Source organism: Xenopus laevis, chromosome 3S (assembly GCF_017654675.1).
Source record: "Xenopus laevis strain J_2021 chromosome 3S, Xenopus_laevis_v10.1, whole genome shotgun sequence".
In the NCBI taxonomy this organism is placed as follows: Eukaryota; Metazoa; Chordata; class Amphibia; order Anura; family Pipidae; genus Xenopus; species Xenopus laevis.
In genome coordinates, this window is record NC_054376.1 from 79,997,918 (window position 1) to 80,101,717 (window position 103,800).

Here is a 103,800-nt window from a genome sequence, read left to right on the forward strand (position 1 = left end):
TAAGCGATTGTTTATACATTTGTGATTTTTGGAGTTTGTAGACCCATTGAAAATTATGGGAAGAATACAAATTTGATGCATTTAAGTTTTTTGCACAGGTTTGTTTTTAAGATACAATTTTAAATAAATGAGCAAAATGTTGCGCTTCTTCCGGTTATACAAAAAACCCTCTTAAATTAACAATTCAAATTTTTTGAAAAAGGCCTCGCAGTATCTTGTCTGCCTTTCTGGAGAAATACATGGGTAGCTAAATGCCCAACTGCTTTTGGCTGGAGTGGGAAAGCATGCTACTTACGGTTATCTCATATTGTGTTTAGAAAGCAAACCAGCACCACATTTTTCTGCTGCCATACACAAAGTTTTATTCTGAGGACCTGTTTTTCTTTTTTCTTCTTTTTTTCTGAAGGCAAAATATAATAAACAAAACTTCTTTTCTTTTTACAACAAAAAACAGTTTGTATATGAGAACAAACAGTCCAGGTAATGGTTTCCCTTTTCATCATGCTTTGCTCTAGTCAACATAAGTTGGCAGATAACATGTCATGGTAATATGTCCGTGTCGCTGGGGGTCTCAGATCCGGGTGAGCTGGTGCCACAAACTAGAAGGAAGGATACTTTCCACTTTTTCCATAACAAAGTTTAAAGGGGCAAAGAGGGTACTCAGGAACTGCAAAAATATTAAGACAAAAACGTGTTGTCAGTTCAGATGTGAGAAATGCCCAGATATTGAGTTACAAACTATTTCAAAGGATTTTTGCAGGGTTCAACATCATGACAGATTCATTCAAAAAAATGGGTGTGTGAAACTGTTCTCCCAACTGCTTTCCTAATTCACTGATCAACTTCCAAAAGCAATTAAAAGCCGAGATGTCAACAAAGTGTCAATGGAAATACTGACTTGTGTTCTTTTTATGGTACATGTGGTAATTTATGTTTTTTGCCCCAAATCTCCCTATTGCTGGCACGGAAACTGTGTGGAGAAATGGTGACGGTAACCAAAAAGGGGTCTCTGGTTCAATACATTTAGCTCAGTTTATCTGCGCATGAGTACTGTAATCACTATACAGTGACACATTCAAAATAAAACCTGTAAATGTAGATTGTGTCTATGCCTAGATTATTAGTTGTCTGCCATGTAAAGGTAAGATAAACTATATTACAGTTTCTAATACAGCAAAGAGACTATATTTTAATACATACAAATGCCTTTCATTTTTTGTGTTACTGGCTCTCTAACATGATGGCTAAATGGTAGAAAGTTATATTACTATTTCTGCAAAAGTCAATATAACAAGCCCCGAACAGATATTTTTGGGCCAACTAAGTCATATGTGGCCAAGGTGTCCAGTGCCTGTCAGTGTCTGATGCTGAGCCAATGGCAAGGAATTTTCGGTGCCTTTACAATTCTATCTCAATTTAAAGGAAACTATACAAACCAGGAACACAATTCGCCTGCCACAAAACGAATGCAGGCCTCAAGTTATGCAATATTCTACTAACTGCCAACAAGATAAACATGAACAACCATATAGCAGTAATCCATTGGATCAGCATGGGAGCCAAATGACCATAGTAATGGCTGGAAATTCAAGGAGGGCTAGTGCAATTACCCCAGATATGCCAAGTCAGTATTCCAGGGGGAAACAACTGCACACAAAATGGCAGAATTGGTTTATAACTAATAATAACTTGTGGTTCTATTTAGTATGCTGTGTGAAATCAAAACTTGTCAGAGAAACGGTGTAAAAAGCTGTGTAAAATAAACGGCAAACTTATCAAGGTGTGTGATATTTTTACGCCATGAGAATGATTTTCTGACATTATTTTACATTGCTTCAGTGTACGTTTCGTCGGACAGTGCTACGCGATATGTTGGCGCTATATAAAAACATGTTAATAATAATAATAACAGTTGCTCTAAGAAAAAAAATTATGCTATTTTTACACATAAATGCATTGCGATGTGCGGCAAATTATTCCGCCATTTTTTCACCACAAACAAACCACATAAATCTGCCCATATATGAAGAATCTGAAGAATTTTCAGATCTGCTTGAAAGTGCACATGAAAAGCTGACCTATGCTACTTCCAATTCAGGAATATGAGAAGCTATTCAGTATAGGTAGCAGCAGCCACAGCCATAAACTATTCACCAGACAACCTGGTATGTGAGCCTTACAGCCACAAAGACACTGCAGGCATTAATCAAACCAGCAATATACCATACAACAACTGGAAAAAATTATTATTGTCATTACTCCAGAAAGTGTTTAGAAATTTTAGATGACAGTTTTGGAACATAAATCACCAGCATGTCTACTCCATGAAATTAGTTACAGTGCTTACATGAAACCGCCCGGGGCAAAAGCATGTCAATGTTAACCTGCTTACAGATTATTCTATTCCTCACTTTGTAGAAGCAGAAATACCTACTACCCATTAAAATTATGAACAGGCTTATTTCGAAGTCATGCCTTTCCATCAGTACTGCTTTAATGTGCAACTAGAGGCTTTCTAAAAAGAAAAAGCATTGTAGCAATTGTCAGGCTTCCCTTAGCTATTCCCACCAACCTACACTAAATTTAGAGGTGAAAATCCCCTTTAAAACAGAAGGGGAGCAAATACTGCACCCCAGCATTGGGATTAATGGTTCATTGATGACCAGTTTTGCATGTTCCCACTCTATTGTAAATCACAAATCCTTGATACAAAAGTTAAACAGCTATTTGTGTTTAATTTGTTGCTTTTAGGGATGTACCGAATCCAGGATTCTTCTGCCTGGCTGAACCGAATCCTAATTTGCATATACAAATTAGGGCCGGGGAGGGAAATCGCATGACTTTTTGTCTCAAAACAAGGAAGTAAAAAATGTTTTCCCACCCCTTGCATATGCATATGCAAATTAGGATTCGGTTCGGTAATCAACCAAACTTTCGCAAAGGATTCAGGAGTTCGGCCGAATCCAAAATAGTGAATTTGGTGCATCCCTAGTTGCTTTATAAGTAAATACAGGTAAGTGACCTGTTATCCAATTCACATGGGACCTGGGATTTTAATGGATAATGGATCTTTCTGTAATTTGGGTCTTCATACCTTAAGTCTACTAGAAATCATGTAAACATTAAATAAACCAAATAAGATGGTTTTGCTTCCAATAAGGATTAATGATATATTAGTTGGGATCAAGTACAAGGTACAGTTTTAGTATTACAGAGAAAAAGGAAATCATTTTTAAAAATTTGGATTATCTTTATAATGGTCTATGGGAGTCTATGTGAGATGGCCATTCCATAATTTGGATCTTTCTGTATAATGGGTTTCAGGATAACAGATCCCATACCTGTAAAACAATATCACTTGCACGGGCCTTATAGAATGATAGCAAGTAGTTTGAGCAGGACCAAGCTAGTAACGAGAGAGAGCAACAATGGACTCACAGCTTTTGCAAAGACTCCCATGAGCTCTGGAAATTGGTGTGTGAGAAGAGCCAACATGGCTGTGAAGGAGCAGAGACCTGCAGTGAACAGAATGAAAAAGGGAAGCTCCTTCTTTGGGTAAACTGAAACTTCATGAAAAGCTGCAAAAAACAAAAGAAATTATTATTATTATTATTATTATTATTAAATGTGGTTTCCTTTATTCAGCCATTCATATTGTATAACACTGTAAGGTGTAATGACATTAATCACTGGTGAGCCTTATAGCAGAGTCTTAAAGGAAAACTATACTCCCAGGAAGATCTGGCTCTTAATGAATCAACACTAAGCCACAAAAAATAGAATGTGTGGAAGGCCAGTTTCAGCCAGCCAGAAGAGCATTACAAATGCGAAGCACTACTGCTTTATTCTATTTCTAGCTGTCTGAATCTAATGCTTACCCATACCCTTGGTGGATGAAATGTTGATATGATAGGTGCCCAGTAATTGCAAATGGCAAAACAGTCCTACTTGGTAGTTTTTTTTTTTCTAAATTACAGAACATGGATAATGTCAGGACCCAAACTTTCCAGGCAGCAGACCCTATAGTAGTTAATTTTACTTATTCATCGATACAGATATATAGTGAATAAAGTACACCTTATTGTAAAATATAAGGATATAAGTCACAGAGGAGTTTCATGACCATATAAAAGAACGAGGCCGAACTCAAAGGTTACTTTGAATATCCTCATATTTTCCAACAAGGGGTACTTTATTTGTTATAATACACAAGTTTTAGTTTTCATGTGACGAAAAGGACATCACTAGTCACCATTTATAACTGATGACATCACTAGTCACCGTTTATAATGATATAATTTACAGGATATTCATGGCTCTTGTGTATTATATGATATTATCCAGAATGTTGGGACTTAGGATTTTCTGAATAAAGTTTATTTTTGTAAGATGGCTCTCTATATTTTTATTGTTACAGAGAAATAGTTTTAAATGACAATTATTTTCTTAAAACTGAGTCTATGGGAGATGACATTTCTATCATTCAGAGCTTTCTGGATAATAGGTTTCTGGATAAGTGATCCCATACCTGTATTAAGTTTAAAGTCACCAGGAGGGTTATTTATTAAAGTCAGATTTTTTCTGGTTGGAGTTTAAAAGGGGAAAATACTTTTTTTTTCCAGAGAAAACCCCCCCAAATTTTTAAAGATTTATTAAACCCCAAAGCTGCTAAAAGTCCAAATAAAAAAGTACTCCATCTCAGACCTGCCGAGATCATGAAGAAGTCAATGGCAGATGTCCTGTTTACAATTGGAAGATATCATGATCTGCACTGGATTTAGTGCAATAATTCAATTCATTTGTGGTTTTCGAGCTATAATCCGAAAAAATTGTAAGATTCTGATTTTTTTTTGACAATTGTACCGAGTCTTTTGCCACACCTGATTTTTTGATAAATACTGTAAAAAATTTGCACGGGAGTTTGATTGAAGTGGTTTTAAGAAAATAGTGAGAAATTTTCAGATTTTAGTAAATAGCCCCTAGCTGTAAATTTTTAGATAGTATTTCTGAGCAGACCCCTTTTCTAAGACAACAAGGCAATTACTGTATTATGAATGCTATATTACTAAATAATTATTCTGATTACTTCCTCCTTTATGCTATAAAGAAAAAAATCAGTTTTCATTTATTTATGAGTTGACAGTTAAGATGGATGAATGATGTTAAACATTTTTGTCCAAATCATTCGGAGCACCTAGCAGAAGTTGGGTCAAACCCTCACTTTACAAGGTCTCAATTTGTGTATAGGCAGTATTATTAGTGGTATCCCTCTCACATACCTCCCAACATTTTGGAAATAAAAAGAGGGACAAAAAGTTGGCGTGCATAGCACGGCAACATTTGTTTTGATGACGCCCATTTTTATGGCCACACCTCCTAATTACCATCTTCATTTTACAAAATTTGGCAAATTTGCCTATGGGCAGTTACCTATAGCAACCAATCAGTGATTAGCTTTTTGAAACCAGCTGCAAGTAGAACAATGAATGCAGCAATCTGATTGGTTGCCATGGGTTACTGCCCATGGACAAATTATCCAGTGTTGATAAAGGACCCCCAATGATTAATAAACTAGTCAGTGGAAGCCTATTAACATGTCGGGGCAGATTTATTAACTGTCATCAAAATGCATCAGTTAATAGTGCTGCTCCAGCAGAATTCTGCACTGAAATCTGTTTCTCAAAAGAGCAAACAGATTGTTTTATATTTCATTTTGAAATTTGACATGGGGCTAGACATATTGTCAGTTTCCCAGCTGCCCCAGTCATGTGACTTGTGCTCTGATAAACTTCAGTCACTTTTTACTGCAAGTTGGAGTGATATCACCCCCTCTCTTTCCCCCCCAGCAGCCTAACAACAAAACAATGGGAAGGTAATCAGATAACAGCTCCCTAACACAAGATGACAGCTGCCTGGTTGATCTAAGAACAGCACTCAATAGTAAAATCCAGGGCCCACTGAGACACATTCAGTTACATTTAGTAGAAGAAACAACAGCCTGCCAGAAAGCAGTTCCATCTTACAGTGCTGACTCTTTCTGAAAGCACATGATCAGGCAAAATGACCTGCGATGGCTGCCTACACACCAATATTACAACTAAAAAAAAAATACACTTACTGGTTCAGGAATAACATTTTATATGGTAGACTGAATTATTTGCAATATAAACAGTGTAATTTAGAAATAAAAAAATTCATCATAAAAATCATGACAGTATCCCTTTAAATAAGATACTATTCGAGTTTCAAGGTCATTACAGTTAATTTGAGGTAAAAAAAAAAACTCTATAACTCGACCTTTGATAAATATGCCCCGTCATGTGAGCCCTTGGGCAGTTAGGAGTAAAAATTGCAAATACTCAATCATATTAAAACAAACAAATGAGAAGCATTTAGCATAACAAGAGAACAAATTCTAAGCTCATTTGAATAATTGCAATACCTACACGGCAATAATTCTCTGTCTGCGGTCTCTGTGCAAATCGGATAAGGGTAGAAGAGGTGACCTTTTTCAAGTGGGTATGGTATCATTCTGAATGCTGAAAAACAAATTCAGTAATGCAGCCTTTATTACACAGCATTCATGTAACATCAAATGTAAGAACAATTCAGTAATAGTGATATGTTATGGTCACAAAAAACTGGCAGATAATAAAAGCAAATAGAAGCAAACAATTTACATAAATTGAAGAAAAAAAATAAAGATGATTAAAAATGAGCTGCTCCCTTCCGTGAGTCTGAAAGCACAAGTGCTGCTTAATGCGCATGTCCCAGTGTGTTTGGATATATACCCTCAAATCACTTGATAGTATATTATAATGTAAATGAAGCATGGAAAGACAGAGGTGCTCCGCCAATGAGGTGAGTTGAAAAGACAATCACAGCTATCTAGCATTTGGTCTCATTGTTTATTTACATTTGACAATGCAGTGCATAGTAAAAGGTTTTCTGGTCCCCCCAAAATGCATCTTTGCAGTAATAAATGTAAATAAACTACTAGTCTAATAATAAAAGTCTAAAATCATTAGTGTGAAGCAAACTATCAAGCGAAGAGTGCAAAATTGTAAAATAAATGTAGTGGAAGTGATATGACCCCACTGGCTCCCCTCCCGGACTCCCCCCTGCACAGTCTTACCCCTGAATTCTGTCCCCTCTAGAAATATCGACCACAGATGCAAAGTGAGCAAAGCGGAGCTCACGGGCGCCATCTTCTTCTCTTCGGTAATCTTCGTGTCTTCTTCCAGCCCTTCGGCAATTTTTTGCGAACCGGAAGATTGCTCCAACTGCGCATGCACCAATGCTCACTTCATGAAGATTATCGAAGACAAGAAGATGGAGCCAGTGAGCTTCGCTGTGCTCACTCTGCATGTGCAGTCGTTATTTCTAGAGGGGACAGGATTCAGGGGTAAAACTGTGCAGGGGGGAGGCAAGGAGGGGGGCCAGTGGGGTCATATCACCATGGGGGTTTAGTTCTCCTTTATACATTATTACAACTACTATATAATGACATTGCCTCTTGTCTGCACCTCTGGACCAAAATAAAAGTTACACTTAGACTGTGCCAAGAGGCACATACAATAATGTACAACCAGCTCTATAATGACCTTTTTTGACTGAAGAAAGACAATTTTCTGCATACACATCGGAACAAACAGAGGAGGTAATTGATTTAGTTATTAATATCTCCTCATATGTACTGTCCTCCTTTGAACGTTCAGTGCTTAATAAAGGCTTGGGTTTTGTCCCTACATATGGACTGGATATCCTAAACTGGGAAATTGAGTTGGCTCTGTCCTTGAGCCGTTATCCAAATATGTGGATCACTTCCTTCAACCTTTTGTTGAAAAAATCCCTGGATGTCTTAGAGACACTAATGGTTTACTAAATGTAAGTAAGGTATCAAGAGAGAGACTACTTACAAAGAAAGTCAGGCCAAAAGAAAGGTCATGACTGCCTTTTGTATGTAGCTATACCCATACCAGTGGCAATATAGAAAAGATAATTAAACTATTTCGGCCTATTTTACAGCAAGATAAGATTTTAACATATATGTACTGATGTCCTTATGTTCTGTTACACCAGAGGGCAGACGCTGAGAGATAAGCTATGTCCAGCAGAGCCACGAAAGTTGGATAAGGTGCAATCAATATTCCATGGACAGCCAAAGAAAGGCACTTTTCCTTGCCTAGGTTGTATATGCTGTTCTTCTGTAATAAAAGGAGACTTAGTTCACCTATTAGTGGTAAAAAACTAACACTTAATAGTTGTGTATCTGTTGAAATGCCCTTGTGGGATGGTTTACGTTGGACAAACTTCACGTCCAGTGAAGGAACAAATTAAGGAACATAAATCCGACATGCAGAACTTTAAACCTGGTACCCAAACAGACACTTCAGTTTCACGCCATTTCTCCGCAATGAAACAGTCCCATACAACTGAAGTGGCAGGTCGTAGAAGTAGTACAACGGCCACTTAGAGGAGGGGATATGAACAAATTGTTACTACAGCAGGAGTCAAAATGGATAAGTAGGCTGAGCAGCTTGCATCCAGAAGGTTTAAACAAGTATTGGAGTATTAGTAGCTTTTCATGAGGCTTTTATTGTATTTATATAATAATGACATTTTCCTTTCTTTCCCAGATAGTAAAGCTGGCTAATAAGTTTGAAAATATGATTGAGAATAATTGAATGCTACAGAAGGGTAAGATAAAACAAATAGTTATGACAAAGTTTTTCTGTATGGTTAATCAAAAGATTTATTCTTTTGTACATTGAAGCAACTGTGAGCTCTTGGCAGACGATTATGCAGTGCCCGGGTTTCTGTGTCATTTATTTCCATTAGACAAGCCATGTTGGACAATAATGGACTAACTTTGGGAATTTTGTACTTTCTTGTGGACTTTGGCGTTTGGAACTTTAACTGGACTACTGCTACATTTTTTGAACACACAATATTGGCTAGGCAGTAAAAAAATGCAACTCCCAGTTTGCCAACTGTTTTCACTAATCACTTCACGAATTGGGGGTGGAGCCTATTGGGTTAATAATGTGTGCATACTTTGTATTTGGTAACACTTGAGAAAGAGCTCGGCTCGAAACATGTCGTGTTCAGAATAAAAGCACTTGAATTTTTGCAGTAACGACCTGCGTCTGACCATATATTACCACATCTTTTATTTCTGATGGATATGGGTTATTCTCACCACTGCCCTCCAGCAGAGTTTTAGATATATGGGAGAAATATATTAAGAGATCATAGCAATGAAATTCTCCAAAAGTGATCTTGTGCAGTTATTGTTGGACTCACAGGCATGTGTGAACTCAGGATAGAAGGACAACTGGTGGAGTTTTATAGTAAAATGGGCTCTATGAGCATCTACATGTTTTCTGCTGCTTTTAATTTTATACGCATTGGAAGAAGGGAACAAAAATCAATCTCAGGTTTGGAGACTGGCAAACTCACTATTCCTTCTCCGCACAAACAGTACAACATTTATAAAGGAATCACTTCAAAAACCCTGTGGCAAAAATATCCAAATAAAATTAGGCCAACAATAACAAGCATTTAGCCTTCCATCTGTTGCTGAATTACAACATCCATCGCTTAACACACAAACAGGTTCATTCATCGATTTGAAAAGTTCATTGGCAGCATGGAGGTGCACTTTTTGTTGGAAGCAAGCACTGTGAATGATCCAGATGTAAATGCAGGAACTTAGTATTTGTTTCTGCTGTGTATGCAAAAGACCTCTCATTTACATTAAATTCATATCATTTAAAAGATTGTACATGGCAAACAACCTGTGGAGAAAGGCTTAAAATGTGAATACAAGTATGTGCATTTCAGAATCTTTCCCTGAAGCATGTCATGCTGGTTTCCTCTTAATTATAATTAAGCATGGCCAGTTAGCTTGAGCGTTCACATGGGGATATGTAATGAGGATACCTCTGTACTGAATTTATTTGCGCCTCTCAAGAGAGAACCAAGACATCAAGATCTCTACACACTGGACTGATTCTGCCCTTTGGGCTGAGCGCCATGTGAAAGTAAGAAATAAGAGATGGTGACTGTGAAATTCTTCAAAGACAGAACATCAACTTTTTGGTGCAGTGAGAACAGAAATCTTGAGACTCACTGCCTAAATCCTGCCACTGAAGCATGCGGCGATATGGTTTTATTTTCCTTCCTTGATTATAGAAATGATGGTATACCTGGGTCCACAAAATGTTTGGCTTACAGTATTGTTCTAAATTGGGTACAGAATGAATAACTTGTCAATAAGAATGAAAACAATTCTCTTATCAAGCTCAAATTAATAACCTTAATGGGGGCATGTAGTTATAAGAGTATAAAGTGGCCGTCATAAATGGTGGTTCTAGGTGCATACGCGCTAGTTTAAAGAGTAAATTTCCCACTGCAGTGCCTGCCAAGAAATGCATTTATATCCACCAAGTGATTGACTATTAATACCAGTTTATTTTACTATTTCTAACCCCACAGCCATGTGAACATAATACAAAGAGTCAGTTAAGACTTACTGCCTGTCTGTGATACACCCATATGGAGGAGTGAACACTATAATTAGAGAGGTCAACAATATTGCAGTCACTAAAGCAGACAAGAAGTTTGTAGTGATGTAGTCAAATGCACCGGTTTCTGTTCAGGAGCAGAAAATATACTAAAAATCTAATTATTAAATCAGCGAGTAATAACACAACTCTTCTTTTCTCAGGATTTTGCTGGCTGTTTTCAGTACAAATAAAATAACCATTTTATATATCTGATGCTGGTTTTAAGATTAAATATGTATAAGAAAAGAACAATTACTTACTCCCTTCCCACGTACAGTGTAAGAGATTTAAAGCTCCTTCTACCCGTTTCCAGTGCTGAAGGTGGAAGAAAGCATATGCTATTGCTTCACTGTCGCCTCTCTTCAGGATGTGTTCAGGGGGAAGTATTAAACTTTTCATTTCTAAAAGATACTAGATGAAAAAAAATGCAATCAGGAGGAAAACAGTTGGCAAACATTTCAAAAGTATTTGATGAAGTGTTTGGTTTATAGAAAGTAGGTTTGTGATGACCATAGTTTAAAATGATATATATATATATATATATATATATATATATATATATATATATATATATATATATATATATATATATATATATCTCCATGTCGTATACATGGCTTGGTGTCCATGTGGATTACACTACATAGGAAAGGCCTCTACCTCTTATCGTGAGCAGATGAACAATCATCGCAGTGTAATTAGGAGTGCTTTGGCTACAGGGAAAGCTGACCAACCGGTACCTAAAAATTGGCTTAAAATGAAACACACTCTTCCACAATTTAGACATATGATAATAGATTGTGAACCAGCCCCCAGAAGAAGGGGCAACAGGGACCTTTTATTACTACAAATAGAGAGTATGTGGATTTTCACATTGGACACTCTGGCACCCAAGGGGTTACATGAATCTTTACCCATGTCTCCATTCTATTAATACTAGTGGGTCCCAGAGAAGCTCTCAGTAGTAGAACAACAGATGAATATTTTTGATGTGTTTGACTCCTGACAATATTATCACCATTTAAAGAATATTATGGGCACCCTATTGACATTTGTATAAAAAAAGAAACTGATATAGCTAATATGACGATATAATGATACTGTGATGACTTTGTAGCAGTTTGGTCGATAACACATTGTTATTTGGTGTCTATTTTTAGTAGAACTAGATCTATGAATATATAATGATACTGTGATGACTTTTTAACAGTTTGGCTGATAACACATTGTTATTTTGTTTTTATTTTTAGAAGAACTAGATCCCACACAGGTGATTTGTTTTTGCATGGTTTAGGATCATGTTCTATACCCTGAGGGACTGGAGGAACAGCAGAGTTTGAAAGACATACCCACCAGCTGGATATCCCAATGAAAGTATGGGTGAATGACTAATGGAAGCGCTACAGACCCTTCCGTATGTCAAGTTGTGGTCAGTGATTTTTAAACATACATACACAGCCTACTACCTGACTCCACTGCTAAAAGTCTTTTCTGACCAGATGCTTTGTGGAAATGTTTGAAGGCGCAATGGGTGTGTGCAGGGTGAGTGGTTCACCACACTCTGTCTCCACTCTCCAGCACCCTAGCACAACAGGTGACTGAGGCGCAGGACTAGCAGTTCATATGGAGAAACTGTATGATTGGCTGAGGGTAGCCTGCCCACGGACCCGACCCGCAATGACTAAAGTCCTCAGGGTAAGTTCGGATTTTTGTAAAACAACAGCATGCACTGGTTGCGTATCAACTTTTTCAATCACTTATCAGAACACAGAGTTGACTGCACGCAGGCACTACTTATTTTATCCTATGTACTTATGTTCACACTATCAATACAAGATGTACACTGTATTTACCCTAAGGCTAACGGCTGATACAGGATACTATAGATATGTATATACACCTTCACTGTCTTACGTATACACGGTCCAATGACATCACATGCTAATTTTGGCGCCACTTTGTTTAAAATATGGGTTTTTATCTGCTTTGTGCTAACTTCATGAAGAAGGCTCGAGTGTAGGAGCCGAAACATTGCAATAAACCACTTTTGTTTGCATAGAATAAGTCCTGTGAGTGTTTTTTTTCTCTGGTTGTTTATAAGATTATATAACCATATATATATATATATATATATATATATATATATATATATATATATATATATATATATATATATATATATATATATATATATATATATATATATATATTGGTTGAGGCAGTGTGTTTTGATGGCAGTGTCATTTTTGCTGCAATTTAACATCTGCAGCTGATGGGGGTGAGAATGGAGCAATAATATTGATGCATTAGCTGTACACCATAAAATTAGAGTAATATACACATACTTTTGGCACATGTGGATTAAATTCTACTGCTCTGTGAATGGCTTCTACAGCATTCATTTCTGCTGTGCTGAGCCCTCGCCGGGATGCGGCTTCTGGTGAAAATCTAGAAAATGCAAAAAGAAGCATGAGTATAAAAAGAGTAAGCAGCTAAGAAGCCCACCATCAATATGAACACACAAAGAGTAAGCCATGAAGCATTTAGTGACATTCCAAACTAAACTAGCTAGCCTAGAGGCACCACAAAAACAGGAAATGTGCTTTGATATGAAAGAAATATTTAATTTAATAGTCTTACTAAGGACAAAGCTGTGTGCAGCAGGAGTAGGATGATTCTACTCAGTGCTGTGCTAACCTGCTTATAATGTGCCCATGATGTAGGCAAAGATGAGCACCAGTATATAGGGTGAGGGGAAAAAAACCAGACCATGCAATGTCTTTCTCACCTCACACCTAACTCCAGAGCTGTACTTGGCAGGCAGACACCACAGGGAAAGCTGTGACAACCATTGCCCTGCCCTCCCAAGCTGGAGTCGCTGTGTAGGGAGGAAAGATGTTGCAGTAGGTACTGGCGATCTACAGAACAAAAAGAATAAAAAGATTACTTGTACTTTCAAGAGAGCATACATTAAACAGCATGCTGTCTCACCAGGGGAAACACGTTTTTTTTGAAGGGACATCTTACTGCCATTCCTCATTTGCATATACTAATGACAATGTATTGTAGCCTAATTTGTACAACACTGACAATACTGTTTGCAACGGATGCCAAGTAGAAAAAAAACTTTGTAATGGGCTTCTAATTTTTAATCGTTTTCTGATAAAGTGCTGGTATTGGCACTTTCAGGAGTTTTCCATTCAAGACAATGGGAGACAGAAAGTAAGAATTTCAGGTGCCCCATATGCCATGTGCTTTACACCTTCTTCACCTATGGTGTGCCTAACTACCAAACAAAAAGCAGCAGAATTATTACAAAAACCAAATTATGATCTTGTAGTGGAAAAAGATAAATATAGTAAATATTTGATACCTTTAATAATAAATCAAGGAGCAAACAATAAACAGATATAAAACCGTTAGGTAAGGATAGTATACCTATGTATGTTTACTAAACAGAGGGGGGGGAAGCATAGGTCTATTATAAACCTCAAGCAGGGAAGTGCAAAGCAGCAGCACAAGCAGGGCAGAGATTCAGAGGATGCGGAGACTTCTAACTAAACACCACAGCCCAATGACTACTGTAAATTACTTACTTGTCAGATACTGCCCTTGCCTTGAGCAAGGCAGCTGTGTAGCATATTGTTGCTGATTTTGGTAAGCTTATATCTGCAGAGAAAATAATAAGCAAAATCATTCTGAGTAAAGTTCTAAATACACAGTCCACCCTAGCAGCCAAAACAATACACTTCAAGGCAGAGCAATATAATTAGCCGATATATAATATTTAATAAGTTTGTACACACCTAAAAAAAAAGGAAATCTCAAAAAATATAACAATAAAAAGACTGATGTCTTGAAAATTATGAATTCTCAGAGTGCTCATAGTAAAGTACAAAATATTATGGCAAACAAGGCTGCCATCAAGTGCTTTCAAAGGGGACTGCAGTGCTTAGTCTCATCAGCATGGAATATGTTATTACCACATTTATTCATAAATGGCCAATTTTGTTTGGCAGCGCTGTGCATAAGGGTACATCATTTTTAAACAATGTGATACTTTAATATACAGTACTGTTGGGTAGGTATGTGTGAGACCATGTCAATATTTTTATTGAAAGATTTTTTTTTTTTTTTAATAACAGGTTAGGCAAAAAAAAGCACATGAAAATGCATGCTCTTGTTTCAGGTGACAGCACAGATCCTCACTAAATCTCTATATCATTCATATAATATGCTATTTATGCCAAGGGCCAAACTACCATGGCTGCAGCAATACCAGGTTAAACAGGTTTTCAAAAAACTTTTGGTATCCAGCTGATTAATTCTAAACAGTTTACATAGTAATGCAAATTTTTAACCAAGTGAATATAATTTCAGTTGTAGTAGGGGCCTATCACTGATCGTACTAGAACAATTACCGTAGAAGCGGGAGGGCACATTGGCAGTAAGACACAGCTTACCACAGCTTTTGCTGGCATGTGATACTACAGATACACTAAAGCTAACATTATAACGAGACTATAAGGTTTCATTGAAAACATATGCTAGATCTATCTCCTAGCCGTACAAGGAGCTGAAATAATCAAAAGAAGATATACTTCAGGGAGTCTGCCTGTATAGCAGTTATAACACTGTTTTGATTTTTAAAAATTTTCTCTATGATTTATGCTTATCACTATGATGTTATTGTTTTTAATGCCAATAAATGGCTTTACTTTATAGAGAAGTATAATGTACAAAAGGAGCAGATACTGTGTGCTATGTGAAGTGTTGCTGTATTCATTGCTCATAGACCCCTCACAACTGCCACACATCTAGAGAAGATTAGATGTAGTAAAAAATATTATGTCCAGGTTTTTTCTATATAAGCATAGGTTATAAGTAGATACTAGCCAGGTACATAGCTGTATGTGGATTTCCAATTTTCATATCTAATACAGATGGAAGTACACCATGTACATTGTAAATAGCAGCATGCACATATACGCATAATGGGATCATTTTTAAAAGGAGTTATGTTTTTGTATTATCTGTATTTCCCAGCATGTTTTATTATCTGTTTTGCTAGTGCGGGAAAATAATAGAGATCAAAACAGTTTTTGTTTCATATAGTATTCCATTGGGCAGTACACAGATGTTTCCTGGCATATTACATAGACCAATAAGTAAGTCTGTCCATGGCACGGTTACGCCCACTCTCTGTACATTTACCCATGGTTCCAGTGTACAGCGAGTAAAGAGGGTAGTCATCACACTGCAAGCTTCTAAAATATGTGTCCAAGAAGCATGTGATCAAGCATGTGATCCAAAGAATCCCTGCCCTGTCAAATTCGCAAAAAAAATTCAGAATTTTAAATTTCATTCTAAGAAAATAAATTTGATTGATTTTACTAGTAATGAAAGCATCTTATTATTGGACCAGGGTAAATAAACATTTACTGGTGTTACTAAATAGGCCGCAAAGTGAGCAAAGATTTACTTGGGAGAAATGGGTAATAAATAAAATATTTGGTGGACACACATTAAAAGTACTTACCATCATACTTTGCTAAAACTGCTTGTACATCAGCATATGCCTGCAGTTCCAGCAGTGCTTCTAACAAGTTCTCATGAATGTTGAACATGCTAAGCAATGGGAACTCTTTCATTAACTATAAGAGATGGCAGAGAAAAAAAAAATCTACTTGAGTTCAAATATGTTGGTCAAATAATTATAAATTGTTTGCTGGTCTTGAAAATCAATAAAAACCCATATCATTCTAAAATTTTTCAAATGGCAGGCAAATAATTGCAGGGTACACACCCACTAACCCATGTACAATTTTCTCATTTTCATATCCTAGAACATATTCATAATTCATAATACAAAAATATTCATAATAGGATATGTTCTTCTGTAAAAATATAGAATAGGTCAGGTCTTTTAATACTTTTGAAAGACACTATATATGCCAAGTCCTTCGGAAGGTAACTTTGGAAAGCCGAAGCAACATGTATGTTTTCTCAACGTTGCTAGAGGAGAATAATCATGAGGCGACTAATCTCCTTGTGTGCCAAGGCCCTAAGGGGCATATTCACTAAAGCGCGAAACACCTAACGCTAGCGCAAATTCGCCAGTGTGGCGTAATTTCGTTACTTCACCGATTTACTAACGGGTGCTGTCGTAAATGTGCTAGAGAAGTGGACCTACTCTAGCGCTACTTCGCACCCTTACCCTGGGGACGTTGTGCTATGACAAAGGGATGTAACTACGCTAATTCAATAACTTGCGCATTTTACTGAACGTTACCTCATGCGCCAGACTTGCCTTCCCCACCTCAGACCAGGCGAAGTGCAATAGAGTAGATAGGAATTGCTTCAAAAAAAGTTGAAATTAAGGGTGATAGGCTGAAAAAGATTGTAAATTATTTTAGGGGTACCCTCCTTCCCCCCTACATTTACTAACATATGGCACCTAAACTATACAGTGGGCACATGTATAGGGCAAAATAACAACTCTATTTTATTTTATGAAGCTTTCCCAGACTTGTGTAGTGTAAAACTTTGCACCGTATGTAAATGAGGCAACGTAGCGTAACTTCGCCTTCCTTGATGAATTAACGCTAGCGCAACTTCACTACCGTTTGCCTCCCTGAGCGCAACTTTGGATTTTAGTGAATTAGCGGCGCCCTGGCGAAGTGTGGCGAAGTCTGCGCTAGCGCAACTCCACAGGTTAGTGAATTTGCCCCTAAGTTTTTACCTTCAAATTCCACACTAATGTACTATAATGGCAGACAGCCATAAGTATCTCTATCAGCAACAGGCACCTCAGATCTCAAGCTAACCAGCCTTAATACTGACCCCATATTAAAGAGTCCATGAGGGGGGCTAGCTAAAACTCAAGCTACTTACATCTCTCATCATTTTCACAGCTTCTCTAGTTCTTCCCAGTTTCCTTGCACACATTGCTAAACGCCTTTTAATGTACACAAGTACATTTGTGTCACGCCCTAATAAATAAATGAATAAATATGTTATGTCCCAATATTAACAACCATAAGCATTACGAAGTGCATTGGAGGATTTGTAACATATAGAAGGTATTAATCTGCATGTAAAGGATATGTTTTTCTGTGTCATGAGCACTGCCCTAAATGCATTGCACCCCACTAAAATCAGTCGGAATGACCCACACACTTTTTCTATTCCCATTGTGTGGAAAGATAATCATATAAAATAAATTTAGTTAGAATATATTCTTATGTATGAAAAAAGACTGCATGGAGAGGCCAAAAACTTCACACACTGCTCCGTTTGTAAATACTTTTCAAGAATATTTCACATGGCTTATTTAAAGGGGACCCGTCACCCAAAAAAAATATTCATAATCCTATTTTATCACATCAGTCAAGCAAAATTAACTTTTAATTACACTATATAAATTATTTTAATCTGGTTTCCTTCAGCCTGGGAATTCATAACTATAGCAAGCAGACAGGAGCCATTTTTCGTTGTTATTAATTCAAGCCTTGCATCATCTCAGAATATTGTTTGTGCACCACAACGGGGGACCTGATGTCCATCCCCATGCCCTGGCTACATAATTAAACTGTGAAGAGAACGGGGGAATGTGGGGAGAGCAGCAATTTCTAGGAAGTGCTGAATGGAAAGTGAAAGTAATTGTATGTCCCGCCTCTATGCCCAGGGCATAGAGGAGGGGCAAACTATATTTGATTGACAGCTGAGATGTTTAAATGAACTTACAACAGCTATGAATGCTTTAATAAAAAAAATAGAAATTGGATTTCATGTTTAATTTAAAAAGGACTTTTTTTATACAGATTTTTGTATCTGGGTGACAGGTCCACTTTAAGGCAGTAGATATGAAATCTTTCTACTTTGATATGATCTGTCACTTATTTGGAAGTATTTGTTTTTTCTGTATGTAAGCTTATGTGGTAATGCCATTTTATTGAAAAGAAACTGTGCAAGCCATAAGTAGTATGTAAATAGAGAGCATTCTTACTATGTTGCGCTTCATATTGTGCTCCATGATGCTGTAACTGCTGGCTGCGTCTGTAACATCCTTCTCCAGCCTTGAGTGCCTGCTTAAAGAGCTTTTCTGCTTCCACTATAGTAGTTGATTCTTCTTCAGCAAGGAGAATAAATGCAGTAGCACATCTGTTCGCAGCAAAACAGTAAGATAATCAATGAGGATTAAACAGAATTACAGGCCATGGAAACAACCGATTGCTATTTAAATGTACACTACAACTAATGATTTACAGATGTCGGAAGTGTTATTGCATTCTTGCATTTAACCACTGCCTTTTCAGGACTGTGAAGTTCAGAGATGGTATTGTTCTTTAAACAAAACTTTAGCTTCAGCTAAGTGGGTTGGACCGAACAACTATTGAAGTATGATTGTCTATGCAAATGTGTTGACATTAAAAATCATGCATACAGGACTGCTTTACAGGTGCACAAGTAACAGGAAGATGTACAACACCATTCAAGTACTAAACTAGCTAACTTTCAGAATGTTCTTTTTTTCTCTCAGCATCCTTCCATTTAGGGTAAGGACACACCGGCAGATCCGGGGAGATTAATCGCCCCGGCGTCAAATCGCCTCTCCTTCGGGGCGACAATCTCCCCGAACTGCCTTACCCTACCTTCCCGCTGCTATAATGAAAAATCGCCAGCGGGATGTCACTCGCAGCGATTTGTTTTCCGAAGTTGCCTGAAATTTCCTTGAGGCAACTTCGGACGACTTTGGAAAACGAAGCGCCACAAGTGCCATCCGGCTGGCGATTTTTCATTATAGCTGGTGGAAGATAGGGGAAGGCAGTTTGGGAAAATTGTTGCCCGCGGAAGAGGCGATTTTTCGCTGGGGCGAATAATCTCCCCGAATCTGCCCATGTACCCTTACCCTTAAGCATATGCATTTTGCCATGCAGACATGCATTACTGTCACTATAGCCAAATACATTTGCTCAAATACAACGGTCATCCTATCTTATCAAAAGCTTGTTTGTTTGTTTTTGCACAATGAAGGAAAACAAAATTCTAAGTAACTCTCCAATATACATAAACATTTCCGTGTTTAGCTTTTTTAAGCTTTTTTTCTAATGTAATGGCTATTAAAATCAGTATTTGTTTATCCATTTTTGTTCTCCGTTTCTGACTCTTGAGAGAATCAGCTGCCTAACAACAACATTGTTTCAGGAGTCAGAAAGACTATAAATAGCCAGACAACTGCCACTTTCAATAGCAATTACATTTACAAATAACTTTAAAACCATTGCAAATTGTATTTAAAGGATGGAATTTCTCAAAATGTCAATTATACTTGGCTCAGTGAAGAAGGAAACTGATAACTGTGTTTATAAGCATGAAACTCACTCAGTTAATTCTAATGCTTCATGTGCCGCAGAAATCCTTGCTTGTGGGTTTCTTTCTCTCCAAGCCTTTTGCATAACTTAAAGAAAACAAAAATGTATGAAGTTTTAGATCCTAATATTGGCATGTACAGATATTGCAAACCATACTACAATCTTCTTGTAAAAAACTATTATTAGCAGCTAATATTCTTCTATGACAATACACATACATATGCACAAATAAAGTGCTTGGATTTTAAAATATATTCACAAAAAATGATTAACATACAGTTATGTTGTGCCCTCACCATCACACAAGAGAAAATGAATTAATACTGTGCCCCTCAAAAAGACACAAGGACCTACACTACTAGGTTTCTTAAAGGCAAAATACAGTAAAATGTCCCTCACTGACACACAAAAGAACATACAGTATCATGTGCCTCACCAAAACTCAAGTGAAACTACAGTAAGGCTATGTCTCACAGACACAAGAGGACATACTACTGACATCTCCCTAAGAGAGTAATAATAATATATCTCCCTAAGAGAGTAATAATGATATATCTCCCTAAGAGAGTAATAATGATATGTCTTTCAGAGAGACACCAAAGGCCGCTATTGCTATTTCTTTAAGAGACATGAGAAAATACAGTAATATGTCCTTCATGGATATACAAGAAAAATACAGTAATGATATGTCCTCCACAGAAACCCAATGTATAACACAGTAATGCTAAACATATTAGGAGTAATTGAGGTTAAGCATTTGTTACTTCTTTTCTGACACTGATCTAGAAAGCTAGGGGGTTCCCTGATGCATCTTTAGAAGCACACTTTAGGTGCACAAAATAGAATGTGTAAAATTTCTAGCCTAATTCTGTGTTTTTATTGCTCCATTTTAGTTTTCTGTTTACTAATGTCATCCATTTGCTTTATGTGTGTGTTTTTGTTCCAAATTGCATTACAGAACAGGGTGGACTATGCAAGTAAGGCAGAAATACTTCCACATTGGTAAGAGGGAATGATGAGTGCATACTTGCATCTGCTGGCCGCACATGATCAGTATCGCATGTGAAGAAAGTCTGATGGTCTTGTGCTGAAAGATTCATATCATAATATGTTAAAGGCTCTCTTCCTGTCACCCATGTGTACCTGCAACACAAGAGGGGGCACAAATACTGTCCCATAAGGTTTGAAACAAAAGTCATGTACTATTTGACTATTTAACATTCCATTATTATTTAACTCTTAAAATAAATCACATTTCTTATGTGCTAATTTGACATGAAAAGGAAGTTATTAAGCGTCAATGAAAAAGTAAAGTTTTTATAACTACTGTACCAATGCACCTGTTAGCAACTCTTTATTCCAGAGATATGGCAAAAATGGATATGGATTACAGGGAATGTTGAAGCTTACAACTGGATAATTTGCACTACATTACAGAACACTACATTACCCTGTTATGGAAGCTTGTCTTGCTTTACTTAGTAACCAAAATCTGAATACCTGTAAACACAGTGAAGTATAATGTCACTTGTGTCACATAGCGCATTAAATGATGTGTATTTTAAGAAATAATGTCCCATCTCTAACATTCAGGTAGTGTGCCAGAAGAGAATTTAGGAAAGTTAAAATCTATGTCACTGGAAATTTTGGCAGTGATGTTGACGTCAGTGGCAATTAAAGGGTAAAATATAAAAATGCAAAGTTACTCTATTTGAGGATACTGCACATCTGTATATTCTAATCTAGCACAACACCCAGCAGCTAAAATATAAAATAATACTTTATTTAAGGCCAAATCACTTGCACTACAAGAATGAAGGGGAACAAAATTCAAAATGAATATAAACTTGCTCAGATGATTCTTATTATATACTTAAAATATATGTTGTGTATTGGCCCATGAAATCAATAAAACATACAATTTTAGTAATCATTTACTGATGGGAGGGCTGACAGGTTATGGGGTGCAACTGCAATTGATTATTGATACTCTTGAAATATGCTATAAAAGTATTACAAAGCGATTGCAACTTTTCCTCCACTTTTGTGTATTATGGCAATTTCCCTTTAAGAAAGCACCACTTGTTTTGTATGGTATAATAACTGGTCTGCCTCTGCTGAACTTTCTATATTGTCTGGGTGCTCCAAAAATACAAGCAGACAACAAACTTTGGCACAGCACACATCTTAATTAAAGGACAATGGATGCTTTCTGGTATGCTTTTGGTATACTCCTTAGAAATGTTACCTGTTATATTCTGCTCCTCGAAATAAATTCAGTGGATTCCGCCACACTTTACACTCTGAAACATACAGAAAATAAGGAATTACAACAAAACTGAAGTTTTGGTAATTCTTAGAAGTGATAAGAAAATAATGCAATGTTCCCCACTGCATTACAATGGTTTGCTGAAAAGAATGAATGACAATTATACAGTATATATGATCATGAAGTTAGTTTCGCTTCTCATACAGCTATCTAAACTAAATGTCTTGGGCAACATTTTCATATGCCTCTAACCATGTTAGGGGCTGAGGGTTGACAAGACCAACAGTTTTGGGGGGAGGGGGCAGATTGTGACTGAAAAATACTACTCTACACTTTCTGTTCAACTCGAGTCAAGGCCAGCATCAGACATATTCAAATCATAAACACTCTGTACATGCTAACTCCCAGATGTGCCAGATTTGTTTTATTAAGAGCACAGCTGTGCTTGTTTATTTTGCTGATAGAGTCTATCTACCACTGCTCTTTGTAAAAGACAAAAAAAATCAGTTTAATTTTCCTTTGCCAAATGTAAATATTTCAAGGAAAATATGTAGCTGTGTTGCTATTAGAGGGCATTCCTTTTCTCTATAAAAGAGTAACATAGGAGGCATGTTTCCTCAGCATCCTGCTTTCAAACATACCCGATACATTTTGTCGACTGGAATCTGCATCTCCATTACTGGTGTTGGAGTTGCTCGTTGTGTTGTTGTCAACTCCTCCCAGCAAGGGACGTAAATGGCTCACAGATACTTGCTCAATGAATGACGTTCCATACTTCCGAAAATACCACCACTCAAATATCTATGAAAAACATCCAACAAAATGCTAAGTAGTGTTTCTTATTCTTACCCCCCCCCCCCCCAACAACAGGAGTGTCACATTACAATACTATCATTTTTTTCAACAATTTGAAAACCTTACATGAACTCATGTCAGTTTTTTGGGTAACACCTTTATCCATTATGACAGTTTAGATCATCTCACAACAGAACATTACAATCCACTTAAAATCCCTATGCCCCACTGTGAGTGCCATACTCTGCCTTCCCTATGCTCCCTGTGTGTGCCATGCTCTGCCTGCCATATGCTTCCTGTGAATGCCATACTCTGCTTGCCCCGTCCCCCGTGTATGCCATACTCTGCCTGTCCCATGCCCCGTGTGTGCCATACTCTGCCTGTCCCATGCCCCGTATGTGCCATACTCTGCCTGCCCTATGCTCTTTGTGTGTGCCATACTCTACCTGCCCCATGCCCCTGTGTATGGCATACTGCCTGCCTTATGCGCCTTGTGTTTGCGCCATACTGTCTGCCCCATGCCATCTGTGTATGCCATACTCTGCCTGCCCAACACTCTCTGTGTGCCATACTCTGCCTGCCTACACTGCCTGTGTGTGTGCCATAATTTGCCTGCCCTATGCTCCCTGTGTGTGCCAAACTCTGACAGCTCTATGCCCTGTGTGTGCCATACTCTGCCTGCCCTATGCTCCCTTTGTGTTTTAGTCTGCATGCCCCATGTCCCCTATGTGTGCCATACTTTGTATGTCCTATGCTCTCTGTGTATGCCATACTCTGCCTACCGTATGCTCCCTGTGTGTGCCATACTCTGCCTGTCCTATGCTCTGTGTGTGCAATACTCTGCCTGCCATATTCTACCTGTGTGTGCCATACTCCACCTGCCCTATGCTTCCTGTGTGTGCCATACTTGCCTGCCTATGCTCTCTATGTGTGCCATACTCTGCCTGCCCTATGCTCTCTCTGTGTGCCATACTCTGCCTGCCCTATGCTCTCTATGTGTGCCATACTCTGCCTGCCCTATGCTCTCTATGTGTGCCATACTCTGCCTGCCCTATGCTCTCTCTGTGTGCCATACTCTGCCTGCCCTATGCACTCTGTGTGTGCCATACTCTGCCTGCCCTACACTACCTGTGGGACAAGAACCTCATAGGATTTGATCGAAAATTGTTGTTAGAGGGCCCCTAAGGTATTTAATTATGTGCTTGGAGGAAGGGGTGCGGTGTCTCCCACAGTGGAGGAGGCGGTATATGTATTTAAGGGTATGTTTTAACAGGACAGGAAGTTTCGCATACGAGTGATGAGTAATATGCCTGCAGCGAGCACCAACCATTGTTTTTTTGGTGTGCTATCATCATTAATGTGGACATGGATTTGTGGTAACATGGGTATGGTTTAAGTCGGTGTGGCTTAAACAGGGAGTGGTCAACACTGGCTTCCGTTATCGGCCCTCTACCATGTAAACCAGAAAAATGCAGGCCCTCATAACCATAGAAGTTGGACAGCACTGTCCTAGACAATTAATACTTTGGTTTTGCTCCTGTGATATGGTGTAATCTGTTTATGTTATGCTTCTTATACATATTAGCAGTTTCTTATGCGCACTAATAATGTAAGCTACATGTTGATGTTTGTATACATGGGTTACCATGGTTATAGTAGCAATTTCATTGTATTTGGATGTCAGGGAAGGGTATGGCCTGTTGGAAACTCCCTAGGGAAAAGCACAGCTGGTGCTAGAAACATTGGAATTTTGTAAATTGAACACTTATTTATTTGAAAAGTTCCCGTGAGTGATGTACTTTTAATCCATAATTATTACCTTGAGTTCCCATTTTGTGATGGGCTGTGTGCTGCCTCAGAGATCACCTGACAGGAAAAAATGTAGCTCTGACTGTAACAGGAAGAAGGATGGAAGTAACAGACAGAACTTTTTCCATCAATTGGCTAATATAAGCTAGCATGTATGTGTGCTTTGTTTTGTGTGTAAGTACAGTGAATCATATGATCCAGGGAACGGCCCTTCATATTTAAACCGGCAGATTTTTTTTATTTAGGATTATCCAGCAACACATACTAGAAAAGTATTTTTTTATGAAAGTAGTTTACTTAGATGAAGCTGTGTTTTACATATGAGCTTGGTACTTTTTTTTATAGGATGTTACACCTCCATGTGTTCCCTGCCCCCCGAATTCCCTTGTGCCAAATTAAGTTGGACACATGCACAGTACAGTAAGCTCCAAAGAAATACCCACATTGTGCATACTTCCAGGGGTATAATTTCTCTCTCTCTTGGACACACCCATTAGATACTGTCGTTTACACTATAAAGGGTCCCAACAGGCTAATGACCAATATTTACATGGCACAGGAAAAGCATTTACTGTGCTCCGTAAATATTGGTTTGCCAGAGGATGCCTGAATCAAGGGCGTGATAGTACGTGTCAGCATGGAGCACACTTTCATTTTGGCAGTGCATTCCCAGTGAGTGCTGTCAGTAGTGACCCCACTTTCAATACTATTTGGAGCTTTACTTGCTCTTTCCACAAAGCCCTCACTGACTGGTATGGATATTTAACCTTAGACAACTTGTCCTTACTCTGTCTAGGCCTCTTTTATTGGCCACAAAACTCCAAGAAACAGTGTCATATTACATACACCCCCCCCCAGGGTTAAAAGACAAATGTGATAGGAGAAAAATCATAGAATAAGAGGCAATAAAAAGGGGTAGACTGGGGCTTTAAAAAAATGTTTTCCGAATATTACAAACATGTACAGTATGTTATTTGTGCTAACTAACGTAGTGTGATTTTGATTCTGTTGATAGTGATTCTATATACCATGGAGGTCACTGCTGTTACTGCTGTATACTACTGGCAGAGGTCTTCTGGGACTTGCATAACAGCAATTATGTGGTTGTCTGAGACTTCTCCTGGTGAACACTAGCTATTGAGTAATGAGAAGAGTGTATTGAGTCACTCCCTTCCAGGTCACTGAAAACGTTGTACCCATTATGTTCTTCAACATCATATAGTTTAATTAATTTCTGTATAAACTGTAAAATATGTATAAACCTCTTGGGTAAAATAAACAAAATGATTATTGTGCAGGAATACACTTCCCATGAAATGCTTAATGGATCGAGTACTGATGCCTTGAAGTTGCAGAACTCGGGACCTAAGTTCATTGCCATTCCATATACTATCATGAAGGAGTTTGTATGTTCTCCCCACATCTGTGTTACCCCCTACATTCCAAAAACGAACACACAGGTAAATTGTCTCCTGACCATTATGAATGTAATAGGGACCCTAGACTGAAAACTCCACTGGGGCAGGGACTGATGCAAATGTGGTTACAAGGCTAGGGCTATGTTACCAAAAAACTTCAATAAATGTCTTGCAAGCTGGTTACCTGACAAACAGATGAACAAAACAAATTGCAATGTATCTGTGTCTAATGTGTCCACCTGTAGCAGGCAGCATTCATCAGCAAGCTGACAGATGGCACACACTACTGGAACAAACTGAATGTCATCAGTGCATATGAATATTAATAGTTACATGCTTTAAAATTTAATATGTACTACAACTTTCCAAAACATGGAACAAATGTTAGTCTCTGCAGTTTCTTGCTACATGTAGCACTTTGTTACCCAGATTCCAGCTTCAAAGGGAATAACATTGTTAAAAGTGACTTCAAAGCACTCTTATTACCCATAACAACAAAATAACTAACATTGTGTTAATAGGCAGAATGTGTTTTTCACAATTTCAAAGGAAAAACCATATACTTTAGGATACTTACATCAATATTAATTTGTAGAAAAAGTATAACTCATAAACGCATAACCGCTGGCTACACAGACTTGTAGGAATGAAATCATACCTATTTTACCACTAAAGTAGTATAAACAAATATTATTTTAAATGCAATGTAAATGGTGTTAAAGTGGACCTGTCACCTACACATAAAAAGCTGCATAATGAAAGTCCTTTGCAAATTAAATATGAAACCCCCAAAAAATTTTTCATTAAAACATCCATACCTGTTATAAAGGTGTTTAAATATCTAAACTGTCAATCAAATATTACCTGCCCCGCCTCTATGCCCGTGGCATAGAGGAGGGGCAGACAATTACTTTCACTTTCCATTCAGCATTTCCTACATGTCACTGCTCTCCCCACATTCCCCCTTCCCTCCTCAGGCTCTATAATTGTGTAGGGACCTGCACATGGACATTAGGTTCCCCATTCTGGTGCATACACAAGATTTTGGGGTGATACACAATTTCCCTTAATAACTGTGTCCACAAAATGGCTGCTGCCTGCTTGCTGTGTTTGTATAATTCCAAGACAGAAGGAAACAAAATGTAAATAATAAATACAGTGTAAGTAAAGTTTATTTTGCTCAACTAACATGATAGAAAAGAATTTTAAATTATTTCTTAGGGTGACAGGTCCCCTTTAAGCATGGCAGCTATCCAAGTTACAATAGGCATTATACAGCAAAAGCATAGAATATAGAAAGTGACAACATTTTAAGAGCAAAGACCCCTATATTAACACATATATGAACCTATTTAAATCTCTCTAAGTTAAAAGTTGATATCATGTGTAGGAAACAACTTGGACGAGATGGGATGGTTAAAAATAGATCTTAAAAGTAGGACAACGTTCAACTAAAGCCAAACATAAGGACACACCCCGCCTAATAATAAACCACTCCCTTATTTCAAAAGCCCTTCAATTACTTTTTCTTTCACTCTAATTTCCCAGCAAATTTGCATGGGAAAATTTGAATTTTGACACAAAACTGTGTTTTCCGGTTTCATCCAAAATCCTTTGCAGACTTAAAGGTATAGTTAAGGCTGAAATACCTTGTTTGTTTTGCAATGGTTTGTGAATGCAAGATACGAAAATGAAGAATAGAGTATTTTATGTTAAAAATAGCTGGAATGTTGGTGGCTTGTTTACACTTTCAATCTATTAGCAGGATTTATGGAAAACACTGCTAATGTGTGTGGATGCAAGAGACATTAGACTGTAAACTCCACTGGGGTTTTGACTGATATGAATAATCTCTATAAATTATTGGGTAAAATATCCAGGCACTATAAAAAACCAGGAAACATAAATTTGCATGAAATCTTCCTTTCAGCTATTTGCATACCTCGATCAATATGTTTCTGCACCTATTTTCCTATGGTGTACTTATAAAAGCTATAGAGGAGAATGCTTTGAAAGAAATCACTTATGCATGTCTTTTCCCACAGGAATTGCTAATTTTCTGACTGTGATTATGTTTGGGGAGTTGTCTGTATGAGTATCCTCAGAGAGCAAATTAATGAAGCTGCCACTGTATTGCTTGCAAACAGTGGTATTCCAACACACATATCAACAAGGGAGGATGACAGATTACACTTTAAAGGAACAGTTCAGTGTAAAAAAAGAAACTTGGGTAAATAGATAGTATGTAGTAAACTAGTAGGGGTGTTAATCCTATGGGTCCTTATATACTGGTTTGGAATGTATTAAGAAAGCTGGGTATATCAAATGCAAGATAATTTAACCACAGTTTATGGACACATAGGTACTGAAGTTGCATGACTTATCTGGTGGACTTATCTGGTGTAGCTTATGCAGGTAAGCCCAGGGTTGGGCAGAGGCATCTTATTGCACATTATTTTGCTATTTTAACTGCCATAAACATCAATGGATCCTGGCACCTAACAACTACCTACAAAAAAGTGGTGCCAAAGGATTTTTACCCATTTTCTCGTGTGAGTTGAGACACTTTTGAAGAGATAAGCTAAAAGATTGAATTTTTTGAGGTAAAGGTTGAACTTTTTTGCAGCTTTGGCCAATATGCAAGTTCAACACTTGTATCAGCACTCACAATTTATATGTATATTCTTGTTGCTGATGGAATTAAAATGTCAATATGTCATAACTGCAATTAAAGTTTCAGTACAAAAATAATGTGTACAAGTAATAAGTATTCTACCACATATTTGCTGTACTTACCAATATGAGCCCTGAGATCAGGGAGGATGTGCCCGTCAAGGCAACATAGAATTTAGGTGTTAACGTGTTCAGAAACATACTCACTGCAAGAGAAAAAAAGAAAATATAAGTTAGTGAAAGGCTATAGTATTAGCCGAACGTCAGTTATTTATTTTCAATAAATTTCACAGATTTTTGACCTGTGAGTGCTCGCCTTTTTCCAGGATATCTTACTACTTTGCACCCAGGCACCAAACATTTTTCTTACGTGTAGTGCCGGCCCAACATGGACGCTGTGTATGTGTGTGTGTATCTATCTATCTATCTATCTATCTATCTATCTATATATATATATCATCCTTGAGAAAGGTCCTAACAAGGACTGAAACGTTGGATAATGGTACAACGGAATAAATGATTGATAATTTTTACATGGGAGTGCCAGTTTATATATTATATCCACAGGGTAGCCAGCACTCACGAAAAAAGGTTTAAATTGCCTGGGTGCAGTATCAAAATATCGATTAATAACCAGCAAGAAAGATCCGCACTCTCAGGTCTTAAATATAGTATAAAAAATGTTTTATTATTAAATGCGAGACTAACGTTTCGGCCTCTACTGAGGCCTTTCTCAAAGTGTCTATTGGTTTACAAACTGACGTTTTGGCTGCTACTGCAGCCTTTTTCAAAGAGAACTTTGAAAAAGGTTGCAGACAAAACGTCAGTTAGTGTCGTGCGTTAGTTGTGCAGCTTTATTTAGCTTTATGAGATTTGAACAATTTTTTGTGAGTGCCGATATTTCAATTTTGGACGTAGTTGGTCAGCTTAAATATATTGCAATATATGGAAAAACAATCCCTGTTTTGTTTAAAGGGTAAGGCATTTTTCAGTAGCAGTATGCACAAAATGTCTTAAATATATTGATAATGGGTTGAGTGCAGAGGACTCTTGTATTTTTCTATATGTATTTTGTGGTCACAGCCTCATTGCAACCCTGCCTAATGGCTTTAAAAATTAGTGGTGAGCACAACTTTTCCTTGTTTGCATATTACATTTCCCTAATTTTACATTTTTCTTGATTTTATACCATTTTTTTTCTGGTCCCCTGAAAAACGTAAAATGGGGGTTCTACTATATAAACCCATATATGTAGATTTTAGCATCACTATAGCCTTGGATATCATGCTTGTCCAAGAAATCATCCAAGCCAAGGCAATAACAGAATCAGACATCACAACATCAACCGGCAGGGCATTCCACAACCTCACTGTGAAGAACCACCTATGTTGTTGCAAATAAAAGTTGTGGTTCCTTGAACAGCCTCTCACTGGGAAATAGAAGATAAAACATAGCTACACAGCAGATGAAAAGCTACAGGTTGCCTACCTCCTGAAAAATATTTGTATAACATGTGATATGTTTTCAGTGAAAAATGTGTATGTATCAAAAAATAAGTAACAGTAATTGGTAAACACATACCAGCCTATAACCAATAGATTAAAGGGGAACAAACAGTTTAAAAGCAGTACTTGTTTATCTCTGTTTTCGAAACTTTGTCCTGCATCTTTGAGCAATAAAATCCCAGTGTGTGCTACTGCTGCAAATCACAAAATGCTGGTGACAATTACAGCCAATAAACTACCAACCAACAGATCTAGCCTACAAGATTAACAAATAACCGTCAAGGAATATGCTATCGTTTGCGATTTGCTTCAGAGAGAACATTTAGCCATACTGACAGGCAATGCTCCTCAAAATGTAATCAACACAACAGTCTCCATGCTTTAGACATGATTCCAGTTTAACAGTATCACCATTTCCAAAGTATTCTACACATTCTTGACTTTATATTACAAGAGGGTACCAGGAGAGGAAACATTACTAAACATTACTGACAAAAAGCCCCTGTGAAGCAAGTTATGCCATGTGATGAACCCAGCTCTTGGAAGTACTCAGTTGTTACCAGCTAAAGTGAAATGTATGTAATCTGGAAAAGATTTTAAACTGTTTTTTTGGACTTCTGGATCCATTCATATGCAAGACACATTGTACATATTTTTTGGTTAATAAACCAAAATATACGTGTTATGAAAAGGACATACATACTTAAAAGCAATTACAATAATAACCTAATATTCAATTATTATTATGTAATTCTTATCAATTACCTCAAAGATATTTTTTGCAGGATTGTCTTGGCCAAACTGAATCTAAACCATAATTATAGTTTGACTATAGACAACTGAATATGTGGTGGACTCAATATTAGGCCAAATCTAAAAATCCTTGGTACATCCCTAAATATAAGTGCAATATGCTAATGAAAATTAGGACTTTAGATAAATAGGACCAGTTGGCAGGCATTTTAGTGAGAGTTTTATTCAGTTTCTAATTGAAGACTGTGATTTTACTGATGACACACAGATGCTTGAACTAGATCCTAATCTTATAATCTAAGCCAATTATTTAACTTCATTATCCCCTTGTATTTAAATATAGTTAAGAGCTATTGTCTCAAATACCAGTTTAAAAGATTAAAAGAGACTTTTAATGGTCCAAATGGGAAATATTCGGTCAGCCATCCTACAGCCTGATTGTTTATGATCAGGCAGTGAAAATTAGATACATGGCTTAGTGGTAGTGCAGGGAGGTTGGGCCCATGAAGTTCTGGATCAACTGATAACCAGAGATACATGTCAAAATAAAGCCATTCATTTCCTTAAAGTGATACCGACACTAAAAATTTATTTTCAAAATATTACATTATATACATTAAAAGTTACCTATAGGTCACATTGATCATTTTTTGCTGGTAGTTCTGCTTTTGTAAGTAATTGTTACTTGAAGTTCCTAAACCTGACTGTTTTGCCAACCTGACTGTCCCTTCTCAGCCTGTCAGTTAGAGTTTCTAATGTTAACCGACTACTGCTTCACAAATATGGCAGCCCCCTCATAGAGCAACATGGGGGTAATATACAATATAAAAGCATCAGGCGAATACTTATATGGCAATATTATAAATAGTATTCAATGATAATGTTACGATGGATATAAAAAAAAAAGATTATTTTCTGGTGTCAGTATTTCTTTAAGTTAAGCGAAACGTTTTGAGCAAAGTTGCCCAAAGTTCCCTTGGGGGTTCCATCATGCTGAAAATACCCCAACAGCCACAAGTCACTTGGTAGCTACTAGTAGTGCTCAAAAACACACTTTTGGAACACCAGTTTAAAAAATCATACATTAAGCCTGCTAAAAATGTAAATTACATTACCTAAAAAAACTTTAGGAATGTTCTGCTGTTAAATAAAAAAAAGGTAAAGAAAAAATAGCAATTGTTTGTTTAAGCCTTTGGAAAATAGAATTCCTGCATTTCAACAATTTTTGGAAAACAGATTTACTTATAATGGATTTCATAGTTACATTAAATGGACTTTCTTTAAAACTGGCTAAAAGCAAATTAATAGGTATTACTAGCACACACAACAACTGGTTTTCCATGTATGGCAAATTTGTTTGCCTGTCATCAGTTACTCAGTTTACCCATGCGCTGGTTTCTCTTTATAAAATATTGATCAACTACAGAATGCACACATTGTTAGCAGATCCTGTTGCATAGCAAAGACTCAAGCGGCCCATATGTCACTAGTGACACACAATAAACCTTACCATGTTTTCATGTAAACTGAAATACAACCCCTGGCACAAAATAAAAGAAACATCACTGACACACAAGACTTCCCCCCCCCGTAGGTGGGTTTATATAGAAATGGTAATAAACACACATAGGCATTTTTCAGTCCACAGATAGATTGAAAGATGCTGTAAAGTGAAAGCTCTGAGTAGATATGCAAACACATTTGAAAAAAAAAAACATAGCAAAATGTACCAAATGCACTTTCCAAAAATATCTTATATTTATAAGTGTTAGTTGCTTTATTTGCCTTGCAATGTAAATTCTGATTTCTGGTGTGGTGCTAATTATATAGCAAATTGTGGTTTGTTTATGAGCTATACTCCCAAAAACTATTAATATTTGCTACTGGCACACTCAGAAAAAATGGTTTCATTTACTTAAGTGGCACATAGCACCCTTTCTCAAGTCTCCATGTGATCCGAAACATGTAGAGGAATAAAAAGTAGCCGCACAGCTCTGCGGTTGTTGTGGCCTCCTTCGTTTTGTATGAATTGTTGAATTTCTGGCCTTTACGGTGAGACCTAAGAGGTTGAGCCCACAGGATAAAAAAAATCTAAAGGGACGTGCTGAAGAAAACGACACAACCAAAGATCAATTATAACTATTGATAACATGTGGGGCAGGTGAACGCAGGGATATGTTTTGGCTGTCAGTTGTTTATTTTGTATGTAATCTGCATGTTCAATGTACACACATTTATTGTATTGTGCTGCTGAACATGTTAAAGTAATATAGCAGGGCAAGATGCATTGTGATAAATTTTTGTGATTTTAAAGCAGGTATTCATACTATAGAGCTTTAACTAGCACAGGTTATTACTTGGGCTAACCTACCTCCTATGTGAATGGGGTGCTCTTATCCCCCCCAAAAAACAGTAATGATAATGTTATATGGGCTCATAGACATATTGCTGTGCAATAATCACCAGCAGTTGGCCCATTCTCACTCTGCACTACTGCCATGCTCCCATTATGATCAAGTATCAGCAAGATGTCATTCCTCTGCTTTTCTACTGTCATGTGGGCCCGGCTGAATATTATGGGCTAACCAAGTACACTATGGCACTTGGAGGGGATGACTTCAGATTCCCCCAATGACTGAATGATCTGAATGATTGGCATATTTTGCTTGGGCCTTGTGGAATTTCTCAGTGGTGTGGATATCTATGATGAAAGAAATCAGTTCTCTTACTTAGTTACCTACTACTGCATTAGCAGTTATAGGATGGCTATTACCTTCAGCATTGATAAGTTTTTAATGGAGGGGTGCTCCCTGACATGCACATGTATACATTAACACTGTTCCAGTTAAGAAGTTTATGGGTTGGGTTGAAATAGCAGGGATATTTTTTGCATTAATAAATTACGGATACCTCTTATAGGCTATAACTCAAGTGGGTTTTTTGACATTTCAAAAGGAACAACTCTAAAACATAATTTTTGTGTCCTGTGCTACCAAGTTAAGTGACATTCCTTAGGTTTTTTACTGGAAAGAAAAAAATACAATCACTGAAAAAGCCTAAGGTGTTTCTACGGATTCACGGATAGACTTAAATATTACTGAGTTAGCATGAAGCATCAATCACATTGATTCCTTTCAGAAATGAAAAAAAAGTTAATCATTCTTGGAGGAACAGGAATGCCAATGTTAAATATTCTCTGAAACACAATTTTGCCTAAAAATGCTAATTCAAAGAGGCATTTGCAACGGTGTGCCATATTCTCATTGTCCACGCTGAATTCTTCTGTTCCTCTGCTTTTTTTAAGAAAAGTTCTGTTGACAAAATAAAAGGTGGTGATACATTATTCTAACAAGGAGACAACTGTAGACACCTCCTGACTGCATTTTACTTTATAGTTATATGGAGGTTGCATCTATTTATTTGTGTAGGATACCTCCAAGTATCAAACCAACGAATGGGACAGTTTCAATCTAAAAGTTTCCTAATATATTCTAGACAACTATTACTCTGCCAAAACTTAAGTAAGTTACCCACTTTTGTAATAAACATTAACAATTATCTTAATGATGGTTCTTTATCTTACACATAGCAACTGACATCCCATCTCACATTAAGTCCATTGGGTTCCCGTGTATCTAGAATGAAAATCCATCTTACTTCCAGTTCCAAAAGCTTCCTCAGTGTATTGCCCCCTCTACTCAAATTCCTCACCTTGTCTATTCCCTGGATTTGCAAATATGACACATCTGCTTGATTACATTGGGAGAAACAAGTGGATACCACCAAGTACTCTGGTTTTCTCCCACACTCCACAAAACATAGAGGCAGAATAACTGGCTCCTGGTGAAACTGGCCATACAGTGGGTGACTGGGATAGGAAACTTAGACCTGTAAAACCCACTGGGAAAGGAACAGATGTAAAATTTGCTGGCCCAATATAAATAATAGACATTTCATTAGAGATCTCACAGCTATTTTAAACATGATAACAGAGTTCAATACTGAATGATTAATAATTAAAAATAAAAACGTAGACTACCCAGCAAAAATGATCAACATGAACTATAGGTAACTTTTAATAGTTAATCTGGTCTGCCCAACCTAGATGTTTTGAACAGTTCTGCTCCCTGAGGAAGCAACTCTCTAACTTGTACTAAAATCCCTTTATATTATCTGCTATAGTGCCTAGCACCAGGGGAGGGGTTATTCGTAGTAGTATGCAGTCATCAGTGGCTTAACTATAGAGGAAGCCGGCCCCGTGGGGGCCCTGGTAAAAGGGGGGCCGCGACCGCAGGGTCTACTTCCTCTATAGCCTGCAAATCCTCTCGCCGCCATGCTTTTTCTTCTTCCTTAATAGATGAACTTGCGCCTGTGCAAGCTTGCAGTGTGGGAAGGGGGTTTAAAAACTGGAGGCAGCCGAAGTTGCATTGTTTTGCCCCTGGCAGCCATACTTCCCTCTTAAATAACAGTAAGTCCTTCAAATGCATTGTGCAGAAGGACATAAAGCTTTGCCTATATGAAATCAAGAGTGGTGTCGGAGGCCCATCTGAAAAAGGAAATCAAATCTCATCAGTGGAAAAGTTCTACTGATTTGTCCTTTACACAAGAAGATGGGGGCAGTGTGGTCATTCAGGTAAATCCAAACTGCTCATTATCAATTTATTTGGACCACAAAATGAATTGTCCCATATGTGGCTGCTTTAGTGTCTGATTAACAGGAGAGGCCTGCAAATTCTCCTGTTACTAAGAGTGTAAGGTACACAAAGTAATTCTTAGGAGAGGAAAGCTGAACCACATTAAGAACTTACAGTACAGTGAGATGATGGGTAGCACAGTATCAGATGGGGACAGAAATAGATTAGAAGTGACAAGTCAATACAAACCCACTGTGGGTTATTAGATACTACACTGACCACTTTTAAATCACAGGAAGCGGAATCTGTCTTACGTTATGCAAGAAATCATATAGAAAGCACTCCTTAATTACTCCCGCCTTTAATTGAATATTAGTATCCCAAGTTAATATCCTCTTCATCCATCAATCTCTTTGTGGGAAATAACCTTCATTATACTTGATGGAAAAAGCTGCAGCTGCCCCAGTGGCCGTGTTAACATAGCAGGAGTTTTATATTTATTTATAGATCATTACTTGCCAACAATATTGAATGACATGAAGCCTCAACCTTCTATTTTTTTCCAAGCAGAGTGCTTGACATGACTGCCCACATGCTGGAGCTGGACTCATATGAGACTCTTGCTTAAAGTGTGAATAATGTACAATATTTACTTACTATATATTTAATGCTCATGGTTATAGTGATGCAACTGGGTTTTAAGCAACCATTTTAATACCTCTATTTCATAGAACTAATAACACATTGAACTGAGATCTGGTTATAAAACAATACTTAAATACTTCTGTTTTCAAAAGAAGAGCTAAAATCAGGCCCGGACTGACTGTACAACGTTCGAGATGCTGGCAAATGCTACTGAGGGGCTGCTATAAGATGCCATAGACTGTCACCATTTAGTTCCTTAAAGCAACAGTAACATCAAAAATTAAAGTGTTTTAAAGTAATACAAATATAATGCAGTGTTGCCCTGCACTGGTAAAACTGCTGTGTTTGCTTTTTTAATACATACATAATATATATATATATTTATATATATATATATATATATATATATATATATATATATATATATATATATATATATATATATATATATATATATATATATATATATATAAATAAGCTGCTGTGTAACCATGGGGTAGCCATTCAAAGGAAAAAAGGGTCAGGTTACACAGCAGCTAGCAAATCAACTCTGTAGAAGATAATGGTGTTATCGGTTATCCACTATCTAACCTGTGCCATCTAGCCTTTTTTCAATTTCTGCCATTGCTGCACAGCAGCTTGATTATATGAACTATAGTAGTGTTTCTGAAACAATCAGATCTGTTTTACCAGTGCAGGGCAATAGTACACAATATTTTCATTCATTTAAAACACAAATTTTTTGGTGTTACTGTTCCTTTAAAGACCTTAAAAACCAAGGCCTACTTAAAAACAAAGAAGGGGCTGTCCCTGATAATCAGTTGGAGAAAATAGAAAAATAAGGATATTTTATGAAAAATTAAAATTGCAAACAAAAGACAAAACAAGTATTTCAGTATTTCATAGGTCTGAGTATTATTGTCTTTATTGGGCTATTGGACCCTAAGCACTTGCACTTTACATATTTGATTGAGGGTTTAGTTTGTGATAATTGGAGAGTGTTGATTCTTCATGTAGAGGCCATTATAGACCGATTACAATTTGGAAATTCTATGTATTAAAGGTCAAATGGGATACTTCTTTACCTTCTTACTGAGAATTATATCTATTCAAGTTACATCCCTGCCTTGACCTTTGGTCATTAAAGTAGACAATCATGGTATCAAATCTTTACTTCTTAAAGGGATCCTGTAATCAGAAAACCTGTTTTTTTCAAAACGCATCAGTTAATAGTGCTACTCCAGCAGACTTCTGCACTGAAATCCCATTTCTCAAAAGAGCAAACAGATTTTTTTTATTTTCAATTTTGAAATCTGACATGGGGCTAGACTTATTTTCAATTTCCCAGCTGCCCCTGGTCATGTGACTTGTGCCTGCACTTTAGGAGAGAAATGCTTTCTGCCAGGCTGCTGTTTTTCCTTCTCAATGTAACTGAATGTGTCTCAGTGGGACATGGGTTTTTACTATTGAGTGCTGTTCTTAGATCTACCAGGCAGCTGTTATCTTGTGTTAGGGAGCTGCTATCTGGTTACCTTCCCATTGTTCTTTTGTTTGGCTGCTGGGGGGGGGGGGGGGGGGAGGGAGGGGGTGATATCACTCCAACTTGCAGTACAGTAGTAAAGAGTGATTGAAGTTTATCAGAGCTTTTGGAAACAATTATTTTTTGTTCTTCAAACCCCAGCCTTGAAATTTCAACCTTTGGTTGCTAAGTCAGAATGGAAGATCAATAGGAGAGGGCTTGAAGAGAATTACAAGCAATTAAGAATAAGAACAGAATAGATGAAACATGTACAACTGATCTGTTTTTCCGGTTCCTGAGTTCATAGTATTGAAAGGGATTCGGTCATAATTTTGTGATGTCGTTTTTGTTTCTAAATAACACTGCAAATAATTCACACTACAATATAATTTCATTCCTGAACCAGCAAGTTTTTTTTTTAGTTGTAATGTTTGTGTGTAGGCAGCCATCTCAGGTCATTTTGCCTGGTCATGTGCTTTCAGAAGGAGCCAGCACTTTAGGATGGAGCTGCTTTCTGGCAGGCTGTTGTTTCTCCTACTCAATGTAACTGAATGTGTCACAGCGAGACCTGGGTTTTACTATTGAGTGCTGTTCTTAGATCTACCAGGCAGCTGTTATCTATATGTTATCCATATTTGTCAATAAAATTATCTAGAAAAAACAGAACTTTTTCACAAGCTTTTGCTTACTCTGTTTACAGGTTGGTGCTTAATTTTATTAATGATTTATTAACAAACAAAAGTTTTCGTGCCGCTTGTTGAACCTTATATAACATATACTAGCATTAATTTTATAATAATGAACAACAGCAATAAATCCAAAAGCTTTTATTTGTGTGACGTCATATAATGATTGAAACAGACTAAAGTTATTACTGTTACTTCACTATTGCAACTTTGCATCTGTCTACTAAGACTTTGCATCTGACAGATGCAAAGTTGCAATAGTGAAGTAACTAATAACTTTAGTCTGTTTCAATCATTATATGACGTCACAAAAATAAAAGCTTTTGGATTTATTGCTGTTGTTCATTATTATAAAATGAATGCTAGTATATGTTATATAAGGTTCAACAAGCGGTATGCAAACTTTTGGTTGTTAATAAATCATTAATAAAATTAAGCACCAACCTGTAAACAGAGTAAGCAAAAGCATGAGCTTTCAATAATGTATTACTGTAGCCAATGCTGAAAAACAGTCACAAATCCATCAAATTCAACCTTTTGCTATTGGATCCAGAAAAATACCCCTGAAGCCATTTATTAAATTTACCCTCAGAAAAGGAAAATATTTGACTCTAAATGGCAATCCATCTAATCTCTGGATCAACACTGTACTGTGAATATTAATAGCAGTAACCTTTATATTATCACTTGCTAATAAGACATCCAACATTTAACTACGAATTGTATTCGCGTACAATAACTTTTTACAAAAAAAATCATATATTAATATTACATATATAAAAAGTTTGGTAAATAATTTCCTTAACAGCTTTGATCCTGTATTTACAGAGACAACTATTACTCCCTTCTTCCCTTCTTGTTACAACAGTATCAGTCATATATCTACATGGTCCCTTTTGGGCAGGAAATTCAGTTTTGAAACTCCTAAAGCAGCTTGCACTGGGAAGGAGGAAAGACACAGGGGTCTATGCAATAAAATGTGCAACGTTTGCTACAGGTCTAGTCATTTATAGCAGCCAGTCAGCAGAAACCATTAACTGGTGGCCTGCTTAAAAGCAATTCTCTTTTAAAAGTCTCAAGATGAAATAACTCAGTTAATTTTGACTTTTCAATTAAAATGACATAACGCTAAATTGTATCCAGCTTAAGAATTATACAAAGAGGTAATTTTGGATGGATGGATGCAAAAGAAAAACTGCTCAAAAGTGTACAATGTTGTAGCTGCAAGTTAAAAGAAAAAAAAACATTACAGCATAGGTTTCTTGATGTGGTAAAGGGGAAGGCATTTACCCAAATGTTGGGTAATTGCCTATATACCTCCCAACATTTGAAAACTGAAAAGAGGAACAAAAAGCAATGTGGCAAAATGTTCTTGACCATGCCCGTTTTATGGTCAAACCCCCTATTTATCATGTCCATTTTTATAAAATGTGGCAGATTTTGAAAGTTTGAACACATTTCTGGGAGTTTTAGGACCATGTTATGACAGTGTTGCTAATGAAGATGAAAACCCCATTAAGCGGCTAGTTTCAGTTCTCCCAAGAGACCTGCTTATCTTAAATTGTTACAAATGTATCTAAGTGTAGATGCTGAGTGACCTCAGCTCTCTGCCAAAAAGCCTCTATTTTAATTACGTTTCAGAAACTTTGCATCTTTGTCTGGTGTCAGTGCAGGGCATCAAAGATAAACTCTGGACTTCTTAGGACTGCAAGCTGAGCTGTCAAAATCGGGACTGTCCGGAAGAAAAAAAGGATAGTTGGGAGATATGTGCTTATGTGATATCCTGAAGACAATGGTTTAATAAATGGGCAACTTTGTTATAAGTTAAGAAAGGGGAAGCTAAAAAGGTCCCCCAGTGGAGAGCCTGCGTCACAGATATTTGAAAAGTGCATTAAAAAGGTTTCCAGTGAATTAATTCACTTTGAAACAGGTCAATGTTTCAGTCTGTGTGTTGAGAAATGCATCAAGTTTCTTATCAAAAAAAGGGGTTATTCACCTTCCAAACACTTTTTCTCGGTTTAGTTGTTTTCAGATTGTTCAACAGAAATAAAGACTTTATTCAATTTCTTTTTTTATTTATCATTTTTGCAAAATTGAAGCTTAAAGTTTGTGGTGTCTTAGTCTGGCAGCTCAGTGATCCAGGCACAATTTCTGAACTATTATATTTGGATACATTTAGTGGCTACATGAGTTGATACATTTCTCAGCAGTATCCTAGAATTGATACAATTCTTGTTAATATTCCAAACAGCTGCCTTTAAAGGGAAACTCCAGCTTCCAAACCAAAATTTGATATAGAGGCCCAAATAACACAGAAACCCCTAATATATCCATCACAGTTACCTGTTTCTTCAAAAAGTATGAATAAATGCCATTGTCTATGCTGCAATTCAATTGGTTAACAGTTCTTCTCTTTCTGCATCATTTGAAATCCTGGCAGTGAAGGAGGGATTAAAATACTGATGTTACAGACAGGAACTACATAACCCACAATGCATTGTACTATGATGTTCCGTTCCTTATTGAAATCACGTGTGCAGGGAATTATGGGTTTTGGAGGATGCAGGCTGAGGACAGATGGCTGTTGATATAAAGTAACAGTAATCAGTTTTTCCCCTAAAAAAACTTTGATTTTTCAAAGTCCACAAATTGACTCCAAAGAGTTCCCCCATAGGCTAAAACAGGAATTCGTAGGTTTTAGATGGCAAATGGTCGAAGTTGAATTTTTAAACAGACAGTACATGATAAATTTCGATATTCAAATTTTTGAATTTTTTTCAATTCGAAACGAATTTGGACTATTCCCTAGTCAAAATACACAAAAAAATAGATTGAAATTAAAAAAAATTTTCATTCGAAAATTCACCTCAACCTTTGATAAATCTGCCCCTAAAAATCATGAAAAGTCTGTATATTTTTTATCGATGTATATTGCAAATTTGCTTGAAATTATGTTTACTTTTCAAAAAGCTTAAGTTATGTTTTTGTGGAGTTCCCCTTTAATGAAACTCAGGGATTCTGCTCAGCAGGGACAAAAGATAAGAAATATATCAACTAAATGTATCAATTTAGAACAATTAAAATATTGGCAACCGCCCCCCCAAAGTGCTGTTTTAGACGGTGAAAAATGGAACTTTAAACTTCAATATTATAAAAACAATCACAAATAGAAAATAGAAAGTAATTGCAAAAAGCATTTATTTCTGGCGAACTATCTGAAAACAACTATATTGGAAAAAGTGTTTGAAGGTGAACACCCCCTTTAAGGCAACCTGGTTTACAAAACTGTTACTCGGAAACATGACGGGGGAAATAAAACAAGACGTATGTTTTAAAAATGAAGTCCTGTACATAGTAATGTAAGAGGTTAAGAAAAATGGCAATAATAGAAGTATGAAAGAGGAAAAAGTCTTTACTTGTGCTATAAATTTTTAATGTCAGTGTCAGTGATCTGCCACTTTAACACTCTTCACTTGCAAATGTGACAGAAGAATGTGAGAATGTAGTATCATAAATTAAATGATATATTCCGATGATTAAGGAAATGATCAAAGATAACCAAAGTGCTCTCTTCCATTTTTACATTTAATTTAATTCCCGAACACTGTTTTATGGAGTAAATTAAACCAGACAGTATTTTAGAACATTTAAGCCATTATTATTGAAAATAATCAGAATAATAAAGGAAATACAATGGCATTTCTACATTTGCAGCTCCCCATACTGAAGTAGTAAATTCTAGTCAACCCTAGCTTTAGAAAGCCACCAAATATTAAGAGTATATAAAATCTATCTTCAGCTTCCCATATTTTTCTTCCGTGATGTTAAAGAATAAGCCGATTGCACGTGGCTTGGCTTCTACTTTATTTCTATTCAAGCAGCATTTTCATGCAGGAACTATACTGTTCCTATGGAGAACAATTAGACAAATACATGTGTGTATGATAATGAACCTAATAATGACCCTGTTTCTTCTATCATTCAACATCATGTCAGCTTTTTAACCTTTCAATACTGTGTCAATATGCAATTCTTGAACGATAACCATAAACTCTGATTAATGAACAATTGTTCAGTTAAATCTATTCACTTTTCAGTAAATATATTTAAAAAGTGTCTTTTTAAAAAAGATGATAAATGACAGGAACAAATGATTATGCTATGGTGAATGTTAACAAGCTCATATTTCTGTACCCTTGCCACACAATTAAAGGCTAAGTCAAAACACATTATACAAATTTTTTATATGTGGGTGTTTAATGCCTCTAATCAAAATGGTAGGTAGTTTACCATCTCTATCATATAATCTGATGTCAGAAGAGCACACACTTCCCTTTACTGGTTGCTATGGAAACAAAAGCAGTCAGCAGAGAGGGCAAAACAGATAGAATGTCTGCTGATTTATTACCAAACCATGTGCAAGAGATAAAAAGAACAGCCATTTGCAAGATCATGCAAAATAAATGACAAATACTGCTGGCAGAATAAGGCATAAAATAACTGTGCAAGTATTTAAACACATCTATCCTCCTGTATATGCACTTATGTTGAGTAAGTGTCGGGTACTTGCCCTTTTTAAAAGAAGAAGCATGGAATACAAAGCAGGATGGCTTTTCAATCATGTACAAAGCATTGGGACAATTAAACACAACTGCTTTTGCAGACAAACACAAAAAGCAAATGTAGATATTCAGGTTGGGTTGCAGTGCAGAAAATATTCAAGGCAGAATAAAACAAATGCTCTGAAGGAAAGTTATGTAAGAAAGGGACAGTAAATTAATGTGCCACTGTGTAGCAACTGAAGAATTAGGTAGCTATGAAATACAGTATAGGGGACAATCATTACTGCTATAGAAACCAAACAGAGCACAGACTGGAAGCATCATTAATGAGGATAATTATTAAAATGCATGCAAGAAGTAAAATTCATAGATTGTAAGCTCCTTGGGGCAGGGAACCGATTCTAACTGTACATTGCAACTCTCAGCCCTCAGGTATTTATTCTCACTCATACAATAACTGTACTTCTGTTTGTGCTAATGTCTTGTAAAGTAAAAGATGGTATAGATGATTATTAAATGTGCCTGTATGCATGATCTCCCCTTTCATTGACAAATGAGCATGTTATGGAAGGCATGCATCAATCACAAGTATGCAATAATCTTGGGTATGCAAAAAGCATATGTAGATCCAGAAAAGGATCAGTAACCTATGTTTACGGTGTTATTTTTAGGATCCTTGCTCTATTTTGAAAATAGCATAGGTTCACAGCAGACTATCTGTGCCTCAAAAACCTCAATACCCTGCAAGACAGCAAACAGTGTACATTATTTAAAAAACGATGTAGGAATGGATGAGAGAGAGAGAGATAGAGAGAGAGAGAGAGAGACCATAAAGACCAGCACTAAATTGTGTAGCATCCTCAACCAGTGATGCTCTACACCAATGTAATGCAGCATCCAAAGCCTATCTCCACACACACAATTAACACATTCATGCATAGCTGCTTGCTTTTTGCATTGCCCAGTTGCCGGGATGCTACAAAGATAAATCTAGATCTGTAACTTGAGTGTTAGTGCAGTGGAATTCAGCACAAAAATATATAGAAGATAATCAATTGCTTTTAAGAAATAACTGCTAAAAATTAAATAGAACATGTAGACAAAATAAACTGCCAGCAAATAAAAGACGACAGAAAGCAACACATTTAAAATACATTTAAAAGAAAACAAAAATCAGAATATCTAGAGATATATATACTTACATGAGGATTCTGTACCAAACATGGCTGTCCTCAGATATGGGTTTAATAAATTAGAACGAGATGAGCAAGGGAAGATATGAAGCCTCTACACAGCGGGGGTCATGAAGGCAGACAATGCAGTCCCAGCTATCCAGCTGCCAGAGAGCCTTCTCTACAGACCACTTTCACTGAGACATGAAAACGGGTCTTTCAAGGGACAAAAAAACCCACGAGATTTCTATTCTCAATCCATTGGACAAGGAGAGGCCAGTGTGTTTCTCCTATGATGCAGCAAGGCAGAAATAGGTAGCAGAAACTAGATACTGCAGTCCACAGCCCTGATCTGGGTAAGACAATAGCACATCTTATGCACACACTGGATGACGTCAGGACCCTGCAATGACCGACTGCTGTTAACCAAAGGCTTGGAGGAGGCTTGGATAAAGCACACATATTCAAATAGGAATTCCTTTGTCACCAAACTCACAATGAAAAGGAGACTTGGAGACTTTCCCTTTGACAAGCAATATCTTGCATTGCAAAAAAAAAAAAATAATTTATACACACATCATATATATATTTTCAAGGATCCGCACTCCAGTATTAGTGAAATATCAGTCTTTATTCATACTTGTGCATAAGAATGAATAAAGGTGGATATTTCATTAATACAGAAAAGTTCTATTTGTCTGATTTTGACCCTGCACCTGTGTAATCACAAAATATAATCTTTTAATGTCTTAATATATTAGTTATGCTGCCTCATCTCTGGACAAAATCAGCAGAAATTGTTCTTTGACTTAATCTTTTGCTTTTCACACAAAATGAAGACAGTTGTTGCCAGAACACCAGTATGTGATGTGTGTACAATTGGCATACAAAATATATACAAGACAATAAGAATTTATACTATAAGTGCTTTGCACAATTTATGACATTACCATTGCAACATAACCTAGATATTATCTGTACTTATTTTAACAAAAACTAGTTATGCTTTCCAATAAGTTCCTCATTAAAAACAAATCCTAATGATCTAAAACTATGACTTGTGATATATACATTTGTGTTCAAAATAATAGCAGTGTGTTTAAAAAAAGTGAACAAAGTTTAAAATCCTTATAATGGCTTTTATTTCCATACAAGCAAATGCATTGGGAATACTGAACATTCTTCATCCTGCTTCTACTCATCCTTTGCTGCACTGCTCCCTAAAGCTGGGGGGCTGGAGCACTCGTACCACATTTACTATTTGGTGAGTCATTTACTAACTATTCTGGGGCAACATGTTTCTCCTACCTATTGCAGAGTTCCTTTGTGCCCAACAGCCCTGCATGCTCCAACTTATGCTAGTTTTTTTAATATGGTACATGAGGAAAGTATTTGTAGGGCAGAAAGAAACTGTAAAACAGAGGGATAAAAAATGAACCTCTGCTCAAATTAATACAGTTTGTAACAGGGACAGAAAGTTTAAAACTTAACTTTCACTTCTTCTATTAAAAATGTCAGCACAACACATTAGCCTGGGTCTAATACAAATAGGTGAATGGTAACAGACATTGTTTGTAGTACACCTCTTAAAAATGTCTCTGTATCCATTAATTATGCCAACAAAAATGAGGCAAAAACGAATAACCATGTCCTAGGTTAACCCAAGCAGACTATGCCCCATTTGTACCCACTGTGCTTTTTATTTGCCTAACTTCCCTATTTACTATTAGATAACAGGGCTGTGGAGTCGGTAAATAAATCCTTTGACTCCAACTCCTTAAAGGACAAGGAAAGGCAAAAAAAATAAAATCCCATTTTTACTTTCTTTAATGAAAAATAAACCTCTCTCCAATATACTTTAATTAAAAAATGTGTACTGTTTTTATAAGAAACCTGACTGTATGCAGTGAAATTCTCCCTTCATTTACTGCTGTGGATAGGAATTGTCAGATGGTCCCTAACTGCTGGGCAGGGAAACAATCATACTTATGAACAGCAGGGGGAGCCCCCACCTTACTTACCAGCCATGTAGAATTCAAGCAGCTTTGTTTATGATGATCCCTAAGCAGCCCAGACCACACTGAGCATGTGCAGGGTAAGGGTAAGATGTTTAACAAAGTTACGAGATGACAGCCCCCTGCGGCCAACTTTGAAAGCATAAATTATTTGTTTGATTAGGCTTTGTGGTGCAGTAAGTTCATACTTACTTGACTCATACTTGACTGGGGGCACCTGGGAAATTGACAATAGGTCTAGCCCCAGGTCAGATTTCAAAATAAAATATAAAAAAAATCTGTTTGCTCTTTTGAAAAATGGATTTCAGTGCAAAAATCTGCTGGGGCAACACTATTAACTGATGCATTTTGGAAATATAAAATTGTTTTCCCATGACAGTATCCATTTAATAGGGGGTTAAATATGTTATACCTTTAATCTGGGTCTTGCCCCAAGAAATTAAATAAAATAAACATAGGTCTGATCACCAAAGTACAGTGCCAATGAATTCATTTAGTTTGGGCTGATTTAGCTTTCCCAAAAATGCTTTGTACTGGGTAAACTTACTAGTGATATAATTATTATTTGATGCGTATAGCCACATATTTAAGCACTAATGATTATTTGCTTATTTTGTGTATACGTGGTACATAAGGACTATTATTTATATATTTTTATATATCTGGAGAACAAAAATTTTTTTGTGGAATTTCCAACCCATGTGTTTTTGCTTTTTATACTGCCATTTATTTGTCCTCCCTCTATAATCCTTCAGCACCCATTTTTTTATGTAATGGTTTACATTTTTCAGTGTTCAGAAATACCATATGCCCTAGGACACAATACTTCCTTTTCAAAAGAATGCGGAAAAGTAGCCTATTTTGAGTGCAGAGGTTCTTATTGAGAACATCACAGCAATCAAATGTCATTCAGATAAGGACAGAGACACATGTAGAGATTTGGGGAGATTAATCGCCTGGCGACAAATCACCTCTTCTTCAGGTGACTAAACTCCCCGAACTGCCTCCCCATCGGCTAGAATCGGAATCACCGGCGGGGTGGCACTTGGAACGATTCGTTTTCCGAAGTTGTCTCAGGAAAATATGAAGTCTGTGGAGTCTTTGGAGATGTGTGGCAGCTTTAAGAAACCCCAAAAAAGTTCCATATAGCCCATTAGAGAACCAGACATCAAGAGCACGCTGACAGATTGGAAAGCAGAAAAGAACTATTTCAGATGAAAATTCTTAGGGACAATTGTATGTTAGGGATGATACCGTTTATTTAAAGATGCCATAACTGCAGTGAGAACCCACACTCAAATTAATAGGTCCCATCTGCCTCATGCAGTCCAGAAATATCTTGATTTAGGTACTCGCATACCAACAGTAACACCAAAAAATTAGAGTGTTTTAAAATAATTAAAATACAATGAATGGTTGCCCTAAACTGGTAAAAGTTATGTCTTTGTTTCAGAAAAACGACTATAATTATATAAACAAGCTGCTGTGTAGGCAAGGGGGCAGCCATTCAAAGCATAATTTTACATAGCAGATAACGTACCTTCTCTGCCTCTGCTACCCCCTAGTCCGGTCCCCGCTTGTTGCTCTGGCTGACGTGTGCGGTCTGTCTGCATCTTTGTTTCACGCTTGCGTTTTTTTTCCAAACATGTGCACTCGCAGTTTTCCACGCATGCGCGGGTTGTTGGGAGCTACGATTGACCGGGCTGCCTAGGGCGCATGGCCGGGATAGTCAATCACTGGCTGACTTATCTGCTGTGTATCCTATCTATGCCTTTTCTCCTTTTTCAGGGTGAATGGCTGCCCCCATGGCTACACAGATGTTTGCTTTAGAAAGACTGCTATAGTTTATATAAACAAACACATGCGTTTTACCAGTGCAGTGCAACAGTACATTCAATTTTAATTATTTAAAGACACTTTCATGTTTGGTGTTACCATTTCTTTAACTGACCTTATCTATGTAATATTTACAGGAAAAATTACATGCAGCTATTTTTTAAAAAAAATACTAGTTATCATTTATTGGTACTGTTTTTTAAAATTAAACCCATCAGTTCGATGATGATTTTCTATAACTGATACCCTAAAATAGGGGTGCCCAAAAGGTAGATCGGGATCTACCAGTAGACCTTTAGCTGGTGATCAGTAGATCTCAAGATACTGGTAACAAACATCTAGTCTAAATCACCCTCCTGATCATGCTTTTTATTCAGACATTTATTATGTTAAGGTTATATAAGAAATAGTTGTTTGTTAAAAATAGCAATATACATTTTCTCATAAATCAATATTGAATATTTTAAATTGAACAGAATGCTAACAATGCTACTATGGATGTAGATCATAATGGGACAACATCACTAAAAGTAGACTTCGCATTAGTAAAGTATGGGCACTCCTGTCCTAAAAGAAATGGGGCATGTTTACTAACATTAGATATACACTGTGTCCTTTGAGCATCACAATAGTATGCAATCTTGTGTGTCTGTCTATAGTACACTTTTTTTTTAAACTTTTTCGCTATGAAATTTAGCATACTGTGCATGACATTGTATACAATGTAGCACCTTTTTTTATACATGAAAAGAGAACCAAAAGCTACCACCTGCTATCTTTTAAAATAAAGAGCAAATAGTTATACAGAGACATCTAGGTGGACTGGTGATTTGTTTGATTTTACTCTATGGGATCAGGAAATAGTGTTTTATTTTCAAATTTTGTTTAGACAAACAAAATTAAGAACCATAGATATTTCCTAATTAACACAATAGGCAAAACCGAAGTTCAGCCCAAGCCCTATTCATTTAATAGGAGGTATACTGTCTCTTCCAAATACTTTTTTAGTTTAGTTGTTTTCAGTTCACCAGAAATTATTTATTTTTTCAAGAACTTTCTATGTTAAATGTATCACGGTTTAATTTTTCACTTATACGGGGGAATGTAATAAAAATCGCTAACGGAAAAACTATTCGCAATGCGAAAAGTTATGCCTTTGCGCGAACAAATTTTGCTTTGTGCGAATTTAATATAGCTTTTGCGAGCCCGGAAACTGTTTAGCGACCACTTCCGACAGTGAAAGACCGTTTGCGAATTTTATAGTTTGCGCCAATGCGCATTCAATGTAATAAAACTTCTTACTGAAAAAGTCGTTATGTTTGCTCTAAAAGATTACGACACCTTCAAGCACTTCTTATGAGTGCGCAATTAAAATTCGCAATGCGCAATTAAAATTCGCAATGCAATAACAGTTTAAGGAACAATATTACATTGCGAGATGTGGATTTTTAGTCTTATTGGTGTGAATTGTTTTGCTCTTTGCGACTTTTATTACATTCCCCTGTATGTCTTTATAAAGCAGCTCTGGGAGGGGGAGGGGTGTAAACTCTTCTAAATTGATGCATTAGTTTATACATTTCTTATCTTTGGCCCCTGTGGAGAAAAATGCCTAAGTTCCATTTAAAGGGCACATGTTACCCTAAAATAGAGCCCATGCTTTTTTTTTTTTTTTTAAATTGTCCCTGCCAGTTCTAGGACAGCAGCACCAGGAGGGAGCTTCCGGTGTGAGCAGCCATGTTGTACAGTGCGCATGTACATAATGAGCGGCTGACATAGGCCTGGTGTTCTGATATTACATGCATGCCCATAATGAGCGAGTTGCGGAACTTACACATTATTTGCATGCATGTGTCCCAACATGGCTACTGCGCTTGTCCTAGCACTGGTGGGGGCAATTTTATTAAAAAAAAAAAAATACTGTCTGGCTCTATTCGCCCACAACTTTGGTGGAGGAAACTACTTTAGATAACAGGTGCCCTGTAAGGCAGCTGTTATAATTGATACATTAGTTGCTAATATTCCACCGATGTTGCTGAAAAATGTATCAACTAATGTAGTAAATTGTAACAATTCAGAATCTGCACCTGAATTACATACAGAGTTGCAAGACAAACAGCAGAGACAGGCACATTTAACTATAATTTTGGAAAAACAGTAAAAGATAAATAATGGAAAACAATTAAAAAATGTTATTGCTGGTGAACAATCTGGAAACAACTGAACTAAAGTAAGGTGAACAACCACTTTAAATAACTAGACAGCTGCGCACTGACCCAAAATACTAACCTTCTGCGCAGGGCCAGTGTCTCATTTATAGAAAAACACAAAAACACCACCAAAACCCACACACTTGCCTGGTATAGTTGGCAGGAATGCACTATTTCTCAGTTTTATGTTATCTTAAAGGAGCAATAACACCAACAAATTCAAGTGTTTTAATGGAATGGTAATATACTGTACTGTTGTCCTGCATTGGTAAAACTGGTGTGTTTGCTTCAGAAACACAACTATAGTTTATCCAAACATGTTATTGTGTAGCCATAGAGGCAGCCATTCAAGCACAGGAGGCACAGTAGAAAACAGAATAGTTCTAAATCCCATTTAACATTACAGAGCTTACTGTTATCTACTGTGTAACCTGTGCCTTCTCTTTTTTCAGCTATGAATAGCTGCTCCCATGGCTACACAGGAGCTTGTTTATAAAAACTATAACCGTTTCTGAAGAAAACACACTGGCTGGTGCAGTGCAAAAGACCATTATATTTTTCAATACTTCAAAAGACGTTCATATTTTGGTGTTACTGTTCCTTTAAGCTGGCCCTACACAGGTAGAAAGTCAGCCCTTTAAATGCAGTTGGCAGATTCATACCCTGATAGATAACTGGATGAAAATCAACTTAAATGAGCGGATCCTTATGGGTACGGACAGCTTTAAAGGTAGTTCCTGTGTGGGTTTAGGCTGAAGGTAAGCAATTCTAGCAAATCCTAATACACTGTGCATATACCTACCCTCTAAGGCAGGATTCCCCAACTTTTTTTAAATCTGTGAGCAACATTCAGATGTAAAAAGAGTTGGGGAGCAACGCAAGCATGAAAAATGTTTCTGGGGTGCAAAAAAAAAAAAGGGCTGTGATTGGCTATTTGATAGCCTCTATATGAATTGCCAGCATATAGGAGGGTCTGTTTGGCAGTACAGGTATAGGATCCCTTATCCAGAAAACCGATATCCAGAAAGCTCCAAATTACGGAATGGCTGTCTCCCATAGATGCCATTTTATTCAAATTTTTAAAAATGGTTTCCTTTTTCTCTGTAATAATAAAACAGTAGCTTGTACTTGATCCCAACTAAGAAATAATTAATCCTTATTGGAAGCAAAACCAGTCTGTTGGGTTTATTTAATGTTTAAATAAATTTCTAGTAGACTTAAGGCATGAAGACCCAAATTACGGAAAGATCCCCAGGCCTGAGCATTCTGGATAACAGGTCCCATACCTGTATAACTGTTTTTTCTGCAACCAACATTTACATCCAAGCCTGGAATTTAAAAATAATCACCTGCTTTGAGGCCACTGAGTGCAACCTCCAAGGGGTTGGTGAGCAACATGTTGTTCGTGAGCGACGGGTTGGGGGATCACTGCTCTAAGTCCTACCTGGCAAAGACTTGTTTTCAGTCATTTTTAAGAAACATTCATAGCACACCAGAGGGGGCTCATACTCATCTCTTGTTTTTTTAAACAAGTATAATACATACGTTTTCTCTATGCCTCATGTATTTACCAAATTAATTAATTTAATGCATATTCAGTCACAATCCTATATAATAATCCTATATAATAAAGTTCAAGTGTCTCTACGTCCAGTCCCTGTGTCTGTGGGATTGCGCTACTGCACATGTTCCCGACGGACCTCTAGCGCCCGTTAATTTAACGGGCTTAATGTCTAGTATGGAATATTTATGAAGGCAGCTCAATTCATACCTATTTTTCCATTCTTTACATGGTTCATTAGAGAAAATATTTGTGGGTGGCACAGTATACAGTGTCAGTATAACAAATAGGAGGCTGCAGGCCCGGACTGGCAATCTGTGGGTTCTGGCAAATGCCAGAGGGATGCTGTAAATGGTCATAGACAGTCACTATTTATTGGGCCTCTGTGTATCTAAAATGCCAGGGCCTATTTTTATTTTCAGTCCAGAGCAGAGAGGCTGGCAGTAGCAGCTGACCTGTAGTACAACAGCATGAAGCAACCTGCAAGAAAGGAGGTGCCAATTGTGTAGCTGCCACTAACGTTTCACCAGAAGTGCTACGGTGCAACCCTCCGGCGCTAGGACCCGGTTACTACCAGCGCGGCCATCCATTACTCCATAGAAAAACAACGGAGAAAGTGAAAATTGGGGGGGGGGGGGGGAACGGGAACCCCAGAATCTGCGATGGGTCCTCAGCAAGCACCAGAAGCCTCCAAACACTGCCTTACAACTGGGCCCTCGCAGCTACATATTAGTACTTTACACAAACTTTCCCCCGTCCCCCGGCTTCCAAACGTGCCAATGCGCCCCCGGTCTGTACCTGTGCTCAGGTTGGCGTTGATTCTTAGCGGGACCCTCAGAATGTAGACCAGGAAGAGCACCAGGAAAAACCACACGGTCCACAGGTAAGTCCACGACCAGACCATGCAGCCTGTTCCAGCTTCAGCCATGTTGTATCTCACAGTAGCTCTCTGCTGCCCCACGCACTCCCTCTCTGTGCTGCTGCCGCCAATCCCAGCCCACACTCCTCTCTCACTGGGAAAACTTCAACCTGAGCTCAAACACCGCTTTCAACATGGACACGTCGGACAGGCAGCCAGTATGAACATCTCTATTTGTTGCTGGATCAAAACAATCACTTATTGTCTCATATATATATATATATATATATATATATATATATATATATATATATATATATATATATATATATATGAGACAATAAGTGATTGTTTTGATATATATATTGTATCCTCTATTGTGTTTTTCTGTATGCGTGAACTAGAATGTTCTTGACCACTTCTCAATTGGTCTTCATTTTTCTATTTTGTATAGTTTTTGAATAATTTGCCTTCCTCTTTTGCCTCTTTCTAGCTTTCAAATGTGGGCCACTTACCCCAGCAGCAAATGAACTGTTGCTCAGTGATGCTACTTTTTATTACTTACCTTTAGGGTTGCCACCTTTTCAGGAAAAAAATACAGGCCTTCCTATAGACTTATGTTTTTTCCCTATTAATAACATTGGGATCAACCATCATTTTTACCGGCCAGGTGGCAACCCTACTTACCTTCAGGGCCGGATTTCCTTCCCAGTTACCCTGAGGCTGCGCCCCTATGTCCTAGCACCTGCAATGCCCCCTTCTCTGCGAGCTGCTCGTCCAGGTCTGGACTGAGAATTAAAATAGGCCCTGGCATTTCAGGGACAGAGGCCCAATCAGCCCACATAGTGGCCCAAACAGCTCCTACCAGCCCACTAAATACTGACTTTCAATGGCACATTATAGCAGCCCCTCTGGCATTTGCCAGGACGCACAGATTGCCAGTCCGGGCCTGTGATCGTCTCCAATGCTCCTCATTTTTTGGCCTTTGCGGCTTTGCCACAAATCTGGGCCTTCTTACCTTTCTATTCAGGTCCTCCCTTATTCATATTCCAGTCTCTCATTAAAACCACTGCCTGGTTGCTAGGGTAATTTAGACCCTAATTCCAAACTGGAGAGCTGTTGAACGAACAGCTAAATAATTAAAAAAAAAACAAATAATAAAAAATGAAGACCTATTGCTAATTGTCTCGGAATGTCACTCTCTACATCATACTAAACGTTAATTTGAAGGTGAACAACCCCTTTAATAGCATGGTGCCAGTGGCATATCAATGTGGAGCCCCCTAGGCTATATCTGCACACGCTCCGCTACTGCTGGGTCCAAATGCACGCAGATCCAGGCACAAGTGCTCTTGAGGTCTCTAAGCTGGGTCAGGTTCAGTGTGCACCAGTGATATGACTGAATGTGTACACATCAGAGCACATGCACACTCATGCCTTGCCTGCCTTCTTCTCCCAGCAGGTGTGCCCTACCAAACCCAGCAGTACAAATATGAATAAATATTAAAATAACATAGTAATTTTAATAAAAGCTAGCTGGGCCTCTAATCACACTGGGCCCATAGGATATAGCCTAGATGAGTCTGACATTCAATTATTAATATTCAAAATTCATTATTTCAATAGGAAGTCTTTAATATGCCATCTGATTTTATGTTGTTGGGTGCAGCGTGCAGTGTTCCCTTCTGACAGGCATGCTGTATAAATATTCCTGTAGTCTACACATCAGATTTTTCTATCAGTCCCATTATTTTGACCCATGCAGCTACATCTGATGTGTAGGATGTGTTCTGTTGATCCAACACCATGCTACAAAAACTCCTGCATAGTTTAGCTCTTACAGTCTCTTTAGGCAGTAGCACAGGGTGTTTTCAAGAATTTGTCTCCTGGCCACAAAATGGACTAACATCATTATAACTTTAGGGGGCTCCCAATCCTGGCCATCACAATCATCAAGCAGAAAATGAGGTTGGCCTGTCATAGAAGCTAATGCTACCGATTATTAATTTCACTGGTTTCTATGCTTCTGTGCAGTGAGAACATGATTTAAATTATTAATCAGCCTGATCTCCTGGCCAATAAATAATCAGCGAGCTCCCCTGCTGGTCACACTTCCTGACATCACCATAGCATAGCCAGGGGAGACAACTGGAGGTCCTAGATGGCAGAGTGCAGTTTTGGAACTTGACTTATTCCTAGCAACTTTGCAAATTGATTTGGATTCATTTGTATAGTTTTTTTAAACCATATGCCTTCCTCTTCTGCCTTTTTCATGCTTTCAAATGGGGTCAACTATTTCTCTGTGAGACCAGAGTTGTTAGTTATTTTGTATTACATATTTTTTATGCAGGCCCTCTTCTATCCATATTCCTTTCTCTCACTGCCTGTTTGTTTGGGTAATTAAGACCCTAGCAAACAAATACCTGCTGAAATACTAAACTGGAGAACAGCTGAACAAAAAGAAACCTAAATCACAAACAAAAACCAATTGCAAATTGTCTCAGAATATCAATGTGCTAAAGTATTACCTTAGATTATAATTGTTTTCATGACTAAAAAGCAGGTTTATCCAATTAATGGATAAAGCTCTGTATTTTGCTTCCACGCTTCTTCCTGTTACAGTTAGAACTGCAGTATGTGGCAAAAGATGTAGCATGGGGCTGCAGTGCCAAAAAATAGATTGCACACAAATGAAAATAACATTGTCCCTTTCATTTTAAATGAGGCTGAAATCTTGAATGTTATTAAATTGGGGAAAAAAATAAAGTTGCTTGAAACAATTCAATCAACTTCTATAAAAACTTGCCAGCTTTTACATGCCAATTTTTTTTTTAAAAAAAAATTGGATCGCAACTATTTGTGCTTTCAAAAAAATATGCTTGAGTATATATGCATGCTTGTTTTTTTTCTCCAATTGGAATACATTGCAATACGTTGCACCCCCCATGTGCTTGGGGATGGTTAACAAAATGCACAAAACTTCCTTCCCATTGAGCATAAAATGTTGCCATGAGTTTTTTCAAGTGACAAATCAAATGCTAGTACTAGCAGGCATACAATGATTACACTGACCAATACAAAGATGATTGACTTTTTTCTTGCCAGCACACTATTGCAATTTTACACAGGCAACAGTGTCCTGTGTGCACGAGCCTTTAGGGAAATGGTTCACAAGGTGATATGTACATTTCTAAGCTGCAATCAACTGACAAAATGAGTGATTTCAGGGTGATAGACCACCCCACCTTCATCCCCCCCCCACAAACTTCTAAAAATAATCCAAAATCACTTCCATTGATCATAATGACTCATGACCAAAATCAGTGACCATAAGAGAGACCTGGTTGCACATCCTAGTTTTTGTGATTGGTTTAGAATCACACTGTCACAATAAGGTAATTGCAAATATGAATTGCTCACTGGTACAACCTGTACTGTAAGGCCCCCATACACGGGCCGATAAAAGCTGCCGACAGACCAAGTCGTCAGCTTATTGGCCCATGTGTAGAGCTCCCCCCCCCGACGGGCTTTCCCGATCGATATCTGCCTGAAAGTTGGCCAGATGCCGATCGGGCATGTTAGGAATTGTATTGCAATTGTATTGCGCCGCATCTTTTCGTTGAAGTGGTCCCGCAATCCGACCACCCGTTTGGCCTCCGATCTGATCCGATCATTGGGCCCTAGGGCCCACGATCAGATCAGCCCGATATTGCCCACTTCAATGTGGGCATATCGGGAAGAGATCAGCTCGTTTGGCAACATCGCCAAACGAGCGGATCTCTATGTCTATGGCCACCTTTATATGCCAAACAGAAGACTTGTCAGATCCTATAATGCAGACTAAAATGAAAATGTTCTGAGAGATGACGGATAGCTGGCACCACAACAGGGCCGAAGTCATCAGAATGCCAGGTTTTTGAGATTATATATTTTAGCACTGCACCATCATTGGGATATCCCCTTGTTCAACATGTATCAGTATTTATTGAATTTATTTCATACAAGGGGTATACTGGCCCTTCAATTTTTAGTGAGTACAATGGTAATAGTAATGGAGGGCACACAAAAAAATTCACCAACTGAGTGGTAGCTTCAACAAGCACATCCACAGCAATAACTTTGCTTTTTATTGTGGAAAATACTTGGTCACATATTCAGACCCTTAACAGGTCTGAATATGCGACTGAAACCAGGTCTAATTATTTGACCGAAACGTTTATTTTGCACAATAAAAAGTTTTGTTTTTTTTAAGCAAGTCCTGCAACTGCTAAGTTATTGCTTTGTGTGTGTGTCTACACGCATTCTGCACAAGTTAAGAGAATGAAGTTTGCTAGGAGCTGCCTGTAAAAATATGAGATCATTTCTGAGCACTAGTTATTAATCAAAGTAATCAATTGTTCATTTTTGTATGTAATGTAAATCTGTATATTCAATGCATACACCCATTTATTATACAGCACTGCAGAATATGTTGGTGCTTTATAAGCATGTTAAAAATAATTTTTAAAATTTGTCATTGTAAAACCACAAATATACATAGACTGGGTTTCATCTGCACATCACCCCCTATAATTTACTAAAGGTTTATTTGGTATGAGAGTATGTGGGTTTATTTGGTATGAGAGTATGTGGGAGGTTTTTTTCTATTTACAACCTGTTTCTAAAGTGATGAAGAGTTCTGCCAAGCAAGTGCTACTTATCATAGAAAATCTGCATTTTAATGTAACACTGAATTTTAGTACATTTTAACTGCAGAAGAAAAATAAACTGACACGACATGATGAGTACAGGAGTACATATATATTACAGTTTGCCTTCTTATAATACATTAGAGGCTGTATAATAAGATTAAGAAATTAAGGGCAAATGGATTTCAAGCCAATTTACATTGTTATCACAGGAACAAAGCGGTACATGTTATCAAGCAATGGCTGAAAAAAAATCCCAAAAATAGTATTAGAACTAGGTCATTTTCTTATCAGGTTCATACAGTTAGCAAAATTAACAGATTTTACTTTTAACCATTTGTGTCAAAGTGGCTTTTAACCTGAGCCATCCGCTTCCCATGTTTGGGGTTAAACGAATTACATGATTGAACAATAAAACCAATAGCACACAAAGTGCTTTTTTAGCTACCTTGACCTGAATGGGAAATGGCTGGAAAGTGCCCCATGTGTGCCATCAGACTACAAATGCTGGTTTTACATATGGCAGAGCAGAAAAGTCCATAAAAAATACATAATGCAAAATCTCTGGTGTCACTTACACAGAAACCTATTAAAATGAGAGCTTCATACTCGCCACCTCAGAAAATGCCAAAACTAAACTTTGTGTGGCAGTTCTCTCTCCTCTCACTTACTAATTCTTATATTCAGATTTCTCCAAGTCTTTCTATACCTTTGCAGTCTGTTATTTAAAATCAAAGCAGATTAGATGGTTCTAAAACCTAAGTTTGCAAAAGGGAGAAAAAGCAGATATACCAACCCCCAAAAAGAAATAGCATTTAATTTGATCAGGTTAATTTTGTGCTGTAGCCCAATTATTTGAATTGCAGTAATTCCCTTTTTTTAGGCAAAAGGCCATGCTGCAATTTGGCAGATTTCTTGCAATAATTTTGATGCAAAAACACAAATGTTTCAGCCATGCAATGTTTATCTTAGGCATTTTGCATTTCTTTTCCAATTTTGTAACTAAGAATCTTGTTCCAGTCGATCTTAGTGCGCGTTACTGGTAGCTGCCGGCGTAAGGCTTTAAAAGTAGTGTCAGACATAGTCTGGTAATTTTCACTGATTGCAGTCTGTGGGAATAAATAAATAATAAATATTAGAACATGTTGTTAGAGCAGTTTGACGGTTATGTCAGAATATGTTTTAAATGTAATAAATAGTAAAATATGCTACAAGGCAAGTAGTGACTTAAACAGAAACCATAGTAGTTGTTCTGAAGTAACCAGGTACATCTGTAAGATAATTTAAGTATCTCAGCAGTATATAAAAAGTGAGTCGGCTTGTGTTGAGTCACTGACCAGCATCCTATAATTGTCTGCCAATCGGTCACCCCCGTGTAAGAGAGCTCTTTCCTGCACAAACAATTAAATGTCCATAGATTGCACCTATTAGGGTCTAATGGTTACTATAATTGTTCCCCCCAAATCATTACACTAATGGAGCACTGGCCTTATTAAAGTCTTCCCACATTTATTCTCAATGGCTGCTGCCATCTTTCCTAGCTTCTTCACCTCACTGTACAGGTATGAGATCTGTTATCCGGAAACCAGTTATCCAGAAAGCTCTAAATTATGGAAAAGCTGCCCCATAGACTCCATTATAATCAAATGATCCAAATTTTTTTTAAAAAAATTCTCTGTAATAATAAAACAGTACCTTGTACAAAACTAAGATATAATTAATCCTTATTGGAAGCAAAACCAGTCTATTGGATTAATTGAATGTTTACATGATTTTCTGGTAGACTTAAGGTATGAAGTCCAAATTACGGAAGTATCCCTTATCCAGGAAAACCCCAGGTCCAGAGCATTCTGGATAGCAGGTCCCATACCTGTACTGAAAATTTCTTATCGCATACAGTGTTGCTAGTGGAGCTGCAGATCAAATGTATGAGTCTTGGATGGTTAGCAATGCTGCGTGGGCATGCCTGAAGACTTTGTTTGGTGACAATGTGCATGTGCTGGCCAAAGGCAGGTCAGTGTATTCAAGAAGTATAGTAATGTCACCCAGCTGCACAGGAGATGGTGTTGGCAAGTAGAGATTCCTTACCTGCACTAAGTTATAATTGTCTATTTTACACAGACCTTTTATATAAAGTTTATTATTTTCTACCTTTCCTTGTTTTTTTTGTTTTTTTTTAAATGGAGAATGCAACATTGAACAAGCTAAACAAATCAAATTTTAAAACTGCAATATTCAGGCAGGTGCTACTTATATGTTGATCTAGTCAGTTTGTGGCCCTGCAAGGGATTTCTAATGCCCCCGAGATGCTGAAGCACTCCATATCCTACACTTACCTTTTTCGATCTGAAAATATTAGCACTTCTTTTCATCTCATTTTAACCATGACTTCCCTGTTTATTATATATGCTACAGTAATTATAATTAATGCCTCCTTTTTTGCTGTATTGTATATACGTACCTGGTACTCATTTTCAGCATCCTCCACAATTTTAATGAATTCTTTAGCAGTCTGGACCTCATTCTGAATGAAAAAAATGCTTTTATAGTTATTAAGTTTTAGGTTATATCTAAATACAAAAATAGTAAGAAATTAGACATTCATGATTATTTATTCGCTGCAAGAGAGAAAGTGCATCTACTTACAGAAACAGTTAATGACTCTTCAATGTCTTTATGGCTCACAAGCTGCACATTACCATCTTCATAATAATGAACCTATAAAGCCATAGCACACACATTAATATTTCAAAACAGAAAGAAGGAAGCAGATATGCAGATATTTTATATTCAGCAAGTCTTTGTCCAGAGCTAGGTCAGCTCTTTCATTGCAGTCATTTGAATACTGGACTTTGCCACCAGGCTGCTTAGTGGATTTAGGTGTCTCTGGTTAATGCAGTGCTCTCACCAGGCCGGTTTAGGTGGTCTTCTTGACCAGCTCTTTTCCCCCACTGCCTGGCTCTGCTCCCCTCCGAATACCAAATTGTGCACAGAAGAAGCAAGTGTGAAACAGAAGCTGGTAGGGATTATTCACTGCGCTTGCGGAAACTCACAGTCCCATTGGCATTTGTAAAAGTGGCTATTTTAGAGATAGGGAGGTTATGGGGGACACATAATTATTTATTTTTCATTTGTGCCCTGAAATTTTTTTTCTGCCTGACAATTCTTTTGGAGGGGTGGGGGGCAGAACACACTGTAATGTCACATTTTGCTTTTTTTATGCTACCAGAAAAATGCCATTGATTTAAAACAAACATCTGTCACCAGGCATACAGGTGGATTCGATTGGCTTTAATGTATGTACGGCATGCAGCTTACATGGGTGGTATGGGTTATTTCTCTGGATATAGAGAGAGATGTTAAGTTTACAAAAAGTAAAGAATTTCTTTATGGTTTACTCTAAAATAAATCAGGCTGATTTACACACTGGGGCACCTGGTCATTCGGTCCAACCAATTGCCATTAAAATGAATTCTAAGCATTGTCCCTTTAATTAAGGATTTAAAAACTTGTATCTGCTGGTAACCACCCCGTGGACCCTTCCACTTTACAGTAAAGATCTGAATTATGGCAAGGTAGTCTCCCATAGAGTAAATTTTACTTAAATAATGATTTTCTTTCTCTCTGTAATAAAACACTAACTACACTGCATAAGTTCATATTGGTGAATAAACAATCCTGTAATCTTTATTTAAGATCAACATAATGGAAAACTCCTGGGTCCTAAGCATTCCTCATAACAGATCCCATACCTGTATTGGCATTAATTAAAGATTGTCTAGCTTTGTTTATATTAATGCAATTAATGGCTCTCTTATACAGAACCCCAATATTGAAAGAGGTCTAAATTATGTGGAGGCACCTCACATAATGCAACAGATGTCCTTAATTATACGAGAAAGGATTTGTCTGTTGTCCTATATAAAACCATAAATGGTATTTGACTGATAAAAGCAGCTGATCTTTTATGTACTATGTAAACATGTGCCTGTTTGCCGTATTCAGATGGTTGCCACCCAGGCTTACACAACAGCACATTTATGCAAACTATGGCCATTTATACAGCACTATTTTTTTACCAGTGGAAGTTAAAAGCACATTCAAACGCAATTTTTATGTTAATGTTCCCATAAATTAAACCATTTTACATCTATCATAGTATTGGCTTTGTTTGCTACTTATAACTTTTAATAATTTAATAAAGTATTTGCTCAACGCTTTTACATTACCCATCTGACTCCCTGTGCTCGTCTATGAGGGGGCTGCCATATTTGTGTAGCCAAATTCTGTTAGCATTAGAAACTTTAACTGACAGGCGGAGATGGGAAAGTCAGGTTGGCAGGGTTAGGAACATCAACTAAAAATTATTTACAAAAACAGACCTCTCAGCAAAATACGATCAACATTACCTATATGTAACTTTTAATGTACATTCATATTTTTTAAAAATAGTTTTTTGGCGTCAGTATCACTTTAAAGTGGTGGTTTACTTTTAGTTTGTTATAGAATGCCCTATTCTAAAGCAACTTTTCAATTGGCCTTCATTTTTAAATCAACTTCAAATAATAAAAAAAATTCATTGCAAATGGTCTCAAAATATCACTCTCTAACATCATGCTTAAAGTTAATTTAAAGGTGAACGACCCCCTTTAAGCTGCATAAATCCATAATGGCTGCTAAAAATCCTATACGGTATATTTAACATTTATAGTAGGCTTAAGCTATGGTGAGCCTTATCCAGAAACCCCATTATCAAACATTCAGACCCTATACGCGTATCAACCTTTTATAAAGTAACTTTACCTGAATTTTTAAAATGCCAAATACTTTTGTAGTTGATGGTGTTATGGTAAACTTCCATTCTGACCTCCAACGTCCATTCCTTTTCAAGAAAAAAAACCATAATATTTTATAAATATACAACTATAACAGATTTAAAACACAAATTTACCCTTAATTTCCTGCAAAAATTTCCCATATCAACAGCAAGATGCTGTGAAAGCATCTAGTGACAAATCTAGTAAAGAATGGGGTCAGACAGGTTTGGAAATTCTCATACTAAATTTGTCCAACAGGTTACCGGAGGCCTCCACTATGCTCCAATCATTGAACAACAAACAAATAAGCCCAATTTGGCCCAGCACATGGGTAACAAAAGCAAGCAAATCTATGATATTTTGCTGATCTTGCCAAACAAGCATATATTTAAGTATACTGTTGATTTAAGGATTATGGAAATACAGTGGCAAAGAAGGCAAGTATAAAAAAATTGTTAAAATATATTAAGGTACATCCATACAATTAATGTATTGTATAAACTGTATATACAGGTAGAGCTACATAAAGATATACATACATACAACCTATGAAGTTCATAAATATAAAATATAGCAGCAGGGACAGGAGAAAAAGTAAACAACTGCTGATCTAATTGTAAATACTCCCAAGGGTGCCAATCTTGCATATCAAGTTCACAATATATGACTGGTAAATTTGAAGCATCCAAAGGACTTATCTAGTGTACTCTCAATCTCCAGAACAGGAAAGAAGTGTGTGTAGAGGAAGAAGTGTCTGTAGCAAGCCTATGCATATATTAATTTATGCCTTTTGAGGAATTGTTGTAAAAAGCTACATACACAAAAATACAATGTCATAAACTCTACCACAAAATCTCTCACCTTGACAAAGCCCCTAAAAAAGTTAGAAAGGGCCAAAATTGTGTTAGGTACTGGGAAATATAAATTGACACAAATTTTGAGTAGCTCTCTAGAAAGCTAGCCAGATCCCAAATGCCATCAATGGCAAACTTACTATACAAGTTTAATGGAATACGCCAAAGGTAAAATAAGCCAAAGGTAAAACATTTACCATTTAGAATTTCAATAAAACAATTTCATAGAAAAACATGAACATATAGGAATAAATAAATATTTTAAGAAAAAACAACTTACCAAAAATTTTTAGCTTGAAACTGATGACTCTCTATACATGCAATAATTGTTTGTTGTCCATCAATGGTTTTACCATACACCTGAACAGAGTAATACAATTATAAATACTATCTTAAGAAAGATAACATTTTGCAACAGTCAAAGTGAATCAAATGTAGATATATTGACTTTAGCAAGAGACAGAAAAAGCCAGTTAATTGAAGAATTAAATTAAAGAATTTGACAATAGGCAGACTTACAGTGCAAACTCCATTTGGATAATGTTCTTTCACATAGGATCTTACAGCAGTGTCCACTGTGTTCCTCCATGATTCAATTGCATTTTCTCCATCAGAAGGCCTTGGATCACTTGCTTCTTTTCTCAGGTGATCAAACTTAAAAGAAACCTTATTTTTTGGATCCAAAAACCTCCCATTGCCAAGGTCACCATGTTCAGTTATTAATACCTACAAGAGACAGAGAACATGCAGCTATTGTATTACTGAATGCAAGGCCACTGTATCCAGAAAGAATAATGAAAACTAATGTAAAAGAAAACAAAAGGTTAATATAGTATTAGATGATACATTGTACATCTCGTCATGTGTAAAATGTAAAGAATAAACAAATATACCTGTTCATCATAGCCATCAACTTTTACTGGAGTGAACTGATCCAAGTTGTACTGAGCAAATGCACTAAAGACAACATAAAAAAAGACTGTGAATAGACTTAGTGAATAAAAAAAAAAAAACATGGTGACCTGTGAGCTTAGCTCTGTGATCTTGCCAGACTGACTTAATTTCTTTTTATGAGAAGGTAAGTAGAGACCTCGATTGTGACAAGTCATGTGACTTGTGCTCTGATAAACTTCAATCACTCTTTACTGCTGTACTGCAAGGTGGGGTGATATCACCCCCCTCCGTTCCCCCCCAGCAGCCAAACAAAAGAACAATGGGAGGGTAACCAGATAACAGCTCTCCAACACAAGATAACAGCTGCCTGGTAGATCTAAGAACAGCACTCAAGAGTAAAAACCCATGTCCCACTGAGACACATTCAGTTACATTGAGAAGGAAAAACAGTAGCCTGTCAGAAAGCATTTCTCTCCTAAAGTGCAGGCACAAGTCACATGACCAGGGGCAGCTGGGAAATTGACAAAATGTCTAGCCCCATGTCAGGGTAGACTGTCAAGGTAGGGGTTGTTTTCTCTGGAAAAAAAGGCACTTGCAAGGGGACATGATTACACTTTACAAGTACATTAGAGGACATTATAGACAAACAGCAGGGGATATTTTTACACATAAAGTGGATCACCGTACCAGAGGCCACCCCTTTAGACTAGAAGAAAAGAACTTTCATTTGAAGCAACGTAGGGGGTTCTTCACAATCAGGATAGTGAGGTTGTGGAATGCACTGTTGGGTGTTGGCTGATTCAGTTAATGCCTTCAAGAATGGCTTGGATGGTTTTTGGACAGACATAATATCAAATGCTATTGTGATACTATGCTCTATAGTTAGTATAGGTATATAGAATTTATGTGAAAGTAGGGAGGGGTGTGTGTATGGATGCTGGGTTTTCATTTGGAGGGGTTAAACTTGATGGACTTTGTCTTTTTTCAACCCAATTTAACTATGTAACTAACTATGTGAAGTGGTTCACAGATCACTAAGCCCAGCCTTGCTTATAATATTTTTTTTATAAGAGGTTAGGAGAGAAACAAGTGAAATATTACACACTTACTGAGCAGCCCCTTCCCTGAGTAAGTTATCATTGTTAAGTAGGAGCCGTACATCTGAAAAACACAAATATGAGAATATTTGGCAACAAAATAGAGAGATATAATATCTATAATTTAAAGGCTTTGGAAGAGCTACAGATTGGGAATTGTTCAAAGCTGCCTCCTAGTAAGTATACTGCTGCCAGGTCATGCCTTTTGATTATTGGAAAAGACCTTTGTAGTGATCAAGAAGCGGTTTGTGATCTTTTATTAGACATCATAACAGTTGATGGTGATCAAAATACCCTGCTTGGCAATAGAATGAAGGTATACAATTATTGTGATAGTTGTCTACACACTCTTTGAAGAAAATTAAGTGTAACAAGAAATTTAATATTTAATATTATACTCTAGTATATTAGCTCCTGAGAAACTGACCATAATTTAATTTTTCACCTTCTAAAGCAGCTCTGGGAGGGAAGGGGGTCGCAGACTCTGTAACTGTTCTAAATATATACATTTAGTTGATAAATTTGTAATCTTTAGCCCTGAGCATTAAATGCAGCTGTTAGAGTTGATACAATGGTTGCTAATATTCCACAAATACTGCTGAGAAATGTATCAACTAATTGTAGCAAATTTTAACAGGTTAGAATCTGCTGAGCTGCCAGACAAACGCCAGAGACAAAGACTATAAACTTCAATTTTGGGGAAATGGTAAAAAATAAAAGATGGAAAGCAACTAAAAAAAAAAGGTTTTGTTTATGGTGAACAATCTGAAAACAACTGAACTGAAAAAGGAGTGGTTTGACGTTATTTGTAAATATCACTGCTATTGTAAGAAGTATATGTCCGACTATTTATATTCACTGTAATTCTGTTTTAGACTCCTAAAACAATGTAGCAAAACATCAGAACCACATTAGCAAATGAATTAACAAATACTGCTTTTAGCAGCAATAACAATTAAAGATAACTTTAAAATCAATTAAACATTTCAACAAAGGTTCAATGAGTAGGACTTGTGCTAAACACACTTTTGCCTACTGCTTTAATCAAGAAAAATCTATGACTTTTCTTATGCAAGAGTTGTTATATGTTTTCTTTTAGTTCTGGTGCATACATTTTTTTATTGTCCATTTTTTTTTTTTAACTAAGCATGCAAAAGTATGTGCACTGTTAGGCTTTCATCTTGGCACTCATTATTCCCTGTTATTCAGAGCGTGGGCAAATTAAGAACTTTAACAGAGGTCAGTAACTCACCACAGAAGTAAAAAAAAAAATTCAAAACACAACAATATTTGGAATGAATAACAAAAAAAAATAATTCTGTTAAAGCTTACTTACATTCTGGTCTTTACAATTTCAATTATCGTAGTAAATAAATAGTGCCAATACACTCACAATACTAAATTTTATGCTGCAGGCTCTGCATGTCTCCTGATCACGTGACTCAACAGGATGCAACAAAAATAATGAAGACGCAATGCCAATGCGGGTGGTGTACTTAAAGTACCTCCAGGCTTTAATGTGCGGGATATAACCAAACGTTTCAGGAGCCTCGCGCTCCCTTCCTCAGTGGATCCACTTTAAGTACTTTAAGTACACCACCCGCATTGGCATTGCGGCTTCATTATTTTTGTTATACTTTTATAATTTCTATTATCCATCTCTATCCAGTAAAAAGTAAATAGATATGTTACATTTACATAAGTAGTCCCAAATGCAAGTATCAGTAGACCATTAAAAAATGGGAGTCCATATTTCCCAACTCATATAGAAGAGCAGCTTAAACACGACTCCAGTTTTCTCCCTCACACAAAGCCAAGGGTAGCGAGCAGAATAACATTACTTACCATTAAACACTTCATTAAATTCTCCTGGTGGAGCATGGATGATAAACTTTGCTGCTACACGAACCTATTTCGGCACAAATAAATGAAAGAAACAGTCTTAAGTATTAACAGACACATTCAGGGACATTTTTTCTTATTTATATTTTTTTCTTTGGCACACTTATAAGCTTGTTGTAGTTATGTTGTATTTTATACATATTAACACATTTTGCACAGTGGTAATTTCCATCATATTGAAAAGGTTGACATTAAGGCTAATGTTACAGTGTGTTTTGACCACCACTAAAACAACATTGTAGTATATAGCATTGGGAAACCCATGGGCAACTAATCTCCTTATGTGCCACTGCCCTAATTGAAAGTCACATTCTGCTTCCAGTTTGCACAAGCAGAATAAAAACAAGTCCCAGCCCACTTAAAAGCCCTCTATTAACAAGCTTAGGGAATTAAAGGGTTTGTCAAGCTTTTAGAAATGGAGTCCCTTATTATATACAGAAGGCTTCTGAATGGGCTGCCAATTTGTTTTGATTGTGCGTGCACAGTACAGGAAGCTTTAATACAACAATTTAAGCGTAGCTATTTCATCATTAAAACGATAATCAAAAAGTGTGTTTAGCAGAAGCCCCATTTAAAGGAAAACTATACCCTCCAACAATTTAGGTCTCTATAAAAAGATATTGCATAAAACAGCTCATATGTAAAACCCTGCTTCATGTAAACAAACCATTTTCATAATAATGTTGGGTAATTATAAATAGAAAATTGTTATTTTAAAAAAATAAGGGCCGCCCCCTGGGATCATACGATTCACTGTGCACACAAACATGCCAAATAAACTATACTTGTTAGGTCACAGGAGCCAATTAACAGACACAGTTCTTTCTTTTGCTTCAACACTTCTTCCTGTTACAGTTTGCAGTATTTCTGGTCAGGTGATCTCTGAGGCAGCACACAGACCATCACGAAATGGTGGTTCAAGGCAAGAGATGTAAAAGGACAATATTTATTTAAGTATATATACCAGTTTGGTAAGATTCTTTAATATGTCACTTAATATGATCTAAACTATCTGTTGCTTAAGTATTCATTTTGGGGGTATAGTTTTCCTTTAACTAATGTTAAATTTGGTATACTGCCCCCTTTGTTTAGAACATATAATTCTACTCTAACAGTCCAAGATATAGCAACTATTCATATGCTCAGTGTATTTTTCACTGCTGCAATGTTTACTTGACAAGTGCTGATCAAAAAATTAGGCTACAAAATGGAGACAAATTTAGCAGCATGGATTACTGGCAGATATTTTGGTACCACTAGAATGGTACAGTGACTCTGCATAATGTATATATTGTCTAGCCAATGCTTTCTGAAGTTGAATTTGCTTTTTTAATGCTAAAGTGGAAGTAGAAAAAAAACAAAATTAAAGTAACAACACTAGCATTTCTCACACTGTGAGACTTCTTTCCAAATTTAGAAAGGCTTACATGGACTCATTGCAACCATATGTTGCACTAGTTGCTGCTACTTTTACATGTTGCTGATCAACGTCATTCTTAAAAGGGAAAATAATATTTTCCCAGTGAAAGGTCAATAGGGCTTGTGCTGAAAAAAAATGTTGGGCTTCTTGGATTTTGTTTTTGATACTTCTTGCACTAAACATTAAACTGTGACAAAATAAAAGTAATTGTTATTTACTGGTTCTGCATTGCAACTGCAGAAGGAGATGGCAGTTAATAAAAAAATGACTCCTCCCAGTTAGAATCCTCTCTCCACTGTATAATGAACCTCTAATCTGTAAATCAAAGACACAAGATGCAACTAAGGGGGCTTATCCTATGTAACAATGTCACATAATTACTGTTGGGGGCAGGAGTAAAGGTGGCCATACACGGGCCGATAAAAGCTGCCGACAGACCGTGTCGGCAGCTTATTGGCCCGTGTATGGGGGCCCCCGACGGGCTTCCCCGATCGAGATCTGGCCGAAAGTCGGCCAGATCTCGATCGGATAGGATTAAAAATCCCGTCGGATCGCGGCCGCATCTGTTCGTTGATGCGGTCCCGCGATCCGACCGCCCGTTTGGCGAACGCTAGGATCCGATCGTTGGGCCCTAGGGCCCACGATCGGATCAGCCCGATATTGCCCACCTCAAGACATCGCCAAACGAGCGGATCTATCTGTGTATGGCCACCTTTAAGAATACAATTATTAATGTAAGGACATAAGTCCTAGGTGTTTACAACCTTTTTAAATAATATATAATGCTAATAGTATTCACAGCAGTGTACATTATTCCAGATTAATAATATTGACAGAAGAAACACAGCAAATAAGTTACATTTTTATGTATGCTTAAGTAGACATGCTTGTGTCTATTATTTAGAGGAAGATAATGACGGTATTTTAAGACAGAAAATCAATTAAAGCCAGAGTATTTTTAACTTGTCTCTAGAAATACATTTTTTATTTTTAGTAGAGTTTGGGAACATAAAGTGTAAATGTCTATTGGGGATATGATTTATGTCCTAGAAATGCCTCATATTATGGAATAGCAATCAAATTTTGTACGTAATAGGTGGTATAGTGGATAGCATTTCTGCTTTGTAGCACTGGGGTCCTGTATTTGAGTAAAACCAGGGAACGATCTACAAAGAGTTTGGATATTCTCCCCATTTCTATGTAGATTTCCTCCTGGCACTCTGGGTTCCAACCTCAGGCAAAAACTTAGACAGTTAATTGGCTTCTAAAAAAACAAACCCTTATGCAAATGTATGAATGTGCTAGTAAACATTTTCTAAGCTTAATTTGGGCAGGGACTGATGTGAATGATGAGCTCTGTAAAGAGCTGTGTAAATGTATAAGGGTTATATAAAAGAATTACAGATCACGCATAAATAGTAAAATAAACAATAGAAAAGTTCAGCTAAAATATCCCCTATATGTTTAATACATTTCAAAGATGTACAATAATGCAAGAGCCTAACCCATCTTACCAAGGTCAGGAAGAGTTATGACTTCCTCTTTCTGCCCTAAACAGTCAAAAGCTCATGAAACTAAACTAAATAACCAAAAAAGGAAATGCATCCCCATACAAGTGAATTCTAGGTTACATGAAACTATTCTGCCATTTCAAATACAGACAATGCCCTAACATTTAACAACATAGAAATAATATCAGATATGCATAAATAAAAAACATATTAATGAATTACTACATATGCTGTGACAGTCTTTAAAGCACAACAAAGACAAAAATTTTAAGAAATATAGGATGGTAAGACAAGAACAGGCAAGAGAATTTAACAGTGCTCCCAAATTGCTCTAAGTGTCCATATTGCTCTGTCCTAATTCTAGTGACTACAGCACTGTGACACTTTACAAGTGAATTTGCAATTAGTTACATTTGTCCCACATGGGCATCAGATCTGCAAGTCTCAGTTGCCCTGCTGTGGTTGTACGGAGCTATAACTTTCCTACAGAGCTACAATGTTTTGCACAATGCCTTTATCTTTTCCTAGTATTTATACCATTGTGTGTATGAAATAGCACTTTTGCAATTTACGTGAATTTTCTGTTTTCAGTGGCTTGAGTTTTAAACTGCAAATACTAGTTAAAAAAATTATACTTAAAGTCTGCAACCTAGTTATAAATTAATTTTATTAAAATGTATTAATAAAATGCACTCTTATCATAAATCTACTATAATGCATATTTATTACATAGAACTACTTCCACTACATACATTTTATAATGCCACAAATGCCATAAGACTCTGGGTGCAGATTTGGTAAGTTGCAGTTTATAGTGTGGAATTCCTGGGACACATAAAAAGATATCGAAGTCAAACAATCCAATCTCTACTAGCAGTAAGCCTCTTGTTACTTGGAGTTAAATGGTAAAACACAAACTACTGAGTCACTGGGTATGCCAATTTGTCAGGAACAACCAGTGAAATCACTTACCTTGGGTCAGTTCTCCACCCCTATGAAAAATGCAGCAGTCAGAGGTAGTTTTCTGCATGGTGGGCCACTTTAATTATCCCCTGCCTCTTTTTAGACTTGGCACATGCCCAACACAAACTGGTCAGAAAAGTCTTAAAGACCCACTTCATTGCAGGGGGTGCCTGGATAAGTAGCTGGAAGGTGTCAGTGGCCCTCCCTGCTGAAAATTAGCCCAGGCTGATACATTTTTCATGGATGAGGAACATCATCTGGTAAATAAGAGTAGGAAAAGTTGTCCGGCAAAAACAACCACATCATAAAGGTTTTCAAAGTGATACTGACCAATTTATGTAAAAGCCTGGGACATATCACTATCACTTTTACTCTGTGTGGCTACTTAACCTGGAAGCACAAGTCCAGGATGAAAGCACAAATTGTTGCCAAGATAGACATATCACTATGGAACTTCACAACCATCCAGGAAAATAATAGACTAAAGCTGGCCATGCATTTTTCAAACCTACCCAAAGATATAGATATTGAACAGCAGGTTGTCAGGAGGACCCAGTGAACAGCATAAGCTGCTAACTAGGTCTGAATTCACAGCAGGTAATATTGGCCTGTGCATAATCAGCTTAAGGCATTGCAATTAAACAAAGACGAAAAGGTTTTTAAAGAAACCCATCCAAAACAGCCACATGTGGCACTTTCCACTTTTTTCAGCCACAAGATTGAGGAATCAATTTTGTGAGTTTATCACTGTAAAGAGCTACATACATTGATATACATGTTTATAGACCCATAAGTCTATATAATGCTTTTTTCAAAACCATTGTGTTGTTACACGTGGGAATTATTCAAGAGAGGAGAGGTTCATCTAGGTTGTACCAGTGCAGTTAACTATAGCAAGCAACTGTAAATTAAATTTGATCAGTACAATATAAGTAAAAAAGAAAGAGAAAAGATCTGTTTCTGTGGGTAACTACTTCTGCACTATAGTATCCCTTTGCATATCAATAAACCTAGGTCATGAAAGTGAGATACACCAAAAACATTTTAAGGTCACTGAAGTTGACATTTTTACAATAAACACGGATGTTGATCCCAGATGGTGCAAAAAGGTAATTTTTCATGAAATTAGCTTTTAAATTGTGTGAGGAGGCGACAGAAGAATCTTGTTGGACAATGGCTGATGCTAGAACAGCGGTCCCCAATCTTTATTTCTCATGAGCCACAGACAAAACACAAAGAGTCGGGGAGCAACACAACCATGATAAAAGTTCCTAAAGGGTGGCAAATATAGGCTGTGATTGGCTATTTGGTAGACTGTGTGGCTTGTCAGCCTATAGGTGGCTCTGTTTTGCAGTATATCTTGTTTTTATTCAACCAAAACTTGCCACAAATCAAAAAAAAAGCACATGCTTTTGGGACACTGGGGGCAACATCCAAGGGGTTGGTGAGCAACATGTTGCTCACAAGCCACTGGTTGAGGATCACTGCGCTAGGACATAAAGAAATCATAATCAGAGAATGAAGTGGCAGTAGCCTGCGTGTCTGTGTGTATTGTAACCATTTGTCTGGAATCCAAAGCAGTCAGAAACTGGAGTTTGCCCACTGTAAGGCAAAACTTTCGGGGCTGCATGAGAAACCACAGGTGGACAATGAGTGTGCTTATAAAAAATAAATAAATAGAATAAAGCAGTCTAACATTTTTTTAGACTTTTTTGGGTTTATGAATTAATGTTTACGAATTACAAGCGCATCAATGAAATATGTTGGTCTATAGAAATAAATGTCTGGGCATACAGTCCATATTTTGCCTTTTTTCCTGAACTGCTCTGCCAAATGCTGCCCTGTCCCATGGCCCAGATAATAAAACTGGATAGATACCACCCCAAATCTGTCATTGGGAAGTGTCACACTAGGCAGGGGGACTCTGTAACCCTCACCCTCCATCACTGCCAGAGCCTTGGCTAACATTCTTATTATCACCGTGTGAATAACAGTGTGTAGTTTAAGCGATACTAGATAGAAATAAACAAACGATATATATGACTTGCTCTTGCTCTACATCAACAAGCCGCTTGGTCTAAGGCCCATAAAGTGACAGACCCCAATGGGAAAGAAGGGGATTGGTGGCTGCAGGCAGTTTGCCACAGACAGACAAGTTTACAGCTGGCCTGGGGGAGGTCTCAGCCCTCCTGGCTCCTATTTTCGTGCATTAGCCGTACATGGAGCGACCACACTGGAGGAGGAAGCGACAAATCGCTGGCCGCCGCTGCCTCTCAATATTATTCCTTCCGGCTCGCACTTATGGCTGCCTCGGGCTCTGGAGATATTTACCCAAAGTGCTCTCACCTGAATTAACCCAATGTGTGCCGAGGGGGGCGGGAGGCTTGGGACCCACACTCAGTGCTGTAATGCAAAGCTGCATTGACCTACCAGCATGGAAGGGAGCCTAGGGGAATCACTACGCCTTGCTGGACACCACTACACTTACAGCTTTGTGATCGTATACTCAAAACCAACAACCAACCTTCTCATCGTCAGACAGCTGCTCCTCCATGTCGGCCATCTTCTTCGCCCCCTTCTCCTGACTGCTCGTACCCATGGGGCGGGGTCTCACCGGGGGAGAGGAAGCCGAGAGCGCGCAAGGGCAGGGCTAAGAGGGCGCGCGTACAAGTGCTATGTGGAAGGAATGTAGAAAGCTCGGTGGTCGTTTATTTTGTCGTTACCGTGGGCTGCCCGCTTTGTTTTACCTTACACGTGGTGCTTAGCCACCTCCCAAATGTAAAACCGCGAGCCTGCAAATACTGAGTCTTTACACAGCTTAATAGCTTCTACTTCCGCTCACCATTTTATTACATCACTGGCAATGCGATCCATGTGAACCTAATTTCCGGGAAACTGCTCTTGTGTCATGTGAGGCTTGGTACGGCCTCAGCCCAGCTTCAGCGCTTATGGGCAAGGCTGCAACTGGGCGTAGCTCTGCATAGATAGAGGTTCTGTTTTCAATGAGGTTATAATTAAGCCATTTCTAGATATCAAGGTCGTCCACTGCTCCAGGCTATATTGTGCCATAGACTAGAATATACCAGTACTGAAGGAGACGTATTGAGCGAAAAACAAAAATGCGCCAATGTTTTATTCATTATATAATAGTGAAGTTAGCAGTAGTGGCTTTAAGCTGCCCCTGGTAACTTGTGGGGCTGTGCTGCCTCTGATATAAGGTTCTCATCTAGCCTCATGGCAGAAAGGAAGGCCCATGACTAGATTTATCAGGTCTAATTTTCAAACCCAGCCAAACTCAGATACAAAACCAGCCCAAAACTAGCCAAGAGGTACTTCAAAAGTAGCCCAAAAATAGCACAATATGTGTTTTAACCTTTGCAAATGTTTTCACGAAGCAAAATGGGACAGATTTGCCTGCCACGAAGGGTGTAACTACAGAGGAGGGGCCCAGGATGTATAGGGCCCCCACGAGGCCCTAATTCATATACAATTTCAATAAATATCGGTAAAACAAGTCAACCTCTAGACATTTTAGTGGCCAGCAGATTTTTGCCACAAAATTGAGAAAAGTTACCAGAAAATGTTAGAATGGAATGGGAGACTGGGGTACAGAGCCCGAAATCTGGTAACTGCCGACTTCTACACAAATCAGTCCCTTTGCATGCTGGGTATTGTAGTCTTACATTGAGCTTGACAAATTGTTAAACAAAAACTACATTACCCAACATGCATTGGGAGACAGACTTGGCACATTAGGGGAAGAAAAAAATGTGGTTGGTTTCCAAAGTACAAACCAGCCAATGGGCCAAAAAGTAGCCCAAATCTGCACCTTGGTTAGTTTGTACTTTCAAATCCCACCTGGGCTTTAAATAAGTAGCCCAATTTGGCTGGAAAACCGACCAACCTGGCAACTCTGCCCAAGGCTGTAGGACTAGGGTTGCCACCTGGTTGGTATTTTACCGTCCTTGCCAGTAAAAATGATGGTTGATCCCAATGTTATTAATAGGGAAAAAAGATAAATATATAGGAAGGCTGGTATTTTTTGCGGAAAAGGTGGCAACCCTATGTAGGACAAAAACTAGTCAGCAGCTAGGCTGACCTGATATGGAACTGAAGCCTGTGTTTGCTTTTGTGACGGCAGGGCTGTGATAGGCTATTCCAGGGTTGCCAGGTCTAATTTTCAAAATCAGCCCAAAACTAGCCAAGAGGCACTTTAAAAGTAGCCCAAAAACAGCACAATATATGCAGTGAAAACAATCTAAAAAATAAATGAATTTATGTGAAAATACGCCTTTTTAAAATTTGCACAAATTTTCCCATGAAGCAAAATGGGACAGATTCACCTGTCACCAGGGGCGTAACTACAGAGGGGGGGGGGGCAGGAGGTATAGGGGCCCCATACGTCACTAATACATATACAAGTTCAATAAATATTGGTAAAACAGGACAACCTCTAGTCAGTGGCCAGCAGATTTTTGCCCCAGAATTGTTATACAAAAAACATTACCCAACATGCACTGGGAGACGCAGGCTTAGCACATTAGGGCAAGAAAAAACTTTGGCTGGTTTCCAAATTTCAAACAAGCCAAAGGCCCAAAAAGTAGCCCAAATCCATAACTTGGCTAGTTTGTACTTTCAAACCCCACTTTAAATTAGTAGCCCAATTTGACTGAAACCCTCTAACCTGGCAACCCTGGGTTATTCCCTTCCTATTGTGCTTCTGGTAGGGACCATTAGGACAGGCCCACCCATCATTTGAAACAGGGACAATGACCATAATATGATTTATGAAAGCAGCTAGTAAGTATAATTAAGCAATAGAATTCATAATGAATCAGATGAAAATTCAGCGTAGGTCTGGCCAGATATTGGATGACCGATGTAGTTGGCTAGCATAAATATATTGCGTAGACACAGAACACACCGGCACAACATGGGTATTACTAGCAGGTTTAACCTTGCTCGTTTATTGCGGATGCAACTTTTCGGGGCGTGACCCCTTTCTCAAGCAAAAGGGGTCACGCCCCGAAACGTTGCATCCGCAATAAACTAGCAAGGTTAAACCTGCTGCTAGTAATACCCATGTTGTGCCGGTGTGTTCTGTGTCTACGCTGTTTTTGAGGTTGCCCAATTCCTCTATCATCGAGCACCTGGGATTCGTTTGATTCTGGACGGCCAGGGTGTGCGAGTGTAAGTTTTTCTTTTTTGCAGCTTAAATATATTGCAATATATGGACAAACAATCCCTGTTTTGTTTAAAGGGTAAGGCATTTTTCAGTAGCAGTATGCACAAAATGTCTCTGTCTTAAATATATTGATAATGGGTTGAGTGCAGAGGACCTCTTGTAATTGTCTATATATATTTTGTGGTCACACCCTCATTGCACACCTGTCTAATGTTTTTAAAAATGAGTGGTGAGCACAACTTTCCCTTGTTTGTTATAGTTACACAGGAGCAGTGACCAGCTCCATGTTGTAGCCCTACCCTTCCCAGCTATAGTCAGGTGATCCCACTGGTGTCTAATAAAAGGGCAGCCAAGTTTGGGAATTTTACTTTGAAAGCAGCTAGTAAGTTGCAGGTAAAACTTAGTCCCTTTGTAAAATGTATAATGAAGCAATAGAATTCTTAATGAATCAGATGAAAATTGAGCGTAGGTCTGGCCAGATATGGGATGACTTTGACGTAGTTGGCCATCTTAAATATATTGCAATATATGGACAAATAATCCCTGTTTTGTTTAAAGGTTAAGGCATTTTTCAGTAGCAGTATGCACAAAATGTCTCTGTCTTAAATATATTTATAATAGGTTGAGTGCAGAGGACCTCTTGTAATTGTCCATAACTGATTTAAAGGGCACTCCAATAAAGGGGCCATTTTTAAAGTTAATGATAATTGTTAGACCAGGATGAAACTACCACCTTATATTATTCATTATTGCCTACAAGATCTAAGGGAGTTTTAGTTATGCTATATGTCTCCTTTAATACAATATAGTACACAACACCCATCAAATTTTAATTTTATGTTTGAAAAATAGACAAATCAGAGCTATAGGCAATTTAACCTTTTAGCCACAACAACTGGACTCACAGAATATTCTTAATATCTGCTACTGTATCGGTGCAAATTTGGACTGCTTTTAAGTTTTCTCTGCCTTAACTTGCTATATTAACATATTGGGTTACCCCAGCTCGGAGGTGGTGAAAAGCAATAGTGTACATTTCAGGAGTAAATCAAAATGCATGCATTTGGAAATACATGTCTAATCTTGTAACAGATTTTACCTGCTAATTTTAAGGGCCAGATTTATTAAGGGTCGAATTTCGAAGTGAGAAAAACATGCATTACTTCGATATTCAAAGTCTACGTTTTTTTAAATTGAATTTGGCCATATTCGGTCGAAGTCAAATCGGTCGACTGTATCCTTTGATTCGAACGATTCAAACTATTTAATCGATCGATCGAACGATTTTACTTTGACTTCTAAAAACTTAAGGTGGCAAAGTGTCGAAGTCGAACTTTTTTAAAGAGACAGTACTTCGATTTTCAAAGTCAAACTTTTTTACCTCGAATCAAAGTTGAATTTAGGCCTATTCAATGGTCGAAGTACCCAAAAATCAGCTCAAAATTCGAAGTTTTTGAATTCGAATATTCAATTTGAATTCACTTCGACACTTGGGGGGTTATTTACTAAGCTCCGAATACCCGAAATTCTTTTTATAAAATTACTTTTAAAAAAAAATCACAAATTTTTTGGAATTTATTAAACCCAGAGAGCTAAAAAGCCCGAATATAAAAACACGGCATCTCAAACCTGTCGAGGTTGCATAAAAGTCAATGGGAACAGTCCCATTGATTTTTGGTTGTATCAGGAATTTCGGGCAATTTTACGATGTTTTCAGAGCTTTCGAGTGAAAACTCTGAAAAATTTGAAGATTTCGGGGAAAATTCACGAAAAAATCATGAAAATCTGAGTTTTTCCCAGGAAAATGTAATAATAAATAAGAGTTAAAAACCAGAGTGGGTTAGATCGAAGTTTGTAGCAGCCGGTATTGAGATAAATTCGGACCTTGATAAATAACCCCCTTGGCAAATGTGCCCCTAGGTGTTTTGGTGTAGAACATTTTACACAGCAAAATAATTTTAGAGTTTTCCTACATTTTAAGAATTATACATTTCTCCTAAGAATCTATTGACACTTTTCATCACTCAGTGCCCCTCAATTCAGGATGTATTATTATTAACATGTATTTATATAGCGCCAACATATTGCGTAGCACTGTAAAGTAAATGTGATTATACAACTAAATCACATGAATTACATACATAGAACATATGGAGTAACAAACATCACAAAAAGGTGAGGAAGTCCCTATGCATAGGCATACAGTCTAAAGGGAAGGGAGTAATACACAAGGTGTGGGAGTGGGCAAGATCGAATTAAGTGGGTGAGAAATGTGGTACTGTATGTGGTGTTGCGTTTGGTAGTTAAGCAGAGTGAGGGTAGGCTTCTCGAAAGAAGTGCGTTTTCAGAGATTTCTTGAAAGCAGAAAGGTTGGGAGAAAGTCAGACAGACCGTGGGAGAGAGTTCCAGAGGAGGGGTGCAGCCCTTGCAAAGTCTTGAATGCGAGCATGTGAGGAGGTAATGAGAGAAGAGTTGAGTAGCAGGTCAGTAGAGGAGCGTAGTAAGCGAGAGTATATAGAGATGAGTTCAGAGATGTAGGGTGGGGCAGAGTTATGAAGTGCTTTGAAAGTCAGTGTCATTAATTTGAATTTTATTCTGAAAGGTAACGGAAGCCAGTTCAGGGATTGACAGAATGGCGAGGAAGAGGAGGAGCGGTTGCTGAGGTGTAGCATCTTGAGTGATAAATGATCGTATTTTGGATATGTTCCTTAGGTGGAAGTGACATGATTTAATAAGTGACTGGATATGAGGAGTGAATGACAGGGCAGAATCTAGGATAACCCCAAGGCACCGGGCCTGGGGAGAGGGGGTGATAGTGGAATTGTTAACTATGATGGATACTTCCGGGATTTTACTGGTGTTAGTTGGAGGAAAGAGAACCATTTCAGTTTTAGAGAGGTTTTATTTAAGGTAGCGTTGCAACATCCAGCTAGAGATAGTGGACAGGCAGGAGGAGACGCGAGTTAGGAGTTCTGGGTTGAGATCAGGAGATGAGAGATAGATCTGAGTATCGTCAGCATATTCGTGGTAGTGGAAACCATACAAGTTGATTAATTTGCAGAGGGAGGAAGTATAGAGGGAGAATAGTAATGGTCCCAGGACAGAGCCTTGAGGAACTCCAACAGAAAGAGGTAGGGGAGAGGATGATACTCCATTGTAGGAGACACTGAAGGAATGATTGGTGATGTAAGAAGAGAACCAGGACAGGGCTGTGTCACGAAGGCCAAGCGACTGGAGGGACTGGAGGAGGAGAGGGTGATCTACAGTGTCAAATGCGGCTGAGAGATCAAGCAGTATTAGTAGTGAGAAATGATTGTTGGCTTTAGCGGTTAAAAGGTCATTAGTTAGTCGAGTCAGGGCAGTTTCCTTGGAGTGTTGTGGCTTAAAACCAGATTGTAGGGGGTCCAGCAGGTTATTGTCAGAGAGGAATGAGGTTAGTCGGTTGTAGACTAGGCGCTCAAGTAGTTTAGAGATAGGTCGGAGGTTGTCAAGATTGGAGGGATCAAGAGAGGGTTTTTTCAGAATGGGGGTGACAAGAGCATGTTTTAGTTGAGAAGGAAACAGTCCAGCTGAGAGCGAAAGATTAAATAGGTGAGTTAAGGCTTTGATTAGACAAGGATTGGTATTGCGGAGAAATTTTGAGGGGATTGGATCAAGCGGGCAGGTGGTAAAGTGAGAAGAGGCCAAAAGCTTTGAGACTTCCTCATCAGTGACAGGGGTGAAGGAGCGCAGGAGAGACTGGGGAGTGTGGAGGGAGGGTGGTGGAAGTCTAGGGGGGTTGAGTAGTGTAATGTCCCTTCTGATAGTGTCAATTTTGTATTTGAAGTGCTCAGCAATATCTTGAGCAGAGACAGATGTGCATGGAGGGGGTGGAGAAGGGGAAAGGAGAGTGTTAAAGGTGGAGAAAAGTTGTGCTGGTTTTTTAGAAAGGGAGTTAATGAGTGAGGTAAAGTATGTTTGTTTGGCTTGGAAGAGGCTGGTGTTAAAGCACAGGGCAGATTTGTAGCTCCAAAAGTCTGATTCTGAACGGGATTTGCGCCAGCGACGCTCAAGTGCACGTGAATGTCTTTGGAGTGCTTTTGTATGAGCAGTATGCCAAGGTTGAAGTGGTTTGGGTCTAGAACGTTTAGTTTTTATAGGAGCAAGCTCATTTAGGGCAGTGGTGAGAGTACTATAGTAGACAGAGGTAGCCACATTAGGACATGAGATGGCTGAGATATTAGAGTGAAGAGAGTCAAAGGAAGAAGAGAGATGTGATACGTCTACAGCTTGCAAGTCACGGTAAGTACGTGTTTGGGGAATAGCAGGGGGTGAGGAGGGAGTTAGTGAGAGTTGAAATGTGAGCATATTGTGATCAGAGAGAGGAAATAGTGAGTTAGTAAAATTGGTGGTTGAACAGAGTCTGGTAAATATGAGATCCAGTGGAAAAAATTCAAACTGCTCACGCACACCCAGTAGAATACTAACCCTGGTGCTCGGGGAAAAGGGCTTCGGCAAACCCACGACAATATGAAGAAAAGAATTCACCGGCACACAGGTATTGCTGGCAGGGTGAAAGCCCTTGCTTTAAAGTTTAATAGTGCGACATGCGAGCATGTCGCACTATTAAACTTTAAAGCAAGGGCTTTCACCCTGCCAGCAATACCTGTGTGCCGGTGAATTCCTTTCTAAATATGAGATCCAGAGCATTACCATTGGAGTTAGAGGGGGAGTCTGAGCACAAAGATAAGCCTAGGGAGGAGGTTAGTGAAAGAAGTTTAGAGACAGAAGAGTTGTTAATGTTGTTAACGGGTATATTAAAGTCACCTCATATGATGGATGGGATGTTAGATGAAAGAAAGTAAAGAAGCCAGGCAGCAAAGTTGTCCAGAAATTGTGCAGTTGGTCCTGGTGGTCGATATATAACAGCAATGCAGAGTGAAACAGGAGAAAAGAGCCTAATGCAGTGAGCCTCAAATGAGGAGAATGATAAAGAGGGAACAGGTGGAAGAACTTTAAAAGTACAGCGGGGAGAGAGAGAAGCAAACCTACCACACCTCCAGGTCTGGGAGTATGAGTAAGGTGTAGGCCCCCATAGGACAGGGCAGCAGGTGAGGCAGTGTCAGAAGGATAAAGCCAGGTTTCAGTAAGTGCGAGTAGGTTAAAGGAATTTGCAATGAAATGGTCGTGTATAGCGGTGAGTTTGTTGCAGACAGATCTGGCATTCCAGAAAGCACAGGAAAGATGAATTGGGATTTTGAGTATAGGAGTAAGAGTTCTGTACTGTTTGAATTAGCTCCGGAGAGAAGGAGCTCGTGGTTGTGATATAACTGGGATGGGGTAAGGGCCAGGGTTTGGGGAAATGTCCCCAGCTGCCGTTAATAGAAAGGAAAGAAAGACTAAGTGAGAGTGGGATTTATAAGTCCTTAGTTTGTATGAAAAAGAGGAGTTTTGTGGAATAGCTAAACAGAGTACTTTATAAACTTCATGTGTGGAGAGGGAAGGAGAGTAGAGAGGTTGAGATTTGTATAGAACTGGGATTTGCCGGAGGAGGTAGTGAAAAATGTTTTATGAAGCATGAGAGTGAAAGGAGGAGAAATGCAGATAAAGCATGTTTGGAGTAAGAAGTTACAAACAAGCAGGTACAAACAAATCTGTTTTCTTCTTATCCCAGATGGTTCACTGTTGATTGCAGGGGAATCCGGTTCCTTTTGCCTTTTCAATGCCTTGTCCAACTGCCTTGTTTAACTGTCATTTCTGAGCACTTGTGAAATATTAGCACTTAGGAAATGTTAGCACTCGTGCCATGCCCCAGACACGAGTCGAGGGGTATTTAGTGATGACCAACATTTGCAAGGTCTGACTCTGTTAGTTATGCCCCTGAATACAGCACTTATTCAAAGCAATATTTTAAGTGATATATTTCATGAATTTAACGGAACCATAATACCTTTGCATGGGCCTCTCAGACTCAGATTTGTTGGCAGGCCACAAAGGCCCAGACCTAGGGCAGCAAATATGGGGGGGAAGTTGGGAGTAGTCAAGTAGTCAATTGAGGGTGCCTAATTTTTGGCACCCCCAGGTGTAAAATGCTATTCCTTCTTCTTTAAGTTAAGATTTATTTGTTGCAAAAACTTCTAACCTTAAAGGAGAAGGAAAGCTACCAAAGCAGTTTATTTCTAATAGATTAGAAACAATAGTGCTACTATAACACTATATTTTATTCTACAGAATGCTTTACCATACATGAGTAAACAGCTCTAGAAGCTCTCTTTGTTTGTTTAAGATATCATCATCCATATTAGCTTGGTGTGACATCACTTCCTGCCTGAGTCTCTCCCTGCTCACTCATAGCTCTGGGCTCAGATTACAGCAGGGAGGGAGGGGGGAAAGAGAGAGGGAAAGGGAGAGAGGAGCAAACTGAGCGTGCTCAAGCCCTAGCCTGGGAGGTTTAAATTGAAAACAGGAAGTCTGATACAGAAGCCCATATGTACACAATATAAGGAAAGAAATGCTGTGTTTATTTTGACAGAGGACTCAGAGCAGCATTACTTTGAGGGTTTACTGGTGTATTTATATAGACCTTTCTGATAAAGCTTATCTAATTTTAGCCTTTCCCTCTTCTTTAAATAAAATGGTTGTTAAGGAATAATATTTTAATTTTTGTTTGCTTCTCTATGATATATGCACCTATTTGCAATATACACCTGTTAAATATTTGTAACCATTTTTTAGTATGAAGTGTAGTAAATACTTAGACACCCACTGGCTGTATGTTTCTCCTGCTTGTCCACCCTTGTCTTTCTCCTGCTGGTGAAAGACAAGGGAGAAAAGAGAGACAAGAGAGAAAAATTAATTTATTACTTTAACCCCTATCTAATGTTATAACTGGAGTTGTTTAATAATAATCTTATGTAATAATTTTTACAAGCCTTTTAATTAATCAACTTGTTCAGCTTAACAGCCTACCAACCCTGCTTTGCAACTTTGCATCTTTTAAAAAGGTACACTAGGGACAGATTTTCAAAATTCACGCTTTTTTCTCAGAAAAAAAATGCAGTAAAATATAAATTTGAATGTTTTTAGAAATCGCGGATAGTTGTGATTTATGAAAGGAAACCGCAAACTGTTGCACGAAAAAACCTGTGGAAGGCTTTGCTGTTTGTTTGATAGAAAGTATCTTGGATTTTATGTCCTGAAACAGGTCAGGTATCCCACGTTATCTTCAAAAGTGGATGCAGTCCCTTCTAGCCGGAAGGCCTACTTGGTGAGCAGCATAAAAAATGGTATTAGCCTCTACCAGGGTTGGATGGACTCTTGTTGTGCGTTTGTGGGTCGCAAAGGAGCCTTCTATGAGCACTTGCTCAAAATATTTCTGCAGTTATGTAAACCTGTAATGTCATGGTTTACAAATTAGATAGCTTCCTTCTAGCCAAAAAGTAAATCAGATATAAATTAAGGGCAGATAATATGACCAGTATCTTAATAAGCTCTGTTGATACACTGAGCCATATTGCTTTATACATAGGATTTATAATGAAAACAATATTTTTTTTATTAAAAATACAATTTGCAGTCAGAGTACATACATAATACCAATACTGTATGTGTGTGCTACTCAACTAGGTATCTAAGTTACTTTCTATATTCTCAAGTATCACCAGACTGCAAGTCTAGCACTGCTATTTTAATTCTACACCTGTGCTGGAAAGTTGTTATACTGGTGGCGTGTTTTTATTTTAAATCACTTATCTGCCAAGAGAAATTATATATAGTTTAAAGCAAATTCTTTCATGATTGTTTCATGATTACTGTGTATATTATATGTTTTTATGGTTGTTTTCAGTGCTTTGAAGAACTCTAGATTTGCAAATTCTTTGCATTCTATTTTTGTTTGCTAGTTTGTAAATTCAGTATATTTATAGTGTTAGAACATTTACAGGACCACCTGTCTGAATCAATCAGATATATTTATAAGAAATATTTTTGAGTAATTGTTGTCTTCAACAGAATTAAGTAATTTTTCCAGCCATAGTTTTCTTTGTTACTTTTTCTGTGCTAACCTATGGAACTAATTCTTAACCTCTCTGGAAACAACTTTACTTTTGCAGTGTCTGGGGTAATCATTGGTTTCTGTAAGTCGTATTGCTTATTTTTAAATATATTCATACATAGAACATACTGGCCTCACCTAAAGTAACTTTCTCTTAGGGGCAAATTTATCAAAGGTTGAGGTGAATTTTCAAATGAAAAAAATTAGAATTTCAAGCTATTTTTTAAATTTATTTTTTCAAATTCAAATTTCAAAAGTTCGAATATTGAAATATATCATGTACTGTCTCTTCGACTTCGACCATTCGCCATCTATAACCTGTTAATTGCTGTTTTAGCCTATGGGGGACCTCCTAGAACCTATTTGGAGTCAATTGGAGGACTTTGGATCAAATTTTTTTTGTTGGGAAAAACTTTGAATCTAATTTGATCCTTCGATCCATAAGATACGAATTTGAGCGAATACTAGACCTATTCAATCGAAAACTGACCTATTGGAGCAAAAAAAACCCTCAACTTCATTTCGGTTGGTCTTTTTGAATTCACATTTCGAAGATTTTTCAATTTGAAATCCGACCCTTCATAAATATGCCCCTAAGGGTCGAATTAAAAATTTTAATTTTAGTTAGGGTCAAAACTGTCAAATTCAACTAGGGAATTATTCAAAGTCTATTCGAGTTTTTTTAAAAAGTTCGAATTAGATTTTCAAGATTTATACTGTGGCCCTTTAAGAATTCAAATTTGACTATTCACCACCTAAAACCTGCCAAATTACTGTTTAAGTCAATGGAGAGGTCCAGGGGTCAATTTGGAGTTGTTTGTAGTCTTCCTGACATTTAACCTTTTTTGTGGAGAAAAAACTCGAATCGAGTTTGATCGAATCAAATTTGATTCGAGTTTTCAAGTCGTTTAAATTCGTCCGACTATTACAGATTCGATTTTTTTTAATCTCCCCAGTGGAATTTTGAATTAAGTAGAATTTAAGGGAGTTTAAAAAACTCAAATGAATTTGAAATTTGAGATTAAAGAAACATTGGAACGAGAAAGGTCCAAATACCACCATAAAAATGGCTGCATGTGCTGTATATGTGACATCAACATGATACTGGCCACAGCATGCCAGTCTTTTTGCTTGGCTCTAGTAAAGACACAGGAGCTAAATTATTTTCCATAAAGCTGGTATAATCACCATGTCTTTTCCTACATGCTGTAATATACTATAGCATTATGGAAAAAATGGGAACATCTACAAAAAATCCCAGAGCTAATAGTCTTTATGCGGAGAGAAAGAGAATGCTCTAGACAGCCATTTTAGCCACAAGGCAAGTCATTTTAACATCGGTGCCAATAAGCTTAAATTCAGAATTTTTTGTAGCTTAAAAAAAGCTATTTGTGCTTTTAGAGCTAGTAATGGGGTAGGGTTAATTATTGGAGACCATGACAGTCCCCTGGCTCCAGTTGTTGATATGTATCCTGGAACAAGCTGTACAGTCTAAAATGCAAATGAATATGAATTAAAATAGCTTTATTATTTATATATACCTGTATTCATCCTCAATATGATACTCTCAAGACACTGGGCATTTTTGATCAGATTCTCCTTTATTTAATAGACAGAGCACAAAATAATTTTGAAACTACAAAATGTATACCTCACCACCACCAATGCCCCCCTAGTGTGAAAAAATATGTAAAGCCTTTAAATTAATTTAAAAATATTTAGACTATCCCAGATAGATTTAGTAAAGCATACATAATCAAATCAGTTAAAAGTAAAAAAAAAAAAAAATAGACCATGAAACAAGTATCAGAATTTAAATAAGATGGGCACTGAAGTACTTAAAGACTGTAAGCTCTTTGGGTCATGTACAGTGTATTGAAACTCTCATTCGTTAATAAAAATGTATTATCATTTATAGTCACTGTGTCCCTGTTTGTGTACATGCTTTATACTGTACATGGTACCCATGTGGTACTATTTAAACTGTATAAAACAAAGATCCCATAGAAGGTGCCTATTATATTATTTCAAGGTAAGCCTGTGCCATTATTAACATATGTTTTGTAACAGCAACGTAAATGTCACCTTCCATATACTGTATAATTAGATTTTTCTTCTAGTGTCTGTCTGATAGAAAGTGTGTTTTCATATACTGAATTAATGGAAGTTATAAAATGATGTTCAAACACCAGATGGCAGCATTTGTTTTATATTCTCAATAGTCTCCTTTTATCAGCGTGTTTTAACTCCACAATTGTTTTTCCTTTTTTACGACATTAACTTTTGTATCTCATTTAAAGAAGATTCAAATATTTAACTCAGCATAATTCATAACGTTTGTATGCCTGTTTTTTTAACATTGCTTTCAAGTCAGTAGCAGTTTATTGGACTGAAAAAAATGGGCTTCTATGACAAATTATTGTCTTATACAAACTATACAAATTATTGTATTATACAAACTATAATTCAAAAAATCACTGTTACTATTGCTTTACAGACATTGTTCATTATTCTTATCAGACCCTGCTGCAGTACAGCAACTGTTATGATCTTGCAATTTCTAATTATAAGATTCGAACCCCTCTTAATTCTTTGGAGTTTTGTTTATTATTGACTGAGCTTTCAAAGCAGCAACTTCCTTTTAATATATAACATGCCTTATCGAAACAGTAGTATTTCAGCATAACAAAATTAGACAGGTGCATAAATTTGGGCACCCCAACAGAAATATTACATCAATACTTAGTTGAGCCTCCTTTTGCAAATGTAACAGCTTCTAGACGCCTCCTATAGCCTTTGATGAGTGTCTGGATTCTGGATGGCGGTATTTTTGACCATTCGTCAATAAAAAATCTCTGCAGTTCAGTTAAATTTGATGGCTGCCGAGCATGAACAGCCTGCTTAAATTCATAACGTAGATTTTCGATGCTATTCAAGTCAGGGGACTGTGACAGCCATTCCAGAATATTTTACTTCTCCCTCTGCATAAATGCCTTTGTAGATTTGAAGTGTGTTTAGGGTCATTGTCTTGTTGGAATATCCAACCCCTGCGTAACTTCAACTTTGTGACTGATGCTTGAACATTATCCTGAAGAATTTGTTGATATTGGGTGGAATTCATCTGACCCTCAACTTTAACAAGGACCCCAGTCACTGAACTAGCCCCACAGCATGATGGAACCTCCACCAAATTTGACAGTAGGTAGCAGGTGTTCTTCTTGGAATGTGATGTACTTCTTCCGCCATGCAAAGCACTTTTTGTTATGAGCAAATAACTCAACTTTGGTCTCATCAGTCCAAAGCAATTTGTTCCAAAATGACTGTGGCTTGTCTAAATGAGTTTTTGTATACAACAAGCGATCTGGTTTGTGGCGTGAGTGCAGAAATGGCTTCTTTCTCATCACCCTGCCATACAGATGTTCTTTGTGTATATTGCGCTGAATTGTAGAACGATGTACAGATACACCATCTGCAAAAAGTTGTTATTGCAAGTCTTTTGGAGGGGATCTTTGGGTTGACTGTAACCATTTTTACAATCCTCCGCATTTGCCGCTCCTGTATTTTTTTTGTCTACCAGACCTGGGTTTTACATCAACTGTGCCTGTGGCCTTCCTTTCCTGATTACATTCCATACAATTGAAACTGAAAGTTTAAACCTCCGAGGTAGCTTTTTGTAGCCTTCCCTTAAACCATGATACTGAACAATCTTTGTTTTCAGATCTTTTGAGAGTTGCTTTGAGGATCCCATGCTGTCACTCATCAGAGGAGAGTCAAACAGAAGCACAACTTTCAATTGGCCACCTTAAAGGAATACTGGCATGGGAAAACATTTTTTTTTTCAAAATGAATCAGTTAATAGTGCTGCTCCAGCAGAATCCTGCACTGAAATCCATTTCTCAAAGGAGCAAACAGATTTTTTTATATTCAATTTTGAAATCTGACATGGGGTTAGACATATTGTCAATTTCCCAGCTGCCCCAAGTCAATTGACAGTTCATATACTATTTGTGCCAACAATTCATACATTATTTCAGGTTACAGTTCCAGCACTCCAGATTGTAATAAACTGTGCTGGAAGGCATGCATGCACTGTAAAGCCAAAGGTGCCCCGTGTGACAAGACATGGACAAAGTATGCTACAACTACCTGTGAAAACTGTCCTCCAGAAACAAAAAAAGATGCCTTTTTAAGACAGTAAATGAAGTGTAATTCTTTTCCTTCTTTCTGTTTTTCATATGTTGTGAGTAGGGTTGCCACCTTTTTGCCATAATAAAACTGGCCTTCGGGTCGGATAGTGGGTGGTGATGTCACATGGAGAAGGGGTGATGACATAACTGGGCAGTTAACAGGGTGGAGTGGAAGAAGAAATGGGCAGGAAAATGCACAGAATATGTAGGGGAATGGGCGGGCCTAATCATATAAGGGGTTATTTTTAATAGAGAGGGTGCTGGGAAAGGAGGGTGTGGAGGTGTTAGGAAAATACCTGCTCGGGTGGCAACCATAGTTGTGAGGTATGAAATGAATAGAAAGAGCATTTTTTTTACCCCCACACTTCTTGCTGTTACAGTAAGAGCTGCAGCATTTCATGTCAGGCGATCTTTGAAGGAGCACACAGATGGGTTTTTTTTTGCCGTCCTCTGGATCAACTGGCAGTTAGGCAGTGTGATGTATTAGATAGACAGGAACCAAGAAGAAAGGCTGCTGGCACAAATCTGACTCTTCCCTAAAGTGGAAGAGCCCAACTTGTCCTGGGTTTTCTAGCTGAGATTCCACAAAACTTCAGAGACCAGACTTCCAAATGCATAGTACAGGCTGGGATCAGGCAAGAGACATGGTCAAAAACAGGCAAATGGTCAAGGGCAGGCGGCGAGAATCATAGACATACAGACAGAGATCAGGAACCAGAATTACACAATAGAAAAAGCTTGAGCAGGACACATCCAGAAGCCAGCTTGGGCAAGGAGGGAATAACAGAGGGAGTTGAAATATGGATTTTTGGAGCCAAAATAGAGGGGAAGTGAGGTAAGAGCAGGAGCACACCAATACCCTTAACCAAGGTGGCGCCTACAGCTTCAAAACGCAGTGATTTCCAATTGCGGAGCGATATCCACCAGAGCACGCATGTGCGCCGACGCAAGGGGAACCTGGAAGTTATCCGCTGGATGATGTATGAGAAGGTAGGAGAGCGCATCGGCCAGGACAGGTTATATATAGAAATAAAAGGTTGAACTTGGTGGATGTGTGTCTTTTTTAACCTAAAGGACAATAAATATTACTATTATGTATATGCCAATATGATTAGATCTTTTCATAGGACACTTTTCATGCTATAAATTATCTTTAGGTTAAGTAATCATTCTGAAGGTATAATTTTTCGTTTAAAAAAGGAGCAAATTGCAGGTATTATTACCCCTGCAGAGCCACCAGGACCGTGAGGCCTAGGGGCGCCCGCGCTTCTTCTGGGTGCACAAACAAATGGTTATACAGATTCCAAGCTTCAGAAAAGCAAGGTATATTTAAAAACTCTTGGGGGTATATTTATCAAAGAGTGAAGTTAATAGTGAAGTTCCGCCACTAGAGTGAAATTCCACCACTCTCCATTCATTTCTATGAGATTTTTATAGGCGTATTTATCAAAGGGTGAACTTTCACTTCACCCATTGATAAATACGCCTTTCAAAATCCCATAGAAATTAATTGAGAGCTGCGGAATTTCACTCTAGTGCCGGAGCTTCACTCTTTGATAAATTTACCCCTTGATTACCTGGATGCTAGTAGTCATAAGAGGGAAGGTGTACAAGTATGGGACCTGTTATCCAGAATGCTAAGGACCTGGAGTTTTCTGGATAATGGATCTTTCCATAATTTCGATCTAAATACCTTAAGTCTACTAGAAAATCACGTAAACATTAAATAGAGCATAATAGGCTGGTTTTGATTCCAATAAGGAAGTTTGGATTAAGTATAAGGTACTGTTTTATTATTACGGAGAAAAATCATATTTAAAAATTAGGATAAAATGGAATCTATGTGAGACAGCCTTTCTGTAATTCGTAGCTTTCTGGATAACAGGTTTCCAGATGACAGATCTCATACCTGTACTGTATACACAAACACCTATATTTCTGAAAGTAGTTAGAACGGGTAGATGTATGCAAAACTCCTGCATATTTGATTGCTGGTAGTCAGAAGTAAAACAGCATACTATAATAATTTTTGTGCCTCAGATGGCACACATTCAGAGGTTTTCTTGTGGTGACAGAGACTTTGAGTTATTGGCCACTAAAGCATGCATTATGTTATTTTTTATGACATTGTGGTCACAGGAGGGTACTTTTATAATATCCTCTGGATGATTTTTTAGAGCAAGAAATACTGATGCTCTCATTTTTATAATTAATCACCATCTTGTGCAGGATGTTGTGTACTGCTATGTTTTATGTGTAGAAAAAAGCTAATATATATACAGTGTGTATATATATATATAATATAGATTACATACTTGTGTTTTAAGACAAAACAGGGATCAGGAAACACTCTGCATCATTTGTGAGTAGAAAACATACCGGGAACTAATACCAATACTGGACCAATTTTTCCCTAGTGAAGTTACTAGAGTTGCACCAATTAAGTTATGGATTTGTCTGCATATTGAATTTCCACAAAATATAAGGCAGTATACTTAACTGAATATTGCATATTTATATTTGAGAAATATAAAAAATGCATTGATTTATGAATGATAAATTATAACACTTAGGGGCACATTTACTTAGCTCGAGTGAAGGATTAGAATGAAAAATACTTCGAATTTCGAAGTATTTTTTTGGCTACTTCGACCTTCGACTACGACTTTGAATCGTACGATTTGAACTAAAAATCATTCGACTATTCGACCATTTGATAGTCGAAGTACTGTCTCTTTAAAAAAAACTTTGACTAGCTACTTTGCCACCTAAAACCTACCGAGCACCAATGTTAGCCTATGGGGACCTTTCTAAGTAATTTCTGATCGAAGGAAAATCGTTCGATCGATGGATTAAAGATTTTAAAGGATTTTACTTCGATGGTCGAATATCGAGGGTTAATTAACCCTCGATATTCGACCAATAGAAAATGTGCCCCTTAGTTGTCTAGAGCTTTAAAATCACATGATTTTCAGGGTATGGCTACTGTATGAAATCTAAGAAAGGCTCAGAGAAACACATCTGACATAGTCAAATATATATCCTGACAATATAACATACTTAGACTGACAAATTAGCAAGCTTATAATGCTCTCAGTTTGCAAACAGAATATAATGGTGTCAATCAATATGTATTTTTTTGGTCTACAGAATAAAACATACTGCCACTTACAACAAAATAATATAGGAAATAAAGTACCTAAAAATGTAAAATGGGGTAAAAGTTGGTAAAAGCATCTGTTGACATTGGAATGTGATCCTTCACATTTTCTGTCTAAAACAAAGGTTTTTTGAGATTTTCAGACCAAGCCTAATTTGCAGGTATATAAACACACCTTAGCTTAGAGTAATAGAAGATTTATGACTGATGACATCACTAGTCACCGTTTATAGTTTTTATATTTAACCTTTAAACTTAAACTGCCTTTGGCACACCTGTCCCACAATCACTGACCTAAAATTATGTGTACCCTTATGAATGGTTGAATTCTTTAAATGGCTGCAGGCTCTTTCCCCGCGCACTACAAAGTCATTTTCAAACAGCGCCAAAAGTGATTACAATATGTGCCTGAAATTGGAGTTTAAAATCAAGAAACATTTTTCTTTTAAAGGCACATTATACTAAGCTATTAATGATCTGGCACTGTTTCATTTGGAGTCTATGAATAATACTAACTTACTTACTTACCATACTGCTTACTAACAAGTATGCAGTATGGTAGATCTGACACAAATTAATAAATGGCAAAGTGCAGATAAATAATATTTGGGTTACCAAATAAACTCTGCCCAAATCATTCAGTGACTAATGCATAGGGATGGGCGTATTTGACCCGTTTTGTTTTGCCAAAAATTCGCTTATATGGGCGTCAAAAAAAATGTTTATCGCGTAGCAAAATTTTTTTGATGCACGTCTTTTTTTTTTGACGCACAATAACATGCAAGTCTATGGGCGTCATTTCCGCGGGGAAACAAGGCGAAAAAAATCGTCCAGCAGTGAAAACCGGGTATATTTTTCCTTTAACTCTGAAGCAAATCATTATGACCACTTAAATAAATTTGTAGTAGTCTGTAGTTCTGTCTACAGGGAAGTAATCAATCTTCTGACTTTGGTGTAATCACATTATCCATTGCCAATTTAGATTGCCCAAACATGCTTATTTATTTATTTTACAACTGACATCACACATATGAGCTAAAAAGCTTACAGCCAAATGGCAAGAGTCAAAATGTCACTCATATAAAACATGCAGTGTCACTAATGAATCAAGCAATGTGCTTAGAAGCATGAGTGCACCTGCCCTCTGCCTGCTAATGCACACAGGTTCCTGACTTCATGGGTCTTATCCATTGATGATTTTATTTCAGACATTACACAATCCATTTGTGTTGTACTAGCTTCTCTGTGTACTAAGTTTACAGCTCTGTGGTATAGCTTACATTGTTATATTCAAAACAAAAACAAGAAAAAACGCAATATTAACCCTTTAAGTGCCACCCCACGTAGAATCTACGTTCTGTGGGGATGGCACTTGAAATGCCACAGAACGTAGATTCTACGTTCTGCAGCATTTCAGGGTTAGGGAACGGAGGAGCGGCTTTTCAAGCCGCTTGCTCCGTTCCTCTTCGTTCCCCAGCCCCCAGGCAACGAGCAGGGGCCGGGAACGAGTGGCCCCTGAGGCGCGATCGCCCAGGGGCCCTAAATGCAGCAGCAGACACGTGCACACTGCGTGTCCTGCTGCTGCTTTCACTTCCTGAGCCGAAGCTCCGCCCCCTCTCAACGGATCTTCCTGGGTGATGCAGCATTTTCTTCCTCCAGCCCTGCACAACGATCTGGACCTGCTTCCCCCAGGTTAGTGCCCATCCACACACAGAAACACACACAAACACACAAACACACACTTATTTTCCCATTACACACTTACATTCACACTTACACACAATCACATACATTTTTGGGGGATCAGGGGGGTCACACACATTCACAGCACCCCCACACGCTTGCACACACACACAACATGCAATTGGTCAGTTGTACACACACACATACACACTTGCACTGTTGTGTATTTTTTTTTTTTTTTTCTTATCGCATCGTCTGTTTTTTTTGCTGAAAAAACTGTTTTATTGCCATTGCGAATAGCGTATTCGCTAATTGCACTGCGCAATACCTTTTGTATGTTATTTTGGTGATTATACTGCAATTTGGGTGATTTTGGTGCATTTTTAGACATTTTATTGCATGTTTTGCCATTTTATTACATTTTCAGCTTTGCAAAGGTGTTGTTCCCCTTTTTCTGTCTGTAAAACCTATTTGGCCATGCTAAAATTATCAAAAATTGATTCTGACTGCTGATTACAGTAGGCGAAAAAAAAAAAAGCATTGATTTTTGCGGTTTTGTTGGATTTTAGGGATTTTTGTTACTTCATTTTGACCTTGGAAATTTTGTCTGCTATATAACCATTTGGAGGTCTCTGTGTACAAAGTAGTTTGGTAAATCTTTTCATATCAGGCATCAAACTGTTCAGTACACTCCTTGCTTTCATATTTAGGATGACTTTTGCTGGTACGTTACAAAATGTGGGGTATATAATGGGGTAAAATGCAAGCTTTGTGACTATTTTCAGAATTTCCATAAAAAGCGTTATGTTTAGCATTGCTTTGCGGTTTTGTAGTTTGCAGTAGAAAATTGTAATTACCTGCTTTAGATTCATCTGAATGTGTACTTTCAGAAAATATATGGGTTTCTAGGGTCTCCATACTGTTAGGGGGTCTTATGGTGCATAATGCACATACCAGGTGTTGTATTGTAGCAGTCAGAGTGTCATATGTGAAAATTCATATGTACTATTTTCATTTGGGCGTCTCTGTATGCCACCTAGTTTGGTAAATCTTTTCATATCAGGCATCACACTGTTCAGTACACTCCTGGCTTTCATATTGAGGATGACTTTTGCTGGTACGTTACAAAATGTGGGGTATATAATGGGGTAAAATGCAAGCTTTGTGACTATTTTCAGAAATTCCATAAAAAGCGTTATGTTTAGCATTGCTTTGTGGTTTTGTAGTTTGCAGTAGAAAGATGTAATTACTTGCTTTAGATTCGTCTGAATGTGTGCTTTCAGAAAATATATGGTTTTCTAGGGTCTCTATACTGTTAGGGGGTCTTATGGTGCATAATGCACATACCAGGTGCTTGTATTGTAGCAGTCAGAGTGTCATATGTGAAAATTCATATGTACTATTTTCATTTGGGCGTCTCTGTATGCCACCTAGTTTGGTAAATCTTTTCATATCAGGCATCACACTGTTCAGTACACTCCTGGCTTTCATATTGAGGATGACTTTTGCTGGTACGTTACAAAATATGGGGTATATAATGGGGTAAAATGCAAGCTTTGTGACTATTTTCAGAAATTCCATAAAAAGCGTTATGTTTAGCATTGCTTTGTGGTTTTGTAGTTTGCAGTAGAAAGATGTAATTACTTGCTTTAGATTCGTCTGAATGTGTGCTTTCAGAAAATATATGGTTTTCTAGGGTCTCTATACTGTTAGGGGGTCTTATGGTGCATAATGCACATACCAGGTGCTTGTATTGTAGCAGTCAGAGTGTCATATGTGAAAATTCATATGTACTATTTTCATTTGGGAGATTTTTGTGGGGTAAAAACACAGAAATATATATTTACCCCCCAAAACCATATATTTTTTGGAAAGTACACATTCTACCGAATCTAAAATGAGTACCCATGCCTTTCTGCTCCAAACTACTGAGTCGCAAGGCCTTCCCAAAATTGACGGTTTTGGTGAAATATCTGAAAATTGCCTCAAAGCTTCGACTTCCCAGCACCATATTACCCATGTATCATTACGTACCAAGAAAAAGCACCCTAAATATGATTGCCAGGGTTCCTCCAAACAGTTTGGTGGCCATTGTTCATAGGTTTACCAAAGTATCTTGCATTTAGAGGCCCCAAAATGAAGTTAGCGCATATAAATAGTCCTGTAGGTAACTTCAGCTAAATCAACACATTGACTGCATTTTTTGTGGGGTAAAAACACAGAAATATATGTTTACCCCCCAAAACCATATATTTTTGGAAAGTACACATTCTACCGAATCTAAAATGGGTACCCATGCCTTTCTGCTCCAAACTACTGAGTCGCAAGGCCTTCCCAAAATTGTCGGTTTTGGTGAAATATCTAAAAATTGCCTCAAAGCTTCAAATTCCCAGCACCATATCACCCATGTATCATTACGTACCAAGAAAAAGCACCCTAAATATGATTGCCAGGGTTCCTCCAAACAGTTTGGTGGCCATTGTTCATAGGTTTACCAAAGTATCTTGCATTTAGAGGCCCCAAAATGAAGTTAGCGCATATAAATAGTCCTGTAGGTAACTTCAGCTAATGAAAAATCAACACATTGACTGCATTTTTTGTGGGGTAAAAACACAGAAATATATGTTTACCCCCCAAAACCATATATTTTTGGAAAGTACACATCCTACCGAATCTAAAATGGGTACCCATGCCTTTCTGCTCCAAACTACTGAGTCGCAAGGCCTTCCCAAAATTGTCGGTTTTGGTGAAATATCTAAAAATTGCCTCAAAGCTTCAAATTCCCAGCACCATATCACCCATGTATCATTACGTACCAAGAAAAAGCACCCTAAATATGATTGCCAGGGTTCCTCCAAACAGTTTGGTGGCCATTGTTCATAGGTTTACCAAAGAATCTGGCATTTAGAGGCCCCAAAATGAAGTTAGTGCATATAAATAGTCCTGTGGGTAACTTCAGCTAATAACTTCATTTCGGGGACTCTAAATGCCAGATTCTTTGGTAAACCTATGAACAATGGCCACCAAACTGTTTGGAGGAACCCTGGCAATCATATTTAGGGTGCTTTTTCTTGGTACGTAATGATACATGGGTGATATGGTGCTGGGAAGTTGAAGCTTTGAGACAATTTTCAGATATTTCACCAAAACCGTCGAATTTGGGAAGGCCTTGCGACTCAGTAGTTTGGAGCAGAAAGGCATGGGTACTCATTTTAGATTCGGTAGAATGTGTACTTTCCAAAAATATATGGTTTTGGGGGGTAAACATATATTTCTGTGTTTTTACCCCACAAAAAAATGCAGTCAATGTGTTGATTTTTCATTAGCTGAAGTTACATACAGGACTATTTATATGCGCTAACTTCATTTTGGGGCCTCTAAATGCAAGATACTTTGGTGAACCTATGAACAATGGCCACCAAACTGTTTGGAGGAACCCTGGCAATCATATTTAGGGTGCTTTTTCTTGGTACGTAATGATACATGGGTGATATGGTGCTGGGAAGTTGAAGCTTTGAGACAATTTTCAGATATTTCACCAAAACCGTCGATTTTGGGAAGGCCTTGCGACTCAGTAGTTTGGAGCAGAAAGGCATGGGTACTCATTTTAGATTCGGTAGAATGTGTACTTTCCAAAAATATATGGTTTTGGGGGGTAAACATATATTTCTGTGTTTTTACCCCACAAAAAATGCAGTCAATGTGTTGATTTTTCATTAGCTGAAGTTACATACAGGACTATTTATATGTGCTAACTTCATTTTGGGGCCTCTAAATGCCAGATACTTTGGTAAACCTATGAACAATGGCCACCAAACTGTTTGGAGGAACCCTGGCAATCATATTTAGGGTGTTTTTTCTTGGTACGTAATGATACATGGGTGATATGGTGCTGGGAAGTTGAAGCTTTGAGGCAATTTTCAGATATTTCACCAAAACCATCGATTTTGGGAAGGCCTTGCGACTCAGTAGTTTGGAGCAGAAAGGCATGGGTACTCATTTTAGATTCGGTAGAATGTGTACTTTCCAAAAATATATGGTTTTGGGGGGTAAACATATATTTCTGTGTTTTTACCCCACAAAAATGTGGTCAATGTGTTGATTTTTCATTAGCTGAAGTTACCTACAGGACTATTTGTATGCACTAACTTGATTTTGGGGCCTCTAAATGCCAGATACTTTGGTAAACCTATGAACAATGGACACCAAACTGTTTGGAGGAACCCTGACAATCATATTTAGGGTGCTTTTTCTTGATACGTAATGATACATGGGTGATATGGTGCTAGGAAGTTGAAGCTTTGAGGCAATTTTCAGATATTTCACCAAAACCGACAATTTTGGGAAGGTCTTGCGACTCAGTAGTTTGGAGCAGAAAGGCATGGGTACCCATTTTAGATTCGGTAGAATGTGTCCTTTCCAAAAATATATGGTTTTGGGGGTAAACATATATTTCAGTGTTTTTATCCCACAAAAAATGCAGTCAATGTGTTGAATTTTCATTAGCTGAAGTTACCCACAGGACTATTTGTATGCACTAACTTCATTTGGGGGCCTCTAAATGCCAGATACTTTGGTAAACCTATGAACAATGGCCACCAAACTGTTTGGAGGAACCCTGACAATCATATTTAGGGTGCTTTTTCTTGATACGTAATGATACATGGGTGATATGGTGCTAGGAAGTTGAAGCTTTGATGCAATTTTCAGATATTTCACCAAAACCGACAATTTTGGGAAGGCCTTGCGACTCAGTAGTTTGGAGCAGAAAGGCATGGGTACTCATTTTAGATTCGGTAGAATGTGTCCTTTCCAAAAATATATGGTTTTGGGGTGTAAACGTATATTTCTGTGTTTTTACCCCACAAAAAATGCAGTCAATGTGTTTATTTTTTATTAGCTGAAGTTACCCACAGGACTATTTGTATGCGCTAACTTCATTTTGGGGCCTCTAAATGCCAGATACTTTGGTAAACCTATGAACAATGGCCACCAAACTGTTTGGAGGAACCCTGGCAATCATATTTAGGGTGCTTTTTCTTGGTACGTAATGATACATGGGTGATATGGTGCTGGGAAGTTGAAGCTTTTAGGAAATTTTCAGATATTTCACCAAAACTGACAATTTTGGGAAAGCCTTGCGACTCAGTAGTTTGGAGCAGAAAGGCATGGGTACCCATTTTAGATTCGGTAGAATGTTTACTTTCTAAAAATATATGGTTTTGGGGGGTAAACGTATATTTCTGTGTTTTTACCCCACAAAAAATGCAGTCAATGTGTTGATTTTTCATTAGCTCAAGTTACTCACAGGACTATTTGTATGTGCTAACTTCATTTTGGGGCCTCTAAATGCCAGATACTTTGGTAAACCTATGAACAATGGCTACCAAACTGTTTGGAGGAACCCTGGCAATCATATTTAGGGTGCTTTTTCTTGGTATGTAATGATACATGGGTGATATGGTGCTGGGAAGTTGAAGCTTTTAGGAAATTTTCAGATATTTCACCAAAACTGACAATTTTGGGAAAGCCTTGCGACTCAGTAGTTTGGAGCAGAAAGGCATGGGTACTCATTTTAGATTCGGTAGAATGTGTACTTTCCAAAAATATATGGTTTTGGGGGGTAAACGTATATTTCGGTGTTTTTACCCCACAAAAAATGCAGTCAGTGTGTTGATTTTTCAGTAGCTGAAGTAAAGTCCTGGACAATTTGGATGTGCTAACTTCATATTGGGGTCTCTAAATGCCAGGTACTTTGGTAATCCTATGCACAATGGGGATCAAACTGTTCAGTGGACCCCTGGCAATCATATTCAGGGTGTTTTTTCGGAGCAGCAAAATAAAACCTTTGAAGTGATTTTTCAAAATTTTGATACATTTTGATAAAAAACGCTACGTTCAGACAAGCTTTGATGTTTGGTAGTTAGGAGTAGAGAGACACAGTTACCCATTTTGGAATCGGCAGAATGTGTACTTTCCAAAAATATATGGTCTTCTGGGGTAAACATACTGTTTCAGGATTTTGTGGCCTTGGAATCAAAAGTATGCCGTTTTCTGCCTTCTGCTTTCAAAATTCGGTAATATACTGCCGGTAGTTTTTGCTGTACAGATGTCCTAAATCTTCCTAAAACTATACATATTTGGTATTGGCATGTTCAAGAGACATGAGGCTTTCCAAATCAGTTGGATTTTCATGCGTAAAATGAAATATTTTTCAGGTATAAGTTCATATATTGTGAAAAATAGGAATTTTTCATTTTTTTTTTGTATTTAGCACTATAAATCTTTTTGCAGAGGTGGAAATACAAGAAAACTCAGGCAGATTTAGAAAGCTCAGTTTCTCCCGAAAAAAACAATGTATAGTTTTCCTAGCTGAACTATAGGTTTCCCCTCAGAAAATGCCCCTAAAGTGAGAGAGCACAGAATGTTTCAAAAACGTCTGGCATTTCGCGTAACCAAATTGGTCAATTCTGCTGGCACTTAAAGGGTTAAAGCTGCATTGATTGCTTATGAAATATAGTAGGTTTTTAGAAAGTGCAGCTTTGTTTGATTCAGTAATACAATTCCTTAAAAGTAAACCTTAAAAATAAGTGAACGTAAAATGTATGGGTACATTCATTATTTATTTATTTTTTATTCCAAGATATTAAAGGATAAATGTACTGTTAACCTGAAATAATTTTGTTATAACATCCGCACCTGCATGGTTCAACCTTTTCGACATCATTTGTTAAATGTCTTTCATGGCTCTTGAGTCACCTATAGGATGAAAACCTTTCTCTTTTAAAACCTAGGACTGTTATTGTCACAAAATATTTTATTGGCAGATACTCGGCAGCCATATGTAAATTATAAATTTTTTTTCACTTTATGCTGTTAATGGTGATTTAAACTGCCTCACTGGCCTGAAATACATTGGTAAGAAATTTAAGTCTGCAAAGAAATGTTGCTTCAGCTAAATGTAAATAGCTATAGTAAGTCAAGTACTTTTATAATACATATAATAGGCAAACACTGTAAATTAGTTTAAAAATAAAACAATTAGCGCGATATCTTAGAAAACCATAAAGTTTAAAGAGTAAAATAAAATTTTATGTGCCTAAATTTAAGTGCCTAAATGTGCTTAAATTTAAGTGTAAAAATTATCGGACTTGTTTTTACATTCATTCCATTTATCTAAGAAATACTTATCCCATCCAGGGGACATCGACAATTTACTAACAGGTGTCGAAAACAATTCGCTAGTGAATGAGACAGTCGCTAGTGTTCGTTCGCCAGGCAACTTTTCGCTCTGGTGAACGGTCGTTGCGCCACAAATTCAGTAAAGTGCAAATTTTACTGAACGTTACCTCTTTCGCCAGAGTTTCCTTCGGTATTCGTCCTATTCAAATTAACTTAAGCGCAAGAGTTCTAGCGAAGTTTCGCTAAGCAGAAATGAGCACTAGCGAAAATTCACTATGAAATGCTCGCACTGCTGACATCACACAAGCAAAAATTTGCCAGTGTTTGGCTGTTGAAACGCATTTTAGTGAATTAGTTTAGTGGTAACGAATTTGCGCCTGGCGAAGTGGCGGGGAGTGTAGCGAAGCAGTCGCTGGCAAAAATGTGCTCTTTAGGGAGTTTTCGCTTTGTAAGAACTCACCCTGGTGGTCTTGCGGGGTGGCGGGAAACCAGCAGCGTCAGTCGCAGGAACGGCCGCAGACTTAAGCTCCATGCAGAACGCGTGCGTTGTTCTTTTGCTCTACTGAGGCACACACTGGCCGCTTCCAGGTTTAACAACAAGCCGTGACATCATCGTGCCTTGGTGCGAAATTCATACATTTAAAAGTGCATGTGTCAATTGTACAGTGCCCAACGTAAAGGTCTTTTCACAAGTTCCTGGGTGCTTTCTTCTACTGTATTAACTTGTTATTGATCCTGTCTGTCCCTGGTTTCGTCCTGTCTGCTGCCTGTCCTGATTATTGCCTGTTTGCCACTTGGATTTCCCCCTGGTACTGTGATATTGGTTTGTTTTTACCCAGCCTGTGACCCTGACTACTCTCTAAGATTACTGCATCTGTACTGTCTATCCTGTTTGGTTTGTGACCCGACTACGCTTCTTGTTCTCCATTCCTGAACAACGAACGGTTCCCTTGCTTGCCCAGAAATCTCCCCTTGGTCCTCTCACGCTAAGACCTGGCGGCACCCGAGTAGCGGAGGACTCCTCCCGAAGTGTAAGGGGACTGTTAAAGGCAGAAGACCGGGACCTTGGGGTTTGTTCTGTGTTTGGGATATCAATCATAACAACCTTTTTCTCCCTGAACTGAATCTGTACCAAAATCTGGAAACTGCCTGTTTTAAAGACAAATTCTCAAAAGTGATATTGTGATAGAGGTCTGTGTATATGGCAGGAAATCCGACAAATCAATCTTCACATTTATTATGTCTCGATACCACCACTTTTGTGAATTCCTCTCTCTAAAACTATACACTGAAGATTCTGTACCTATAACATACTGTTGCATTAGCAACCTCCTAAATAATAAAGTCTATTTTGCAATTCACTGTGAATCTTATACAGTTTTAATTTATGGGGGAATCAGGGGCACTGCTGCCACGAGGGGAGTTGAGAAACTCGCAAAAAGTCGGCTCACGTAACTTAGAAATCTGTATTTTGGCTCTTCTAGTGCAGACAGCACAATTCTGTACTGTTATTTATGGGACTCTGCTATTTTAAAAGTCATCTGATTTTCTAATTTATTTAAATATGTCAGTGATTGAATATACTGAGCTATTTTTAAAACAAGTTTTAATCAACTAGTCATTTAAAAATAAAAGCAGCAAGCTGCACATGCCAAATGTAAATTCTTGCTCGTAAATGAAATTACCAAGATAGAAAAATTGAATATTTACCAAAGATAGTATCTGTGGGGTTTTTTTTTTTTGTTAAAAGCATAGCCTTTATCAACAAGCCATATTTATGTGCATAACTATAAGGTTATGTGTTAACATAAGCACTTAGCTTTTACTGGTCAGGTTCATTTAGAGCAATGAAAGCAAATATGTGATTGGTTGATGCAGAATTTGTTCATGTGGATAAATTACCCTAACCCTTTGCAGGCAGAGCAGTATAAGACACACTTAGCCTAATTCCCTAAAGTGTTTAAACAGAGACACACTAGCTGGAGAATGCTATCAGCTGCAATAACTTGTCACTTTGGAAGCACTGATATAATTATGTGACATCCTGGGACTCACTTTTGGCAAACCCCACCTTAATAGCTTAATGAGTAATACAGTTGTAGTATATCTAAGCCAGTTACATAAAATAAGACCACACTGGTTGACTTAGGGACCCTTTTAACCCAGTCTTAAAAGGTTAGTTCACCTTTAAATTAAACTTTAGTATGGTGTCAACGGCAGTATTCCAGTGTTTTATCATAGTTAAAATGTTTTATTGTTTTTTTCTACAGCTCTGAAGTTGGGCTTGAAACTGCTATATAATTGTACAGGTATGGTATCAGTTAACCAGAAACCCTTTATCCAGAAAGCTTCAAATGATGGGATGTTCATTTCCCATAGACTCCATTTTGTCGAAATTTTTTAAAAAATTATTTCCTTTGTCGCTGTATTTATAAAGCAGTAGCTTGTACTTGATCCAGACTAAGATATAATTAATCCCTATTGGAAGCAAAATCAGCCTATTGGGTTTATTTATTGTGTAAATGATTTTCTAGTAGACTTAAGATATGAAGATCCGAATTGCAGAAAGATTTATTATTCAGAAAGCCCCAGGTCTTGTGCATTCTGAATAACAGGTCCCATACCTGTAAAATATGTGGCTTATTTGCCATTTCAACCAGACAGCAGCACTGAACTGAAAAGTAAATGCACTGTAGATAAGGAAACATAACCACTGAAAACATGAATAACAATAACATTTATGCCTCAATATCTATGTTCTTCTGGTGGCAGGGCAGTGATCCTGACAACAAATCTGCTTTTTTAGCTGCAGACTGGAAAGGTGAACGATAACAAGACTCAACCCCCCCCCCCCAAAGAAATCCAGAAAGACCAGTTTGAACATTTGTTCTTAAATGTAATCCAAAGGTGTATTTCCTTTGAATAGGTAACTATTTAAGGCAGGGATCCCCAACCTTTTCAACCCGTGAGCAACATTCAGAAGTAAAAGGAGATGGGGAGCAACATTAGCATGTAACATTTTATTGGGGTGCAAAATAAGTGCTGTGATTGGCCATTTGCTAGCCCCTATGTGGATTGTCAACCTACATTGAGGATCTGTTTAGCAGTACAACTGGTTTTATACAACCAAAACATGCCTCCAAGCCAGGAATTCAAAAATAAGCTCCTGCTTTGAGGCCACTGGGAGCAACATCCAAGGGGTTGGAGAGCAACATGTTGCTCACGAGCTACTGGTTGGGGATCACTGATTTAAGGGATACTGTAATGGGAAAACATGTTTTTTTTTTTTCAAAACGCATCAGTTAATAGCGCTGCTTCAGCAGAATTCTGCACTGAAATGCATTTTTCAAAAGAGCAGACAT

The 103,800-nt window shown here is 37.7% G+C and overlaps 2 protein-coding genes across 4 annotated transcripts; both read right to left on the minus strand.

The window, feature by feature from the left end:
- Positions 1-336: 336 nt before the first annotated feature.
- On the minus strand, positions 337-53,078 carry st7.S (suppression of tumorigenicity 7 S homeolog). 3 transcript variants are annotated; one of them, XM_018255866.2, is made up of 15 exons: positions 52,803-53,072; positions 29,033-29,115; positions 22,856-23,015; positions 22,194-22,248; positions 20,973-21,088; positions 19,956-20,031; positions 18,580-18,734; positions 17,466-17,563; positions 16,111-16,225; positions 14,168-14,240; positions 12,917-13,019; positions 10,832-10,982; positions 6,447-6,539; positions 3,439-3,578; positions 337-667 (listed from the first exon to the last, which is right to left on the minus strand). In XM_018255866.2, the coding sequence occupies exons 1-15, from the start codon at positions 52,930-52,932 to the stop codon at positions 572-574; spliced, it is 1,644 nt and encodes a 547-aa protein (XP_018111355.1). In that variant the 5' UTR covers positions 52,933-53,072; the 3' UTR covers positions 337-571. The 3 variants fall into 3 exon arrangements, 2 of the variants coding, with proteins under 2 accessions (XP_018111355.1, XP_018111356.1); XM_018255867.2 differs by lacking the exon at positions 52,803-53,072 and adding an exon at positions 44,416-44,876; XR_005966666.1 differs by lacking the exon at positions 337-667 and adding an exon at positions 13,360-13,489 and having other exon boundaries at positions 3,560-3,578; positions 10,847-10,982; positions 52,803-53,078.
- Positions 53,079-57,556: 4,478 nt separating this feature from the next.
- Positions 57,557-73,838, minus strand: capza2.S (capping actin protein of muscle Z-line subunit alpha 2 S homeolog). The gene is made up of 10 exons (XM_018255870.2): positions 73,534-73,838; positions 67,059-67,122; positions 65,226-65,277; positions 64,116-64,179; positions 63,742-63,948; positions 63,503-63,582; positions 62,355-62,433; positions 60,198-60,269; positions 60,013-60,075; positions 57,557-58,660 (listed from the first exon to the last, which is right to left on the minus strand). The coding sequence occupies exons 1-10, from the start codon at positions 73,606-73,608 to the stop codon at positions 58,520-58,522; spliced, it is 897 nt and encodes a 298-aa protein (XP_018111359.1). The 5' UTR covers positions 73,609-73,838; the 3' UTR covers positions 57,557-58,519.
- Positions 73,839-103,800: the final 29,962 nt, after the last annotated feature.

What these genes read in the sequence shown, in the direction of transcription:
- st7.S (XM_018255866.2), bottom strand. Translation starts at nt 52,932, where the DNA reads ATGGCTGAAGCTGGAACAGGCTGCATGGTCTGGTCGTGGACTTACCTG. An exon ending in ACAATATGAAGCGCAACATA is followed by an intron (nt 17,564 to 18,579) that starts GTAAGAATGCTC and finishes TTTATTTATTAG; the next exon opens with GGCGTGACACAAATGTACTT. An exon ending in ACACTGTACGTGGGAAGGGA is followed by an intron (nt 6,540 to 10,831) that starts GTAAGTAATTGT and finishes TTTGTTTTTCAG; the next exon opens with CATTCAGAATGATACCATAC.
- capza2.S (XM_018255870.2), bottom strand. Translation starts at nt 73,608, where the DNA reads ATGGGTACGAGCAGTCAGGAGAAGGGGGCGAAGAAGATGGCCGACATG. An exon ending in AAGAGTCATTAACTGTTTCT is followed by an intron (nt 60,076 to 60,197) that starts GTAAGTAGATGC and finishes TTTTTCATTCAG; the next exon opens with AATGAGGTCCAGACTGCTAA. An exon ending in ATGCTGAAAATGAGTACCAG is followed by an intron (nt 58,661 to 60,012) that starts GTACGTATATAC and finishes TTATTCCCACAG; the next exon opens with ACTGCAATCAGTGAAAATTA.